This window comes from Aphelocoma coerulescens, chromosome 2 (genome assembly GCF_041296385.1).
Source record: "Aphelocoma coerulescens isolate FSJ_1873_10779 chromosome 2, UR_Acoe_1.0, whole genome shotgun sequence".
In the NCBI taxonomy this organism is placed as follows: domain Eukaryota; kingdom Metazoa; phylum Chordata; class Aves; order Passeriformes; family Corvidae; genus Aphelocoma; species Aphelocoma coerulescens.
The window spans coordinates 125398144-125504752 of NC_091015.1; the positions used below are offsets into that span (position 1 = coordinate 125398144).

At 40.9% G+C, this 106609-nt stretch overlaps 1 non-coding gene and 1 pseudogene across 1 annotated transcript; one reads left to right on the forward strand and one right to left on the reverse strand.

Annotated features, from left to right (window-relative positions):
* Positions 1-1059: 1059 nt before the first annotated feature.
* Positions 1060-77232, forward strand: LOC138105240 (chloride channel protein B-like; annotated as a pseudogene).
* Positions 27659-27731, reverse strand: TRNAA-AGC (transfer RNA alanine (anticodon AGC)). Its single transcript has one exon. It is a non-coding gene; the product is annotated as a tRNA-Ala (tRNA).
* Positions 77233-106609: the final 29377 nt, after the last annotated feature.

The window sequence follows — 106609 nt, forward strand, 5'->3', positions numbered from 1 at the left end:
TGTCTCAACTCCTGCATCTCAGGGATGCAGCAATGCCTCCCTGCAATCTCAAATCTTGCTTTGTTTTTCACCATCTAGCTTTCTAACCCTGGCCATTTGTGCACTGCTCCTCAGAGGTTTGTGAAATGTATTTCAGATTAGTGAGTGTACTGGTAGGTTTGACTATAGAGGAGTCCATGGTGAAAAAATAATTAGGGGTCAAAGTTTGAAACCTCATTCTTACTCTATTTTTTTTTTTATAATTTGAATGCATGAGTGGGTGATTTTGAGAGTTTGCAGTACAGCCAAGCCACTGCTGCAGAGACTGAGTCTGATGGAAGAGGAGTTGTCAGCTTTGGTTTTCTGGCAACTAGGGCCAGCAAAGCAAATGCTTAGGTGTGCTCTTATGGATGGGAATGATATTCCTGTTTGGGGAAAAACAGCCATCCTGTTTATGTAACAAATCATTGGGACATGAAATGAGGAATATCTGTGTTGTCTGTGAGCAGTGTGACTTGGCCTCATCTGTTTCCCTTAGAAATGTAGCTTTAGTTTTAGTGTTCCTCCCCCAACCCCCATCTGTATTGTTCAGTGAATTTTGTATTTTTGTTTGTGCTGCAATCTTTATAATACCCAGATCTATTCACATATACCATTTGGTCTAACACAGCTAGAAAATGACATCACACAAATTCCCATGTTCCAGAAATAAATGGGCTAAATGGAGACCTTGGGGTAGCCAGTCTGGCATACCTGAATGAAATGGTGATGGGGTCCCAGCCAGGAGCTCTGCTCAGGTGCCTGCTTTTGCCTGGGTTCTGTTTCCTTTGCTCCATTTTAAACTTGGCGTAGAACTAGTTAAACCCAGCTTTTGTGCAAGCAGAAGTTAGCAGTCTAATCTCAAAACATTTTTGTGCTTAAACACAAAACTAAGGTCTGAGCTTCCATTTGTGAAGCACTTACCACTTTTTACATTATTAGTGTACATAATAGTCAGACTCCTGCTGTTCTGTAATTCACCTTTGACTGGAGGGATTTGATTGATCACACAGTGTGTATTTGTTGTCAGATAACTTCACTATGGACGTATTGGTGGCAGATACATTTATTTCCCCATGTCTGAAGGAAAGTAACATTAAGTTTTCTAATGCATTTCTGTTGCTTGTAGCTATTCACATGGTTTCCAGCAACAATTACTTTCTGCAGTCTTTGATTTCCACCTAGATCAATTCTCTTTAACTCGTTCTCTATTTTGTCACATTGATTGTTGCCAGGTCTGCAATTTACATAGTACTTTTGAAATCTCTAGAATTAAATGCCTGATTGAGCTGGCAAAAAAAACCCATCACAGTGTGAGAAATTGGACTTAGGCCATTGCTATATCTTGACATGGATGTGCCCCCCTGACCTGGGCAGTATTTCCTTCATGATGTGTGTTGTTAAGTTTGGGAAGTGTGAGTAGTGGGCTACAAGGAAACTTCCAGCATTGCAAAACCACAGGTCCAAAAGACTTTATTTTGGGTAATTTACATGTGGCTTGTGTAAAGAACTTTTCTCTTGACCTTTAGTACTCACTAATTCACAACCAGGAACTATTTATGTTTCTTCACTCCCTGGAAAAGAGAAGGCTTTGGGGTGACCCAGTTGCGGCCTTCCAGTACCTGAAGGGAGCCTAAAAGATGGAGAGAGACTGTTTACAAGGGCATGTGGTGACAGGACAAAGGGGAATGGCTTCAAACTGACAGAAAGTAGGTTTAGATTAGCTACTAGGAAGAAATTTTTCACTTTGAGGGTGATGAGGCACTGGATAAGGTTGCCCAGAGAAGTAGATGCCCCATTCCTGGAAGTGCTCAAGGCCAGGTTGGATGGGGCTCTGAGCAACCTGGTCTGGTGGAAGATGTCCCTGTCCATGGCAGAGGGGTTGGCACTAGATGGTCTTTAAGATCCCTTCCAACCTGAACCATTCTATCATTCTGTGATTCTGTGATTGAGATGAGATCTTGCCAAATTTGTCCAAATGCCAGTTAGTGGAGAGCAGCAGAAATCCTTTTGTACTCTTTCTTTGGTTATCAAAGTCATGCCTTGGAGGTGGCAAACACACAGCATGCTGCTGATTTTGATTTACAGTAAACATCTGATGTGCATTGAGTCTTTTTCCCCTTTGACTGAGCTGCCAACTTGCAAACCGCCTTGAGTACAGCATCCAAGCTGTAGTACCTTTGGTAGAGAGAACGTCTTGTAGCCCATGAAAGTTTGGATTATTTGCCTTCACACAAAAAGGTTTTTAAGAAGCAGCTACAAGAAAAATCATACAGGTAAACTTACCTTAAATAGTGTTAAGTTGCCTCTAAAACTGTGTAATTTGGACACTCCAGGGAGATGCCTGATAGCAGAAGGAAATAAGAAATATGTATTTACTGTTTCTGTACACAGGAGAATATTTTTAATGTACAAGGGGGCCAAGGGATTAAAAGCGTATTTTGTAAGTGCTTATGCTCTTCACAATTATTGAATATGCAAAAAAGAATTAAAATATTAGCTTCTCATGTATACAACTGAAAAGGAAGAGACTTTGCAGAAGTTTGGGCAAATGTTCTGTTACTGAGATTTCTTGAAATTAATTTTAATTAATTTAAAAATTACAATTAATTTTAAAAATTACTATTAAAAAGTAATTAACTTTTAATTTTTTTCCTCTTACCATAATCTGCAGGAACCATGGTGTTTGGATCTCAGTAAGTCTGCTCTAGTCCTAGATGATACTCAAAATAAATCGGTCATTATTATTGGTGCACAGTTATTATTAGAAGTGTGAGTTTAGGAAAGACAGAAACTGGAGGTAAAAGTTTGCACATTTACATGATGGGTGCTCAGTGCATTACTTTCAGTCAAAGGAAATGGGGATTACTTTGAAATGTGTCCAGAGTGCTCTACCAAATGCTTAATTATTGGGCCACATAATTGATTTTGATATGACATCAAGCAGTCAACATCTGAGAGCAGACTGCACCGGTACTTTTACATAAAAAAAGCCCCAGATCCAAAACGAAAAAATCCAGCCGTATTCCTTACCCAGATGAAAATGGCTTTCACCTGAGTGTAGACCTTTGTTGAGTGTACACTTAAGAGATATTGGCAAGAGTAGCCTGTTGTTCAGGCAGTCACGGTTAATAATCAAAATGCTCTAAAAATGGAATTTGTGTGTTTGTGAGAGGCAGCATAGCAAATAATCCTGTGTTATGGTCTGAGAGGCAACTGTGCCTTCCTGTTTCTAGAACAGAGCGGGATCGATGGCTGCTGATGGGGCTAATCGGAACAGCAGTGGGGGTGCTGGGGTTTTTGATTCATCAGATAATTAACTCTCTCATCAAATTGAAATGGAACCTGGTGGAAAATTACCTGCAGGTGAGCAAGAGAGAGTCAGAGTGACATTTTCTGTGTTAGTTTATTAGAAAATGCAATGTCAAGTTTTAACTGCCTGAAGGTGCTGCCTGTCGAGGTGAGTGTGGAGATCAGATCCCCTTGTGGTCCTTTGTGTACACATATATTGGTGTCCTTTGCTACAACCTGGCCTATGGTACAGTATAATATCTGATTTTGTTCCTGGTATGGGATTGATGAAAGCAACATTTAATATACCGTGGCTTTCCTCGTCCTCCCTGTACACCAGAGGCATGTGCTGCTTTAGGTCTGGGTGATATCCAAGGGAAGGGATTAACCTTCATTAAGGTACTTAGTGAGTGTGGACCTGGTATCAGAGATGTTATTTTTTTCTATGGTTGGGACAGCTACATTTTCAGTAATAGATTATTGTGGAATTATTAATTTGTCCTTGATGGCTGTCATTATCTCTGTGATAATTGGAATGGTGGTGGTAAAAATCACTGAATGGCTAAAACCAATGTAAATGTTAAGGCATCTCTGACCCTGACTGCTTGCTTTTCCTCACCTGTATAAGGAAGCAGGTGGTAAAATTTTCACTTGGCTTGTGATATCTGTGGTAGATTGTATAACTGTTGAAGAGCTTCTTGTGAGAAGGGGTTTTGAGCTTTTGTTCCAGCTGAATCCTGGCTAGGGAGGGTCAGGAATCCTGTCAGCTGCTGCTGGGGGGAGCCTGTAAAACCATCAAGCATGGTATGCAGCCAGCAGCACTTTGTGCAGGAGGAGGCAAGGGTCTGGGCTGACAGTGCTTTTGTGCTCAGCAGCAGTGGCAGGGAGCTGCCAGAGGTGGTCCCCAGCACTCGCAGAGAAATTACCTCTGACTCAGCCGAGGCCGCAGCCCAGAGCAAGTGGCTGAGGAGGGTGCAGCTCTGCAGATTTGGGGCTAGAGCAAGGCAGATGAGCTCCTTGTCTGCACAGATGTGGTGGGATAGCTGACACTGCTGCAGCACTGCAGTGGCGGGATAGAGGCTCGTTAGGAAGGCCACACCATAGTTAGAAGTGGGAGTTGTTCTTTACTTGTCAGAGAAGTGGGAATGGTTGGAGCTCTGCTTTGAGAGAGATGAGAGTCAGCTGAGAGCTTGCAGATCAGCGTTAGAGGGCACACCAACACGTGGGGTGGTGGTGTGGATGTGTGCTGTAAACTGTGCAGAATTAGACAAAGCTGTCTCCAGATATTTGGAAGAAGTCTTTTGGTCACTGGCCCAGATCCCTGTGGGAGTCCAGTCAAACACCCCAATATCTGCTGGAAGTACAACACATCAGGGCACAAGCAATCCATGAGGTTTCTGGAGTGCATTGATAACAACTTTCTGATAGATGATCAAGAAGAAAATGAGGGAACATACTCTGCTGGCCCTTGTACTTGCAGAGGAGGAAAGACTGATCAGGGATGTGAGGGTTAAGGGCAGCAGTAACCATGCAATTGGGGTGTATAGGATCCTGAGATGAGGGGGAAAAGGTGAAGGACTGGACTTCAGGAGAGCACTTTGATCTGTTCAGGGCTCTGCTTGGAAGAATCCCAGAAGAGATCATCCTGGAGAGAACTGGGGTCCAAGAGGGCTGATTGGTTTTCAGGAATTATCTCATCCATGGTGAGGAGTTGTCCATTCCAATGAGAAAATCAAGCAAAATCAAGCATGGATTTACAGTGGACAACAACCTTCTACAATAACATGACAGGAACAGTGGCTGTTCTTTATTTCAGCTTTAACAAGGCTTTCATCACTGTCTCCCATAATAGTCTCATAGACAAACTAATGGTGTATGGTTTAGATGTTTGGACAGTGAGATGGATTTATGTGGCAGAACTGCTGGGCTCAAAGCATTATGTCCAGCCAGAGGCTGGTCCTCAAGTGTGGGGTCAGTCCTGGGGTCAAATACTGTTGGATATCTTCACTAATGACCTGGATGATAGGACAATGTTTTGGTGCACCCTCAGCAAACTTGCAGACAAAAGTAAAAATAAAAGGAAGCAGTGCTTGACAGGCCACAACTGTGGTTCCAACAGCCTCCTGGGCTGCATTCAGAGTGTTGGCAGCAGGCTGAGGGAAGTGATCCTTCCCCTCTCTTCAGCATTGGTGAGGCCACATCTGGAGTACTGAGTCCAGTTCTGGGCTCTCCAGTGCAATGGAGACATGGATGTGTCCTCTTGGAATCAAGACAATGGAACAATACTGACAGCTGCTGAAGGACAGATCTCAATCACTTCACAGAAATGCAAGGGAAGAGTTATTCTGCAGAACAGATGGAAGATGACTATATCAGAGGTAAATATTAAAAAAATGAACAAGTTTAGGTTTTCCATGAGGAAAGCTTATATAATCCTCTTAGAATATTATTTCCCTTTTTTCTTATATACAAACTATGCATATGTTTATAAAAGATATAAACAGTGGATAAATACACATGCAAATGTGTATATATGCATTTGTATGTATATACAAGCATGTGTGCATATATACACACTAAAGTATAAGTACATCATACACAGAAAGAAACCACACTTTGACTCCAGGTCATCACAACAACTGTTACACACACTATTGGTCCTGTTCGATTATAAATCTGTCCTATTGTATTATTAATACAGAAGGTCAGGAGGTAAGCTCTGACATCAGTACAAACATCTAATTCCTGCCCTGGAAGATCTTCCCATTTAAATACCTCCTTTAGCTGCAGCTGAGCAAAACTGTTTTTGTGCACTTTGCTGTTTGGCTGTGCTGCACAATGCATTTACAAAACGCTTGGTGGGACAGGCTGCTCGGAAGGCTGTAGCACTGTGGCCTCAGAAACACCAGGGATGTGCTTGGTCTGCACCCACAAAGTATCACAGCTGAGCCCTGCGGAAGGCAGCGAAGGACGTGGGAGTTGAGGAGTTCTGGAGACAGCACAGCTGTGGTCAGGCCAAACGCAAACAAACAAACCAAAAACCCAGGGTGACCAAAACATGTGTTTTGAATGTGAGAATGGCCAGGGTGAGAGATGTCCTTCTGTTTAAAATAAAGCAGGAAACACTTGCTCACATATATTCTGTCCACTAATAATAGCTGCAAATCCATGAAGGTAATTACTGATCTCAGACTTTGAAGGCTCCATTCAGGCAAAATGCCTGAAGACACCAGAGAATGTTTTTTTTGTGAATATTCTTAATGTCCTTGAACCCTGCTTCTGACCTGAAAAGGGCTTTGAGGAGTAACAATGTTTCCTTTATAGTGTTTTTAGAGATGGGCAGGAAGTCCTGGAAAAAAACCCATGACTTGACTCTGAAAGTCATCATTCACCTTATGCTTACTCACTCCCTTCTTTCTAAAGAGCCTGCATTGCTTGTTTTGGTCTTTCCCTATCATATACCTTCTGCCTGCAGAAATTTGTAGTACAAAAGAACACTGAAAAGGGGGACCTGGTCTGTGGGTGCTGATGACCTGGCTGTGTGTGCTTCTGTCTGGGCTGGTGGTTCTCTCTCTGGGTTCTGTGCTGGCAAGTGTTAGGTCTCCTATGCAACAAGTCAATAACACTGTGATAAACCAAATCTCTTACTCTTCCATATACTGGTTGTTTCAGTATTTTATGGAAAAAAAAATTATACAATTATACAACCCCATTGGAGAGGTCTTTCTTGGCCTTCAGCCTAAACCTGGATTCCACCACCCGTAACTTGTATAAAAGTGTCTGGGGTGAAATCAGTGGTGGTGGCGATGTAATTGACACTTAGCATGTGGTGTTTATAAAATAAATACAAGTGGCAGCTGGTATAACTCATGAAAACTCCGTGTTTGGAAGGGGCCTAAGCCAAAGACCGTCAGTCCATATAAAAGTTCCTGTTGGTTTTAGATTGATCATTTAGCTGTGCTTTGTGGATATTGCATGTGGCCCAGGTTAGTACTTTTATGAGGCACCAAAGCTACAACATTGAGCCTGTCATTTACTATCCTGCTGTGTTCAATTTAATTATAGACAGGCAATTAACAGCATAGGTGAGAGAAAAAGTGAATGTTTTACTAGACTTACCCCGACATCCAGCAACAGTAGGAAAAGGGAGTTTGCTGTTATGCATAAAATAACCAACCAGGTTTAAGCTTTCTAAAGACTGAACTGACTGCACAAATCACTGAGGTTCATATGTACACCCTGCCCCGCAGACAGCCTGAGCAAAGATGAGAGGCTGATGGGCTCCAGGCATCAGGTGGAGGCTGGGGATTGGGAGAGGGGCCCCCCCTCAGTCATTTTCCTCTCTCATTAGCCCCAGTATGTGTATAGCAACACTGTCAGGAGCTTGAATTTTTGTGCATTGTGAGAAGCTATATGGGCATCTGTATTGTCTGTTAATTCTGGAAAAGTTTGTTTGTGAACAGAGCAAGGTGAGGGTCATACTGGAAAATTGTCCACAGACACATCTAACACACAACATCTAATAATTGTTGACCCTGTTTCTTTTTTTTTTCTTCCCCTTGCAGTTCTTTTGGCAGCAGCTTCGCCATCTGACTTGCCAGAAAGCACTGGGTATTTGAATGGCACTTCTATTCAACATCTTTTTAACATCAAGATGTTTTTAGGGACATCTGTCTCACGTATGCTGGCTGTAGCCTTCAGGCTCCTCTGTGAGAAGAAGGTCCCAAATTCCATTTGGGGTGAGAAATAGCAGACAATGCTGAAGTTATCAGGCTGTGGGTATGGCTTTGCGACATCTGTCTTGGTGGCAGCGCTGGCTTAAAAAATACCCTGCGCTAGGAGGGAGCTCTTTTCACCTGTGCTGTTCTCCATCCCTTTTGCATTAGCTCAACTATTCATGCCATGCAGTGAAGGAAAGGATTTGTTTGCTGCATGTTTTAAATCCTGGCTTGGTTCCGCAGTATGATTCCCTGAGTGATGCTCGGCAAGCAGTTATCTGGACAACTGCAGTCAGTTTTGTTTCTGAAAAGCCACCTGCTGTGCAGCCATGGCCTGCTGGCTGCTTTACATCTCCTGTAACGGCTTTTACTTGAGCAAAGTCTGTATAAAAACAAAGCCAGTGTCAAGTGGCTTCACACAACAGGGACAGTAATTTTACAGCCACCTGCAGAAGTGCCATAAGTGGCTGTGCAAGGCATGGACTGATGGAGTTTGTGTTTCCAGCTTGGGAACACGGCAGCCACCAGTGCCAGCTGAGGGCAACCACAGGAAACCAGTGCTGCTCTGCAGGTAGCAGATGGCAGGTTGGGTTGGAGCTGCGTGTTGTTCATGCAGTAGTGTTACACTATGTTTCTAGGTGGGGAAAAGTAGACTTTATAGTCTTTTTGAAGGATAATGTTTTTATACCACCTTCTTATGTACAAAGGAAGAGAATCCCTATCATCCTGCTGTTGTCCTTGGCCTTGTGACGGGGATAGAGGAGGCTTGCCTGGCCCTCCTCTGTAGGTCAGATCTTAAAATTTACTATGTTGCAATACAGCCAAACTTGGTAACTGCAGGCCAGATTTTGGGTTTTTTTGTTTGTTTTGGAAAGTGACATCATTTCCTTTATTCATCATTTAGAGGAGAATTCTGCTGCCCTTTATTATCTATCTGGAACCATATCTTGAAAAGAGATGCTAAAATTGGTCTCTGCTAATAGGATATAGATTGTTTGTTGGCTGTTTTGCTGTTTTATTTCTGATCCTTTTTGGGTTTGGAAAGTATTCATCCTTGAGGTTTGTTCTCCCCTCTTCACCACCCTGACCAAACATATTTTCCTCCCCACCAACCATTCGCATTTTCTGTTGCTCTGTGGGTTTATACTTATTTATTTATTTGCATAGAGGTGCAGCACCCTAGGGGATGACTCAGATGTTCAAAAATAGGAGCGCATGGCTAGTCGGAGGTGGCCACAAACCTTCTAGAAAATGCTTCCCAAGAGTTAGCTCTCCCTTTTGGTTTCTTTTGTTTTCTTTGCTTTCAGACATTTGTCTCCAGGAGCTCTGAGACTGCAGCTGTGATTTCTTTTTTTCCTTTGTGCTGGGTTGGTAACAGTGATTTGTGAGCCAAAGAGTTGAATCATATTTCCATGAATAAAGTCATCACAGTATCAACGTGATGCCTTTTCAAAACATAGGAATTAAGAGCTAGTTTAATTTAATTTAGTTGGAACTCTCCACCATTTTTATTAAACATAAACACACGTAAGTTGCTAAAAGCCTCTGAGAGATTTATTAAGGCTCCTAATTTAAGTCTTGTAGAAAAGTCTTCCAAGATTATACAATGAATAGATTTTTCATTCCACTAAGGGTTTGGATTTTTTTTTCCCCATTTAAATGTAATTTGAAGTGCTGCCTGGGAACACACTGTAATAATTTAAATCATCACACGTCTTCTGTTAGAAGTAGGGCTGTTCTGGCTGCCATGGTTGTTAACCTGGGAACAGATGACTGAAATGATGGGCTCTAGTTTGATGTGTCACCACACTAGGGCAGACATTAACATGCAATTCTTCAAAGGCAATTCATGGGCAACCATCATAGCACTCTTTGGAAAAGAGACATTTAAGTCTCTGAGTAAAGAACCTGAAAGTCTTTAGTAGCTTCCTCCTTTATGTCAATGGGACTTTGCATGTTTAAAAGATGTGTTCAGCATTTTCCATGTTTAAATTTGTTGAAATCAATCTAGCTTTGCTGCTGCATGCCAGCTAAGGCTCTGTCCTCCCCTGCCTTTAACTGATTTATGAATAATTTACCAAAGAGTGCTTTCAATTATACAACATCACTTTTAGTGCTCTCCTGGGTCATGGCCTGAGCCAGCTGCAGTTGGACACCATTGCCATCCACCTCCCGATCTTCACCAGGTTTTGGAATTCAGCTGATAAGTAAGTGATGGGCAGAGATGTGGGGCTCTGTGAGGGCCATCCCATCACTGCCCTCAATGCCCCAGGGGTGTCTGGTGAGTCACTGGTGAGCCCATTGCATCTGGAAGGGAAATGGAGATGCTGCACCAGCAATCTTTCAGCATTCCTGCTGCCTGTCACTTTGGAATGGGGAAAAAGCCACCCACTCTAATTAAAGGAAAGTTGTTTAATTAAACAACTTTAAAGTTCTTTAATTAAAAGAAAGTTCACAAGTTGTTTAATACATTAATACAGAAGACCTTTTCCCATTGCTTTCTGGGTTATATAAGGAGGGAGAAAAGTGCGAGATTTTTACACCTGGATTTTATCCTTAAAGTAATGATGCTCTCCTAGGAAAAAAGAGATTATGGGGATTGCCCAATGTGCACAGGGAGTCCTTGATTTATTTTTTGTGTTTTGAAAAAGTAAATTGTTTGTGACACTTTTTTAGTCTGGCTCTTCTCTCCTCATGTGTGTCTATGAGATAATGCTGGTAAACTCTCTCTTGTGAACAGTTTACTGAAATTAATGAGATTAATTTCCAGGAAAAAAAATTGCAACTACTTTATGTCTTCTGGATGGTATTTATTGTCATGTTGACATACAAAACCCTGTTTGGTTTTTTAAAGTAAGGATTAAAAAAAAAGAATCCTGTGTGTTAATTTCCTCAGGAAATATAATTCAAATGAACAAGCACTTGTGAACTATCTGTAGCTTACAAGTAAATAAAAAAGCATCAAAGAGAAGGTGTGGGATCTCCTTTGCCTTTCGCCTTTTAAGATCTGTCATTTAAATAAATCTGAGATGTGCTGGTTAAAAAAAATGCTACTCATGGGAGAAATCAGCAATTGCGGTAAGAAAAGAAGAAAAAAATGTTTGTTTTGCTGTGCAGGATCCAGTTGTAGTATAACTTGAAAGAAGCACTATCTTGCAGTCAGGAACCATCCTGGGGAAAGCAGGTTGTGTGGAAGTCCCCTTCACAGAGAGCTGTTGCTGAGCAGCAGAGACAAATGTCAGTCTAAGTGAGACCTCACTTCTTCACAAAGACCAGGATGACAAAATCCCGCTCCCCTGGTACCTTCTGGTGCTGAGTAGGCTCAAGAGATATACCCACTCCAGGTACAGTCACAGGCAGAGCAGTAGCTCAGCAAGCATTAGGCTGTTGAAGGCACTTAAGGCATTCCTCCATGGAGGAGCCCTACTGGATGTGTTGGAAGGGTCCAATTTCAGGGTTGATACCCCTGGTGGGACATGTAGCATGTACAGCTGGCTGGAGCAAGAAGCTGGGGCTGTCCAAGGAGAGCTCGCCCAGCTTTTACTGAGGCGTGCAGTACCTCTTGAGTTCCCTGCTGCTGGAAACAATGTCACTGGGAATGTACCACATGTAAGTAAAAATCCATGCACAGAAGTATCTTAACCTTTGTGAGTTGGGAAGTATTAGACATGAAGTTACCTGTGTAACCTTACTGGTAAGCTTTGTTAAGGGCTTTGGCACATGACCTCTTTAATTTTTCCTTAATTTTCTCTCCATTATGCTCACTGCCACCTGTCCATGTACCCATAAAACTTGTGAATGAGAAGTTAAAAGGGCTTACAGATGTTCAGAGATGACTCTGATGTTTGGGTTTTTTTCTGAAAACTAGCCATTTGCTACTATTTAAAATACTCAAGTGTTTTTTATGCTCATTGACTTCAGCTGGTACTGAATTCTCAGCATGTCTACAAATTACCCCTGAGGTGTCAGGCAGCACACCCAGAGGATGCAAGTTTTATAAGCTTTTGAGCACTATTGATTAGTTCATTAGATGTATCAGCATCACTCCAGTAACCCCCACAAAGGCTGGACTTGAGTCTATTTTTCTAAGACAGAATTCAAGCATAATTTTATTTCCTCCTTCTAAATCCTTCCCTCTGTTTTGTACACTGTGGCCTCCTTTAAAAATATAACATTTGTCTGATGCAGGATGTTGTTTTAACAGAAAAAAACGAGTGTTTGGGAAAGAAAATTATGTTGTGTGAGTGAAAATATATCATATAAATGTTTAAAGGAAGACTGTCCACTAATGCCTTTTTTTACAATACTATAATTATTTTCCTCCGTCTTTTTCCTCCTTTTTTTTTCCCTACTGGAACTGGCTCACAGTGCAGATCTCTGCTATTTGAGCTCCTAGTGCTGCTTACAGCAATGGAGTTGCTCCTTGGGGCATATGTGGGCTCCACACCTTTACAGGGAGGGAGACAAGGCATATATGTTCCACGTGGGTTTCTCGGGCATTTACAGACTGAGGCAGCATGCTGAGCCTTCGGGCTCCAGGACTGTACTCTTATTCTCTAGTGAATCCCATTTTTTCACTGCAATAGTTCACTCCTGTGAGTGCGCTGTTCCAGGATGGGAAGTGGCATATCTGCTTGCTCTTGGGCTATTTGGTGCTAGTTCAGCAGCTCACTGTCACATGATACCCGTGGTACCCAAACGATGCTACAGGGCTGAGGATTTTGTCAAGACAAACATGTCTGAACTCACATCGTAGAGATGCAAGGCACTATAATAACCCCATAATATACCTGCAGCCTTTGAGAGGAAATTATGTCTATGGTGGTTTTTTTCTCCTCTTTTTTACGCCTGTTACCCAAATTTTGTTTCTTCTACCTGTTGCAGGCACAGTTTCATTACAGCTGGTGCAGGAGCAGGCATAGCTTTGGTATTTTGTGCTGTCACTGGCAGACTCTTGTTCTTCTTAGAAGAATTGGGATATCAGGCTGGCCTGAAAAACCTGCTGCTGCTGCTGCTTGGTGGCCTGCATTTTCACCATGCATTTACTGTTCTCTTCTTTCTATGGGTTTGTTTACAGGGGTCATTTGGGATTTTTTGAAGCAGAGAAAGAATTCTGCTATGGGTATGTACTGTGCGGGTGTGTGAGGAAATAGATGCAGGGGGTCAGGCTTGTCTCATTCAGTGTTTTTGCTGAGGGATTATTAGGGAAGGGGGACTGAGAAGGGGGAAAGCTGGGATATGAACAGTTATCAGATCAGTGGGTATGGAAGCCTTCAGACTTTATGTCTGGAAATCACTTAAATACAACACAGATTGTTTTGTTCTAAATCATAGCGAACAGACAAAGCATCTACTGTTTGCTTATTAGCTATTCATAGGGTAATTTTCTGTGTTGGTGCTGGATAGAAGAAGATACTTTGAAGTAAAGGAAAAAGCAGAGAAGCTCTTAAATAGGCTGTCCTCTCCCTCTGTAGCTGGCTCGAGCTCTCTGTTGTTGCTGCCAGCCTTGCTGTACTGTGCCCCTGTTCCTTGGTGCTTACAGATTAAACATTTGAAAAGATGCAATCACTGTTTGTTCCTAGTTGCAAAATGGAGGTGACCTTCAGCCTCAGCTGCCTTTGCTTTAATCTTTCTGGCATGACACAATTTTTTACCTTATGTCCACCTAAAAGTAGTTGCTTTTATTTTCATGTCTTTCATTCATTTTGATTGCTCATGATGATGATTGAATAATATTATGTGTACAATAACGATGTGCAAGTATCAGGATCTTCACTTCTTCTGGCCTGAATACCCTTCTTTGTATTGACTTGGAGATCAGGTAGAGAGCTAGAAATAAACTCCTGGCATTCTGAATCCCAATCCACTTTTTGCTGCTTTTTACTACAAGTAAAGTAGTTGCCTGATCACTTTCATTTATCTCTGAATTTATTCTAGCTTGTATCACTCTAGCAATGCAGAAACAGAAGATTGTGGCATTTTCCACATGTAGCTGTACCTTGGCTGGGAAAATGGGCAAAGTTTATTGTGTGCATGCTCCCTGACATATTTGCTTTACCACAAGTTTAGCTGGGGAAAGCAGAGAAGGCATTGGGTTTCCACCCAAATCCTTTTTGTGGACTAACTCATAGTACAGGTCCCCAAACAGCTGCAGTTACACACCAAGAAGATAAAAGTTTGTGGCAGAAAGGTGAGACTCCATGGGCAGGGAAGAGGTCAAGCCTTCTGAAGCCAGATTCATTGCTGAAACCAAAGCATTGTGTAATGAACAGCTGCATGCACAGGGGAAAGTGGATTCACTTCAGTTGTTATTTTACAATAAAGTTTGCTCTTTTAGCACTCAGTTGAGGATGTTTTCTAAAAAGAGCAGTGGATTCTGTCTCCTATCTTCTCTTAGTGTTACTAGAGGGAAAAGTTAGTTAAAATTATTAACAACATAACTTCAGGCATGGTTCAATAAGTTTTTGGCTCTCAATGTGGTACAGATAAGCAGAAACATTTTCATTTCACTGAACATGAAGCCCAGGGGAAATTTTGTTCCTCGTATATTTTGTGGCATTAACAAAACACAGTTTACGGTGGATAAACTGAGTTGAAAGCTTGTGGGTTATGTTTCTCAAGAAATGATTTGGGTTTTTTTATTTTCATCCTACCTAGCATAATGTAACTAGGGGAATTTATTGTACTCCGGAGCATGAGATTTTCAGGAAACTTCACTTTATTTTTACATAGACCATAGGATTAATTCTAAAGGTGAAACTTGCTCTGTAGGTACCATTTTTTTTCTTGATGACTGGCCAAAGCTTGTGGTTTATATTACAACAAAAACAAAAAGTATACTATGCTACCTTTCATTTCCAGCCTCTCTTGACTTTACCTTCACTGCCACACACATACAGTGTAATGTGCATATTTTACTTGAAAGCAAATATCTCAGTATATCTTTTCCTTAGCAAAAATGGAGGTAGGGAGAAAAAAACAATAAAATCGCATATGTCTATTTTTAGTTTTAGTGCAGGATTGGAATTAAGTAGAATATAATGCAAGATATTTGGATCCTGAAGTAAATAAACAAGATTTTTTTTTCTACTTCAAATTAAGCTCATTCCCTCTGAATTCCAACACCTCAAATATTAGATCTCTTAAAATCCTTTGGAAAAAGATGGATATTGTTACAGCTATTGGTAAAAACAGCATTATTAAAATTTTGTTTAGTACACAGAGTACCTACCTAGGTGATTGTTGTAATCCTGGTTCTAAGGCATGATATACCTTGAGTCTGTCCCTACTCCCTGTGAGTGTACATGCAGGTGTTGAGCTTCTGGTGCCTAGGAATGGCTGCTGGGATTCTCCCTCTTCCAGACCCACTTTCTCTGTCTGCAGCACCCTGTGGACCAGCTCTTTAAGCCTGGATGTATTTTGACCCTGGCATTTCTCTTCCCAGGAAATACCACCCATGTTTAGTACAGCCACCTGATGAATTTGTTAAACTCTAGGCTATTTATAGCAAGAACAAGAATAAGATTAAGGGTCAAGAAGAAGAGAAGAAAGGAGAAAAAAGAATCTGAACAATAGGAGGACCTCAAGCTCCAGCAATTTAAGGCAGGCTGACAGATGACCATTTGTCCAGTCCACTAACCCCAAGATTATACCAGTTTAGGGTTTTTTAAAGGCAACTCTTGGCATGAGACCTTCCTGCATCTTGGCAGGTAGCTTTTTATGCGTTTTGTGATCTCTTACTTTGTTCAGATCCTAATCATGACAAAACTCTAAACCTGGGCTAGGGAAATAATATCCTCACATCTTTTAACAGATTATCACTGACCTGTTGACCCCGTTTTGTTGCCTGGAAGATAAAATTAAAATGTGATATTGCTTTCATCCTTGCTGCTTGCTGAGGAGTCAAGCAGAAAATTCAATTACTATTACAGCTGCCAGATTATGTTCTGTGATTCATTGTTCTGTGAGTTGTTCTAGCTCAGCCTGAATTTCCACAGTTTTACTTAAATAAATTTACTTATAAATTATCTCAATGCACATGGATGCAGATTGACACTTAAGAAATGAACATTCAGCAAAGCTCTGATTCAGCAAAGTCTTTTGAAGTGCTCATTAAAGCCATTATATTGTGTTATTTAGATGTAACCCGAAGTGCTGAGTGCCAGTGGTAAGTGCAGTACATCATAGTTTTCTGCTATGTGTGCTGACACCAGTGTCAATCTGCTTGGTTCCACTCCTGTGAGGAGTGCAAGAAGAGATCAGCTTTAAATGAATTAGCTGAGTTCTTTAAATCAAAAGGAAAGATTTATTTCCTCTATGGAAATTATTTTGAGGTATCAGGTTTTGTGAGAAAGGATGCAATAATTCATGTCACTGGCAGGATGCTCAGAACTCTGACTCAGATTAAGAACTTGCTGGACATGAACATCTTGGCCTTAATTCCAACCATCCTCCTTGGAGTATTTAGAGGTCTTCTAGGAGGTTTCTTTTTTCCCCTAAAGATTAATCAATTATGTATGCAGCTCTTTAATTCAATTCCAAAATCATCCCTTAGAAAAACAAGCAACCTGTTGGAGACTGTGCTTATCTTTGTAAGTAAATAATATGGTTCTCTTAATTATCTAACATCTACAGTGACTAATGAGGGCAGGTCACAAATTGCTGGATGGAAAAGTGAATATGACCTGCTGGTACTTAATAACGTGCAACAGAGTAAAACAAACACGTGGATTCCCAAAACGCAGATATGTATTTAATGTTGGTAGGTATGTAAGAATAGAGAAGATGTTTTTTTATTTGTTTGGTTTGGTTTTTATGCTTGAAGTATTTTACCTGTAGAGTTGCTCTCCCACTGCTCTTCTACTCTGATCACATTTATCAGCTTAGTGACATGTAGCAGTTGTGCTGGTGTGCTTTCGCATTTATTTGCAATCTATGGAGAGCTCAAATGTCCTTATAAGACATGATGGCATGATGGATTTACATCTAGGCTTTGGAGCTTCCATTTGATATCATATGTTTTTGGGGAGAGTCATGCTGTTGGAAAAGAAGGGGTATAGGCAAAGTGTTCCTGTATTTTGAACATTTTAATGCTTTTCAGTTTTATGCTTTGGTTGTTATGAAGAATATTATTACCTTAATAATCCTGTAAAGACAGGCTGAGAGAGTTGGGGTTGTTCAGCCTGGAGCAGAGCAGGCTCTGGTGAGATCTTAGGGTGGCTTTCAGTACCTAAAGGAGGGCGCAGAAAGGCTGGAGAGGGACTTTTTACAAGAGCATGTAGTGACAGGACGGGGGGAATGGCTTCAAACTGAAAGAGGGCAGGTTTAGATTAGATATTAGAAAGAAATTCTTGACTGTGAAGGTGGTGAGACACTGGACAAGGTTGCCCAAGGGAGTTGTGTACTCCACATCCCTGGAAGTGTTCAAGGCCAGGTTGGATGGGGCTTTGAGCAACCTGGTCTAGTGGAAGGTGCCCCTGCTCATGGCAGGGCTATTGGAACTAGATGATCTCTCAGGTCCCTTTCAATACAAACCATTCTATGATTAAATGGGAAGAAAGAAAATCTTCAGAACTTTTCTACTGGGCTTTCAGGAAATTGTGCAAATTTGACATTCTCTGCAAGTTTCTTCAGTGAAGACCTACTTGTTGTAATTTTTCTTTATTTCCATTATTTTTGAGAAATTGTTTCTGAGGAGTTTTCCGGTCTTTTAAAGTGTTGAGATCTTTAGGGAAATTGGTGCACATTGAAACCCCTTTCTTCTGCCCTCTTATAGGCAGACTTGCCAGTATGCTTTATGTATGCCATATCTGTTTTTAAAATATCCTGCTTTCTCTTCTCTCCCTCTTGGAGTGAGGGTTGCTCAACTGTAGACCAAGGAGTTGGCCATCTCCTCCCATCAGCCCAGACATCCCTTCAGCAGCTTCCACTCAGAGCCAGAAAAAAATACCTAAATTTCAGGGAAAGACGATCACCTTGACTGCATCAACAGCCTGCATGATACTGGGAGGAAAACAATTAATATTTTAAATATGAAGAGGAAACTTTTGGAGCTACAAGTGTAAATAACTACAGGTTGAGGCACGTGGCCAAGTCTCTGCAAGCTCTCCACAGACTGGTACAGATCCACATTTCCCATTGGTTAACCTCTCCGTAGGGTCAGAAGGAGCACATTTCATTTAGCCATTGGAGGTTCTGTGTGTGCTCTGGCAGTCCACCACCTCCTCTGCCTAGTCCTGCTCTTGGTCAGAGCAGCAGTCTGCTTTTTGGGTTCTCTGTTGGCACATCAGAGGTGAAATCTGACCTGGGTAGGAGGAAGAGGAGGAGGAGGGATCCCGGTGAAAGGACTGTGCGGCAGCATGCCCGTGCTGTTGATTACAGCTGAATTTCAGCTCCTCTTAGTGGCAGGATGCTGGCATTTCTGTTGGCAGCTGTGTTTGCTCACCATCTGCTGAGGGAACACACCCCGATGAAGCTCCCTTCAAGCTTTTTGCTTCCAGGTTTGAAGGAGTGAGTAAGGTCTGTAGGGAAAACAGGATTTCTCAGCTTTAGGGAGAGCCTTTCCCCTGCGCAGCCTTCTCACATTTTGCTACAGCTTCGCTCCCCCATCTCGCTGCAGGTTTGTGCCTTTGTGCTGTTGAGAATGGCAATGAGATATCTTAACTAAAATCCAGTTTTCAATCCAGCAGGATGAGGAGCGGGGTCCTGTGTGTGACTCCCATTACTCTTGTGGAAATGCCATGGCTTCCAAAGGACCTCTCTTTGCAAGAGGTTGGGTTTGTAACAATTGTTGTTTTAAGAATTTGGAGCTGGAGTGCTATGTTTGACAGCCATTTCCCCTACCACTGGGAAACCTTTGGCTTTCTTCATGGTGCATTACAGAAACCTTGCACAAACTGCTTAAACACATAAAAAACACTGCTTATTACTCTCTGGAATAAAAACCAAAACATGCTTCAACATAAGCCAGTAAGAGCCAGTATGTTAGAAGACACTGCAGAATTAAATGTAAGATCATCTAGCAAAGATTTAGTGCCAGACATAAAGAAAACACTAAGAAAACTCCTAAGGGTTATTTTATGTTGTTTAAGAGTGGTGCCTTGCTGACTCCAAAAGTTCATGGAGTGGTTAGCACCTTGCCAGCTCACACCTGAAGATGGGAGAACAGCATGTGTTTTGTAGGGCTGTGGTGCTTAAAGAGCTTTTCTGTATATACATTTTTGCCTTAATCCCATATTTTTTTTAATTCTGCTTTTTTTTTTTTTTTTTTTACCTTAACTTTGTAGCATGAACTCTTATTCAGACTTTTTTCCTTTTCTGTTAGCTCTAGAAGATCCTGCTCAGGTCACAGTCCTTATTTTATTATAACTTGGCAGAAAAAGGCAGGAAAGAAACTGTTTGATCTGAGAGAGAACCATACCTTTTCTTTTTTTAATAAGCTCACATAATGAGGCAGCTGAAAGAAACTATGTCACAGTGACTTTAACCAAAAATAATCTTGTATAAACCAGTTTGCATTTAAACTTGGAAAGAACCCATCACAGTATCTTCCACACCCACAACATAACCCAGAGTACCATTCCTTTGACTGGAATTGAATATCTAATCTTCAGCCCATAGATTAGACGAAGCTGTCTTCTAAGTGCCCTTCTGCCCTTTGGCCTGCATTTGCTTCTCCTCAATTCATCACCTTTCCCTCTGTGAGGAAATCACAGTGTAGATAATGTTTTTCCAAGAATCTGGCAGAGCTATCTTTCTTTTTCTATTTTTTTAAAAAATCACGTTGACTAATGCTTCTCTTCCAAAAGCTCAGTGTTTCCGTGGGCAGGGTGGACAATTTAAGTATTTATATGCACATATACTTAATATATAAGCTGTCAAAACTTTAAGAGGATACTTGAGAGGATTATTTCCCTTTCTACCTAGCTGTGAAGATAGGCTACTGCTTTAAATGTGTAGCCACTGGCTCCAGGCTAGCCGTGGACTTTAGAGTTTTGGCAAAAAGTTGACCTGGGTTTGAACTGTCCCAGAGTCAGGTTCTCAAAACCAAAACCTGACCTAAGCTTTGTGAGGACTGAACTCCTCCCAGTTTCATCTGTGTGTTGTAGATGTGTTCTGCCCATAAGCTTATAAATTTTGAGATACAGGGAAACAAAGGCTTGAGATACAATAATCTGACAACTCATCACAACTGCACACAGCTGAATCTTGGCTTAAAGGTTTCCATAAATGTACTATCTGAGCTGCTTAATAGCTGTCCACAGAGGGGATGAAACCTTGTGCTTGGAAATATATTATTACTCTGGTTGTGTGTTCCTGTAATTTTTCTCCAGACATCTACTGAAATATTTTCTAAATATTTTTTATTTTGGGCATATCTTCATTTGTATAGAAATGTAAATTAATCTCAATTAAGATAAAAACCTGAATATTAGATTTGAATGAAATATAACTTATACTGAACATATATTATGATGAAAAACATGCATCACTGAATTGCAGCACAGTCATCTCATGTAACAACTCCCTTTTGGGGAATGCAAAGCAGCGGGTGAAAACACCTTCTGCTGTGTTCTATTCCAAATGTTTTTGGTTTCGTTCATGTTTACTTCAAAATGGACATATGGAAAACTAGAAGGACCTGATAAAGTGTCTTCAGCTATTTGGATTGCAATGTCTGTGACTCCACCATGTAGCATCCAATTAGCTTTAGGCTTTTTAGCCTAGTATTGCTAGGAAGTCTAGGAACTTCTTTCTGTTGATTAACTGAGTATTAATCCTTCCATAACACCCTCATGAGAGAAGGGAAGCAATAAGTTTGCAAGTTAGAAACAAGTCACTGTTTCTAACTGTTCATACTGACCAGGGACTTCAAATTTGCATAAATGGGGAGAAATTCAAATTGAAACAGTGGACCCTTTCTGACACACAGCGTAATTTCAAGTTCCAATGGAAAAAACCTTAATGAAAGATGCACAGATCCCAAGTCCCCGCTGTGCACAAGTGGCAGCCTGCAAAGAACTCTGCATATGGCTGCATCTCCACCACCTGCCACAGTGCAGGGTGGGCAAGCGGCTGTGTGTAGAGCATTCCATGTGCTCCAAATCTTCCTGGAGGTACCTGTGCTCTCTGGTGGCCACAGAGTCAGAGGCAATTAGCTGGTTGGAACAGTTGGGTCCCTAAAGTTAGATTGGGCAAATCTAGGCCTTACTCATTGCATATGAGCAAATTTGGGATACGTGGGCAGCACAAAAGGGCAATTTTCTTGTGGTAAGTGATGGCATTAGTGGGGTTTAGACACTTTTCTTTCTTTCTTTACATCTCACAGTGGACTGTTTACTTAATGCCTGCAGGTATGTATGACAACTATTAGAGTATATTTTCTGTATTTCTTTCCTTGCACTCTTGTCCTAAGTGGGAGAAACTGCCAGATGAGAAACAACTCAGAAACTTAAGTGGGGAAGATCACCATGAGCATATCTATGTGAATACAATTCTTAACCATTTCTTCCAGTTAGATGTTAAAAGGATTTCAGATGGAAAAAATTCAAAGGTGTGTCATACCTGAGTACTTGAAATGAATTCATGTAGAGGCAAAAGTCACACTTAATCTTTTAATCACATTTAAACTTTTCCAGTGAGAGGCATTTGCTGACATGTCACAATAAGGGGAAAAAAAGGAGAATGAAAGAAATGAAAGGGAACTAAACATCTAAACCAGCATGAAACGTGGCTGTATGTATTATACAAGCTCTTCTTCAATTTGGAATCCTAATTCTGATTTATACAATGTATAGGCCTTGTAGGTAGGTATATAAGTCTATAGGAGACCGGCCGTGCTTGAACTGGAAATCTGGAATGGAAACTGATGAAAAATCTTTGTTATTCTCTGCTCCAGTTGGCTGAGGGACATGATTTGATCAATCCTCTCTATGGGAACACAAATAGGTAAACGCAGCACAAACTGTCATCTGGGAACTTAAAATGGCAAGTATTGTGTTAATAAACAGGCAGGGAATATGTGGCTGAATGGCTAGAGATTTTGTGGTTAAACAGCTGAAGAGATCCTTGAATCTGATACAGGCTTTGCAGTTCAAGTGTCCTTCTTGAGAAATACATATGAGGAATCCAGAGGAACTAGAGAAAGAATTGCTCAAACTGAGGTTAAATGACAGCTTGACTTCACAGCCATTGCAAATGGCCACTGCCAGCTGCTAGTTTTACAAATTCCTAAGTTGGTAAAATGTATTAATTTGTCCTTCCATGTGGGCAGCATGTTATACACATTGCATAAAATGAACTGTAAATACTGACTAGCTTGCCATTAGTGACTGGATTCATGTCATGGTTTAGGAATGGTATTCCCCAATTTAGTATTCCCATTAAAAACCAGAAGCCAGTCTCCTCCCCTCTCTGGTGGGAGAAAAAATGCAGAAATCACAGATTGAGATAAGAACAATTTACTGGAAATAGCACTGAGATAAGGAAACAAACAGTAACAGCAACAACAGTAATAACAAAAATATACAAAGAGAGGGTGATTTACATACCAAATGCTCAGGAAGCCCAAGACAATGTAAAACAATGGTGGACAGACCCTCTGCCTTCCATGCTTGGAAGAAAAAGAGACCCTCACCCCTGTCCCTGGCCATGATATAAAATGGTATTGAATTCCACAAGGTCTTGGCCACACCCCCTCCCACTGATCTGGGCCGGAACCAGGACGATTCTGAACAGCTTATTTAAGTATAGAGAAAGCAGACATACTTTCCTGTGCTTGCCACAGATTCTAGTCTGTTATTTGACTAGCAATGCTTGATTCAGTATTGTCTGCTGTAACATGTATTTACATTCTCTTTATAAAAGCAGCCTTTGTCACTTAGTACCTGGACTTGGTACCTATGGCTATTTGGGTTGCTACAGGAAAAGCCTTTTCCCTCACCCTGACATCTTTTTTGTTGTTGTTGGTTTTTTTTGTTTGGTTTTTTTTGTTTTTTTTTTTTTTGTTTTAAAGACTAAATGCTTGCAAAATGTTATTTTTCAAAACAAAACAATTTTTTGCTGTTAAGGAAAAACATCTGAAACCACGATAATTTAATGGCTTTTTTTTGTCTGTCTGTTTCTGAGTCAAAAATAGTCAGGCTGATCCAACCTAGAGGCTGGATGGTCTTAGTGCCAATTTTTCATTTGGTGTGGCTACAAGTTATAAAGAGTACATCATGTTGAAACTGGATAGATCTGAAAGGAATTAAGCATTAAATTGTTCTGGACTTTGTAAGGTCATGCACCTGTGGAAGGTAGCGATGATGTCTCTAATAAGCTTGTAATAAGACTAAATGTGGAAAAGAAGCTTGTTCACTGTTCTCTTGTTCTTAGGAATTGAAAAAGGGAATTATGACTGCAGATGTAAGACTTTAGTTAGGATCATTTAGGTTTGGTTCATCTCAGCTTAATGTGAGATTATCAGTCAGTGCTCCAGAAGCCGATAAATATCATTACGCTTTTGAGATCCAGCAGATTAGTAATAAGCACCCTTGCCACTTTAAGGGATGGAATAAGAAGCAAATTAAAAAATTGTAAGATGCTGAATTTTGTCATGTGTACTGATCCAACTCAGTCAAGTGTATGGTTTTTCTTTTAAACTGTGATAGTGAAAGACTGCAGCTCCAGATGGGGCTGCATGTGGCTTTGCCAGTATGACAGCACTTCCTTCTATCATAGCTTATCCTCACACATTTACACTGAACAGTGCTTTCAGTAGTGTTTTGTAGCTCTTCCAGCAGGCATTGATATTCCTTGGAGAAGGAGGAGTAGGAGGTCACGGGAAGGCAAGAGAAGGAGGTAAAGAAGCAATGGGCTTCTTCCATCAGCAAGTCTCAATACTGCACATGTATTGCTGCAGTGTGGCAGTGCAGTCCTCCTGCTGCCACCAGGGAGAAATCTGTCTCCACCAAAGGCACTGATTTCGAACAGGAGGAGTTAGTGCTACAAAACCCTGTGTGTAAACAAGTTCTACACCTCCATTTTCTGTGCTTTGCTCTTCTTGCTCAACCATTTGTACTTTAATTGTAAAAACCCACTTTCTTCTGTTGTTTCTCTCTCAGTTATTTTGGCATTGCTGTAAGCTTCAAATTGATTCTCAGATGTGTTGTTTTTTTGTGTGCATTCCTTTACTGGTAGCAAAGACATATGTATAGAACCTGAGGCTTTGATATAAGTGAGTTACACGATCATGTGGCTTCTAAAGCAGGGCAGAGTAAGCAGGTTTTTATTCTTTTCTTGACCATTATGAATTTGGAATATATTCTTGTTTGAGAGGTAGGAATAATGTAAAAAGCAAATACAAGATTGGGAAGTATCTTGTGTCCCTTTGGTTGCCAACCTGGAGTCTGGAAGAAATTTTCTTGCACTAGATGTTGGCTGCATTTTAATTTTTCCTTGTAGTTCTGAGCGGGGATCAGGTGGGTCAAATACCACAGATCTGCTGCTCTTTGTTCCAGGAACAGAGTTCATATTGTTACTGTTTAGGTTGTGGTGATGTCTAAAACATGCCGGCTGCTTTCCAGACTGGAAGAAGGAAGTTGTACCTGCTTGGAGAGTTCAACCGTTCCAGATGACAGAGATTGAGAAAGAGTCCAGGAACAGTAGAGCTGTACAGGAAGGCTGGTTGTGGTCAGCATGATAACTGGCAGTCTAAGCTGCAAAATGTTGAAATAACTGGTGTCAGCATTTACCAAAGGAGATCTTAAAGAGCTTGCGGGACAAACGTCTTTTAGGTGTGGTTTGAGTATAGCCTGTGCTGCTGTGAAGGGGAAAACCTCTAAGTCCTTCCAGCTCTCCATGGTGCTCTTCAGTGAAAAGCTGTATAATTGCAAAGCTGTATAATTGCATATGAATCCGTCAACTCCAAGTGCTGTGCTTATCCACTGAAGTGCTCCTCAGAAATGATACATTCTTGGTCAGCTAATCCCATTTTGTAGAGTTACAATGTTCTGTGGGCAAAGTGGTCAAGGCCAGGCTATGCATTTTAATTTTTTTTTTCTTGTTTTCTGGGTTTAGACAGCATAAAATAATTCCTGGGTTGTGGAATTTTAGGTTTCAGCAGCCAGATGTTTATGTAGGGGAATATAAACATTAGTAAACCAGATAGATTAGTAGAATAAATAACAAACTGATCTAGTAAACTAGATTTATTAGTTAACAAAACAACTTAATAAGGGAAAGTTGGCTTTTTGTGTAAATTGACACATTCTGAACAGGCAGCAAGGCAAGTTATATTCATCCTTTTAATAAATTTTTTTTGGTTTTGTTTTTAATATTCAAGCATAAATCAGATCAAGAGGGAAATTTCAGAAACAAGCTATTAATGAAGTGCATGGATTGGTCCAGATGGAGTCAGATATTCTAATCAGGCCTTCAGTCAAGATAAGGGGAGTTATGTGATTGATACTTGAGAAGAAACTGAAATAACTGGAGGGTGTATTGAAGCATATTTGCTCATAAGGTAGGGTTTTTTTTAAAGGAATGTAATGCTCCTGTCTGATATATCAGAACTAATTGAGACAAATATGCTGGGAACATCCTGAGCTGCTACCTCTGAAAGGAAAGGGGGAAGGAGTCCTGCTGAAGTAGTCCAGTTGCCTTTCTTTGGCTTAAATCGCTGCAGTTTCTCCTCATTTAGATCAGGATTAACATCACACAGACCTGGCTGGAGAGAACATATATTCCTTGTTTTCCTGGGAGTGCCCCAGATGCTGAAGCTGTAATATAAACTCATTGCATTCTTTTTAATAAGGTTTAGGCAAGTGGGAACTACTACAAACTGCTTGTAAAGGGACCTTTTAATGATTTGTATCTTTGCATGTCTCTTCCTCTGTGTTGCAGATGCTGTGCTTCCAGTTGAAGATGGGAAGCAAAGGATCACATATACTTTTAAACGTGGGACTCATGAAGAACCTGGATACACATCCCTCTGCATTGCTTTGGTGTTTTATTTCAGCCTTAGCTGTTGAACAGCAGGTTCTGGGGTTGCCAGTGGCCTGGTTATTCCTATGCTTCCCTTCAGTCCTGGTTTGTGCTTCCTGTACGAAAGGCCTGTGTCAAGTAGCAACAATCTGCATTGTAGGTTGAAACTTGGCAACAGCAAAGCACCAAGTGCTTGGAGGAGGATGTATAGGTAGAACAGGATGGTTTGCTTGGAAAGAGATGCTAAAATTGGGGAAAAGAATGAAGAAATATCATCTGAGAATAGCTGTGGAAGGACCATAGCCAAAACTGTGGACTTTCCAAGTGTAGATCTTTTGAATCCTTTGGGGATCCAGAAAGAGTCTCGGCTTCTGGCTCCGTCTCTGTAACTGTAGGAATACAGGTTCAGATCCAGACTTTTCATCTGTTTCTTATGTATGTAACAGCCTCAACCTGAATCTTGGACATAACACCCTGAACTTTGGAAAAAACTGCAGCTAGGTCTTTAGCTGTAGTTTTTAGAAAGTTGTTGTAGACTAGAGCAAGGTTCTTGCAGTAATGCTGAGAGGCTTAATGTTCAGCAAGCAAGGAGACGTGGCTGGAGAGTGCATAATGCCATTCAAAAATATTGAAGAAATATAAAAAGAATTAGTTGTGTGCACAGCCTTCTGCCTTTGCCCTACCCCTGTGTATGCACCTCCTGCCCTCCCCAAAATATTGTCTAAATCAATTGTAATATGCAATGTTTGTTGAAACGTGGTGTACTTGGCTGAATAGATATAGATAGTTAAGTCTATCAGTCAGCACTCATGTTTTTGACCTGATAACCTGACTTTTATAACCATTCCAGAACTACATATAGTTTTAAAAACCATTCCAGAACTGTATTCATCAATCAAATAGATCAGTTGTATGAATAAATGGGAAAAAGTTGCATAATGGTGCAAGATGATGCTCCTCAAATCATAGAATCATAGAATATCCCTGGCTAGAAGGGACCCACTAAGATGATCTAAGTCCACCTCCTGGCCCTGGACAGGAGAGCCCAAGAATCACACCATGTGCCTGAGAGCGTTTTCCAAATTCATCATGGACTCTGTCAGGTTTGGTGCTGTAACCACTTCCCTGGGGAGCCTGTTCCAGTGCCCGACCCCACCCTGTGTGAAAAACCTTTTCCTAATATCCAACCTAAACCTCCCCTAACACAACTTCAGGCCATTCCCTCAAGTTCTGTCACTGATCACCACAGAGAAGATCAGCGCCTGCCCCTCCTCTTCCCCTCATGAGGAAGTTGTAACTGCAATGAGATCTCCCCTCAGTCTCCTCAAGGCTGAGCAGACCAAGTGCCCTCAGCCTCATATGGCTTCTCTTCAGACCCTTCACCATCCTCACAGCCCTCCTTTGGATGCTCTAAGAGCTTCATGTCTTTTTTATACTGTGGCACCCAAAGCTGCCCCCAGCACTCGAGGTGAGGCCGCCCCAGTGCAGAGCAGAGCAGGACAATCCCCTCCCTTACCCAGCTGGTGATTCTGTGCCTGATGCACCCAGGACAGGGCTGGCCCTCCTGGCTGCCAGGGCACGGCTGACTCATGTCCAACTTGCCAGTGACCCCTGGGGCCCTTTCTGCAGCTCTGCTCTCCAGCCTCTTGTTCAGCAAAATACAACACTGGAGAATGCGGGCATCGATCCCGCTACCTCTCGCATGCTAAGCGAGCGCTCTACCATTTGAGCTAATTCCCCCATGCACAGTCACAACAGAAATAACCATATAACATATATCATAAAAATGGCTGTATTATTATTATTATTATTATTATTATTATTATTATTATTATTATTATAATAATATATATAATATATATAATATAATATAATATTATATATATAATATAATATATATAATATATATATAATATAATATATATACTATATATATAATATATATTTTATATATATATATAATATAATATAATATAATAATAATAATAATAATAATTCACCATCTCTGGAAAGTGAAGGTACAAATCCAGTTCCTTGTCTGACACTTGAGTCTGTATATCTAACTCCTTGCATGTGGGACGGAATGTTGTGTATCGCATCAGCAATCACCTGCACAACTGTGCTACATTTTGGTTTAGCTCTTCAGTGTAGGTTAGTTGGAAGACTCCTAGGTTCTCTTCACAACTTCATTCCTGGTTAGTTTTGGGCAGGTCATTAATACCTATTGGGCCTTTTTGCCCATTTGTTATTACTTGCCAGGTTTATGGGGCGAATGCAGACTTAATTTTGAGAAATTATATAAGGCTGGAGTTCTAGAAGTGAGGCCTTTTAATCCGAAATACCCAGTGTGTATTTCTGTGACCTCTACTTTTGACTTTAGCTATAAGGTTAATTCTCATTTTGCTTTGAAGGACATGAAGACAGACATGCTGTTAGTCCTTTTTCTTCAAAGTATGGTAAATCCATCAGCTTCGTGCTTGTGATTGGCATTAAGCAAGTGTTCATACTAAGGAAGGTTGCTAGAGCTTTTTGTGGGAAAGGGCTCTCTACAGAAGCTTACAAAATTAATCTGGGATGAACAGAATATTAAAGGATTTCCGGAAAATACCATCACTGGAAAAAGGTTTGCTCTTTTTCTTCTTGTATACAGGTACACAGGAGCTTTGAATGGCAGAATAATAGGATTGATCCTTGTTTTCTTTTTTGGTATTCAAACTAATGAATATGGAGTATGGATTGATACAGGTCTTTGCTGCCATTGCAGTTTCCTCATTTTTCGGTGGTGTTTTAAGACTAACCACCCCCCTCATTGTGATGATGGTGAGTACGTTGAGTTTTCAAGTATTTTTCTAACCAAGGTTGAATTGAGCTTTTGCTGCTGCAGCTAAATAAAGCACTGGTGTCCCATGCACATTGAACCAGAGAGAGAGAAAATAATTATTGGCCTGGCTATTTATAGTTTGCCTGAAGAGGGTTTTTTGTTTTGTTTCCTTTATCTAGGAACTTTTACCTGTGGAGTGTAAGTTTGGAAATAACACTTTGACTAAGAAATCTGACCGTCTCTTTTCCTATTTTTAAATTTTTTGAGGTTGCAGAAAAGACAATGCCTTCAGTGGTTTACCAACAAGAAAAGGGATGTTTCTGCTGGGTGACAAAAGAGTAGTAGGTCACACTGCTTGCCTTGTGAATTCACTTCTGTGGGGGATGAGGGCTTTCTACAATTCACCTTTTAATGCTGGGTTTGAGTATGGCTGCCTAGATGGAGTAAGCGAAGGATTTACAGTACAGGCAAGTGATCTAATGGGAAACCTCACAGGTCTCTCTGGTCAAGTTATGCCTCATAGATTTCAAAATTTTGGGATTCATTAGGAACACATTTCGTACTTCTGTTTCCCCCTCCTTTCGTAACAGAACATCTTGAGTCTGCACTACAATGCTTTCCAGTCAAACTTCCGAAAGCTAAAGTATTTGCAAATAATAGAGAGGGTGTTTTTTGCTCTCCCTGATTGCAACACCTGGGGACAGTGAGCTGTAAGGCGCAGCTGAAATTCAGCTTAATCAACAGACAAGTGAAGTCGAGATCACAAGGGGGAGGTTTTCACCCTTCCATGGCAGGACATTCAAGGCCTGTGAGTATTAGCGTGTGTGGAAATTTCACCCATGACTAAACCCAGACTTGGCTGCCCAACGGGTTTTGCCCAAAAGTATCTCATTAAAATCTTTGCAGATGTCAGAATTCACATGGAGTGACTAAGCCTGGATTTTCCCTCCTAGTACTCTGTTGCACAGTGTTTGATAAAGTAGCTGTTTATTGGCACTCACACCAGATTGGATCCATGCTAGTGATAGGTTGTGTAAATTGTGTAGGAAGCTATTTTTTTTATGTTCTAGCTTGAAAGGTGGTGTGTGACCAAAAAAACTTCTATTGTGAAATAATAATTAGATTGATTATGGAAAAATGGACACTCCTTCAGTGTCCTTTTGATGCTTTAGCACTTACTTATCCATTAGTAAGTAAAAATGGACTCTGGTATTTCTGCTTCTGTAATTGCTGTTATGCATATTTTGGATGTTACTGTGTGAATTGTAGGCCAACTACTAAGTCTGTAAGACTTGAAGGGGGAAAAGTTGATGCCTGAACACTAGATGTAAGTTTTCTGAGAACTCCAATTACAATTAAATGCAATGTCCTTTCCCAAGTAGGCCTGGATTTTCCTGTAATGGCTCAATATATTTTAATTTAAGTATCATTTGTAAACTATTACTTTACAGTCTTTCTGCAGATATAAGTCTTTAACGGAAAAAGCAGTTGATTGACATTTTCCTCAGCTCATGAGGCTGTGCTTTATCACAGAGAAGCAAGAGGTGATTATATGCCAGAATATTTGCTGGTCTTGGACGCCAGAACTGCTTTTCATTCAGCTCCAGTATAGAGGAAATTTCTACATTTTATTTTCTTCAGTTTCTCTCTACCTTCCCCACTACCTGTACTTGTTCTCTGTTTAGTAAGTGCCGCTGCACATACAGCATATGCAAAACAATATCTGGAAACTCTCAAAGAACTGTAGGAAACCGAGTTGAAAAGGCCCTAGAAAAATGATGAGGATTGCATTGCAGTGTGTTCTGAATTCCCCTAGGTGTCATGTTCTAGCCCTTCTGTGCTTCTCTCTGCACAGGCGGATTCTGTTTCAATTTATGTTCATCCAAGATAAATAGCTGCATTGCTTGAGGAAATATTAATTTTTGAGGAGAAAAAAGGTCTTGGACATGACAATGCAAACACATAATTAAAAGGTTGTGCCCTCAAACCATAAAACGCACATATTTTTCCTATATTGTCTGATGGGTTCAAAAAGAATTGGGAATGTTTGTTTTGGCTTTTCACAGCCTTCCATTTGGAAACAGTTATGAATGTGGGACTTGTAGTGAACAGGTTTGTAAGATGCCTTTTTTTTTCCCTTCATGGCAGACCCTACAGTCATCTGCCCACCTCTTCTTTCTTGGCTGCCTGTTTCTACCCCCCATGCTGACACTTGACCCTCATCCTCAGCTTTTTGTGGCAAAGGGTAGATGTGGTGACATTTTTTTTGGCATGTACAAGGAAAAGCCTTATGACTTGCCTTCCCACAGCCTTCTGTTTCCCATGTCTTTTTAAGTGTCATGTGTCCTGAGCTCGCAGGCCTCAGGGTGCTCTAGATGTGGCAGGGGAGTAGCATCTTTCTACAGTGTGCTTGCTCTCTGGCTAATTCTGTATTTTTAACATTCCTTTTACTTTTACTTCTCAATAAAAATGTCTCACGAGTGTTAAAGAGGAAAGGTGGCTCTAGGCTAGCCTAGTATTTGTGTCTGTGTCCAGTACTGTTGATGTGCTTATGTGCAAGCTGAGAGAAGTTTCATCTGCACCAATTTGGATCCTTTGTCCCATGAGTTGTCTTTCTCTCTATTACACATGATAGAAAAAGCCTGACTCTCACACCTTTCTTGCCTATTCTCGTCAAACAGAATTAAAGCAGCATATCAGTTTATTGGCCAAATTTCTTTCTCCAAGAAATCTCATCTGATGGATATGGGAAATGCAATTAATTCTGAAAATGTTAAGACGCTTAAACCCTTCTCTGAGTGTGAAACACTGGAATATCAGGCTTTTGACAGACGTAAACTAAAGGAGAAAATAGGTTATTCCTTAGGATTTGGAAGTGGAAATGCAATGTCATTTTATAAACCAAAGGGAAATATCCTCAGGGATTAAATCTCCCAAGGTCTGTCCTAGAGTCTCTTGTGAATGGTGGGTGTGACTGCTGTGAATGAATGGGTCGTGCCAATGGGCACGATGTTGGGTACTGCAATATGACCATCTGATGGGGCTTCAGAGCTGCTTGTTAACATCTGCCTGGGTCTGCAATATGGCAGAAACAAAAAACTGTGCCTAGAATCACCTGGTTCTTAAGACAGTAATAAAGGCTCAGAAATGAGGTTTGTTTGTGCTTTCTGTTGTTTGATGCCTACATTAAAACAGACCCACTGGCAGAGCACTGTACGTAATAAACTACACTGCTGTAAGTGACCACTGTCCTACAGGTAGGAAATTTGGTATATACTTTTTATACACATTCCATTATTCCAAATTAACTTTCTTTTTTTGTAATTTGAATACCTCACTTGTAACATATAGTTCTGACATGTTTCACAGTATTGTTACAGGTCACCTGGAATAAGTGTGATGAAATAGCTCTAACAGCACATAGTAACAACTAAATCCTTACCTCCCCCCTCTCTGTGTATTCCTTCAGTACTTCTAATTTAGGCAAAACATACTTACCTGAAATTATAGGCAGGATGCATTGTTGCAAATTCTGGGGTTACCCTTCTCAGTTCCCCTGAGAGAGACTCTCAACAAACTTAAGTCCTTTCATGAGAAATTTAAGTAGAGCATTGTTTTACAGATGTGATGTGAGGATACAGCATGACCACCCAATCCAGGCAACTAGAGGGAAGTTATAACAAAATCAAAGCGATGATATAAGATGTTAGAAAAATGAGCACAAGACTTCTAAAATGCATGTCAAATCTCCCTGGTACCAGTGCAGGTTTTTCACCAGAGAGCTGCGTTGCCCAGTGATTGTAGGATGCAAGATGCTGAATCTGAAACCCTCTTCAGTAATGGTGATGCAAGCAGAAGGGATGTTTTTGAAAATGCTAACACAAATGTAAATTCTGAGTCTTTCCTTCTTGAGTAGAGTCAGGTAATAGTACATAGCTGGTGTTTGAAGACCAAACACTGAAAACAATCTCTGGCCCCTAAAGTCACCATCAGGGACCAAGAATCCTCATTGACTTAAATGAAATTTCTCTTGAGGGAGTCCAGATCTAATGGGTGAGAGCTCTATTCTACAGGTGAAGATGGATAAATTAACTGGGCAACAAAATGTGATATGTATCAGGCTTGGATTAAATGTGAATATTAATTGGGTGTAAATTCTCAGGTTTCTTCTTGACTAATTAGATGCTAAAAAAAGTCTGTGTAGCTGTGCCTTTTAACACCCTTGAGCAGCCCCTACCTCCCTTTGGGTGGGGGCTGTTTCTGCCACCTTTACCTCCTGTTTTTCCCTCTTCCCTTCTGCTCCTTGAGCTGGAAAGGATGAAAGCAGCTCACAGTATGAAATGGTTTGTCCCTCCCTGGTTTACAAGTGCCTGCTGGTACTTGCTATGTTGTATAGACAACGAGGAGAGCCTGCAACGAGGAGCTGGTGTTACTCCAGGAGGTGCTCTGGCAGAACTGGCTGGACTTAGAGGTACAAAAGGTTTTCAGTGCAAACTATGTCTTATGTGAGACTTGTTCATGCACTTGCTGCCTTGGAACTTGCTATGGTAAGAGAAAGACCAAGGTCAGGTTGGATGGGGCTTTGAGCAGCCTGCTCAAACTGCTTGAACTGGATATCTTTAAGATGCCTTCCAATCCAAACCATTCTATGATTCCATGAAGGAAACAATAAAAATACTCTCAAAACAGCTGACTTTAGAGTCAACTAGCTTGCAGATGCCTTTCTGTAATGTACAGTTTCCACCTAGTTTTTCTTAAGTTTGTTTTTTTGGTTTTTTTTTGTAAATTATTAAATGGTCAAAGTGAGTGCTGGCACAAAGCTGGGCTTCTGTACCAGTGCCCTTATATTCTTGCAAACGGAGTAGCAGCTGACCCTGAAGTGATGGGGCTCAAGAGCTGTGGAACAGCCATGCTGTGAGACTCAGGAAATGGAGACTATTGGATCTTGGTCCATCACAGGTTTCCAGGGCAGGTCTTACGGCATGAGTAATTACAGGAAGCAGGATCTTTTGCAAGATGTCAAGTTAAATGATTTAATTGGTCCTTTTGGTCTTAAAAGAAACCAGTCTTGTTTTCAGCATATAAAACTTGGTGTTACATTTGGCCAGTTGAAGAGAAGGGACTTCCCATCCAAACTTGTAGTGCCATCCAAAGTGCGATCCTTTCATTGATAAGGATTATAGTTTGCTGAGGTGTGAGAAGAAAAATTCTCTGAGAGCTGAATATGCTTTTGGCATACCAGGAAGCAGGAGAACAGGCTGATTTAGAATACATGAATTTCTTGTTCATCTGAAAGATCTTATGGTCAAGTAAGATTAATATGATCTTATGGTCAAATGTAGTAAAATAATGCTGGTTGGAGTGATGGTAAACATTGAAGTCTGCAAGAGCTTGTTTATCTACCATCACCCTGTTTAGAATGATTTAAAAAATTTGCTTCTCCTTTATTTTTGACCGAAAATGAGGACTTCAGATTTTTTTTACAAAAACCTTAGGCATTTCATCAGAAAGCTGAACATCTGAAAAACACAAAAAAACCCCCCAAACTTGTCTTGCTACAAACTTTGTTGTTCCATGTTAACATTTTTCTTTAGGGAATGAAATATTTGCCATGAAACACCAAAGAAACTTTCTTGGTATGTTCAAGGAGGCCCAATACATGGTGCATCGTGGGAGACGTAGTTTAATCTGAGGGGCCAAGCCAAATCAAATTTTAAAATTCTCAAGGGATGACAATATAGCATTCCAGATGAAAGCTTCTTGGGTTCTAACCTAAAAAATACTGCTCTATAGGGATGATAAACAATTTATCAGGTCACTGGAACATTCAGTAAAAGACGAGTGCTTGTAGGGAAAATGAAATATACCTCCTTTTTCTTTCTGGATGGCAGCCTTGTGAACCCAGACCAAGAAAGTCAGAACAAGTCCCCTCTGATTACTTCATTCATCATTTGTAAAGAAGAACTGAAACTATGGGACAGTTGGTTAGCCTGCAGGTAATTCCCAAACTAGAAGAGAATCCAGCTCTGTCTCTGATATAGCTGTGTCAGCTTTGGTACCAGGTTTTATCAGTAAAATAAACAGACACGACTGAATTGTACATGGATTCAATTGGCACTGAACTCTTAGAAAGTTCAGTTGTGCATCTGAAGTATTGGAATTGAGATTGCATCTCTCTTCTAAATACACACATTGGAAATGAAGTTGTAATTTGAGAAGATAACATTTTTATATAGTCACTTTTCTGGCTCTAGCTGTCGGTAGCTTTAAAAGTATTTTATAAATAAAGGGATGTAGTGTATTACAACATACAATGGTACATTTGGGACATGTAACACAAGCCTTAATGAAAGTTCATGAGAATTTAACATGCAGAGTTATTTTTAATTCACAGTATCTTATCTGTTTTTAGGCTTTTTGAATTACAAAATGCAATTGGGATGTCTTATGTACTAATTCTTTGCCAAATTTAATTTGTTTCCATATTAAAGGCATTTTCTAGTTACATTGACATGAAAAGCATCTGAAACCATTAAATTTTGTTATATTTTTAACTTTAAAACCTTCATAATGCTGCCAATAATGTTTTTTTCCAAATTTTGAGAAAATTATTTATCTCTGGGACCAAAGCTACCACAATAAACTTATCTTTTTTTTTTTTTTTGTCCTGGCCTGAGGGGTTGATAATAATTTTGAATTAAACTCCCCATGTAACTGGGTGCTCTAATGAATGGGGGCTTAGGGCCAGAGATCCCCATTTGATTATTTGACCCTGCTGAAACAGGAGCAAGTGGTTGCACAACGCAGCAGCTGCTGGGCTGGACATGGTCTGTTGGTGGGATGGAGGGTCCTTCTGTAGGTCCTGAGAGAGCTAAATCCCTAAGGAAGGACCATGGTCTCCCCTTGGGCAGAGCAACATGTTTTGTTGCTACGTGTCATCTGGGTTTTGGAAGAGGAATAAGACTGGGTCCAGGACACACATGGTGATGGCAGTGAAGGTGGGTGAAAGGTGTGCTGCTGTCATGAACAAGACTGAATGGAGATGGGCATCAAGGGGAAGCTGTGAAAGCACATGGAAAAGTAGAAGCGTTGAGGGAAAGAGGAGCATAAATGGTATCCAGTGGGACCCGTTCCTATAGTGGCTCTTCTTTCAACATGCAGTATGAAAGAGTGGTGATGGAAAAACTCTTGAGTGCCTGACAGATGTCTCAGGCAAGCTTGCAGAGCCAGACCTGACCTATTTTCTTGTATCTCTAAAATAAAACCCCACTACGACCCCAGCCTGCCAGTGGCCAACCAGGTTGTTATCCACTGGTGAGTTGTGCAGCAGCAGGTGATTTCTGAAGTTGCTGGTGCAACATATAAAAGAGCAGTGCCTGACTTTAGAGAGGATGAAGTTGCACAGACTGTGGAGATAATTGGAGTTGTGTTGTCTGGTGCTTCAGATCCTGTAGGTAATGGTTGACGTCAGGTCACTCTGGTTATATTGCTCCCATTTCACCCTGTTCCTCAGTCTGACCCTTGTTTAAAGAAAAGATAAATTACTTGGAAGGCTTGAGTCATGCTTTTCCCTTTCTCCCACTTGTTTAGCAGAGTGTATGCAATACTCAGGAGGGAACAGATGAAGACAAGGGAGAGAACTGGCTGTAACAAATGACCACATCTCAAGGCATGCTTTGGCAGCACAGGCCTTGGGAGATTTCTGATCATGCCTTCCTCTGACTTGCTCAAGATGGAAGGGCGTGAAAGGGACACTGGGTTCCTGGAGCAAACGTGGAGAGAAAATGACAAGGAGCACACCCTCTGCCAGGAGAGGCATTGCTGTGTGAGAATGCAACAGAGGCTCCTGACAGGTCATGCTGTGCTACATAGGTGTAGATGAGAGAAGGCTTTGACCCTTGCTTTAGAATGAGTACACCTGTGCATGCTCTGGATCAGGGAGCATTTTTCTGCCCTGCTGGCTAACAAGGCATGTGCTACAGAGTCCTTACTGGAAGGGCAGGGAGGCATATGTGCCCACCAACAAGCAAGTTCAGATTGTCTCCTCCTTAGTTGTTTAAAAATAGTTCAAAAATAGATGCCTTAAATGCTGTTACTCCAGCAGGGTTACTCAATACTGAATTTAGCTTTTGGATTCTCTCCATGGCCACAGTCTTCATTTTAACTCCTCATGAGAGAGTGCCACATGGCTGCTTTTCCATCTGATTTTGGTGAGGAAAGGAAAATCTTTTGCAGAAGCTGGGACAAATGGGTAGTATTCAAGATTTTTCACATCATGTTTACTTCAAAGAAGGCAGAGGAAGTGCATAATTGTTTGGAAATTAATTTGGCAGGTTCTTCCCAGTGCTAGGCTGTTTAATGCATCAGCCCATCATGCTTAAACAGTTTAGGGCTCACGTACTGTTTTTGATTACACCTGAGATGGTTCACAGAAGTTGTTCTGACAGGGCCTAGCTTTCTGTTACTAAACTGCCCAATTTTTTTTTTTTCTGATGAAAAGATCAAACTCTAGTAAAACAATTTTTCAAAATCTTCAAGTCTGCAGATATTCCTAACAGGGTGTTTCTTCTCCTTTCCCTGCCTGTTGGGAGGAGCCCAGTGTGTTCAAATGGTATGTTTAACACTATTTCAGATCGCAACCTTTTTAGAAAGGAGATGCAGAGTAGTGTTGTACAGATTCTAGTCTTATTCAAATTAGTCCCAAAATAATTGGAGTAACTGCATAATCAGCAAACTGTTAAATACACTAGGTCCTACCTACTATTTTCTGTTGAATTTTCTCCAACTAGGGGAAGAGCACTGTGTGTTTTTTGGCAGTAGCTTTTCTGGAAAATGAAATAAGTGAAACTCTTCTCACAGAGAAGGGGATGGGGAATGGTTTCAAGACTTCAGATTTTGTAATGCAGTTCTTTAAGAAACTGGCAGTGAATGAATACCTATGCTTGTTTTGACAACAGCAAGATTTTGTAAGTTTTCTGTTATTTAAGGTCTAATATCCCACTGAAGTTAAAGTTGAAATGAGCTTCTCAGCCTGTGGCATAGAGCATTTATCAAAAAGCCCTGGTAAAAACCTCGTGTAGTCTGCAGCTGTCTGTAGTCAATTGTCTCTTTCTTCTCCAGCATTTTCTAGACCACAGGAGCTAGGGACATAAGAATTCTGGCATTCTGGAGATGTTGGTTTTAGCATCACTTAAATATGACAGAGATTCACTGCAGTTGTCTACTTTATTTGAAAAAACACTCATGAATTATAACTAAAAGCATTCTGCAATACTGTGAGCTAAAAAAGCACCAGGTTGCTTAGCTGGGTTATTATACAGTACAGAGCTTGTTTTGAAAAGATTTAACGTGAGCCTGCTGAATGTTTGGGCATATTCAGCAACACACAAAATACACAGTGCTGCTATTTTTATTAACAGAATGTTCACTTGGCACAACACACACCAGTGTTACCTTTCTGACACAGATTTAGGCATCTTTGAAACCTCCTTTCAGGGTTTCGTGTCTGCTGTGTACATAAGATGCAGAGCCAGATTACAGAAAAAGTCACTGATAGATCTTTCCAGGGATCTTGGCAAGAGTCACTGCTATCACCAGTACTGTTCCTGATACCACTTGCATCCATTGCCACAACATGTCAAAACAGGTGTATTTATAGGCCTTGAGGGACTGAAACAAGATATCAAACATTTGCATAGCATTTTCCATCAAGTTCCCAAGGACTGAGACTCAAAGGATTTTGATATGTTTCCAGAGATTACTTAGCTGTGCCGGGTATTTCTGTGTTCTCTTCAGCAATCAATGTCCCGCTTCTGTACCAGGTCTTAGAAAAAAAAAGTTCTCTGTTCCACTGAGGAAATCATCAACATTGGCTTCAGAAAAACTCACACAAATATTTAAATTCACATTAGAGAAAACTGGGATGAGAGCTCACTTAACACTGTGAATTAAATTAGGAAGTAGTGCACAAGTGTGATTCATTAGAACTACTTTGCTTAAAAAGTTTGTGCCTTGTGCTAAGATATGTTTTCATGCTCTGTCTTGGCAGCAATTAAGCTCTAGGGTACTAGAGGCTGCCTACTCCTTGTAATGGCTTGGAATAGTTAATGGTGTTGAGTTCTGGAAGAGGAAGAATCCCACTAATTATGCAATCCTCCTGGCAGTAGAGTTTGGCAGGACGTCCTCACAGTGAACCTACGCTGGGTGTGCCGCCCTTTGTAGAGTGTGATGCAGAGCTTTGTGTGCCTCAGGCTGCAAGAAATAATAATTTTCAGCAGGGTGAGGGAACTTTAGTGCATAACTTTTCAGGGCTAGCATGACAATCGTGCCTTTTTAGGAGATTTATGTTTACCATAGTGCAGCATCCCACTTTTCCAAAAATTTTCAGCAGTGATGGTGGTGAGTGATAAGGAGACAGTAAAGCGAGTTGAGTTAATGAATGTAGTCCTAAGACTATAAAGGATTTCTTTAAAGGTGAAGTGCACAGGAAAGGAATATTTTTCACTTTGTTTTAAAGCGAGAGATTAAGGCAAGTTCAGGAAGGGAGTATTTGGTTGTATTGATATGTGAAGAAGGTGCCTCTTTTGGCATAATCCCAGATGGAAATAGTGCATCATGATAACAGCATTTCAATTCATAGTTTGTCAGGACATTATTAAGTGGCAATTAAAATGAATCAAGTGTTCCAACACACAGGCTGCTGAGGGCCAGCAGATGATAAAACCAAGATTAAAGAAATTGAAATGCAGATCTGCATTGTCTATGAAATGGCTGTGACAATGCAAGTAACTTAATCCTTTTTGATGTTACTTCCATAAACTCCTATTCTCAAGAAAGCTGCAGTAACAGCTCTTTTACTGCTGTGAATAGGGAATTGTAGTCTCCTTCCATTCTTTATACCAAATGATTAGCTTGCAACCTTGTTCATATTTGCTCCAAGAGAAGAATGATCAAAAGCTTTCTGCTGGCTACAAGCCCTCCACCCTTTGGAAATGTTCTCTTGACCATGAACAAATTTTTCTTGGTGTCTTTTATAAATAGTAGCAAAAATTTCCAGTGAGGGAAGTTCTGGTTTTATGTGCGAGAACTGAAAGGTGCTTTCCAGGGGGAGTGTGTGCTCTTCCACAAAATCTGGGAGAAGACTGGGAAACTGTGCCCAGAGCTGGTGTATTGTGCCAGCTGCAGATTCAACACCAAAACTATTTGATTTGGCTGGTAATACTGAGACTTCATGTCCCTTCCCATCCACCCCCTTTTTAAACTTGCTCTCATATGTACTGCCTTGTACCTTTGTCAAGCAGCTACCTGGTTTTTTTTTCTAAATGTTTTCTTAATTCCAAGCCTTTTAGTTCAGTGTAACCTCGTGAAAAATGACAAAATTATTTCTTCTGGGGAGTTTGCTTCTCCCAAGGATGATAATTTTTATATCATCTGAAGGACAAAGATTTTGTCTTTTCTTTGTACAGTTGACCAGACAGATCTTCTGTTCGAACAAATCTTGAAAAATTAATTAAAATACAAAATAAACACATCTTTTTTCTCTTTTTGATAGGCCCTCAGCTCTGCATTTCTCCTTGTAGGCTGCAAGTAGCAAGAGAGATCTCTGGCTAAGTGGGTTTTCAGTAGAAGAAGGAAAACTGATTTGCACTATGTAGCTAGCTGATGATTTTTTCTTTTATATTATTGGAAATATCAAGGGTTCAGGGAATATTCACTGTGTCAGCAGCCTTGTGTCTAATGAGGTTGTTTGGACTCTGCTCTCTGAGCCAGAGTAAAATCTTTGAAACATGTTAGTCAAAATTTAACTGAAAGTGGGGGAGGTTTTTAACAGTGAGCTTTAAGTAAACTGCATCTTTTTGAATTTCCTGGGCAGCTGCCTTTCTCTCTTTGATGTGCTGTGCCTGGTGATGCTGTTAATGAAATGCATAATTATGTGTTATATAATAAAACAGAGCTAACATGAAGGTGCCTAATAGATTATAATGATGTGGAGGCCTGAGAAACTAAAGACTACTGGGGGTTGTTGAAAAGTTCCTCTGGTGACAAAGATGATGTCTAAAGAGGTTTGAATAACTGTGCTGATAAATTAATTGTGGTCTCTCTGTGTGTAAACAGCATTTTTCAGGATTTTGTATATAGAGAGATTATTGGAAAAAAAAATAGGTACAATTTACTAGGCTGCTGATGTATGAAGTGTCAGTGCCGAGTGCTTCCAGTGCCTATTAGAGCTGCTGGCTTTGCATAGACGGGTGCCCTAGGCAAAGACATTTTTGGCAAAGCCTGCCTCACCCGTAGGATCAAAAGGAACAAAAAAAAATATCTGGCAATATGCACAGAGAGTAAATTGCATCCTAAAGAGCAGCCCCTAGAATGCAGTCTTGGAATGAATATCAATAAATGAAGCATCACGTTTTATGGCTGAAGAGTTGTAGGCGTTTGGCAACTGCCTCAGCTTCCCTCCCTCCTTTCTCTGCTGTTGTCACCTGTATTTTCTCTCTCCCTCTGTAATACTATACATAACTTGTTCGTTTCTGAGAATCCTTAGGAACTGGTTTGTACACACAGGTATTTTTAAAGGAGAAGCTGTATAAACTTCCAGCCCTGGACCACATGGGCTCCTGATGGTGCTGGGCTGTGGCTGGGCTTGCTTGGCTGCTGCTCTGGGCTCACAAGGGCCTGTCTGCTGGAAGAATTAGCATGCAGGGAGCTCCAGGATGGATTTACAGCTTGCTAGTTACTTGGCACTAATTCCCTTGGGTGGGTGATTCTAGTACATACTAAGAGTGCTTTTGTGCAGGTTAGCTTCAAGAGTGCTTTTGTGTGAGTTAGGCGGGCTCCTTTCTGAAGGTCAAATAGGCTGTTTTTCACTTCCCAAGCACCAAGGGTACCCAAATGGGCAGTTAGTGCAGAGCAGCTAATATGCAGTAAATTCACACCCAAGCTCACTGAGCATGAACTTCCTCATGCAGCTGAATCCCGAGGCTCTGCACTTTGTCTCTCTCAGCAGGGAGCAGATGGCCCTTCTCTAAACAGGGAATACCAATAAAGCCTCATGAAGAGCACAGATATGTGTGCCTGTAGGTCCGTGCCTGTCCATGTGCTTCTGTGAGGTCACTTGAATCTATCACAGTTCTTGCATTAACTTCTGCTTCTGTGATTTCTGTTAAGATACCCTAAGGAGAACTTTGCTGCTGAAGTGCCATCATCCTTCTCATTGATAGACTGTGGTTTTAGCTGCAGGTTTTGATGATTTCTTCCTTCTTCTTCAGCACTAAGACAGCATACTTTTTCTTTTTATTATATGAATGACAGCATCTTTTGTGTGTGAATCTTTCTTTGTTGCAATTCCCTTTCCCAGAATTTATTTGAGCTATCAATTAATGCTTTTCTCTAGGTTTCTAAGTACTTGGATATAAAATCAAGTAGATTTTTAGATAAGACTTTGCTTTAGACTGGGGTTCATAAATAACTTGATCTATAATTAGTTTACAACTTCTCTTTATCTTAAGATCACATAATGGGTTAAATTTTCATGCAAAGTTTTCTTCAAATTTTATAAATGATTCTATCAGTTTTTTATGCTTATGCTTCAAATATATCATTGTTTTCTAAGTCATCTGAATATTTTCTTTATGTTTTTGCTCCAGTATAGCCTATTTGCAAGAAAATTTTGTATCACAGAAATTGCCACTAGTTTCCATCTACAGTGAGAGTTCAGCACAACTCCACCAGCACTATTGTGGCCAAAGTTTAAATCTACTTACATACAAAAGATATTGCTCAAAATGCTTTTAACATGTCTTTTTAAAAATGACCTCAGCCATCCTAGCCTGCCAAAGATAAACAGCATTTCTGCTCGACAGGCGTTAACCCTTGGAGGAAGTGAAGTCCAACACTGAATGCAGAGGCACTTGCTCCAAGCATTCAGTGTGCTGTTGTAGAGAGGAGCCATCCTCCCTCCAGATCCCAGCACTCAGGAAGGCTGCAGGGCTGGGGAAAATCAGCACAAGCCTCAGAGTTTCTCAGTCACAGATGTAAAATGCTGGCTGGATGTTTCTGACAATAAAGGATGAGGGTCTGCGCCAGGTCAGCTTGACTGAGGATAGAAGGGTAGGAGGAAGGGATAAAACGGGATGAAAAACAAGAAGAGGTGACTGGAAAGCCAGGCTCTGGTTCTTGCTGTTCTGAAGATATTCTGTATAGGTTAAAACAATCACTTGAAAGTATTTTTTAGAGTTTAAGTTTCAAGAGTTTTTATATTTAGAGTTTCAGAGTGCTTTTATAGCTTTTTATAGTAATTTTTAATGTTGGTTTTATTCCAGAAGAGTTCCCTGTAGCAAGATACTTAAGAAAACCTTAAAAGGAATCCACAGTAAAGGAGTATCCATCTGTGTGAATGAGTTGCAGCAGATATGATGAAGCAATTCTTAAAATCCCACAGTTGCTGTTTTCCTTTCAACTGACATCTTCCTGTTTTAAAATAAAACAGTTGAATGCTAGGTTTAAAGAGACATCCAAAGAATGCTGTGGTGGTATTAGAAATCCCTGGCTATGTCCAAGCAGAAAGGACAGTTGCATGACTCCGTTGTACGTGGCTGACTATGCCATATGGGTCCCTTGTTGGGATATGCTGTAAACCACGTAAATCATCCTGAATGGTATCTTTTGAAAGAACAGAGACAGAAGGAGGGTGAAAATTTAAGTCTGGATAAATTTCCTACAGCTCATCGAGCAGAAATGTGCTTATTGGCATTCTTTGAATGTAGATATTTGGAGTACTTAACAATCTCTAACTGATGAGGTCTATTAAATGGCCATGTTCTGTAATTCACTTTTTCTGAATTGAAGAAAAGTTTCTGGGCAAAAGCCTCTTAGTGTTATGAGGAAGGGTTGCATAGTTGGTCCCAGGGTAATTGCTAATGAATGTACCTGTTTAACAGGTTGCAGTGATAGGGGAAATAGTGGGATGTGGAAGGAGACAGCAGTTTTTTACCAAAAAGCCTTAGTAAGGTATCATAAGGAGAATATTTCTGTGCAGTGGTTTTCACCATGAAAAAGATTTCACTTCATTGCGACCTGGGTCTAAACAACATTAATTAAATTCCCATTACTCTCTGTTTTGTATAGGAGGATTCACTCTTAATCCTTTATTTAAAGGCGGTTTACTGGTGTGCCTTGAGTCACTTCCACCACAGGTGTTAGACATTTGAGTAGCAGGGCAGGTGAACTTGGTCTACCTTTGTGCTTAGTCATAGTGGCTGTATCCAACCATGGAGGTAAAATCAATTAGCTCAAGGGTAATGAAGTATTAAAACATACTACATTCTTCACCACTCATCTGACCATACCCTCACTACGCAGGGAGAAAGGACAAGCCGGCTTAGGAAAGATGTTTTGGGTGAGATACCATCCTTTTGATGGTATGATCATCCTTTTGATGATCCTTTTGCATATGATTTTCTACAACCAGCACTTCATTCCAGTTCATGGGTTTCTGATTGTGGGGACAGGGATGCCTGCACCTTTCCTTGTACTGTTGAACATTGCTCTGCATGGTAACTGATGTTCCTGCTGCTTGATCTCCTGAGCTGGACTTCTGTTGGAAGCTGCTTCATCCCTTTTCTGACATCCTTAGGGACAGTGTTTGTATAAGGAGCTTGTTTTATCAGGAAGCATAAGTATGGGAAAACAATTTTATATCTCCTGAGCTCAGCAAATAATAAAAAATATTTGGATTTGTTTGCATTTTTAAATATTTGTCACAATGCCAAGCTATTTTAAGCAATCTGGCTACTTCATCTCCACTTAGTGTCGTCTTCTACATCAGAATTATCACAAGCCACCTGAAATATGGGAATCAAATGTGACTTTTAATGTAAGTGTCATGCTTCAAGCTGACAGGGATGGGAGGGGGAACTGTCACTGCATCAGCCAAGAGTCTCTGGTGGAAGTGTTGATTGATACCCTATCCCTGAGAAAGGAGAGAGAGCACCTTTCTGCCTTCAGTGGACTGGATTGCATTCCATTCTCTTGTGAAAGAAGTAGGTAGTCCTGTGCAACCACTGCCTTCGTCTCCAGGTATATGAAACAGATGCAAAGCCCTTTGTTCTATTTTTTCCTTAGGTAGAGTTCACAAATGATGTCCAGTCCTCCCCACTGATAGTGCTGGCTGTCATGCTGGCCAAGAAGGTTGGTGACTTATTTAACGTCTCCCTGTAGGGTTCCCTCATGAAGCTGAAATTCATTCTCTGCTTGGATGTGGAACCTTTTGTTCATTACAGGAGAAAATGGTGAGGTTTCTCATGTTGCTGATCTGTAATTTTTCTGTGTTGTGTTCTTTGCAGAGGCTGTGTGAGTTCTCTGAGACCTGGAGCTTAGAGAGAAAAAGGGGAAAATGGAGACCTTGTTCCTGAACAAGGTCCCCATGGTGTGATGTGCTGTACAAACAGAACGAAAGAGACTCCCTTTCTCTCCAGGTTTATGGTAGGATCTGAATTACCACTGCCATTGGTGTCCTGAGAGCAGTAAATGCCCCATAATGCCCAGCTGGATGCTGTTTGTTAGTGGTCCAATGGAGAATCCAGTGGAGGTTTTCACAGACAGTTGTCTCTGTTTCTTGTGAGTGAAAGCTGTAGAAGAGAGGAACAACAACAGAGTATGGTGGAGTTTGGTTTGGATGACTAGTCGGGGCTTTCTGTATGCTGGGTACCATAAGATGTCCAACCTGTCCTGTGTATCTTTCCAGGGTGTGAACCAGTATCCAAAACTTCATTTTTTTTCATAGCATTTATGACAGATAATAAGAACCATTTCCTCTCCTAGGTGTAGGTGCTGGGTCTATATTTGTCTCCAGGTAGTGAGAACTCCGTACTACTGTCCTCTATAAAATAATTAGCAGAAATGCTGATTCTTTGAGATGTTCTCTAGGAATTAATTAGGTAATGTGGTGAAGAAATAGAAAGAAAAATGAATAAATTTATTTTCCATATAAAGGCTTTTGTTTTCCTTAAGGCACATTAGGATAGCATACATCCACAGCCAAAGCTATTTGCAGGGCACTTCAATTTTCTCCCAGTATTGAGGTCTACTGGACAAACTTTTAGCTTCAAATGACCCTCTAGAAGAATAAAATGTTGGTGACTGACTCTCTCCACACTTTCTTCCAAATGTAGCCATGTCTGAAAGGTTTTAACAAGCACATAGAATGCTGGGTATAATCTATCTGTATTTATCATGAGAGGAAAAATTGCCAGCAATTCAGTAGGAGGAAATAAAAACAATCTGTGACATTATGGATGACTTCTATATGTAGCATGGCAGATAAAACAGAGGGGAAGAAGCCATAAAGTTTCCCATGGTATTCCAATTAGATGACAAGCCCATGGAAAGAATTATAACTGCTTTCCTGGTTCAGAGTGAGGTCCTGTTCACTTGAAGGACATATATATATACATACGCATTCATATATACATAAAATTTCGTTTTCCTCCCACTCCTTCTTTTTTTCTCTCCAAGCACATTAAAGAAAGTTTCTGGATAACCTGATCGCAGACTATACCAATACTCTAAAGCAAAATACATAGCATCACAACTTGGTAAGGATTTTATAGCCAGACACTTTACAGACTGCCAAGTTTTAGCCTAAATCCTCTTAGATATAGTCTGAATAGGCTGACATATATCTGAAGTAGCAGATTTAGTTGCTAAGCTTCTCTCCATCATATTTAAAAAGTCATGACAGTTAGGTGAAGCCTTCAGTGACTGGAAAAAGGGAAACTTCACACCCATTTTTAAGAAGGATACGAAGGCAGACCCCAGCAACTATCATGGGCAATGAGATTGTAACCTCAGCAAGTTTGTGGATGGCAAAAAGCTGAGTAGTGCTGTTCATCTGCCCGAGGAAAAGGATGCCATCCATAGGGACCTTGAGAGGTTTGAGGAGTGGGCCATTGTGAACCTCATGAAGTTCAATAAGGTCCTGCACCTGCACTGGGGCAGTCTCTGGCATCAGTACAGACAAGGTAACGAATAGACTGAGAGCAGCCCTGCAGACTGGGGGATACTGGGTGACAAAATAGTAGATATGAGCTGGCAATGGGTAATTGCAGCCCAGAAAGCCAATTGTATCCTGGGCTGTGTAAAAAGAAGTGTGACCAGCAGGTTTACACTGCTCTTGTGACACCCCACCTGGCACACTGCATCCAGCTCTGGAATCCTCAGTACATGGATCTCTTGGAGCAGGTCCAGAGAAGGCCCACAAAAATGATCAGATAGCTGGAATACCTCTCCTGTGGAGAAAGGCTGAAAGAGTTGTGGTTGTTCAGCCTGGAAAAACGAAGGCTCTGGGGACACCTTGTTGCAGCTTTTCCTATAAGCTTAAAGGGGCTTATAGGAAAGATGGAGAGAGACTTTTTATCAGGGCCTGTAGTGATATGACAAGGGTCAACAGTCTTAAACATAAAGAGAATAGGTTTAGACTGGACATAAGGAAGACATTTATTATGATGAAAGTGCCTCCCTGGCAGTGCTCAAGACCAGGCTGGATGGAGCAACCTGGTCTGGTGGAAGGTGTCCCTGCCCATGGCAGGAGTTGGAACTAGCTGATCTTTAAGGGCCCTTCTAGCCCAAACCATTCTATATGATTCTATGTCCCTGGTCTCTCCAGCATACTTCCTGGATGCTCTGTTACCTTGTTATCTTCTCAAACAAATGAAGCTTCACCATTCAGCCACCTTAGACCTCTCGGATTTGGACTGATCCCCAGCTCTCTTACACCTTGGGCATCCTAAACCCTGAATAGTGACTCAAGGGATTTCTGGTCTTCCTCTTAAAGTAAAAAATATAATAATTGAAACAAATTATGAGGCCTAACATGCTGTCTTTGTAAGAATTCCAAGCCCTAGATCTTGTTACTTCACCTAGCATGGGAAATAAACAGATTAGGACAAGACAGTAAAAAAAAAAATTAAGTTTCTTTACATGTTACCTTATCTCTTTCCTCCTTACTTCTGAGCATCCTTGAAACTTGAGCAGAAGTTCTTGAGCAGAAATTCTACAGAAAGGTGTCTGGCCATGAACTTATCTTTCCATGTGTTTTCCCTGTGGACCAAGGTTTCTCTTTCTTTTTTCTCTCTAAGTGATCCTGCAGCTAACAAGATGCTGTGGGAGCCTGTCTATTTGCTTCTTTAGTCTTCCTTTTATCTCAGTGACCACCCAGTGTATGTAAAGCTTGGCTGTTTTTAAAGTCCACTTATTTGTTACACTTTGGTAGCATTTTTATCATCAAATGCCTACACCCAGATGTCATTTTGCAGAGACTGTCCTCTTCCTCTGGTTGTGTCAGCTTGGTTGAGGGTTTGCTGCTCTGGGAAAGCGTGGGTGACACAGCTATATTTGTGCCAGGCTCTGCATCTTCTTTGTTCAGTATTATTCTGAAAGATCACAAAATTTATAAACTGTGTGTTGCTGGATCCCCCAAATCAAAACAGGGACAGGGGTCAGCTTTGTGGGAACTGGTAGCTAGCATGTACTTATAAACAGGTGATAAATTATATTTGCAGAGTGAAAGATTCAGATAACTAGCGGCTTGCTTAAATGCCACATAAATCTGGATCCTTCTTCAATGGAAACTGAAAAACCTTTGGAAAACAGTGCCTGGTTGGTAGCAGAGAGGAAAAGTGAGAGACTCAAGAGAGCACGTGATTTTAGGTCCTCAGCACTGGTACTGTTAGAAAGTATGGACCTTCTCTTTCCCAGTTCTTCATCAGTGTTAAGGATGGAAAGACCTTCTGTATTTGATCATTTTGTTGATTCCTCTTACATGTCAGGATAATATCCCTAGGCAGATGATATGTTAGACACTGAATGAGAAGCAAAACCAGCCCCTAGATGAACAAGGTGGGGGGCAGCATTAAGGTCCAGCTCCACAAAGGAATATAACTCCTAACTGCTGCAGCTGTCTGTGGGTACACTGAGAAGCTGCATTCTGTACATGCTGACTATGAAGACATCTCTGTGAATACTGTTATATACAAAACTGGTGGAAGCGAGACCTGGATCTTCAGTGGTATTTCGCTGCCTAATTTGTATTTAGCACTGTCATCTCTAGATGCTCTGCTTCCTATGGAGCAGGGAAGCTTAAGATTTGTTTTCTTGATACTCATTATATTTTTGGAACCTCATTGATCACCCTGCCTGTTTTATTCTGTGCTCTGGGTGATAAGGCTCAAAACACAGCTGTATCTAGTACAGGGCTGCTAAAGTGCACTGTGATTTCCAGCTACATTGCACACCACTGTAAACACCCCCCCTTATAAAATCTGGTTCGCTGGAACACTCAAAGCTGCTGGCTGCCAGGGAATGTTCCTTAATGAGGGTAAGGAGTACTTGAACACATCTATGACTTGGCAACCCTTCCTGCTTTTTATAAGCTACTATACACTTCAGAGAGAAAATATCTTAGAGGCTACTTTTTAATGGGACAAGTTTACTTAAGAGCTGAGTGGAGTTGGTGCCAGTAGTTCTGTTTTGTTCTAGCTTAATATTAGCCTTGTCAAAGTTCTTATGGTGTCTCCTGGGTGTTTCTGTATTGCATACCATATAAAGCTGGTTTTGGGAGCCAAGAATTTTGGCTGGAATATATATTATAGTGGTCTCATTATATTTTTCTAAAGTGTATCAGAGGTGGCCCTATATTAAAGATCCATGGAGCAAGGCTGATTTTTTTTTTCCTTCTCCCTTCTAGTTTTGCCTTAGCTCACACCACAGATATTGGATCCAGAATTTGAGCCAACCCAAGTTTGAGGGTTATTTGGGATCCAAGGTCTTGGTTTGGCCTATAATAAAATTTGGGGTAATTAGTGATTTTTTTTTTCAGATTATGCCTTGGGTTTTGAAAATCACCAGACTTTTGGGAGGGTGCTTTTGGTTTGGGCCTACACTAGCAACTACTACATGAAAAGGTTCCTTTCTTGTCTTGCTGACACAAGTATTCACCCAAAGACAGCGCGCCAACATGGTGCAACATGTGGTGCATCCTGTCTTGACTCTTTGAGAAGCTGTGTGTTTTATGACTGCTCGGTGCTTTCATACTGAGAGATATCAATAGGTAGTGTGGACTTGGCAATGATTTTGCATCAGAGGGCATCCAGCCCGTCTTTTCTGGAGTGTTTGTGGTGGACGCTGGATCCTTTCCTGGCTGCACAAAGGTAAAAGGGAGCTGCTGTAACAAGGCCATGCTTTGTCTCGGGAGAGACCCTGGCTACCACAGAAAAGATGGAGGGAAGGTGTTGAGATGTGGGTGAGATTTATTAAAATTATGTTTGGGCTTTAAGCCTATGTCAAGTTTAAGAAAACGTGGCAAAGAACCATTTTTATTCCCTTTTTGTGCCTATTCTCCTGTGCTCGGTTTTGAGTTTGGTGTGATCACATTACCTGAGAAGCAGCTGTAGGAGCCATAAACAGTAGAATTGACCCCCTGACAAAAATGTTATGGCAGAACCAGATGCTGCTTTATGTGCATGGAAGAGCAGCCTTGCCGTGGTTCCAGTGTGGTGCTGCTGGTGGTGCCCAGGTGGGATGGGTGAAAGGACACATTGCTGCCTCCTGTACCTACAGCATCTCTCTCTGGGACAGTCCAGCATGTCTCTCTTCGTGATCTTCTTAACCAGGGGCTGATGCCAGCTTGCTTCACTGTACACCAGCTTTCAGGCTGTGCTTGCAACCAGGTTATCCAGAACTACTCCTGAAAACAATAAAACAGAGTGAAGGATTGGTGCTCATGAATCTGTGTGAAGAAGGTTAATCTGAACATGAATGGAGGGCAAACCTCCAGCTGGGCAGAGTTACTGCTGTATATTAACCCGAGTATTTAAGTTATGGAGGCATGCTTTTCTGACAGGTGGTGGTAAAAAAGGCTACTTAGCTTTGTAGCTTTCAGGAAACCTGATTTTCTCTCTTTATAGGATTTTTGGAAAAAACCCAAAACTTAGTGATACTGAACGACCTACAAAGGTGAACTAATGGGCCTTTTCAGCTTTAATCCTCAGAGAACAGAGACACTGTTTTCTGCTGTTAAATTTCACCCCTAATTTCAAATTTTTAATGAAGTGATTTCAGCGTCCAAATCTATTAGGAAAAAAAAAGTCACATGCAAACAGTGTAATCGTATTATTGTGAATATTCAAAGGAGACAGGAAGAGGAAGGCTATATGGAGGGACACAGGAGGACTTCTGTTTTCAGGCCTGCCCCATTTCCTCATGTTGCTTTGGCCAAACCAATTCATTTTTCAATATTCTCAGTTGCAGAGGGGAAAACAATGCCTCCACACCTCATGTGGCGTTCCGTGTCTGTTGTCTTTGCCCAGTATTGCCAATTTCTTAAACAAAAGGCCTTATGTAAAGGCAAAATTTCTTGTGAACCCTAGAAGATGATTTTTACCTGCTCTCATTTTGACTATTTAATGAAGCTACTACATAAAGGTACTACATGAATCAAGATGATTTTATTTGTTTAGATTGGTGAAACCATAAAAGGAAGCCCAAGATTCCAATTGCATTGCTGTTTATTTTTAGAGCAGACTCTGAACAAATAAAACAAATTGCCTTTCCCATGCTATAGTGAATACCAACAGATATAACCCTTCCTCCAATCTAAAATAAACTTTTCCCAATCTTAGCCATTCCCTTTCCTAAAATGTCCAGGATGAGAGCTGTCACTGTGCCCTTCAGATTTGGAGCTGCAGGCTTCCACAGAGTGGTGGGTGAGGAGCAAGTGTGGAGCTGGCTGAGGTTAGGGATCCTGGAGACCCAGCTGGCAGCACCTTCCTTTGATAGGAAGGGTTGGAAGCTGAGTAATAGCACACTGCTGACCTACTGCCCTTGGAAGTGCACTGGTGGTTACTGCAGTCCTCATAACCAAAGATATACAATAGAAGTTACGGATACAGGGATAGTGAAGACGAGCCAACAATCTGTCAGACTGAAATCCTTAAAGGACCTCATAAATACTTTAATGTTTACACAGGGCTTGTATATTTTCACAATTACCTTTCCATGAGCCCAGAATGCTTTACACTGGAACGTTTTCAGGCCTTAAGAAATTATATTTTCTGATATGTCTGAAAACTGCAGGCTCAGCTTCTCTATTGACCCATTTTTTCTCATGAACAATTAAAGCTGGATTCCTTTTTACCCCCAAATATGCAAAATGTAAATGGTGAGTTCTACCAAAATTATGTATTGATTATGATCACAATGTGGTAAGAAGAAAATGGTTTGAATTTACAAGGGAATGTCGTACCATAAATTGGCAAAAAGATGCATCTACAGGATTTACCTCGATTATAATTAAGAAGTGATAAGAAAAATGACTTTTCTGTAGTGAGATTTTTGAGAGGAACAAACTTATAGGAAGTTTGAAAGGTTTAATGCAGTTCTTTAAAACCTTAGGATGAAAGTTAGGAGGCCTGAAGACATAGATCAAGTGTAGTGAATTTTGAAGCAGCTCTGGTTTCTGTCACAAGGCGCTTCCCTTTTCTCTCCAAAACAAAGTTCCTGTTAGAGTGTGAATGGGACTGTCATGGAGCTGGCACACCCGCTGCATGTATTAGACATGCAGTGACAATGGATTGGTACTTAATATGAGGCTCTGGTTCTTGCTGTGAGGTCCATTGTGAATCGGCTGTAAGGTCCATAGTGAGTGTAACACAGATCCCTTTTGGCTCAGGGACAAGACTTTCTGCCTGATGTTGAGGGAAGGATAACAAATCCACAGTGACTTTTGGTGGTGTTTTCTATTTCTGGGGAGTCCTGAGAAACCAAAAGAAGTGACTTCTGCATACTTTGTGCAGAAGGAAAGGCGCTGAAGCAGCATCTGGAACTAATAACCTGTGTTTCACAGCTCACTGGTGGGCAGCAAGGGAGCCGCTCCGGCTCCGACAGGCCCTTACGTAAAACCTGCAGCACAGTGATTTTCAGCTGTGGGAAACTCGAAACGGCTTCTGCTGGCCCAGCAAGGAGGAGACTGCCTGACTCCCTTTTGGTTCACCTGGGACGACAGGCTCCCTGCAAGGGCATCACCACAGCCTTCAGATGTGGTAGCATGCAGGTGGAGCATGCACATACACACACAGGAAAATCACATCCAGCCATCAAATGGGGTATTCCACTAATTGGAAAGTCTGTTCTGGTGTCTGGCCACCATTTGGCAGATACTGACAGTTTCCACTTAAAACCAGCCAACCTCACCAGAAAGCCAGCTGTGCGGCTGATCTCATGAAGATGTCATTGAACAACTGTTTGAACTCGTTCAAGAAATGGTGGGTCTGATTTGAGGCAGGCTGGGATCCCCTGGGGGTCTTTGCTGGATGTGGGTATACAGGCATCCATTGACGTAATAGTTGCACCTCAGTGTTCCTGAATTACATGTAAGGACATCATCTTCATTCTGGCACCAGGGACTCATTCCAAGTTCACCTTAAGCTGAAAGAGATTCTCTTTGCTATTCACATATATGTCACTTTTTCTGTTCCTGTGAGTGTTGCTACATCCTCGTAAATATTGGTAGCTTGTCATAATAGTTGCCACGATGAAAAGAGTTATTTATTTAAAAAGAAGAAACAGATGGCAAAAAATACTTCACTGAGTTTCAGCATGTTTGAGAAATGAAATACCCTTTTCAGGAATATCAGTTTTGTGATGCTGTTAAATGCTATTTCACACAATTGCAAGGGAGTTTTTTTTCAGTACACTGTGTGTACACAGAGCGACAGCAGAAGTAAGGCAAAATAAAAAGGCACAGAGTGGACTAGTTTTATGAAAAGCCATAAAGAGATGAGCATAGTTTTATTAGCTGCTGCCATTCAAATACATGGAGTTCTGACAGTAGGTGAATGGGACACGAAAGCCATGTCAGACAGAAAAAGCCTGAGGAAGCTGAATCCTGGTGTTGGGGAGAAAGAAGGAAAGAGAAAGAGAAACCAAGTTACACATACACAAAATCTGTTCCCAGAATTGGTGGGTGCATATATCAACCACATTTCACTATAAATACACTGTCAGGTGCAGAGAGACAGCCACTTGTTTCCTGGAGGAGCAGAAAGTAATACCAGGGTCTTATTTTTAACACATTCTGCACTTGTAGTGGAGGGTCCTTGCCATAAATCACAACTGAGGAAAAAACATGTACTGCACATGAATGGTATGTAGAAAGCAAGAGAATTAGTTAAAGGAATCTTTTTTAAAATTATGAAAGTTTGAAGATATTTGTAGCTGAAAGTATTTTTATGAAAAATTAATTATGGTTCCTAATGTGAAAGATAGATAAGAAATATAAGAGATATATTTGTTTTAGAAAAGGGAATGCTGAAGTTTGAGGGGTTAAATGCCTTTCCCAAGGAAGCTGATTGTACAGCTGGAAGGAGAAGTGCTTTTGCTTGAAATTCTGGTTAAAAATGTCAAAACCTTCTATTTACTGGACTGGGAACAGGGTGTAATCTGTATCTCTAGGTAACTAATATTATGTTTTAATAACCTGACTACACTTTTCCACTACAAAGTGCCTGATTCTCAGAGGGACTGAGAAATTTGAAATATTTGTCGTATTTTTTTCCATCTGTATTACTTTAGTTTACTTGTTTTGTAATCCATTACACCTAAATCTCGGTACCCATTTTGACTAAAACATCATCTGATAATCTGTTCCTGATTATTAAAACATATACAGCTGTCACTGTCCATTCCCAAACATTTTAAAGCCAGAATTTTTAATATACTAGTCGGTGCTTTCTTGGACCAGGGAGAGTGGAAAAACTAAGGTGGCTGGTGCAGTACATGAGGGTGGAGGCCCTGAATGAAGCTTTTATAAAAACTGTCTCATAGGAGATTTCCTCTCCTCTTTCCAGCTTGGATTAGGTTTTTTGGCATACGTTTGCAAGAAACTCATCATGTCACTGCATTCAAACTGCAAAAGCCAGCTTAGTACTAAGCAAATTTCCCTTGAAAATTGCTCTGCAATGCTCCATCCAGAGAAGATGCATTTCCCTGTTAGTTTGGTTATAATCAAGATCATGAGGCATTTATTTTAGTGCTCAATTTTCTTGCTTCTCTCACTTCTCTCTTCTCCATTCCTATGGAAGTTTGTTTGAAATATTTCTTTGAATTTAGATAGCTTGTACTGGTGTCATCTTGAGAAATTACTTTCTTTGCCTCTGGTTGGTTATAATGCCAGGGCAGATGGATTTAACACGAGCTTAACCCTTTTGTTTTTGGAAAAGATTAGTACAGGCTTAGATAATAACTTGGAAAGTATAAGGATAGCTGAATCATTGCCATTCTTAATACAGTAATAATCAGTAATGTGTTCCAGGGTTAGCCCATTAGACATCAAGACGGCTAATCTGACATTGGATCCTTCTGTCTGTGTACATTTATACACATTCATATATGTTCTCTCTAGAGCTGGCTCTGCATTGCTTGCAGGGGTCCTCCTCTCCTGACCACTCAGCTTAGCACCCTTGGCAGGAGGATGTTTGCTCCTGGCCCCCTGAGAGCCTGGCTGCTGCAGTATCCCCTGGGCCTTGGAGATGCCAGGTGAGGGCTCATAATCACCACAAGCTGAGAACCCATTTTGGATTCTCTCATGTTTCTACCAAATGTGGGCTTTTACAGGTGATATCTGCTGGATGGCACTCTTCAAGGCCATGGTGCAGCACCTTGTGTTGGACTTGCAGAGCTGCTGAAAGTGGGTGTGTGCCAGACAGCTGCTTGTTGGAAATGAGACATTTCCACACCTGCTGCAAACCACGTGGGGAAATGCACAGTTCTGGACAGAAACACCAACTGAGTTTAGATGCCTTCAGGTTTGGGTGGAAGCAGTGAGCAGGCACTGACAATAGCTCTGAATATTTAGATGCCTGTACTCCCCTTAATACTGACATGGCTAACAAAGGCTGCTAATTACAATTTGTAATTTGTTTTTGGACTTGCAGTGTGAAAACTTTGTCAAGGACTATTAGTTTTATGTTTTTACCTGTGGTTTTGCATGTGGTGAATTGAAGCTGTAGTGTTTATGTTGCTGTTTGTCTAGTTCAAGCATGTGGATCCACTTCTATGATCCTTTACGTGTTTTTTTATCTATCCAAGGTCACATGCACATCCTAATTCATTTATTTGTAGCTAAATGTCCTTGCATAAACAACTGCATCTATACAAGTGGGTAAAAGCTGCTGTTCTTCTAACTTAGTAGTGTTTTATACTGATGGTGCTGGTGGGAAAAAATTCATAAGAATGAAGAAAAGAAAGCTAAAGGAACAGAAAAGCAAACTCCCCAAAAAGAAAATCCCCAAACATTCAACATTTTCCCCATCTTTCCCACCCCTCGCCCTCCTTGCCCTAGTCCATCTCTTTTCCAAAACACAAAAGCCTTTTTATCTCTGACCTTTGTTTCTTTCTTGTTCTGCAATTTTTTCAAGCATTAGAGAGACACAAGTTACCAGTAGATTATGAGACCTTGTGGAAATCCATTTTCCTTTAGTGTACAGTAGTTGCAAAACATATATAACTTTTAAATCCTCTCTGGGAAATAAGTGACAGGGAGACATTCAGCTAACCCAAACAATGCATTTCACAGTAAGTGCTGTTCTACCAAAAGGCCTTTAGACTGAATAGCTAAATGTCCCCTCATTTAAGGATATTGAGGGAGCCAGGATCAGGGGATGCTGGGAAGCTTGTTGTCTTACAGTCAATGTAAATATTTGTAGATATTCTGAAAGGAGTATGAACCCTGCAAAACTTTTGGCTCCTGAATTAACCATAAGGATTTCTCACTCACTTTAGTGTTCAACTAAAATAGAGACAGCAAGGAGTCATAGGCCTGGTCTGCCGTGCAAAGTTCCGCTGAGGAGTGATTTTCAATAGAGCTAATTAAACAAAAGCATGTCACTAGCATGCATGCACTTACATCAAAGCACACGGGGATTTTATAGGTTTAATTTAACTTTAAATAGTTTAAATGTGTCTATTTCATGGGCTAGCACTGAGTGAAGCAAATCAATTTTAAATTTAATTTAAGTGGTGTTCTTTTCCAATGCAAGGAGGTCTTATAGGCCTTTCTGTTTCCCTATATTGATCTCAATGATATTCTATGAACATGCTAAAAAACCCTTTTATTTTCCACAGAACTTACTTGCAAAAGTACTGAATTCAGTCATCTGCATATGATTAACATTTTTGCAGTACATATGTACTATTCTGTTACATAGTGAGATCCATATTGGCATGTAATTTTTGGATAAGCTTTTTCATAGTTTGTTTTCACTAAATGTCTTGTTGAAAAGAAAATTGGTGGGCCTGTGACAAGTATGTAGAAATCTTTTTTATGACTTTTAAGGCAAGGACAAAAAGAATTTGTATTTAAATGTAAGCAATTTCCTGTGATGTTGTGAGTTTGTTCACAGGGGGGTAACCTTAAAGGTGATAGATAGTAAGAAAGCTAATATAAATAAACTGTATTTATAGTGTAGTAGTAGCTACAGGTTGTCACAGCAGTGTGGCTTGTTCAGTACTAGAATGACTATTCAGTTCTTCCAGCAAATGAAAAGTATTAAAAAAAAGAACTTTCTAGTCTCAGAAAATGCATGAATAGTGGAGACTGAATAACTCTAATGCTTGCCAATGTTCATAACACAGGTAAGTAATTTTAACATCCTCCGGTCTGAGAGGTTCCCGTCAGCTAATGAGCCTGTCCTCTTAATTGCTCAAACTTCTGACTATACTCAGACAAAAAAAACACCACAAGCATTAAGCAACCCCCAAAACATCCTCCTGAGAACTATTTATACAAGATGCAGTGGTCAGTCCGGGCAGTAAAACAGTGGTTTACAAGAAGCCCAAATAAAACCTAGGGCTGTCCTGAGCAGGATGGCCTGTGGCGAGTCCATGGGTAAACATTCTCAGTGCAGAAAGAGAAAAAGGGGAGCAACAGCCTAAAACAGATGAAGGCAAGTCTGTGAATAAATCCAAGCAAGAAGCATTGTCTGTGTTCTCATGCACCTTAATCCTTGTCATGTGTTTGAATTAGGATTATGCTTCTCTCCCACCCACCTTTAAGTCCATTTAATCATCTGAAACTTACATAAAATATGGAATAAATCTATTTGAAGAAAAGTTCTCTTGTACTGCGTGTTGTCTAAGGAAACCTCCATGTTATGATTAGATATGTTATGGTTAGATCCTTAACAATTTATTTCAGTGGGAAAACTTCCATTGGATTTAATAGCAACAGGGTCTGAACTACATTTTCATGAATCATTTCAAGACAGTTTGCCATTCAGGGATATTGGCTTCTTACCAAATGACTTTATTAGTTAGATCATAGGGCAGATTGTCTTTGTTCTATGTTATATCCAGTCTCATAGATGTGGTCTTGAAAGCAACCTGAAACCTGGAAATCCTAACTTTGGTGAAATAGCCTTAATACTTTAACACATTATGCTACTACAGTGAATTATGTTTTGGGAGAAAATGTTCTCACATGTCCTATAAAAGAAAAATTTACACTAGATCTATTTCTGTAGTGTGGCTACAGCTCTGTGTCTCTCCTTGAGGTAAATTTTTTAAAGTAAGAAAGGCTGACTTGATAAAATCCAAATGTAAGTACCCTGCATTATTCCATAAAAAGGCATTTTCAGCATGGTAAATAAAATGTCTTTGCTTGAAATTGCATTTTGAAACCAAGGCCTTTGTTGCATCAACACAAGTGTGCAGCAGCAGTGGCACTCACCAGCTGAGAGAAGTGTCCTTCGGGAGGCATCTGGGCAGGCTCGTGGTTGTGAAGGTTAGCAAGGCTTTTGACACTGTCTTGCACCATATTCTTATAGCCAATGTGTTCATTCAGTTTAGAGGCTGAACAACCAGGTGGTAAAATACCTGGTGGGGTGGTTTGCCTTGGAGGGTGCTGATTAATGGGTCAAGCACTGCTGGAGGCCTAAAAAGGGGAGCACTGCAAGCTCTATTGCTAGAACTGGCCTGTTGAGCATTTCCATACATGACTTGGAGGAGACAATGGAGTGTGCTTTCAACAGCACTGCAGATGTTGACAAACTGGAATGGTCAGGGCTGGACCACTCATGCTGTGAGGCTGCACAACTGGGGCTTGTTCATCCTGGAGATGAAGTGACTTTGGAGGCCCCTAACAGTGTGTCCCCTCCTGCTCAGCCCCATAACTACTGGAGATTACTGAGGAGATGGAGCCATGGTCTCCACAACAGGGCATGGTAGACAAGGAAAAATGGCAGAAGTTGAAATGAGATGTTCATACTGGATTTGAGGAAATACCTTCCCACCATGAGGACAGTGGGGTAGTGGCACAGGCTGCCCAGGGTGGTTGCACAGCCTCCATCCTTTGGAAGTCTTTAAGACCTGACAGAAGAAATGCCCGAGCTCATGGTTGGAGCTCATGGATGAGAGCACCTTCAGCAGGAGGCTGGTCCAGAGAACTGCTGAGACCCATTCTGACTTGAACAATCCTTGAGTCTTATGATCCTATTGGTACAACTACAGTTTGGCTTGGTGTTTTCCTGAGAAGAAATACATTGGTAAAGGCTTTCTTTAGCCAATTCTTTTTAAAGATGCCTTGACCTTGTAACAGTCTTTCATAAAACAACTCTTTTGCCTGCTTGTTTCCTACACCCCCAAAGGTAAGGTTATTCTTTACACCAACAGACAGAAGACTTTATGAAAGAAATGTCACTGATGATGAGCAGTGAATCAGCACAGTCCTTACTGTGTTCTTACCACTGAAAAACTCATTGATGATAATGCAAGGAGTATAGTGGATGTAGTCAATACACACACTTCATAATCCCAGACAAAACCAGGATCACAGAAGCATATCCCTCACATTTTTATAAATGAATGGTTTGACAAAACATAAGGATATTTCATTAGTTTCTGCAATAATGTGGAATATTTGCTTTCCGTGCAACAGAGCAAAACTGTGAAGTTGTGAAGACTGAAAATACACATACTGCTAAGAAATACACTCTAGAAATTGGTGAAACGAGACAGTATTCACATTACTCTTATTTAAAAACCATTTGGGGTTTGTACATAGTTCATGGGATTCAAGAAGTTGCTATTATCATTAATCATGTTTTCACATTGTATTCACTGTGCTAGGTCTAGCGTATTTCTAGACAAAGCTTAAGGCAGGAAAATAGAGATTTTTATCTGACCTATGGAAATGGAAAAGAGACAGAGGACTAGCAGGAATCTCCTCATTTAGGAGCAACGAAGTTCCTTTAGTGGAGTGTTTTACACAACAAGCAGCCACAGTGGCACAGTTCTGACAGCAGCTTGTCAGCATCTATGGTTCCCTTTGCGTTCCACTGCTTATACTTCGTTAATTGGTAGCACTCAGTGAAGTTAAGAATGAAAAAAACCCATCTCTTGGGGATTTTTCAGTTTTGTTTTCAGTAGTTGATACTAAATTCTGCATCCAGCCACTTTGATTCGCAAGGTAAATTACAGCTCATTTTAACTCAGAAACCAAATGCAGTTCAGAGAGGTACATTTTTCCATAAATTGGTGTTCTTGGTCTTTTGAAATGTGGATCTGTAATAAGATGATGTTCCAAATTTTCATTGCGTGCAGTCTGTTTCATATAATTGGGGATGGGTATGACGTGTTTTGATGCACATAAGACGTATTCTTTTAAATCCATCCCAGTTTAGAAGAAGAAACTTGTCTCATAGCTTTGTAGGTGCCATGTATGAAATGCATTGTCTTCTCAGCTCATTTACTGTTAGGCAGGTGGTCACATAACAAACCGTCAGAATAATTGGCTTGAAAAAAGAACCTCGTGTCTGTCAGGAGGGAGGACAATAATTAACAACATATGGAAAGAGTTGCTTTTACCACAGGGATGAAAGGTACCATGGTAAAACAGGATGTGGGCAAATGTACACTCCAGTTGTCTCTGTCTGTGGTTTGTGTCAGCCTGTGTCTGACCAGGAGGTTCTGGCTTATGGTGTGTCCAGATGATAGTCAGAATAATTAATGGGTTTTTTTTTGAAAATAGAAACTATAAAACAAGCTTATAACTAGAGCAGTTCATTGATTTCAGTTGTAGGATTCTGGGCTACTATAATTCCATAGAAATTACTCTTGGATTTTGCAGATGGTACCTTTATTTTCCATTTCACCCAACTGTCAGAAATAGTGGGTACACATGTTTTCAATTTTGTATGTTCATATTTCCCAAAACTTTTTCTAGAACCTGAAAAGTGTTAGAAAATACTGGAAGAATCTGTGAGCTATCTTTAAAAGGGAAATTTTTCTAGCTGCCACCACTGCAAAAAACCAATCCTATTGCAATGATAAGCATAAACCTGAATTTCTCCAAAGTGCTTAACTTTAATCTATTTGATATCATCCAGAATTCCAGAGGATTTCAGCTCAGATTAAAAATCATTTTTTTAACATGAAAAGTCTTGCAAATTGATAAATGGGTCTTACGACATCCTGCCTAGGATGACCAAGTCATGCATATGGTAGAGTTTATCACGTATCTCACACAAAGCAAGGCAATGCTTGATAAGCACTTTTATTGGGTAATTACTTTTTATTTTTACATTTGCAAATAAATCAGATTGATTTCCATCTTGAAGTAATTTACTAACACATTATAAACTCGTCAAACGCTAACGTGGTACAGTATGCCATTTCCTGTTTACTAAGTAATCCTTTGGCTGTCTGCTTTGTGTCTTTCAGGTTGAGCCTGGAATTGTTCTCTGCCAGGGATGTCATGGAGCCTGGCGTGAGAGCCCTCCACCTGAAGGAAAACATTGCCTCCTTGGCTTGACTTCTTGCAAATACAAGCCATGGCGGATTCCCAGTGGTTTGCTGGCCCAAGCCAGAACCTGCATAGGTGTTCTAGGGAACTATTAAAAGGTAAAAATGCTATCAAATTCATGTCATTTGATGTTTCTGGCTATTTATCAGATTTTTTTTTTCTTTAAGCATCTGTTTGTGAAGATTATTTGGGATGTATATGAAACTTGTTCTTATTTTCTTTAGCACGAACAGCAGGTGTCCTTTAAAGAAAGGTCCCAGGTCTTTTCTAGCACAAGGTCATCTATTGCATCAGGAATTTATGGAAATAGCAACAATAAAATGATCTTATGGGAACAGCAGAAAAAGGGAAAAATGCCCTTCGGAGCCTTAAAGGTTCACTGAAACAGTAATTTAAAAGGATTTGAATCCAGTTACTCATGACATTTCCCATGCCAATTCAAAGCTGGCCTGGTCTTTCTTCACATTTTTTTTTTTTCATTTTATTGGTGCATGCTTTTACAGGAAATGAGTTAACATAAATCATATCACAGACAAGATAAGCAACAAAGTCACTGGAAGTAACATGCTAAGGTAAACAAGAATCAGACTAAAGAAATCCTTGCCATATGGGGCACTCTCAAAAGGCATATAAAATCTCCTGATAAATGAAGTATTTATGGTACTGTATTTCATATGACACCAAGAGTGAATTCATCCTTTTAGAAAGGGATATTAAGACTGTCCTTTGAGTGGTGGGTCATGAGTGCGAAGGCACTGACTATTTCCACCTTGAGTATCCTAGAGGAAAGCAGAAGATGCATATGCACCTCCTACTGCATTGGAGTTCACACAGCAAAGCCCTAGGAATTCTGCTTCCAACAACAATAAAAGTGGACATGTGTATAAAAACACATGGCCAGTTTTTAAATATTATAATTTCTCATAATTTTTATGGCTTCTTTTGTCCTGAATGGCTGTAGTATTCTACATCTTTTCTTGTACAGAGTTTGTTTTTTATCCACTTCTGTTTTATCGCCTTAACTCTGTGGCAGTTGGAGCTACCTGTGAGCAAACAAGGATAAAACGATTTTCTTCTGTCAGTCTGGATGATGGAAAAAAACTATCTGTGCATTTTTGGTGGAGATTTGGTTAGGACTTTCCCACTTACCTACTTTATAACAAATTTTCAAGGATGAACTACTGGCAGCTGAGTGAATATTTAATAAAAAATGTGAACTTGCTTCAGTGACAAGTGAAACAGTTTGTATAAACATTTTAGGAAGACAAATATTTGCTTGCAATGAGAACTGTACAGTGGGAATTGTTTGGGTTTCAGTGGTCTGCAGGAGTAATGACATCAATAAATGCAGTATTGTATACTTGTGTATGATACATATACTTGTTTCCTCACAGTGATGCTATCGTAAACATAATTAATACAAAATATGTTAAGTCCCTAAAACCACAATTTCTGAGTGATAGTCTGCGGTGTGTACCAATCTGAAGATATTATAGAGCATAAACTAGTGTGCTTTTTTAGTTCTCAGTTATTCACAGCAATAAAACTAGAAAGCACACTAACAACAGCTACAGCCAAAGTTCCTTAAAATTCAGTTTACAGGCTGCTGAGGCATATGCAGAGTTCATGTAAATACTGTCATGCTTTATAACCCAGAGCAAAGTGGTGTTGGAGGAAGCAAAAAGGGGGAAAGGAAGGCTGATACTAGGACACCCCAAAGAAAGGTGCCTGTAGAGAAAAGCTGATGCTCCCTGAAAATTTTGTTAGGCTTGTCTTAATCCTCAGGGCTCTTTCACGATACATTCTATTAGAGCCTTTTAAAAGGGATGGAGGAAGAAATTTGTCACTTTCAGCATAAATGAGCTGTTGTTAGACTGTTTTGAATAAAACCAAGATATTATAAATGGTTGGCAAAGAAGCATCAAACAGCTTTTTTTGGCTAGTCGGTAGTTCACTCCAGTGAAACACACACACAGAGGTTGTCTGGGAGCAAGCATTGTGTTCTGGGGTGCTCTGACAACACCCCTTCTTGTCCCAGTGCTTATCCAGTGGCTTGAGTACTTTCATGATGAATTCTGAGTGCCTTGTCCCCAGCAGGGACCACAGGTGACTTTGCTGTTCTGCTGTTCTCACCAACACTAGGAAGGGAATGCTCTGCAGTCAACCTCTGAAACAAATCTCCAGAAATGTGATGTGTCATGGAATTTGTGTATTCATGACCAGAAGCAGTTGGGGTTTAGGTTTTCCATCTTACTCATACAATTACAGCTCTTGCAGCACGTAACTCTTAAGACCAAGATGATAAATGCTGTGAACTCCTTAAAGGAGAAGGGTGCTCTTCAACCTCTTACCCTATGAGATCCAGTGAAGTCCCTTATGGAGGTGAAATAACCACAGGCAGGAAAATGAAGAGTTATTTATCCATCTTGTACAACAACAATGTTAAAGTGGAGGATTTGTGGCTTGCCTGACATATCTTAAAAAGGTGGCTTGGGGAAGATGTAAAAAATAATTGCCATGATGTTTTTGTTGAGAGTTGTCTTGGATGTAATTATTGATTCTCAAATGTGGTTGTTGTTTTCTTTTTCTCCTGGAACAAAAATGTTGTTATTAGGTTGAAGGGAATGGAGTAACAAGCTAATGAAGGGAAAGAAACAAACAATCTTCTAAGCTTGCATGAAGGCAGCAACAGTTCATAATTTTTTAATACTGTTTCTCATTTATATATTTTTTGTACCATTTTTTTCTCATGAAATAAGCACGGACAAAACACTCTAAATTTGGTCCAAATGTACAAATTATTCAGTACCTGCCCACACTTGGAAACTGTAGCAAGGAGAGTTGCCGTACATGGATGAAGTGTTGTTATGTTTCATAACACATATGAACGATACTGACCCTTTGAAAAGAAAAGGTCAATGCCAGCTCTTACAAAAGCAAGGACTGCAGCCAAGTGATGTTGGCTGGAACTTGCATGGGCCAACAGATGCACCTTAGTGTTGGCCTGTAGCAAACACATAGATATTCCAATTTTATTAAAGAAAAACACAGGCATGCCTCCCCCTCTCCCCCAAATCTTCCAGATCTGCTTAGTGGAGCTAGATTTTTCTCCTACTCTTTGTGATCTGGATGGTTACCGACTGGGGATCAAGATGAGATCACCAAACATGTTTTGCCATGGGTGACCTAAATCTGAAGCTGTTATCTTCCCCAGCTGAGCAAGCAGTAGAAAATAAAAACAAAAGCAAGTACTAAAGAAAACTTTTTGGCTTTAAAATTGTTAAAGAGGAAGCAAGCTGTAGCTGAGAAGCAAGTTTCCAAAACAAAGATCTCCTTAGAGTAATACATTTGACACTTTGCCATAGTCAGAGCTCTGTGCATGCCTGGGAAACCCTTGCAGATTTCAGTTTGAGGAACATGTGGCTGGTGAACTTGATGCATTGATGGGGGATGATCGACTTACTGTGTGCAGTGCAGAGGGTTGAGGGACTGGCTGGCCCCCTTCATTTCTCCCACAGTAGTGATGATACTTGAACATCAGAATTAAACAGGCTATTCTTTCACACTGCAGCTGGAATGTCTCCCCTGTTGCCCCCCAGTGACTGCAGCTGAGCCATTATGAATGTGTCTGCTGAGTTTGCTGAGAGCTATAAATGTCATGCCCTCAATGACATGCCCTCCTGGCTAGGTGGAATTAATTCTTCAGAGTGACCTGAGGATAGGACCACTGCCTTCCTTCCCAGGCTGTTTCTGCCAGAGAAACAGTATGAGGCTGTAAATGCATATTGAGGAGTCGTTGGGAGGTCCCTTGGCTCTCTTTTGTCTTGGCTGCTCTAGACTGTGGCTCCAGATCCTCCTCCAGTGTGAAAAGATAGAGTTATGCTTCTGCCTAATTTCTGTGAGACCAAATCTGAAAAAAGAGCTATTTTTTTATTTCCACATATGTACTGGTGCAGGGCCATTGTGGGGCAATGAAGTGGTTCTTTGACATGATGAAGAGATTAGACATATCATCACTTGTGTTTGGCTACTCCATCTTCTTTCCCAGAGGTTGCTTTATAATGTAAAGCACAGTAAAACCAGAAGATGTGGAGGATTTGAGAAAAGCTGTAGGTAATGAATTTCTTTTCCCTGCCTGTGGACATCTGGGATATAACATGGAGGGTGTTGATACTCCATGGTCAGCAGCAACACCTTTGCTGCCATGCATTGCATCCTCTGATTGCTTCCCTCCACAGGCATGTGTAATGGATGACAGTGTGCTCTCTACTTAGGTGCTTTTTTTCTGAGATGCTGTTTAATCCTTGTTTTATGTAGGTTTCCTGCATATTTGTGACTGATGAATACCATGTTCCTCCCAGGGACTGTTCTGGTGTTGGTGGCTTTTTTTGCCTTTCCCTCCACTTTTGCCAAGGAAAATTAGGGAGCAGCTTTTCTGTGCTGTGGTTAAATCCTCCTGGTGTCCATTGAAGTAAAGCAGGTGCATGCTGGTGTCTTGTCAGACCAGGATCTGTCCCCTCTGTGTCCTTTGAGGAAAAATGGTGCAGAGTCAAAAGCTGAAGTGCTGCCCAGCAATCTTAATTTCTGCCTTGAACACAGCTGCGAGACAATTTTCCTGGAGAAACTACTAGGTTGACAAATACCACTGAGTAGCCTGTTTGGGAATTCTACCATAACAAATAAGCCATTTTGTTCACGCCTGAGGCTCTCAGATATGTACAATATGCACCTCTCCTCTTGTCAGGCTTCAGTTGGATTCCCTGTGTTTGCCTCTGTACTCTTACCTACACAGCTGTTAGCCATTACTCTGCATTCTGTTTGCCTATCTTTTAGCTGAAGGAAAAATTTTTTTTTCTTGATTTAATTTGACTAGGATAAAGTAATTACGCAGAAACCACGATATCTCTGATGGTAAGCAGACTGTACAGAATATAACTGTCTAAGCAGAAATGGGTAAAACTTGGTTCTATGCTACTTCTGTAGGGGATGTGACATTTTTGGCATCATGTCTGCATTTTTGTGTGTATTTTTTCACCTAGGAAACCCTATCTCTTCCCACCCATCAAGTTTACTGAAACTTCAGCACTTGTGGTTGATTGAAATTGGTACTTTGAGGCCCAAAAGAAATTTAAATAAAATATTGTAGGTAAAGTTGTCAAAAATCCTTGTAGTTCACCATGTTTGTTTGAACTGTTTTATTACAGTTGGATGCCCCATCCCTGGAAGCATTTAAGGCCAGGCTGGATGGGGCCTTGAGCAACTTGGTCTATGGGAGATGTCCATGCTATGCAGGGTTGGAACTAGATTGTCTTTAAGGTCCCTTGCAATCCAAACCATTCTACGGTTTTATGATTGTACGTTATGGATATGCTATGTAAGAGTGTATTGACTATGTAATTGCCTTACTCAAGTTTGTTTGATACAAATGAAGTGTTCATAGTACTTAATTTGCATTTTCAGAACATAGTTGGGAATCCAAGATCCTTTCAAAAGATAAAATATATCCAAAAGCTGTGGTCTTCATGTAGCTAAAATGTTGCTAGAGGCTGGACTTGCAGAAATGCCTACTGACTGAAAACATGGCTTCTCATTCAAAGACATTTCAAAAGGTCTAACAACCTGGAAAACAGATTCAATCAATCGAAAAAGAAAACCTAATTACTTCTGAAGATCTTGTTCTGAAAGGTGAGTTAGAGCCTGCTGTTCCATGTAATCACATAAATGTGTTTTGTAAGCTTTCCTTAAAAATGTCCAGCTGGCCTGAGCCAAGCTGCTCAGGCCTGCCGAGCACAGCACTGCTGCTGGGATGCTCCCAGCAAACCCGGTGGGACTCCAGCGCTCTTGTAGAGCTGGATGTGGAAACTGACTTCAGTGGGGCTGGGAGCACTGGCAAGAACTCTGAGAGTTACATCTTTCCACTTCAGAAACTCAAGGGAGATATTAAACATCCGCTTGATCAGCAGCAAACTCCCTGCTCCAATTCTCGCTCAAAGGATGTCATGTCTAATGGAGCTGAACTGCCAGAAAGCTGCACCTGAGTGAGGAGGATTTCTGCCTCAGGTTAGCCCCCGGTCCAGATCCAGAAGAACTGCCAGAGGAGGGAGCCAAACTTCATTTCTGTTTGTAATATTTATTTTGCTGCTGTTTTTTGCTGCACTCCTGCACTTTCTGCTTCCTTTGTGGTAGGAGGAAGCCAGGTACAGAACAGTGTGTGCTCGTGAACTACTTCTACTCGACGGTCCTGCTTTAGATTCCCTGCTTGTGAGTTGGTATGGGAAGGGAGATACTCTGCCCTCCTCAATCAGAAGACATAGTAGAGCAGCTGTTCCCAGTAACAATAATGACACTATTGCTGAGACAAACATTTTCACAATGATGCATGGGAACGCTAAATCCAAACCACATTGTTTAGCTAATGCATGCTTTCGCTCTGCTAAAGGGGAATGTCACATAACTGAAAGTAAATTGAAGAGATCAGAGTTTAGAAAATATGACAAAGTTGAAAACTTAAAGCTGTAATACACAGTAACATCCTTTAGCAGTGAAATCAATGATCCAAAGTGGTGTGTGTATGTGTATTTTATGGCAGTTTATTAGGTATGACTCGCCTCTGGCCAGTCCAGTGAACAGACACTGTTGTAAGGAATGCTTTCTGCCAAGCACTTCAGTGAAACTGAGCATAGCATTTAGATCTCCTTTCCCACAGAACATATCAAGCATTGCAACATATCATAGATATGTCAGACTGTAGGTATGTTTTCTGGCATTTTTCTTTAATCTGCGCTCCCAGCTGGGACTAATGAAACGCTGCTCTCAAGGCGTGTGCATGCACATGTGTTCAGAGAGTCCTCACACACTGTTTTAATAAGGTAATACTTTTATTTTCCTTAGCAAGAGGAGAGGTACTTGCCTTCCATAGTGATGCGGTGCAACAGCTTAGAGAAAGGAAAGCTAAAGATGAATGGAGATCTGAAACATTTAATTCATAAATTAATTACTGAGCTAGTGATATCTACCTTAATATTGTGACAGCCTTGCTGCTGGCACTTTCAAAATAACTGATATGGGTTTGAAAGGTTGTTGGAAAGCCTTTTCTTTCTGGCACTGTTGTGCAGAGATTGCTAAGTTTAGATCACAAGAATGCAAAGTTACTCAATCAAACACAGAAGTCTGTAAAGTTCATGCAATAAATGGAGATAAGAATGGGGTTTTATTTCTTACCAGAGGATCATGGTCAACTTCCCCACTTCCTTCTCACTGTGCCTTTGCTGTAAGTTCTGGGCAATGGTGATTCTACCAGGTCTGATCAAAGCTAGAAACACCTTTGGCAGTGGTTTGAAGGCTTCATCTGAACTCAGCCAGCAAAGAAATAAAAAGGGGAGGGGAAGTACATTAAGGACTTGAAAACTATTTTTAGGTGTGCAGACTAGGGAGCTGACAGCAATATCTGATGGCAATACCAAAGTGCCTTTGTGATTACTTGGTTTTCATGTTAGAGGGAGAGCCTGTCAGCACATTGATTGTTTTTACTGTCCAGCCTCCTGCTTTTGAAGAGCTGCTCTAGTTAATTTCAATGATACACTGTACAGTAATCTTGCCTATTAAAATAAATGGAATTCAGTACTTTCAACAAAAGCCCTGGACGTTATGATCCTCCCATGCATTGTCAGGGTCCTGGGGCACTGTAGCTCATGAATAACACAGATGGAAGAAGGTTTATAGAGTCTGTGGCAGTGGTTTTATTTCATATCCGAAGTGTGAAAAGTTTCTTCCAAAGAACAACATTATATGATACTTTTAAAATAAGTAGGCCTGTTTGGTCTTACAAATAATTGTGCAGGTGCTGTAAGACTTTGTGATGGAGCCCTTTGCAGGGAAAACCGGAGCGTTGCAGAGGCTGTGTGCTAACCCAAAAAGCCAAATTAAAAACGTATGCAGCCACACTGCAGCATGTGGGTGGCTTTTAGGCAAGTGCAGAGTGTTGTTAAATGTCGAAATCAAATATAGGCATGGGGAAAACTGGTGTGTGAATGGAAAGACTGATCACATACTTGTCCTGCCGTTTAAATGTGTGGTAGGCTCCTCTGAAATTGAAAGTCTGCCTAGTAGCAAGCCAGATTTTAGGGAAATACAAATCTGATTTGAAGTCTTCATCCTTTTCTAAAATCCAGCCTTTCTGCAGGTTTGAAAAATAAGGTTTGCATTTGCAATTTATTAACAATTGCCTTTGCATTTTCATGTTGAGGCTGTGGACTTCCTGTCTGCTCATTCACCCTCATGATGTTGCCTGTAAAACCTGACAACTGGCAACTTATGAGTAACTTCAAAACATGGGTAATAACTTCTGAGGTAGAAGAAATGTCTGGATTGTAGATTTGAAAACTGAGGTACAGAGATTAAATATTTGCTCAGTGTCCTTAGAAAAGCTGTGGCATAGACAGAATTTGATCTTTGCTCTGGAAAACCTCAGCCCAGTACTTGATAATGACCTTTTTATCATCTTCTAGGTAAAATGCCAAAAATTCATGCAACGCTCTCTCTTCATTTGAAGAACGAAATATTAAGTAAACAGTAATGATTTAGTCTGCCTAACCTGAAACAACCTTGTAAACCCTGAGATTTTATTGTGTAAGACGAAGAACTGGTTGATTTAAAACAGTTCCTGGTATGTGATGACCTAGTCCCTATCTACTGTCTAGCTCATCATATGCAGAATACTATTTTTTATAAGTTTAAAAAAGCACAACACTATTTGAAGTCAGGCAAATGATTGCATTGGACATTGGCCAAGCAACAGATAAAATCTGCTTAAAAAAACCCAACCAACCAACGATCCAAAAAACCAACTAAAAACCCCCCAAACCAGCAGGTACTTTTGATTGATTAATGCAGGAGAAATAAGCCTAAAGCTTTCTAAAGTAAACTAAAAATGATGCTTCAGGTTCTTTAATCCTTCCTTCTCTCCCTGTCCCATTGTGTAGCTATTTTATCCATTCAGTTTAAGAGAGTCCTGCCCTGAATGCTTTTGCCAGTTGCATCACCTCTTAATGTTCCTTCTGTTCATTTGCAGCTACTTTGGAGCTGCAGTTCCTTTTATGTCACTCACCCAGTATTTAGAATTTGTAGTTTCCTCAGATAATTGGCCATCATGACAAGAAGAGTGACACAATCAGCTGTCAGATACTTTTCATTCCTGAATTCCATGCCAAAACTGACATGTAGATATTGGGATAATAATGTGTTATCTTAATTAGGTGAATCTCCATGATACATACTTTATAACAGATAGAGCCTATGAAACTACTGCAGTGCCTTGCCAGGGTATCTTTGAAATGAGATTCCCTACTTAAGAGTTTTCTTCCTTCTTAAATAAATAAAGAGTAAACGAACAATTGCAGAGTCCAAGTCTGAATCCTAGCACTTCCTGTTAAACCTCACAAAATAGTGCAAGAAACATGTTTGGTCTGCTTTCTAAAGCTTGATGATGTGATAGGAAGGATGTTGTATGTAACATCAAAGAATGATGTTGTTATACCTCTGAAGCCTGACTTCTGGAAGTCCAAGTGAAATAATGTATGCTCATTTTTCTCCTGAATATGGCAGTTTTTAATAGGCTTGGATTCTTATCAGAAATGTTCCAACGATTTCCTTCATTGTGTTTGTGTGTGCTTTTTTTGACTATCCAGATTTCTCTCACACTTTTCAAAGTTCTGTTAAGTGACTCCCTGCTGGGTTTAGTTAAGAGCGCTGCCGAGCAAATTGCAAGCTGCCAAAACCAGCCAACAAACCACTGGTGATGAGCAAATGTTTCTGCTCTTTCAGCTCCTGGTGAATGTTGCTGTTTTTTTAATTCCAGCATCGTGTTCATGTGGAAAATGGTGCAGTCTGGACTATAGACAGACCTGAACAGTGTTTTGAACCTGAGCATACAGAGTCTGGCTGAGGATCAGGGTGGATCATAACTTTCACACTTGCTGTCTATATATGTCAGGATTAAAGTCCTGGGAGTATTCCTGGCCCAGTGATCATTCTTGAAGTAGACTTCTTGGAGCTGTGCATGATGATCTTGTAGCAGAACTTAGATCTGTGTATTTATCTGTCTCACTTAGAATGATTACAGACCTTTTTTGTGAAAGACTGTAGAATGTGAACCTTTAGAGAGTCCCACAGAACAAAGTGTGTAATGCACAAAAGGTAATTCATCGGGAATGACTGGATTAGTTTCTTCTCTATATCCTCTGCTGCAGTGAATATATTGTGAGTATATTGTGTTTTCCTCCATTTCCTCCTCCAAATGTAGTCTGAGTGGAGTAAGTCTTGCCTGTTGTAGCACACCTTTTTAGTGTGTTTTCATCACTGTCCTCAAAACCAAGTCCATTAATTGTCTATGCTACATGTCCATATACTGGCATGCGTGTGGTAAGTGGCTTGGGAGGATCAGTGACTTTCTCAGGAGATGTGAGCCCAGGGCAAAGTGTTTTCTCAGCCATTAGTTCCACTGCAGTGTTGCACTTACCTTAATATCTGGAAGAGGTTTTATTAAAACCAAAGCCAGTCAGATATTAAATTGAGACAAATAAAGTTTTGATAGTTAGGAAGAATACCCAATTCCTTCTTTGTTCTGTGAATGGGATGTGTGTTAAAGGTAGGAGCAGGTGACAGACTCCTAGTGGCTGTGCCAATAATTTCCTTCAGAACTGATGTTTTTCCACAAGTTATACTCACACAGGCATACTTATTAATAAAAATCCCATTGAGAACCTTAGATGAGAGACCAAAGCCATTGAAAAATTGCAGACTTCAAGACTACATGCTGAAACAACTAACCATTTCAGAACAAAGGGGACTTCTCTCCAATGTTAACTCATGGGAGGTAGAGGTGATAGGATAGTTTTCTTCAAACGTGTGTTCCAGATCTGTACAAAAATGCAGAGGTAGATTCTTACAGAATATCTTGCTTTAAGTGGTATTTCATAATAAAGGACTTGAACCTAGTTCATCCATATCCAGTCCCTAGGATCTTTTGGATCAGTAAGGCATGTTTTCTTAGAATAACAGAGTCACAGAATCATTAAAATTGCTAAAGACCTCAGTGTAAGTCCTCTGCTGTGGAGTGCTAATAACACCTTGAAGCAGACTAACCTTTCCTTGGAGACATTTATGTTAAAACGAGTAAATTCCTATAACATATTTTGATTTGAATAAAGCAATATTTTTGGATACAGAAATATTCAGTTGAAAACTTCCAAGCTTATACTTGGTGTTCCAGTCACAAAAGCCACTCGTTATGTTGTTTTTATTTTTTCTGATGCCCTAATAAAGATTACATGTCTGCTCTCCTCTGAGTTCATCAAGCACATAATTTAGCAGTGTGTTGCACAGCTTTGTACTACTGTATTAGCTGCTAGCTCCTAGTTGTAATCAGAGAATAGGGCTAACATGATGTCAAGTATGTTACAAACCAAAAGATCTGTGGTGGTCCCCAAGGTGTCTATTATCAAAGTACAAGTTAAAAGTTGAGAAGTGGATAGTATGGATGGAGTGTGTGTACATGTATGTGTGAGTGTAGCAAACAAATACTAAAATAAAAATGATAATTTTAAGCATATTGCTTGTCAAGTCTTCATATGTGTAATGCAGAAAGGTAGAACTCTAAAGAAAGGTTTGAAGTTATACAATAATTTATAAAAATATCCATTTTAACATTACTAAATCAATGATAATATTAGATGTCTTAACGAGCTCGAGTGCAGTACTGTGAGAGGTTTCACTGATGATTTAAAATAGGGCATAATTTTTTGGTAGATCTTGTTTTAATGAAGATGTTACTTAAGAAGGATGAGGAAAGCAACAACAATCTACCTACTTGTATCCAGATAATTGTATTTGCTTATTACAGGTATTGACTTGTTGGGTGCACCTCCTGCTCCATGGCTGTCCTTGGGGAAGTTGTAGACTAAGATGAGTCCACCCCTCAGCCTTCTGCAAGCTGAACAAAACAAGCAGCCTCAGCCACTGCTCCTACGTCTTGTCCTTGAGGCCTTTTACAATATTGGTTGCCCTCCTCTGGACACACTCCAATAGTTTGCTGTCCTTCTTATATCAAGAACCCCAAACTACACACAGTACTTGTGATGTCATCATATCTCTGATGCTAAAACATGGTGTACTTGCTGTTTAAAATTTGCCCATTATAATGATTGTAGTTATCTGCTCTAACTTTGGGTTAGGGTTTTGCATGGTGCTGGAGAATGAGCACATCTCTGAACCAGAGACAAATGATGAGTCTTTATCCCCCCTCTCTTCCCCTCTCCTATGAGAAGGTAACCTCTTTTCTTTCAGTTCTTGCCTTGTTTAACAAGAATGCATATTTGGGTGATTTAGGACGAGTACTCCATGAATAGATTATGTACTCAATGAAGAGATTATGTGATATATGTGGTTGAGGTAAAGAAGTGATCAGGTGCAATTTAAATTTAAGGATGACCAGAGATCTTACAGGGACAGATCTCATAACCTATAATGCCACTCAAAGTCCGGAAGTCGTGCAAGATTGCTGGTAAAGAATTTCTTTGCTCAGATAGGCCATTCCAGTACTCTCTTTCTCAACTTCTATATGGATAGCAGAATCGTTATAATATTTAATTCAGTATGGGACAGCAGCTCTCTGAATGATGAGTGTTTATAAAAGCTTTCAAACTTGAAAAGCATGTAGCATTCTTCCTTTTGATAGATGACTAAAGGATTTTTAGGAATAGTAAACATTAAGTGTAGTGGAAGAAAACTGTGAGTTACTAAGGCAAGACTAGTAATGTAGTTTTAGGAATTTATACAGGCCCAACTGGAAAGTCATCATATATAACTTGAACTTGGTCTACACATGGGAATGTGGCTGGCAAAACAATATTGAGAAAGAGCAGTGCAGTTATGTATGATGAGGTGCCAATACACAAATAGGTATTCCCATGGAAAATGGTTGAAGCTCAGCTGATGGCTGATACCGGTTTTGCTGCATTTTTCTGCACTATGCTATCACATAATTACCACTTAGTGCGTGGATTTTAACAGCATGAAAAACCTCACCCCTAAACCAATACAAATTACATTGTCTTACCAGAGATATAGTTACAGTAAAGGAAAACAAAAATTTGTAGCTAAAGAGTGTTTTAATTTCAGTTGCTAATTTAAGTCTTATTGGCAAAAGAATTTATAAAGTTTGGACAAGTTCTGCTGGTGTAGCTCTGCTAGGAGTCTTTTTGTTAGGAGTCAAACTGGGAATCTTCTGAACCTTGGGTTCTAATGTGCTGCACAGAAGGAAAGAGAAATGAGTTCTTGCCTGTTCCAGATAACAGTGGAGAAGCTGCCCAATCTGTTGCGCCCAACCATGCTGCTGAATCGCTACACTACAGACCCCTGGTATCAGCAACTCTTCATCAATCTGGTAAGACTGAAGCCAACTCTAAAAACAAACATTTCCTCCATGAACAATGTGTTTGTTATATTTTCTCATTTGTTTATGATGGCTGTGTCAGCCGCACTGATTTACATAAACACTGCCAATCCTGGGACGTTACATTCTCAACAAAAGTAGCTGAGTACAAACAGCATTCCGAAGTTTTAATTCATATTGTATAAACATAACAGATGTTGATAAAATGAGCCAAAAAGAAAATACAACAAAGGAGACCATTTCAAGGGGGCTTTTGATTAAAATACATTCCAGATTGACAAAATGATACAATGTTAATGGAATAGATCATTTAAATGTCATTATTTGGCTCTTATAGTTCTATAAAGCAAATATAAAGCAACGCTTTTGAGATTTAGACTCCATTACAGTACAGTGCCTATACATCAATTTATAAATAAAACTATATTTCTTTTCCTTTTCTTTTTTTTTAAATCCCTGCTGTGACATTGCCACATTTATTTCCTAAATACTGTACTAAAATACTGAGTCCAAAAGCAATAATAAGTTTGGTATACAGAGTAAGGACTAAAATAAATATATTATAAACAAAATAAATGCAGTTTCTGCCCCAGTGAATTTCCAGTCATTGAATCCAAGATGGGGACACTGAGAAATCCAGGTCAGAGGCCTAATTCAGCTGGGTTTTCTTTAAAGAGATATAAAATCTGTTCCCGTTTATTCATGTGTAAAGATGATGAGACTTCATTTGAGATCCATCTGGTCTAAATCCCTTGCTTTGAGAATAGCTAGAAGGAGAGAAAATTTACAAACGACATAATGATCCTAATATGCATTATCTAGTTTGGTTTAAGAGTTTGCTTAAAATAAATGGGGAAACTGAGGTGGAGAGAGGACACATGGCTTTCCAAAGTTCAAGAGATGGTCATATATGGAAGTAGAAGTTAGCTCAAGTTAAGGCCCAGTCTAGTGCTTGTGCCACTGGGCCATACAACTTTTTTATTATGGGAAACCTATGGAACTCAATTATATTTCATATTGGTACCTGATGGGATCCCTGAAGCACAAAGTTTAGTATCCCTTTCAACAGCTTGTTATTACCACTCATGAAAGCTCTGTTTCTGATATCCATATAAATATCCATTGTGAATTTCCTGGGTGCAATGATTTCCTGTGGTGGTGAGTTCCACAGCAAAATTACATGTGGTATAGAAAGAGGAAACCTCTTTAATTTGTTTTCCTCCTTATGTCTTTGAATGCTTTGTCTGTTCTGTAAATGAGAGAGGGAGAAGAGATGTGTCCTTCTATGCTGTGCATTTATTTATATTATTTTATCATGTCTTTGTTTCAATCTTCCTCTGTCTGGGGAAGCATACAGTTGGGAAGCCTAATACATCTTGTTTGACAGAACTGTCCAAGTCACAGGAATAATACTGTGGAATTATGAGAAAAATAAAGTCTTAGTGAACATTACATGCTCTATAACAAACAGCTTGGCTGACAATAAAATGATCTTTAGCTCTGTTCCTATCAAGAAACCATTAAAGCCCTCATAGTTTTCAGTGACCAGAGTTTAGTACTGGTAGGCCCTCTTCTCACACCCACGTGATTGTTCCTCTTCCATGCAGCCTATGTTTCTATGTGAATTGATTTTTATAAGCATGTGCTACAAAATATTATAGAATGTCATAAATGGTTGTGTAATGAGATAGCAGCAATTAAAAAAAATTAAAACTTAATAAACATTGGGGTCACTGACTATTTCAAGTAGACTCTTAGACTAGAAAAGTCTTAGACTTAGAAAGTGGACCTCAACTTTGCTTTTCCAGTCTGTGAAATTTGAGTACATTCCAGTCATAATAGTTTATTTAGATTGAAACTGATGGTTCACCAAAAGATAAAGTTGTTCTTTTAGGTATTTCCTGACCTTTTAGGTATAAGTGAGGATGGGGAGCAGGGAGAGAAGAATCCATGTTCTTATTGGATCCTGCAGAACCTGCAGAACCAAGTGTTTGGGGTGATCAGCAGGAAGGACTTGATGCCTTTCCCACTGGAGGAGAGGCTCAGGTTCCAGATGGCACTACAGAGCCCTGATGCCAGTGAGCAGCCCCTGGATTCAAGGCTATGCATGCATTCTTAGGCTCTGTCACTTCTTTTGGAGGTGATGTTCTTCTTCAGGAACACATAATCAGAGCTTTTCCACTCGATTCCTTCCAGAGAAGAGATGCTTAAAAGGTGTAGTATCTTGACATGAGGGGTTCTAACCCCAGAACTGTGTCCCTTCAGCTGCTTGGTGATTGCAAAATTCATTAATTTAAATGCTTGTGAGACAAAATGAGAATTCATGTGTTTATGGAAGACATATAAAAAAACATGTGAAAGACGGATGTCAAGAATGCTTTTGTCATGCTGTGTCTATGCCTCTCAAAGAAAAAATATCACAACCATCAGCAGCAGCTATGTTGGCAAAGCCTTTCAGTGAAGACTAAATCTTCAGCCTCTGAGTATCTGCCTATTAAAAAGGAAAATGTTTTAGATTTCCTCCTATGATGTTGATGTTTAATTTTGTTCTGTTAAATACCAGAGGGATTCCCACAGATTTGGACATTAAAATCAAACATGTATGAATGAATCCACCACTATTAATGTTATAATAAATACCAAGGAAAACTAGTAATAATTTATTAGTTATAAAAATTTGCCAAAATTCCTGAAAGTGAATTTCTGGTATTTGAATCACGCAGCTCTGACTCTCCTATAAATCAAATATTTGTTGGATGTTCTCTAGTTTTCCCTTTAGGAATTTGTCTTTATTATTAATGTTGTTTTTGTGGCACCACAGAGAATGCACAGAACTTTAAAGATGAAGTGTCCAGTTAATGCATATAACTGGCAGCCCAAAAATGCCCAGAGGTACATGAGACAGGCTCTTTAAATGGTCATTTAAAATATGTCATATGCAGGATGAGAAATGCTCTGCAAATCATCCATCCAAGAGATATGGATATGGATGTTTATTTAGATCCTGTTACAGTTCAAAATCTTTGCTCATTAGTACACTAGCATTGTCACTACTGAGCTATGCCTCACCTACCTGGAAAATGCCAAATTCTTCTTCAAGGAATTAGGGTTCATGTGATAGCAGAACTAGCTAGAAACCCCTAGTGATTTCCTCTTAAGGCAGTGAGAATCTCTTCTCTTGATAACCAAATCTACTCTTGGGAACATGGTGTGACCCTTGGGGATGGTGCTGTGCAGGGCTGGGAGTTGGACTTGATGATCCTTGTGGGTTCCTTCCAACTCAGCTTATTCTGTGTGACTCTGGGATTGGGAAATCTGAGTAACCTTGCCATGAATTTGCATTTTTGGTTCAAAGCCCATTGCTGATTTCCTTTTCCTTGATTTATTGAGTACACAAAGTATCACCTTCCTAAGAGTAATGTAATTTTTTTTTTTTGCTTACTGTGTCTGTGGCTACATTACTCAGTACAAATTGTAGTTGGGGTGTAGTTTGCAGAGTATGAGAGCATGAGACAGCCAGGATAACAGTAACTCGTTACACAACTTTGAACTGGTCACTTAAATGCTTGGCATGCCATTTACTCTGCCTTTAAATCTGCAACAGTGATATGAATCCACCATAGGCACTGTGAAGAGTATATGTGTGCAAGATATTATAGGAATATAAACTATTTATAAGAGTATTTTGGGCTGTCCAGTCAACATGAGGTTACCTTCCCCCCCCCCCCGCCCCACCCCTTTCAGTACAAGTGTGACTTCTAAGCAAATTTCACACAATTTACATGGAACTTATAACTCTGCTGTGAACTGGGTGGGGCATCCATGCTGCATTTTTCCATACATTATTATATATCTAGGTTCGTTCCTAGATGAAAGGTTTTTGCTTGTTCATTTGTTTGTTTTGTTTTGGTTTTTTTGTAATGTATGTGTGTTTTTGAAGACACACAAAAGAGAATTCCTCCCAGGACTGAAAGGAGTGGCTCCTTTATATTCTGGACTCCAGTGACAAACTCATCTCATCACAAATGATAATAGCCTAATACGTAACACGAAAGTGAAAAGAGGTGAAGTTGGTAGGAACCTTTTCATTAATATGTCATGCTCATGATCTTTGTATGGAACAGGTCTCTAGGGAATGACAGCAACAAGTACTCGTATCATTTGACTCTTAGGCACAAGATACTTTTGTTTTTCTTCTTGTCTGCTTTAGTGTATGGTAAATGTTCTGCTATCTCTTCGTATAATTTGAACTAAAGGCTAGATAAAGATGCTATTTTTATATAAGATACAGTTTATCAATTTTCACAATTTTTTAACACAAACCTCAGTAACAAAGGGCTTCACAACAAAATTCAAGTCTTTGGCACTATTTTTGGCTTTTACTACATATCTATACCTCTTTCACCTCACTCTGGAGAGTGATGATGTTTTCCTAGCATTTCTTTCCCTCTTAAAGTGAAACATATCTTAAAGCACAGGTGGACTGAACTTTAGATCTAGGATTGAAGTACAGTTGTTTAAAATTCCCAATTTGGAAAATTGCCTTCACATTAGAAACACTAAACCATCTATGCATTACGTATCCCTATGAGTGAACATAAACTGTTTTGAGAAGTTTTTTTTGCACTCAGCTTTAGTGTATGGTTTTACAGGTATCCTGCAATGTCCATTATGTAACATTGGTTGTGTTTTTCCTGTCATGTGATACTTACATACTTTAGAATTAATTGCCCAGTGTTTTTAAACTGTCTGATTTATCACACTGGAGAATTTTCCAACATTGTTTCACAATTGATTCCTTCTTACATTTCTTAAATGGGATTTTGTCCTTTAATCATAATTATTTGCTGATTATGAACAGAAAAACCTAAAGGAGGGAAGACAGATGAAGAAATTCTTTGTATCTACTTTATATAAAAATGATGACTTTAAGGATTCAGGGACCAACATTGCTAAAGGTACTTGTAATACGATATGGTCTATCATACCTCAAGGCTCAGATAGCCTTGAGCCAAAAATCTAAGGCTAATGGAAATGTAGCTGTGCTCTGCAAGAGTAGCGACTGGAAAATCACTGATGAGGAAGTGCTGCAGAATGTTACTGTTGTCTCTGCTGCCCCTTTTCACATAGCTTCAGCTAACAGAGCTGTCAGTGTACCTCTGGTGATCATGAAATCACTTAATGAAATGAAGTGTAACCAGCTCTCTACTAAAATAGTGCTTAATTAAGTGTGACCATCAAGTGATGGGAACCATAGTAGTATACAAGGGAATGCTTGTTCATTCCTGAAAGGCCTATTAAAGTAAGAGGAAATATGTGATCAGCACAGTTGTCTGAATGTCTAACACGGTATGGCACGGGAATGCCAGCACCAGAGTTCAAACACACGAGGAGTTACTGCTGCTTACTTGAGGTACTGAACAGACCAGAATTATTTACACTACGTGATTGTAATCAATGCCTAGACACTTCTGAGGAGCCAAAGCAATGAAATGGTTCACTAACTTGAAGTATCTCATTAAACTGGTGAATTTTGTTTGTCTGAGATCATAGATCATAGACTTAACATTCTGCCACTGAGGCTACTCCTTACTCCACAGCAGCTGAGAAATTATGAGGAATTACCAGCTCCTGCATATTTTGTTTTGAAGGGTTACAGAAACAAATTTGTATTTTTGTGCAGTTTATATTTGCAAAGAGCTCTGTAGATCTGAAGTCCCACAACTTCTGCTGTGATGTTGCTATAATTGCCTCTCTTAGCTGGAGCTGAGATGGGGATAGGAAGTAGCCTGCTGAGGATTGGAAAGTAACTCTGTGGCAGAGCTAAAAGAACTTCAAGATCCTGACTTTCCTTCTCAGTATTAATCTCCTTCTTGCAAAGTGAACCCAAATGCTAGCACTAAGAGAGGGCATGGCAAGCTGTGTGACTCCCACGTCCTCTCACATTTTGGCAGTTTTGCCACACAGAAGAGTTTCTAGTGTGATAGGGCAGTCCCTGTATACAGAGCAAAGCCACCCATGCAACAGGGAGGACTGTAAGGACTGCCCCTGTGGAGGAGGCACTGTAGTCCTGTAGAAGTTCTTGCTCTCTCATTGAGAACGCATCCTGGAAGCCTCCCTAAGACACACTGGGCCAGCACAGCAAAGGATGGGACCACTGCTGAGTCACTACAATGCACATGCTTTCTGTGTAAGCATGAGATGTAAAAAAATAAATAAACAATGATATGTCTGGTATGTGTGCATGTGTATAGATGTGAACATGTGCATGTGCATATATGCAGATAAAAAACCTAACCCTTTTGTAACTATCATTTGTAATTTAGAAGACAGGGCTAAACACTGGATGAGGATACATATTTCCTTTGAGAAAAAAACAAAAGGAGGAGGACACAAATTATGTGTATCTGGACCTTCATTATCCTACAATTATACAGACTACTATACATATAAGAAACCTTTAGAAACCTTTTCAATCCTTAAGGGGTAAGCAATAGGATAGGGTAAGTGTTGGTGCAAGTTAAGGGCTGAGAGCAAGGCACAAAGGTAAAACAGACAGAAACAAGTGCCCAAGACAGCGGTGTCTTGCAGGACATACAAATAAGAAGTACTGCTTTTCTAATATTACAACCACAGCATGGAATATAAACACTGTTCTCAAAAATGACATGACATTTTTTAATTAGCCTAGGCAGGTTGTATCTCTGGTAGGGATCTTTCTTACATCTTGTCTTTAAGGTGAAGAACATCCAAAACCATCAGCTCTTTGAACCTAGAAAGCTGAGTTTCACAGAATCACAGAAAAATTTACATTAGAAGGGTCCTCTGGGGGGTCATCTAGTCCATCCCCCTGCTCCATGGAAGTCCAGCTAGATCAGCTAGCTCAAGGCCACGCCTAGTCAAGCCCTTTATACCCTCAAAGATGGAAAGCCCACATCCCCAACTCCAGTATTTGACCATCTTTATGGTAAAACATTTTTCTTATACTTAATTAAAGTTTCCCATGCTCCATCTTAAGTCCATTGCCTATCACTGGACACATGCAAGAGAATCTGGCTCTGTCTTATCTGTAGCCCAAGGCCAGGTAGTTTCAGCAGTCAGGTCTTCTCTGACCCTCCTCCAAGCTGAATGGACTTATCCCTCTAGGCATCTTCTCATATGCCTGTGCTCCAGCCCCCTGACCAGTCTGGTGGCCTGCTGCTGGATTTGCTCCAGTATATCAGTATCTTTGCTCTGCTGTGGAGACTTCTTTTCATCCCCAAACTGACTTGTGCAGGCATCATGCTAATCCTCTCTATCATTCAAGCTATAGCATATATGCTGCCAAAACCCCATGATTTCATTAGAACATAAGCCAGAACATTCTTTTTTTTTTTTTTAAAGGAAGAAACTTGGGGACAATGGAAATGTAACCCATTTCTATCTTCCCCTCTATTAAGCAATGTGTCCTTATGTTCTTGTCTTTTTCTCAGCCCACAATTTTCAGTGTCTTCCTGCACTGTAAGGAAGTCTCCACAATCCCCTCTCAGCATCTTGAGAGAAGTATTTGCATCAACTTGGATTCTTGGTTGTGATGTCTTCTCTGCCTCTCAGAGCTCACCCTTCTGCTTCTGCTGAAGCCCCCTACACCTTGTGTGTTTCACCACTCTGTCAAGATTTGTTCTGCACTCCAGAAACTTTTTCCCCAAAAAGTTGCTCAACTGCTCTTGGAAAAGCACAATTTCCTCCTCCTTCCCAAAGATGCCCCCTGAGTACAGCCACATTGTTGTCTGCTGTCTCCTGAAAGGAACATAATGTCTACTAGCACAGAGCAGCTCCAAACAAAGAAATTAAAAATTATACACTCAACATGTTAACAGAAACATCCACAACATTGTTATGAAAAGTTATTCATTAGGGTCTGGCTGTGATTTTGGAAATGACTCAGGGTGGTTTTATAACAGTTAAAAACTGTAAGGTGCTGTGTGTGAGGCTTTGGGGTTTGGATGTATTTTTCCACAACTCTTTACATTTGTCAGCGAGAACATACAGCTCTTTTGACAGTAGGACTTGGGTGGGCTGATGGTTGCTGGATGCTGTAATAGGAGGTTGGCAGGACACAGAATGATAAACTTACTTGTCAACAGCCTTTCTGGCTTTCTTAGGGCAGACTGAGCTTTGTACCTCTGCAACTTGTTTCCCATGTAGTCCCTGGTAATTTTTTTGGTACGGGTTAATTGATTTTGTATTTGCTTGCTGCTGTTATTATGTCTGCCCAACATGGAACCCTTCTGTCCTGGGGTGATGTTATGAAGCTGCTTTATTCCTTAACCGCCCGCTCAATGCCCAAGGACACCGGGCCTTTGAGATGGACCCGGGGGCGGGGCCACGGGACCGAGTGCGGGGCAGTTGAACGGCTCAGCCCAGCGGCTCGGGGGCTCTGGGGGTCTGGGCAGGCCTCGGGAGGGAGTGCACCGGGAGTGCTGTGCTGGTTTTTTTGGGTTTCCTTTGTGTTCCAGCTAGCTGGGAAGAGATTCTGTTGGTTTTTTTTTTTTTTTCTTGTTCTTTTTTCCCCTTTCCTTCCGCTTGCCTCACTGCCTCACTTCCCTCCTCGCTGATCTGGGGAGCCTGCGGGGACAGCCCTGGCAGGCCCGCGGGGTGGCCCTGGCTGGTCTGAACCTGCATGTCTGTTCCCTCTCCAGGAATTTGTTGTATTTTGAGGGTTTTTTTTTATCCTGTTCTACCTTGTTTTGTTTGTGTGTTAATAAACAGTTTGTTTGGTTTTTTTTTCCCCCACTCTCACTTGCTGTGACCCACTTGTCTTATTGGTGGAGGAAAAGGGGAGGCCCTTTTCCCTTCAGAGGAGACTCTCACTCCGGAGTGTTTCCTCCTGAAGTTTTGTCTCCAAAACCGAGACACCTTCTCAGCCACAGAAGCTCATTTTGTATCTGTTATTCCCTGCTTTATGTTGCTTCCGTCAGCCAGGAAGAATTCTTAAATTGTTTGTATGTTGGTGGCAACAGAGATGGAAGACCAAAGAAAACAAAGAAGAGATCCACAGTAAATGTTGAAAATGAGGTCCATCCAGTGTGTGGCCTGGAAAATAAAGCTGCAAGCACCACTAGGGAGATCTCCAGTTGGGTGACCGCAGCATTGCAAGTCCGAGGAGTTTACAGAGCACCTCAAGAGGAAGCAGACCTGTGTCTCCATCTGCATTCCGTAAGGCCGTTTCTCTGAAAAGCAAGCTACTGGCATAGATGGAGGCCAGATCAAGAGGACATGCAGGGCCCTTTTGGCCCCTGTGTCTGCATTTTCTTCCTATGAGTCCAAATTATTGTGTAGGGTTGGTGGTCACTAAAGTTGCCCATGGCATGGATTTGGGATATTGCTAAGATAGGTCTTAGCAGCAGGGCCAGGCTGCTGAAACTATTCTTGCATACTGCAGGCCAGATGCCTTTAATGTCCCATCAGTTCATAGTCCATTTGTGGCTCCCTCTTCAGTATTGTGAGCATTTGCTCTTTCTCATACAGCACCCTTTTATTTCCTATTAGTTATATATTAGTTGCAATGCAGTTGTATTAAGAGCATTTTTCCACAATGAATTTCACTGTGATATTTTCTCTCCATATTTCTGCTCCCTTCCCTTCCCTTCCCTTCCCTTCCCTTCCCTTCCCTTCCCTTCCCTTCCCTTCCCTTCCCTTCCCCTTCCCCTTCCCCTTCCCCTTCCCCTTCCCCTTCCCCTCCCCTCCCCTCCCCTCCCCTCCCCTCCCCTCCCCTCCCCTCCCCTCCCCTCCCCTCCCCTCCCCTCCCCTCCCCTCCCCTCCCCTCCCCTTCCCCTTCCCCCTCCCCTTCCCCTTCCCCTTCCCCTTCCCCTTCCCCTTCCCCTTCCCCTTCCCCTTCCCCTTCCCCTTCCCCTTCCCCTTCCCCTTCCCCTTCCCCTTCCCCTTCCCCTTCCCCTTCCCTTCCCTTCCCTCCCCTCCCCTCCCCTCCCCTCCCCTCCCCTCCCCTCCCCTCCCCTCCCCTCCCCTCCCCTTCCCTTCCCTTCCCTTCCCTTCCCTTCCCTTCCCTTCCCTTCCCTTCCCTTCCCTTCCCTTCCCTTCCCTTCCCTTCCCTTCCCTTCCCTTCCCTTCCCTTCCCTTCCCTTCCCTTCCCTTCCCTTCCCTTCCCTTCCCTTCCCTTCCCTTCCCTTCCCTTCCCTTCCCTTCCCTTCCCTTCCCTTCCCTTCCCTTCCCTTCCCTTCCCTTCCCTTCCCTTCCCTTCCCTTCCCTTCCCTTCCCTTCCCTTCCCTTCCCTTCCCTTCCCTTCCCTTCCCTTCCCTTCCCTTCCCTTCCCTTCCCTTCCCTTCCCTTCCCTTCCCTTCCCTTCCCTTCCCTTCCCTTCCCTTCCCTTCCCTTCCCTCTTCTATTCCCTTCCCTTTCCCCTTCTGTTTTCTTTTCTGTTGGACATTATTTCTTCACCCTTGCTACTGACTGTTTTGCATAAGAATACTTTTGTTTGCAGAAATTCCGGAAATTTTGCTCACTTTACTTCACAGCCAGGATATTGGCATAGAAAATGAATCACTTTTTATCTCCCTTTGTTTTCCCTTGTTCCAAGGTAAGTTTTCCAGACTTGTGCAAAGCTTTGAGTGGTCCTGTCTTTCTTTTTAAAACAGAGGGCTCTGAATTTCCATTGCCTGGCACTGCAGGTATGGTCAGAGTGGTTGCCTTTCCTGCCCATTCACTGGGCTCAGAGTACATCTCCTTAAGGCTATTCAAGGCAAGCTCACGGTTTGCTGGGGGTGACATGTACCCCAGAAAATGTCACCTTTTTTATTAGAGTTTTGTAGACTTGAATAAAGCTGAGTAGAGCTGCATAAAAGGTCTCTGCAGAAATTAACAGAGCAGATCAGGGGCTAAGTGCAGTATTCCCATGTGATTTATGTATTTTAAGATTAGGTCTGGCATTTTGCAAAATGCTGCTTGAAGCTGTTAATTAGGTTTGCCTGAACAGACCAAAACAGACACAGCTAATTGGTTAAGTTTATAGCTATAAGATTGTGACCTCTTACTGTGAAATCTCTCAGTGTATGTTCTTGTTCAGGTCTGTTCTTCTGTGGTTTTTTCGGAGGAGGCAGATAAAGCATGCACGGTATCACTGAGATAGTGAGGAATACTTTGGGGAGTATCATCCCTATCTCAAAACTGCTGTTGTTAATGGGAGGTTTCTTTACTGAATACCTGTCTTCATTCTACTTGTGTTTTTGACAGGAGGAGCACTACCAGGTGACTTTTCAACTTTTTATGAATAAAGCCTAATAGGAAACCTTTTCACAGCATCAGTGCATCATTAAGTACAAAATAATTTAATCCACTTTCATAGTCCATGCAGTTACTGGCAAACCTGATTCATTTTATGAATAATTTTACTTGGATCTTAGTGAGAAAAATGTTCGTGTTAACAGTATGAGCAACAAATTCCCAGACAAAAACATGGAGGAGGGAGAGTATGTATAGACACAGTCTGGGGGGGGATGTGACTTCATCACACTTCACACGATAAGAGGGTTCACTTCAGGAGCTGGTAACGGGACGGAGACTTGAAAGGCCAGGCTACAGGAAATGGGGATGGTGAGTCAGGAAATGGCAGCCTTCCCTCCGAGTCATCCTTGAACCATTGCCCTGGTGTGCTCAGAGTGGGAATTGAATTAGTAGAGATGCTGTTCCTTCAAAAGAGATTTCAAACTTGGGTCATGACCATTCGATGTTGTCAAGTGTTACGTGCAGTTTCTCCTTGAGAGCATGGATTTCAGATCCTGCATCTGCTCTGATCCCTAGCATGGGTGGCTGCCTGTGCTCTGTAGCTCCCCCTCTCTGCAGGGGCAGATGTTCCATGCCTCCCTCCTGGCCCAGCTCTCTGTCCTGGTGCTGTGAGCCCTGTTACACAGCCGCCTTGCTTCTTGTCAAAGTCACTGCATGGCTGGTGACCCGGAGGTGTCTTGCATGGCTGCTAAAGAGCTGTATTTTCCTGTCAAATACACATTACTCTATAATGCTTGACTGGCTTGCCAGAAGCAGAAGAGCTATCTGCTAGGGAGCCAGTGGCAGTATTTGGTGGTTGCAGCCATACTCACTATAAGGGTACTTGGGGTGACTTCCTTTCTCAATGTCTGTAAATATTTAAAGAGGGGGGGCCAAGAAGATGGAGCCAGGCTCTTCTCGGTGGTGCCAAGCAATAGGACAAGAGGTAATGGGCAGAAACTGAGGCACAGGAAGTTCCACCTGACTGTGAGGAAGAACTTTATTGTGCAGTGACCATGCAATGGATCAGATTGTCCAGAGAGGTTGTGCAGTCTCCCTCACTGAAGATACTCCAGAACCATCTGGATGTAATTCTGTGCCATGTGTTCTAGGATGACTCTGCTTGAGCAGGGAGTTTGGACCACATGTGGTCCCTTCCAAGTTGATCCATTCTGCGATTCCGTGATTCTGTGGCTGGGCAGGCGGGCAGCAGCAAGGCTGAGGCCGCCGGTCAGATCACAGCTGGCAACAGGCACCTCAGCTGGAACGCGCGCCGTGCTCGCACCTCTTAACTCGCCGCTGTTAATTGACAGGACCGGGGTTACGCTTTGTGCCGAATTACGGCCCAGAGCAGCCTGACAGCAGCCGGGGCTGGCGGGAGACCCCCGAGCGAAACGCGCCGACGGGGCGGAAAGGCGCCACCTGCTCCCGCCCCCCGTTCCCGGCAGACGCCCGCCCGCCGCCTCCCGGCGCCTGGGCCGCGGCCCCCGCCGGGCCCGGAGCTGCCGCCGGCCGCCCGCGGCGGCGCCGGGCGGGCCCCTCCGGCGGGGGCGGCAGCGGCAGCGCCGGCAGCGGCCGCAAGATGCCGCCCTGCCCAACGCCTTGGCGGCCGCGGCTGCCGCCCCGGGCCCGGCGCGGCCGCCCGCGGAGTGCCCTCCCCGCCGCCTGTGCCGGGCCCCGCCGCCGCAGTGCCGCCTTCCCGGGGCGCAGCGCAGCCGGCCGCGCTGCCTCCCGCTGTTATCCGGAGGAGGCACCGTGTCCAGCTCCGCTGACAGAACCTCAGAATTGCTGGGGTTGGAAGGGGCCTCCCGAGAGCATCCAGTAGAAACCCCCCGACAAGGCAGTGTCCCCTTGAGCAGGTGACACAGGAAGGCGTCCAGGAGGCTTTTGAATGTTTCCAGAGAGGGAGACTCCGTAGGCAGCCTCTTCCATATCTCCTGCGACCCTAAATGTAAAGAAGTTAACAGAATAACAGAATATGCTCAGTTGGAAGGGACCCACAAGGACCATCGAGTCCAACCCCCGTCCCTGCACAGCACCGTCCCCAAGAGTCACACCATGTGCCTGACAGTGTTGTCCAATCGCTTCTTGAACTCTGTCAGGCTGGTACTGTGACCACTTCCCTGAGGAGCCTGTTCCAGTGCCCAGCCACTCTGTTGCAGTTTATGGTCATTGTTCCTAGGCCTGCCACTGGGCACCACCGAAAAGAGTCTGGCACCATCCTCTTTGCATCTGCCTTTGAGATGTTTATATGCATTAATGAGATCCCCTCTCAGTCTTCTCTAGACTGAACAGAACCAGCTCCCACAGTCTCTCCTCATAACAGAGATGTTCCAGACCCCTCATCATCTTGGTGAAATGGTTCTCCTGGGCTACAGGCAGGTTGGGGGTGGCTGCTAATGAGGCTGGGTGAGCCACTAAATTCAAGCACTCAGGACCCTGGCACTGGCCAGGATTCATCAGGCTTCGTCAGGGAGAGCAGAGCCACCAGCAGTGGGGTTATCTTATGGTGACAGAGGGGTAGGTGCCAGTGACTGAAACCAAGCGCTCTGTTCATTACAGGTGCTCTCAAATGATCTTTCTTAAAGACAAATCAAAACCAAACAGCAAGTGACTTGGATGTTGAATTTCAGTAGCAATTGACTGTGTTGCCCTTTTGAACCTTGTGTGTTTTGGTTTTCCCTCATTGAGCATTCTCCTTAAAAGAACTAATACATTGACTGCATGGTTTTTCGGAGCAAAACCGTCTGAAGAACACAGCCCTGTGCTGTAACAGCCGGCTGACTGTGTGCATTCATTGGGGAAAAAGTCGAGAGCAGTTAGACCACACTTCCAGACTGGCTCTCAAGGAAGCCAAGGCCACTGAGATTTTGGGATTATTCGTATTTCAAAGGCAGTTTGCAATACAAAATTGTTTAGGAGCTAAAGGAATGTAAACAATTGTCACGTGTAGTTGTTAGGGATTTTTTATGAGAGAGGTTTGTATTACTTAAAAATTGCTTACCATTGCTAATTTAGCATCTGTGTGGAATGCTGTATTGTCTGGACTGCTGTATTTGCAATCAGAGCAGATAGCAGAAGCACAAGCACTTCCTGCACAGCTTCTTGGCTGTGACCTGGACTGACCCTATGAACAGCAAGTCAGGGTGAGCAGTATTGGACTTGGATGCTTTCTTCTGTTGTTGCTGGTGTGTTAACCTAGCAAAACTGCTTGGCTTCTCTGCTGAGCTTGCCACGTAGTTCCAGCTATACTGTAAACATCTGCCTGCCAACTGACTGAAGCCACTGTTTCATTTTGTGTGGGCTAATAAACAGCTGTCAGATGGGAATAACTTGGGTTATCCCATATCTTAACCAATGTTCTAGATTCAAGAGGTTCTGAATGCCTTTGTCCTTGCCTGACTTATGTGTTTTTTGACTGGATCCTTCTGAACGATATGTTTTCACTGCCTTAATAGGCCTTTAAATAACCCCCAAGAATATGCTGGATGTTATCCTCCTACAGAGCTCAAGTAGATTAGACAGGAGCATTGAGTTCATTGGATTTCTATGGATCCACTCAGTTCTTCTATGCATCTCCTAACCAGTAGAGTTATATCTGTAAGAGACTTTATATTAGTTTTGACAGGATGCATTATGCTGTTCAAGGTTATGTCTGAAAACCATAAAACTACGAAAAGGGGATTTTCAGGATGGCGGTACAAGCAACCGTAGTGGCAGATGAGGTGAAATCTCTGGGAATTATGGTCTGTCAGCATGGACATGTGTGTTGCTTTCAAGGTGACAGTGAGGTATGAGTGAGAATACCTGTGCGACAAAATATACTGTTGACTTGGAAATGTTTGGTTTGGAAAAAGAGTGCTTTTCACAAAGGTTAGTATACATTTAACACTCACCAGGCCTTCTGAGGTTAAATGAGAATTTCAAAACACTTGATCCTGCAAATCAGTCTCATGTATATGAAGGAGCCTAGGAGTGTTCATTCTGAAGTTAGAGAAACAGCCTCATTGAAGAGATGCTCATACAGATGGTTAGGCTTCAGGACTTGAAATTTGGGATTTATTTGGCTGAATACCCCAGAAGGCATCGTTAACTTCTCTGTGACTCATCCAGGCTGTCTGAACTTCTCAGACTGAAGAAAGGAAGCAATGAGCAGGTTAAAATATGACAGAGCTTTCTGTCTTGCCTTGACCAGAAGGAGTTTAGAAAGACCCTTTTCATATTCTGCTGATCCAAGTTAAGTTCAGTGACTGGGCAAAAACAGGAGAGAAAAAGCTGGTTGTGAGATGCCATTCTTGCCAAACCTTTTCAGCCTCCAAGGAAGGCTTGTTTTGGCAGAATGTTAAGCAATGCTTTTTGGACTGCTTTTTATTTGGGGAGGCTGATGGGAAAGATGCTCCTCTCCAGGCACTGAACCATAAATATTTGACTTTTATACAACCAAAATTCCTCTGAGTAGACATGGAATAAGTGACAAAAACATGAGCTTTTACCAAACCTGTGGAATTCATTTCAACTTTGCCAGGTGTTTGGCTGTAAGACTGTGAGGTCCCATATTTAACAGCTCATATACTTCGCCAATAATATGTGAAGTGTTTCATTATCTTATACGCTGTAGTTGGCACACATCAGTTTGCAGACAAAGAGCAATGGTTTATGATAATTGTGGATTCCATGTGCAGTTGTAGGCATGAAATGATGTGTGGTGTATGATAAGACAAATATATAAAAATGAAAGAGTTCACATAGCAAATATAAAATATTTTTAAGTCTCTTATAACTAAAACCGTAAAGTGCTAAGTAACATTAGTACTTTGATTTTTGTCTCCTTTTATAATTGCCCAGAGTAAAAAACAAATAAGAGGCATGCCTTCAGCTCACCCAAGGTGTTCAAGGAGTACTTGGGACAGATGAAGAGCTAGTTTATTCTGAGACTGCAAAACAGACAGAGCTTTTTAGGATATTCATCCTAAAGGCCAGATTTTTTACAAATTAAAGCTTAATTTAGGTGGACAAGCTTATGGGACCAGCTGCATACAACTACATATTCACACCGCTTCCCAGTATCCAGTGAAGTATTTCAATCAATATTGAAATAATTACTGCAATACTCTGATTGTGTGTAGTTTTATGGATTTTTTCCCCTATGCTGTTTTCACTGTTTGCTGAGTTTTAATCTTTCCAGAAAAAAAAACAAAAACCAACCAACCAAAAGGTTTGAAACTTTAACCTACTTCTAAGTAAATCTTTGATTGAGCAAGTCTTTAATGCATTTCTTTGCAGCATAGCAGTGTATTTTAAGTGTGCACTTCTTTATATTTACTAATGTTGTGCTGAGGTAGGGTCTAGGGATGAAAAGCAACTGCCTATTTACACCAGCAACTCCCCAGGCATGGGAATCTTGTGTGTTGCAAGAGTGGTGATGTTTTCTGTGGCAGTGCTTGCAGCAGCCTGTGTGGTCTGCCCTGCTGGCCTTAGCAGCCCGTCTGGAGAACTGGCAGAGGCCAGCAGCCCGGGAGACCTTGGTCCCTGGGTGAGCCCTCCACAAGCCCACCACGGAGTCACGGGGCTGCTCCCCAGCTGCAGCTCGGGGAGATCTGCTCTGTCTCACCAGTTGTAATGCAGAAAAAACCAATTCTGGGTATCCAGAAGGATGAGGAGGAGGAAGCTTGACTATGAAAAGCAGAACAAGGAGCTTCTTGCTTTCTTGTATTCTTCAAGGACTTTGGCAGGCTGGTGTGTTTTGTGGTGGTTCTGCTGGTGCTTAGGACCTCTGACGGACGCACTTTTTTTTAGAGAGCTAGTGAATCTTTGCATGTGAACAAGAAAACGTCATTTTTCTGATGCTGAATTTCAATATTTTTAGTATTTCCCCGTTGAGGTGTCTTAGAAGTATGTAAGATGATTTTAATGAAATTTTTATTGTCATTTCTAGTGAATTTTCTGTGCTGTAAACACTGAAGGAAAAACTCAAAGGCAGTGCCATTCCTTGTGGGGCTGGAGTCTGATGTTAGTCATCTGACCAAGAAATGAGGACAAGATAAGAGTAACATTGTTTATATGTATCTAAATTAGTAGATTATCAGCAACTGTATGAAGTGTAACAAAGACAAGTGCCAGATTGTGCACCTGGGAGGGGGCAACCCTGGATGCACACACAGACTGGGGAATGAGATGCTGGAGAGCAGCACTGTGGAAAGGGAGCTGGGGGTCCTGGTTGGTGGAAAGTTGAATGTGAGTCAGCCGTGCCCTGGCAGCCAGGAGGGCCAGCCCTGTCCTGGGGGGCATCAGGCACAGAATCACCAGCCGGGCAAGGGAGGAGATTATCCCGTTCTGCTCTGCACTGGGGCAGCCTCACCTCAAGTGCTGGGGGCAGGTCTGGATGCCACAGTATAAGAAAAAATTTAAAGCTATTTGAGACTTCTAAAGGAAGGCTTTGAAGATGGTGGAGAGTCTGGAGGGGAAGCCATACAAGGAGCAGCTGAGGTCACTTGGTGTGCTCAGCCTTGAGGAGACTGAGGGGAGACCTCATTGCAGTCTGAAACTTCCCCATTAGGGGAAGTGGGGGGGCAGGTACTGATCTCTTCCCTCTTGTGGCCAGTGACAGGAATTGAGGAGACGGCATTAAGCTGAGTCAGAGAGGTTTAGATTTAGTATCAGGAAAAAGTTCTTCACCCAGAGGGTGGTTGGGCACTGGAAGAGGCTCCCCAGGAAAGTGGCCTCAGCACCAAACCTGACAGAGTTCAAGAAGTGTTTGGACAATGCTCTGAGGCACATGATGTGATTTGTGGGCTTGTCCTGTGCAAGGGCAGGAGTTGGACTTCCATGATCCTTGTGGACCTCTTCCAACTCAGGATATTTTATGATTCTATGATAACACCTGCTTAGATGCAGGTGATCACTCAAATTGCATATTTGAAGTTGTCTGAATTCAGTGGTTTCTTATTATCAGATAAACAGGCAGTTCTATGAGATGCACATTTCTCTTTCTGTTTAAAAGAAGCAAAACACAAGAAATTTCCAAAAAGCCCAAATGTTTTGAGGAAAATTATGGAAATAAAGTTCCACTGAATCTGTCTTATTTTGCTGACACTTTTGTGGCTAGTCTCACTTCTAGTGACTGTACAGATATAGTTCATTCATATTCCTAACAGGACAGTTATGAAGCCCTTTTTCTGGTGCTGATGATGTAAGAGAAGACCACAGGATTCTGATTCCTGTGTCAACTTTCTGCATTTGCTGCTTAACCTCCCTTTTGAGGAAACTACCTTATTTGGAGAAAGTAGCTTACACACATCCAGATTCGGCAATGTTTTCTGGCTGATATGGCAAAACACAGCTTTTATTCCCCCAGCTTCCACAGGGGAGTTCACTATCTTCTATTTTATCTCAATTGTCTGGACTCTCCCTACAGTGGATGGACAGAAGCTTTCCACAGACATGAAAAATGATCCCCAGTTTGACTATGGAAATCTGTGTTTAAAACAGGCATTGATTTAGAGAGGACTTAAGAATGCCTTAACTATTAGTCTGTCATCTATTTGTACATGTTGGACAGAAAATAATTCAGCATTGTCTAGCTTTTAGTAGTAATACATCATGATTAGGATGTTTATGTGGGATAGCAGAAAAATTCTGAGGAGGCTTGCTGGTACATTTCTGAGTGGATTAACTCCAAATGTGAATCAGTTACTGATATTCTGTGATCAAGGTGGGAAAACCAAATCATATCTGTTTGGGCCATATGCTCTAAATAGCCTTTGAAAACATGAGCATGAGGTTATTATAATTATGGTTATTATTAGTGAACTGGTATTTTAACTTTGAACTACATCTTAAATGAGAGAAATGTCAGATTATTATTTTCTAACAGTAATCACCTATATGAAATTTCATTAAAATACTTGTGAATAATTAACAAAATTAAATCACTGACATTTTATCAAATCTTTGCCTAAGACCTGAAGATCTGGTAAAATATGCAGTTTTTATGATGTGAAATAGGAAAGCCAGAATCCCATCTGCCTAAAACATAAACCTGTTCAATGAAGAGAAGGAAACTACAGTTTAAGATACCAAGAATTTGCAATATAATTTCAATATTTGTTCATCTTTTTTCAAAGACATCCATGCATGTAGAAGTAATAAGGCATGTCCTTATTTTGGTACATATGATTTAGGTCTAGGAGTGCAGAGTGTGAAAAGAAATTTTCCTTATGTTGCATTTTAATCAGGATAAAATGACAGTTTTAGAGTTGCAGAATGCACATAAGGTAAGCTGTGCTGCTTCAGCACAACTTGCATGTATTGTTAGAAAGAGGTATGTACTTAGAAAACAAATGACAGCTCTGAAGTTATGGTGATATTGTAAGGCATTGGTATACACTGGTTATCTTTTATATCATTCTTACAACCTTGGCACACGTGGTTTATGCTCAAGAATTTAATTTCCTTAGTTTTATATTTTTGCAGTCCTTAAAATCTGCCATATATCCAAGAATGAGTATAGTCAATTAAAGAAGTTCATAAAACTTAGTTTCTTGATGGCAGAAATTATTAGAAAACTGAACATTTGTATCAACATTTTATTTACAATCGTGTCCTCTCAATATATTGTTGCAGCTCTCCACTCTTGTTGGGAATTGCATATGCAGAAGTCAAGCAGAATTAAGCTTTCATGAGCAGATAATTAACAGATGAATGTATTATCTCTGTGCTCTGTAAATTAGATCTTGTTCTTAAAGAGTGGTTTCAGAAGCCCTGGTTATGTTTTCTTTTTTTTTTTTTTTTTTTTTTTTTTTTTTTGTTTAGCCAAATTTCATGTTCTTACGTGTTATTTTTTAACTGAATTTATAGTTTTTGAAAACACCAGCATGCTTTATGGTGACTGGTGATTTTTGTTTAAACTGATTCTACACATTGCCTTGAAATATTCTTACATGTCAATGTAGCTTGGAAATATGATCCATTTCTTGAAGTCTAGCTAATAATGCTGTGGACTCTTACTATTGTAATGGTGTTAATTCTTCCCAGTCTCTGTTTTGCTGGTCTGGCTTGCGCAAAGAGTTTAAAAAGGCCAGGAACCTGAGACCACCGGCATTGCAGGGAAATAACAGCTGAAAAGTTCCCAATCCTACAGTCTGCCCTCCTGCTGCTGAAGAGCAATAACAGACTTGATTTGGGTTTATTTGTGGATGACTATTTTCTAAAAAACAACAAATCAAAGAAATAAATCAGTGCAGATCTTATAGGACATTTTATCTGCTTTGTTTTGTTGGTTGCTGTAGCATTACTGATAGAGAAGGAAACACACTTTCGCTACTGGGAACATGTGTAAGGTTATTTTGTTTATTGTGGTACATTTCTGTCATTTTGCTTATATTCTCAACACTTTCTCCCACCTTATTTTACTTTTTTTTTTCTCCCAAATCTGCAGATTTTATAGTCTTCAGTTTCTTCTTAGTTTATCTTTTTTTTTTTTTTTTTTTCACCTTGGGTCAATCTTGCAGTTCCTATTTAGTCTTTACTTTGGAAAAAAGCCTTCATGTCTTCAACAGGTGATCTCCTGGAATCACCTCTTCGGTTTTGCCATATTGTGTGCACTATGTCTTTTAGAGAACTGAAGCTGAAATCACCGTGCTTCTTTGTCCAGGTACAACCTGAAATTGTATGCCAAAATCTTTATCGCCAATCAGGACTTCCAGAACTGCTCTTTGAGCTTGCTCTTACTGAAGTCTCATTGAACTATGTGCATGATGAGAAGAGCAGTAAAGGGAGACTGCAAAGTTCATGCCCTCCTTTCAGCCCAAAGAGCCCAAAGAAGGAGGCATAGGAAGGTAATTTGGGACAGAGTCAAACAAGTCCACTATTGTTTTTTTCCTTTTGTGTTGCTTCAGTGGGTGAAAGGTGCCTTCTTTAATTCAAATGATGGAATGTGGAGATGTCCTTTTCACGTGTGCACATCATGCATGTGCTGTAGGGTTGGGGGAAATGAGATTCTGTGTTTGCTTTTATATCTAGAATCTGCTCTGTTAAGTTGCCAGGTTCATTACTTGTTCCCTTGAATGCAGAAGCATTTCTGTTTTGCAGGTGTTTTGCTAAAATTATGTTTCATTGTAAAGAGTAGGTCTTATCCTGTTTGTATTTTTTAAACCCTACATTCACTGGTGTAATCACATAAGCAATTATTAATAGCCAAGCAGTTAACAGTAAAACAAAATGTTTTTGATTTGGATTTAAGTTGTCAAAGAGTCCTTTGCTGAGTCACGCAAAACACTTCAATTGTGTGATCGTTTTAATCACTGCTAATGAAGTTGACACACCCATGATGTTGTTTTTGGCTTTGATACCTAAAGGACTTAGTGAAGCAGCTGGAGGGTTTGGTTGTGTTCCACATCTCACAGTATCGTGGGACACTGGGACAGTAGTTGCTTCAGGGAAGCAAGAGAAAATCAACACTGGAATCATCAGTGTTCATCTTCACTCCCACTTTGATTATGCTCTGGTTTCTTTTAGCTTCTCACTTCTTTCCCTCAATGCAGCAGCAGGAGACCATCATAATTCAGTCTGTGCAGAAAAAACCAAAATACTGAAAATGGCTTGATCTCCATTTTTTAAGTATGTATCTTAATGAATATAGGTAAAACTTTAGGGCTCTTTGGCAAAGTGGTTTTACAAAATCTAAGTACTGGACATTTAAAGCTAATCAGGTTTAACCTGGGGATAAACTGAAAAATAAGTTACGCAAGGGTAAGTAGTTAGTGGAAAAATACTAAGTTGTATAGTAGACTGTCTATAAGGATGCCTTTAAAACAAGATACCCAAAAGATATGAGCTGTAAATCAACCAGAAGTTACAGTCTGTGTGATCAGGAGGCTGGTCCAAATGTAGATGGTGATTTCTGTTGAATTTCTAGGTTGTACCACAGGAAAGCAGTAAGGAAAAAGGGAAGTTGCTTCTTTTAAAGTAACTAATACCTCCTTACTTTTCTGTCAAATAGGTGAAGTATGGGTTGCAACTTGACAAGAATAATAAACATTTAAACTCTATGGTTTTTTGCCATATTTCATTCTTAACTGAAGAGTAGGCTCTCCTCAGGAAAACCAGCCATGTTAATGACTTCTAATTGTTCAAATGTGCCAGTTAGCACTGTTGAAAGACTTAGGTTGTTGTGTAGGTGAGGAAAGTTCCTTCCCTCTCTTTTCTTTAAATTGTCCAGGTCCTGACCTCAGGCCTTGCTGTTCAGAAATCAAAGACTTCACCCTTTCTTCGCTTCCACTGTCAGTTCAGGAATCAGGAATAAGGGATCTTCTGAATGATGCCAACAATGTTAGTATGGGATTTTGCTTGTGAAATTGCCTTCCCTTCCAGATGGGAAGGACCTAACATTATCCTAGCTGGTACCACTGGGATGGCTGCAGGACTGGACCTGACCTCTCTCACTTCTAGGGAATGTAGGCAGAGCTGGCACATTGGCCTTCATCAGCTACAGTGAAGTACCCTAAATTTATTCAGCCCTCTGGAAGCATCCTGTTAGTGTTGGGCATACTTAGAAGCTCAGAAATTATATTAATATACATATGTCAATAGGTCGAAGGAACAAAAATAGCTATAATATTAGATTAGAAAATGTACAGGAGTGACAAAATAGTTGCTGGTGGATAAGTGGCTTGATACATTGAAATTCATGCTCAAGCAAACTAAATAAATTAACTGTACCCCAATGTGCCTGCGGTGTGGATTCCAATTAAAAGAAATATTATAGTGTTGTGGTTACAATAGTGATCACTTGCTTGGACAACTAATAATGAATGTGACATGATAAGAGAGGGTAAAAAATTACAATAATAATGAAAAACTTTGATTCTGTATAGGGAGTGCAAACATCACATGGATGTATAAGACAACTTTTTTTTTGTTACACTGTGAATGAAATTAGGGTAAATGGCCACAGAAGAAGCAAGAAGAGAAACAGCTTGAAATTTATGTCTGAGTTCCTGTGCCAGACATGACTCAAAAGGTAACTGTCAAACAGTCAACGCAGTAGCAATTGTCATGTACTGAAGCTCAACATCCTTGTGGGAGTGAAAGAGCCATAGAGATGTTAGATAAAACTGAGGAAATCTCTCTGAAAGGAAATTAAAACAGCCAAAATTTTAAATTCCTTGAAATTTCATGAAGTATAAGGGGTGGGTTTAGGGTCTTTTTGAGAGGTAGTGGGCTTTTTTCTCTGAAAATTAGCTTCTAAACAGACCAAAAAAGAATAAAAGAAATAAAAAGACATAATTGAATATATGAAAGTCATTACAAATAAGGAACACACAAAGAAGAATTAACTTTCACAAGATACATGCCAAGACATAGGTAAACCAAAAAGATTTTGAAGAAAATTATGAAAGATAGAATAACTAAATTCACTTTTCTATCTCAAACACATTTGAAGTTGAAACTCTACTTCTAAATCTATGGAATATGATAAAAGTGTGATAGCAGTGCACTGATACTCACTATGGAGGAGCTTAAAGCTATTGTAACTTTTTTTTCAGGGGGGAGGAAAGAAAATATATTCTAATTGAGGCAGAATAGTTTTAGACTAAGTATAGCATAATTTTTATATTATTTTAAGGAAAAGCACTTCTTACTGAGTAGTTTAAATGACACAAATATGAAATTGCCAAATTGTTAACTGCAATATGCATCCTAGCTGTTTGGGGATGGCAAGTGGCTGTTGTGCTACCAGTCTAGAGTCTTTGGCTTTGTGGTAGGCAGACTTTTAGAAGCTAAGTAATAAAGATTAGGTGAGAAGGCACTGGTATATGCATTATGAAAAATTGACATTGTATTTTTTTAGCCCTGCCTCGCTATTCTACCAATTTTTTTGAAGGAGTTAACATAGGCTGGCTGGATGCTGTGTGCTGCTCCAAGAAACATGATCTAAAGGCATCACCATTCCTCTTACAAAATTATGGTGTTGTTCAGTAAGTGGGAAAGTTTCCTTCTCAGAATGATGTGAGAAGTAAAAATTTGACTTTGCAGAGTAAAGGGATTTTTCTGCTAAAGTCTTACTAGTTTAGTCTGCATATGTGGGCCTATCGCTATTGTATTTATGAGAGGATGAAGGACAAGGTAGGCCTGTTCAAGAAGCAAGGTCCTTTACAGGTCAGCAGAAGAAAGCTCATAACACTTAAAGACTGAACTATAAAGTGGCAGATGAAATTCTATGTTAATAAATGCAAAATAATCCACTTAGGGTGGAAAGCCAGCTGTGACTGTATGTTATGCAGCACTAGACTCCACATAAGCTGCTGCTGTTCTGGGAAGTCACTGTGAAATAGTTGCAGGTAAGTCCATGCAAACCTTAGCTCACAGCTAGTCAAAAAGTTAAGTAAGTTTATGGAATGAATAGAAAGGGGACAGACAACTAAACAGAAAACAGCCCTGACTTTGCTTACATACAGGGTAGATTTCTTGTTCTTTGTAAAAAGGCAAGTAAATAGATGTGTACTAAGTGTTACTATACAGTTAAGTATTGAATGATTTCACATGAAGCCAATCCAATTTAAAAACAGCAGTCCCAAAGAATGACAGAAGTGTCAAAATGTCTAAATGAAACTTTTCCCCCTCAAAAATGAAGTTTTTTTGAAGTCACATTGCAAGTTCCTTCTCCAAGTCCTTGCAGCTGTGGGATTCACAACCTCCTACTTAAAAAGAATTCTTATTGATGTGTCATTCCATAACTACCAAGAAACATCAAACTTTTGGGAAAATAGTCTAATGAGCAGCTGACAATCCTTACAGAGCCATTTCAATATCTCTCAGCATGTAAAATTGTCTGTGATCTACCAAACAGGCTCACATCCCTGGATTTTTTGACATGTAATGGTATGGAGTGATGTTTAATAATGGTTTATGTTACAGGTTACAAGCTAAATCTTAAAATTGGTTTGTGGCAAATGACACTTCATGTGCAAATCATTAGTTTAAAGACAGCAAATTTCAATGTTAATTTTTATTAGGGATAAAAGATAACGAAGATGCAAGGTGAAAAACAGCAGTAAGTTTTTCTTGTGAGGGAACAGAGGCATATAGTCATGCAAATGTCATGCATATTAGCCAGAAGTTTATCAACAGTTACCTTAGCTTTGTTTTCTCATTCCCATGCTTTTGGGGGTTTGAAGAGGAAGGGTCATGTCTCCCCCTCCTTCCTGTGCAATAAATAATTAAGAGCATGGACATTTTCATTGTCCTGGGCAGTCCTTTGAGTTAACAGTTAACATAGGAGGGACACTGTGTCAATTATTGTTTCAGCATCCCCTTCTGCAGACACACAAAATTGTCCCGGATGATATTTGGCAGTTTCAGACTTGAAGGATTTGAATTAGCCAGAAGGATTAGATTATTATTACCACTTCCTTAATGTCAGCATAGATTCCATCAGCTCTGGCAGAAATGGTAAGGACAATTGGCCTGCCCTGTGCTTCAGCTCACTGTTACACAAATTTAGGAGTTAAATTAAATAAATATATATATCTATATATGCATATAGATATAACAAGATCTGTGTCTCGTTTGTTAACCCTGGGCTAAAAAATTTGGAAACACATAATGATGTCTGTTGCTTTAGCAGAAGTTGCAGTAACTCTATTTACTTAGCATTATTTTTTTGGATGGCCATATTGACTGCTTTAAGTGACATCAAACTCAGGCAGAAAGTTTCCAAACTGAGACAAGCTCTGCCAAAACAGAAAGAATTCTGTTATTATTGAACTCGAAGTGCCTAACATGAAACTCTCAAACAGCAGTGCTGTGTTTTGGGAAATACTGATCAACTGAGACCCAGAAACAGGCAACAAAAAGACTTTGCTGGTTCCAAATGGCAAATTCCCTTATCTGAAAGGGCAAAATGAAAGGAGGTAAGGGATGTTTACAGACAGTGCTTGTTATTCTCTCTTCCTTACGCACATCTAAATATGCAGTTTCCTATTTGGAAGGATTTCTTAGCTAGGTATGACTTATATTTCTAGCAAGTGTTTAAAATAGAGGGAAAAAAAAAAGAGAGGAATAAGATCAGTGGGGCTACTGAGAATGAGAGGAATTCTAGTGCATACCAGCCAACTTTAATTATATTTTGCAATTTACTGTAAATACCCTTATGGTATTTTCATATGTTGGGGGAAATTCTCCAAACTTTTGCTCAACTAACTTCCATGGGAATTCATGTGAATTATTACCTCAAGATCCATGATATGGAAATAATTATTGTTGTACGGCATGGCTTGTCAGCCTGTCTAGTACTAGCACAGATTTTTGCGTGTGCTAAGGTAGGCCAAGCCTTGAGAAATGAAACTACATTAAGGTGCTTTGTTTTTCCTCTAGGAAAGGACTGTATACTTCTAGAAAGCACAAAATTCATGTCTAGACCTGGGAATGACCAAATCACTCATCTTTCTTCTTCTTTTTTCCCCTTTTCTTTTTTTGATTAACATTTTAGGTGTGTTGTTCATTAGTCCTTCTTGGCATCTGTTGATGTCACTTCTTGGTATAAAAATCTAGGAAGAGAAATACCTCCCTGCTTGATAATTTTTTCCCATAAGTGCTCATTTTCTCCCTTTGCTCACTTCTGTTTATTTGAGGAAATACAAAGGTGTTGTAAAGGATAACTCATAATTGACAATCTGGGGATGTACAACATGACATGACGACATCGTCCACTCTGAGATATGAACAATGTAGACTTTGCTGCTGGCATTGTGCTGGTTGGGAGGGCTGTGCTTATCCTAGTGGGAGCATGAGCAAGGCCGGCAAATGAAAGAGGACAGGTGCTGAGCACACCAGTTCTGGTATCAGCAAGGTTTGCAGGGCATCTGTGCTCGCAGTCTTGGCTTCAAGGGCTTAAAATTCACATGTAGCTAGTCAAGAAACAGACATGTATCAAATCAAATAAGGCCAGAGTGTAATTAAATAATACAACATGACAAACAGCGCATTTCTAGGAAATTACAGCATGCCTTGGGTGGAGTTATAAGGCATGAGGCCAAAGGTTGGATGACTTTAATCATCCAAGAGGCACAGAAAGCCCCTGATGCTGACAGTGCTAGAGAAAGAAGAGTAGGATCATGTGGGCAGTCTTTCTGCATACAGTTTAGAAACCAAGCTTTGATTTTATCCTATTTGGGTATGGAACTGCCTGTATCTCCTGCATGCCTTTTCTGGCCTCAGCTGGTTAACCTAGTAAGACTGCAGAATGATGCTGGCACATCCAACCAGCTAGTTCAGCACCCAAGTACATCTAGCGAGTGAAACAGAAAGTCTTACCCTGGATCAAGGCAGTTTTTTCCAGCCCCTGTGCCTGGGCCAGGATTTCCATGGGTAGAGCTCAAGAGCAATGACAGCATCTTCTAACTCAGGTATGGAGAGCCAGGAACTGGGAGAATGAGAGGATCCCAGCGGTGCTGTAAGCTGGACTGCTGAGGGGGTCTGTGCTGAGGCTGAGGCTGGGGATCCTTGAGGTGATGTATCTGGGGTAACAGATATTCTGTGACCGTGGGCTTGGCCAGAGTGGCCCAGAGGATGAGTTGGAAGCTGGAGTTGCATTTTCCAGTGAGGCAGAACAAATGATGAGCGAGACCATTTCAGTGCTTTTCAACATGGCTGATTACAATATAATTCTGATACCGCCCTGTGTCCTCATGGCTACCGCTGTACTTCTGTACAGGGTACTGTGAGATTTCAAGGAGCTGTGGGTGGAGTGGCCAGCTTCTTCCTCTTCATGCTCATCTTTTCCAAGTGAGCTTTCAAGTATCTGAAGCTTACCCAAGAGGAAGGTGTGAGGAGATGCTTGCAGGTGCAGTGTTTCTCTTACCCTGTGCTCTTCCTGTTATCTTCTGGTGTTTGGCTGGAGAGAGAGCAGACTTCCACAGGGATGTAAGACTTATGCTGAGAACCACAGCTGGCAGCAGGATGGTGTCTCTCAGCGAGGGGTAGAAGCCAAACCCAGCACTCTTGCTGCAGTGGCACCTCCCAGGAGGGTGGAGAGTAACAGGCTCTTGGAGAAGAGGTCTTGTGAGGTGGGAGCCTTTGTGTCATGCTGGTAATAAAGTCTTCAGAGACAGAACATGCTGATTCACAGAAATTGAGACTGTTTGTGGGAAAGGGTTGGCTTTCATTAATATCTTGACTTGAAAACTCTTGTGGAAATAAAATTTTGAAACTGTCAGAATGTTTTGGTAGTTTCTAACTGAACAGCTTTCTCATTTTAAAATAGTTTTTGTTTTGAAAATTAAACCTAATAACATATTTAAGAAGTTGCATTAGAAAGTATGTTTTGAAATTGTCAAAGCAAAATGCTGGCCTTGAACTCCAGGGTTTTTTTATTTGCTCCAGGTCTTTAGCTTTGAAAATTGCAATAATTTAAAACCTTCCTCTCACTTTGAAGTGGGATATTGATATGCAGAAAACTGTTTACAGGGAAATTGTGTCTCTCTTAGCTCAACATAATGGACTATGCCACTTTAACATGAACTAGCCCCATTTAAAAACAACAAATTTATAATAAAGTCACTTTAAAAAAGAAATAAAACAATTCTATTGCTACAAAAACACCTTTTACTGTCACAATTATTCTCCCACAAGTACAAGCAGGTTTTCTGATTCTAGGTTTAAAATGTTTACTAATGATTGTAATGTACTCAAAAGAAACCAAATACAGATGGTTAAGTTTGAACAATGTTTTTCTCACACAGTATTTAACGCTCAAGAAAGTCATAAAACAATGAAGTCCCAATTCAGTACTGTGCAGCATGTCCTGCTGATGTGTTTAGTTCCGTTGCCTGGATTTTAATCACTGGGATGTGCTCACTTCAAATGTGATGCTAAACATTGCCTGTTATTATAATGCTTTTCCCAGGAAAATGCATTCTGACTAGAATGCAAAGTGCAGAAGAAAAACTTAGGGGGATTACTATTTTTTTTTTTTTTAACATGGCCTTAAGAAAAACAATGGTTCATTCTTTCAAGCCCTGTATCCTGAGTCCTATGTATACTATTCCCAGTTTGGCAAAGGGAAAGGGCCTTCCAAGTGAGTGTGCATTATGGTGGTACCTACAGGCTCTCAGTGCCAGGGGGCCATACTCCTAATTTAGCTCCCCACAACTCACCGTCATCCTTTCTGCCCCCACTGTGCCAGGAAGCTTCGTGTTGTGGATCACAGCCTTACCCATGTGCCCAGTCAACCTTGCAGGGCCCAGCACCCCGTCCCCATCTGCTCTGTGCTGACATTAAAGATGCCATTATGCTCTTTCCTAGGAGTAGTTGCAGAGTTCTTGCCTATAATTATGTCCCACAGTAACCACGGTGCAGCAAGATTGGAATCAGTCCTTGACTTCCAGACCAGCAGTGGTTGTGTTTTGGTGGTGATGGAGACTTCTGGGGCACCAGGTGAGTTATACAGTGAAGCCCTGACACTGGTGTCATTAGGGCTCACTGGTTCAATCTGTGCATTAGAAATGCTTCTCATCACAGCGATGTGGAGGTGACATAAGATGTAGAGAACAGATATGATTCCTGGGTTTGGTGTACTTCTAAAAATTTTATTTGTTAGATTCTCGGCAGCTTTATGTGTATATATATGAAATATATATAGATTCAATATATTGCATTAAAATGATGGTGGATGGTGAGGGTGAGTGAAAGATAAAGCAGAATAGCTATGGTGCAAAGGTAGCAGCTTTCCTGTTTGTCTCTATTATTAAAACCAGGACAAAATATTTTTTTTCACTAGGACTGACTAGAACCTTGGTATCAGCTCTGACTCAGGCAAGCATGAAAACTGGTCATCCTGTGACTCTCCCCACTTTTAGTGCCCTTCAAGTATTTTTTACCTAGGAAACTTTATGACAGCAGTATCTTGCAACATGAAATATTATTGTCCTACATTGTGTGATTGGGACTTACCATTATAGCAGAACACCCAAAGGTTGGCAGATTGGCTGCCGAGCTGCTTGGGTGCTCCATGTCTTTAGTCCCTGTTACATGTGTTACTGAAGCCCAGCACTCACTGCTAAGTGTCATGGTACAGAGACAGAACAGAAATGCTGTTGGCAGCCATCACCAGCTAGTTGTTTTTGTCTGTGATTTCATGATGTTTAAGACACAGCAGAGCTTTTTTCTCATTAGTAAGGGTCAGTATGCAGAAAACAGATCTCTTGAAGTCCTGGTGTATTGTGTCACCCTATTCCATCTTCATTTCAACATCACCCACTCCCACCTTGCCTGAAAAGTCACACACTCTGCAGGATGCCTTAGGAAGACTGATTGTTTTCATTTGCCGGGAAGTTTGCAGCAGAGCGCTTTTAAAATGACATTGTAAGAAATTGCTCCAGTGCAAGACCTGCTCTGGCTTTTATTTATATAAAAGAGATCAGGGTTAGGATTTCTAGTTGGAAGAAACCCACGATTTTACTAGGACAGGGAGGCTCATTCTTCTCTCTTGGCATACCATGCTCTCTGCAATCTATTTGAGAGGCAATAAAGGAGGTAATAAAGTGGCAATCAAAAACAATGCTTCAGTAGTCCTGAGCCACAGTTTGTGGGATTTCATTTGGAACTTATTTACCTAACCCACTCCCACACATCTATCTGTCTTAGGCACCTACAGGAGTCGTCTCCTTGGAGGGTTTGAGGCTGTCAAAAGGTTAAATTTAGTTCTTAGAGCAGTCTGGAAGACTTTATTGATGGGAAGGGGAAGTACTGAGAGGTAAGGGTTTATGGGCACTGCAGGTATGGAGTACAGAGGAAGCAATAATGTCTCGGTATCCAGGAGCAATGTATTTCCATCACTGCCACATTGTACCAGCTTAACTGATCCTCCTAAGAAGAATCCTGGATTTCTCAGGGATGTGCTGGGACTGGGAGCTTTCTTGCTACCAGATCTGAGAGAGAACTTTTCCTTGTCTCTGCATCACACTGTGCTGTACTGCAGCCAAGTGGTGTCCTGGCTGGACAGAGCTGTGAGTGTTTTGGGTGCTGAGATGTACAAAGCAGGCATGCCTGAGTGACTTACCTCACAGTAGCTGATTGTACCTTCTGAGGCTCCTTCCAGCCTGAATTACTGTATGATCCTGGGATCCTACATTTCACAACTGCAGCCTAGGCAATCCCTTCCTTCACCCCATGGCTAAGGTTAGCAGGCTGCACCCACAGTAGGAGAGTGGTGATACTGACAGTGATGCTGCTCACCT